The 129,738-nt window shown below is 42.8% G+C and overlaps 1 protein-coding gene and 1 non-coding gene across 3 annotated transcripts; both read right to left on the bottom strand.

Annotated features, from left to right (window-relative positions):
- Positions 1–62,154: 62,154 nt before the first annotated feature.
- Positions 62,155–123,139, bottom strand: ETV5 (ETS variant transcription factor 5). 2 transcript variants are annotated; one of them, XM_060639457.2, is made up of 13 exons: positions 122,942–123,139; positions 119,716–119,834; positions 119,491–119,578; positions 119,286–119,333; positions 119,141–119,191; positions 95,176–95,305; positions 93,972–94,259; positions 82,127–82,386; positions 80,052–80,111; positions 75,447–75,515; positions 75,118–75,287; positions 69,930–70,031; positions 62,155–64,694 (listed from the first exon to the last, which is right to left on the bottom strand). In XM_060639457.2, the coding sequence occupies exons 2-13, from the start codon at positions 119,758–119,760 to the stop codon at positions 64,473–64,475; spliced, it is 1,533 nt and encodes a 510-aa protein (XP_060495440.1). In that variant the 5' UTR covers positions 119,761–119,834; positions 122,942–123,139; the 3' UTR covers positions 62,155–64,472. The 2 variants fall into 2 exon arrangements, with proteins under 2 accessions (XP_060495440.1, XP_078309274.1); XM_078453148.1 differs by lacking the exon at positions 122,942–123,139 and adding an exon at positions 122,495–122,515.
- Positions 101,428–101,530, bottom strand: LOC132684407 (U6 spliceosomal RNA). Its single transcript, XR_009612630.1, has one exon. It is a non-coding gene; the product is annotated as a U6 spliceosomal RNA (small nuclear RNA).
- Positions 123,140–129,738: the final 6,599 nt, after the last annotated feature.

Raw genomic sequence — 129,738 nt, 5'->3', positions numbered from 1 at the left:
TGAGACTGAGCCCCACATCCACATCAGGCTCTGCGCTGGCAGCACAGATCATACTTGGGATTCTCGCTCTCCCTCTGTCTCTGCCTTTCTCTCAAAATAAATAAATAAATAAATAAATGTTAAGAAAAAGGGGGGGGCAAGAAAGCAGTGTTCCTAGGAAGGAATCAGCCAGGGCACAGAGGCATTGAGGTGAGAATGTTTGGCAGGTTCTAGGAGCCTAGAGACCAGACCATGGGATATCAGTGAGTACGTCAGAGTACGAAGAGGGCTTGGTGCCCAGAGCAGATCTACCACATGAAGTAGAATCCTGTCTCCTTCACGACTGACTGAGAGACCCTGGACAAGTTTAACCTCTGTACTTCATTTGCTTCATCTATAAATTAGGAGTTATAAGGATACCTACCTCACAGATTTGTTGTTAGGATTCCATGAGTTAGTAAATATAAAACATTTAGAACAACTGTCTAGTCCGTAAGTTAGCAAGTATTATGTAGGTCATAGAAAGGATGTCAGATGTTATTTATATGCAGTGTGGAACCCTGCAGGGGAATGGCTTGACTCAATTTTTATTTTTATAAGATCCCATTCCCCATTGGGTGGAGAATGGGATAGAAGGGGGGGAAAACTAGACCAGTTAGGGAGCTGTCACGCTGGTCCAGGAGAGAGACCATTGTAATAGGGTGGTAACAAAGGAGATGGGAGAAATGGACAGATTTTAGATCTATTTTGGAGACAGAATTGAGTTGCCTTGGAGGGTATGGGGATAGGGATGTCAAGAAGGACTCAAGAAGGGTGGTGGTCCTCCAGACATAGGAGGAAACCTGGGAGACAAGGAATTTAAAGGGGGTGAAGAGAAGGGATAAGGGTTGAATTTTGAACTGAGTATGTTAGAGATGCTATGAAACAGAGTGGAAGCTGTCAAGTAGGCAGTTGCATATAGTACAAATTGGACACACATTAAAATCTTACAATACATCTGGTATTTATAAATCATATTTGTTTTCAATCAGGAATTTTTATTCAGCAAGTTGTAAGTAAACAACAAATTATGCACTGAATACTAAAATATCTTGTTGGCAGTTGGAACATTTTAATTGGATTCTTTTCTCTGATTATAAAAGTGATGTTACAGCTTGCATGTATACCTACTGGCTGTATAATATTCTACCATATGGCTGTACTGTATATAATTTTTTGAACAACTTTCTATGTTTTTTTCCCTAATTTTTCAACATTTCAAATAATTCTTCAGTGAATAGTTTTGTTAATAAATCTACATCTGAATTTAAATTTTTTTTCTTTTGCTTGCTTAAGATAGAGTCCTAGGAGGAGAAATACTTTGTCAACAAGTACGATCTTTTTTAGGACTTTTTTTTTTTTGAATAGTACAGTGTCATTGTCTGTATTCATTTACTCTACATTAGATCCCTTTTCCAGGACTTTTGAAACATAATGTCAACTTGCTTTCCAGAGTTGAATTACTTTACATTCCTAGTTCCAATCTACAAATGTTCATACCATTGCAACCCCAATGAAGAACTCTGTTAATCTAATAAGTGAAACAGGACTTCTGGAAGCCATTTAATTTAATTTGCATTTCTTTAACAACCAGTGATAGAGATTATCTCTGCTAATCTGTTGCTTTTTTTTTTTTCCACGTTTTATTTTTGAGCGAGTGCAAGTGGGGGAGGGGCAGAGAGTGGGGGGACAGAGGATCTAAAGCAGGCTTTGCACTGACAGCAGAGAGCCCCGTGTGGGGCTTGAATTAATGAACTGCGAGATCATTACCAAAGTAGGACGCTCAACCCACTGGGCCACCCAGGTGCCCCTAATCTGTTGCTTTTACCACTGACTGATGGCTGTGGTTCTCCTGGCCTACAGTGCTTTCTCTGCCCCCACCGCCCCTTTCACCTGGCTAATTCCTACCCAGTTCTTCCCTCCACCCTACCACGCCTCCCAGTGACTGACCTCCTCCTCCTTCTTGCTGCTAATATATGTCTATTTTCTTTGAAATATGTTCTCAGAATCAAGTTCCTCTCCTTCAGAGAACTTATTTCTGTTTGTAATTATATATTAGTGGAGGCAGTTGATCAATGCGTTGACTAAAATGCTAAGCTTCAAGAAGACAGGAATATTTTGCTCATTACTGAATCCCCACTCAATAAATAGTTATGTAATGAATGGAGAAAAAAATGAATAGGAAGTGAGAGGAGAGAGGTGCTATGATTGGCTAGCTTGGGTCATGTGCCTGTCCCTTTCCCGGGGTGCAGCTCTTTTACTGGAAAAAGAAATAATGGAACAAACATGGTCAATAGGAAATCACTGTTAGCTCGGCAGCTATCTCCATGTGCGTGGACCACAAGAAATTCTAAATTTTCATGTAATCAGAGCTACACATTTTCTTTGTTAGGAATTTTTTTAAATTATATTTAAGCTGAGAAAATTCTTTCTCACCCTAAGATGAATGTACCCTTACATGTCCCTCTAGGTTTTTCTTCTCATGGTTTCTGTTAAACATTTGACAGCAGTTGTAGTTTTCTTATGAAAACACAGGAGGAGGGGCACCTGGATGGCTCAGTCCATTAAGCGTTTGATCTTGATTTTGGCTCAGGTCATAATCTTATCCTTTGTGCTGACAGCACAGAGCCTGCTTGGCATTCTCTTTCTCTGCCCCTTCCCGCCCCTCTAAAAATAAATAAATAAACCTTAAAAAAATGAAAACACATGATGAAATATAGAAGACAGGGCGTGGCACGCAGGAAAAATTTTCTGAACAGGACCGAAGTGAGAGAGAGGGTTAAAACTCTCTTTGTCTTCTGATGTTTGTCTATTAGACAAATCTGATATGAGAGATTCTCTTTTGCTGATTTGCTATGGAGAAGATGAGTGTCTTAATGTTAATAACACCCTCATCAGAATATTATAGGGCCAATACCATTAAAATTGAGCAGATAGAGTTTTTTAAAAAATTTAACACAAATCTTCCCAGACCACATCAGCATGGCATGGTGAGAGGTCGAATGATCAGTTACAACACAGTAAAAATCTCCAGCTAAATCTCTGGAACCTTCCCTTCCATCCCCAGTCACTCCTGATTTAGTCCAAGAAGGCCCTAAGAGGGTGTCTGTCACTTGCTTCCTCCTTGTGGCATTTCTCTACCACTCCTATCCAGGACCAAGGGTATTCAGGGCTCTGATTTAGGCTGCATGGCTTGTCCCTCAGCATCTGATGGAGATTCTTGTGCTATAGCTCTTTCATTTGATATGATCCCTGTTATGGTCTTAAACTGGCTACCAGTGTACTGAGAAATTTTATTTATGAAGCCTTTCCTTGATCATAAATTATAAAGATATTCTATACTTTGTTCTGTTTACTGTTTTCATTTATCACATTTAGGTTAAATTCCATGTAGAGTCTACTTTTGTGTATGGTGTGAGACATAGATCATTTTACTTTTGCCCATATAGGTACCTCCTGCTTCCCCAATACTGGGGGAAGCACATTAAATAATGTGTTCTTTCCTATGTGGTACTGCTTCCATTGTAAATTAAGTTCCCATTTGTATACAGTTTTATCTTGGAGCTGCCATTGTCCCCCATCCAGGGTCAGCAGTATGGGTGGCTCTAAGCTATGGTGGCTGTGCTCAGGGACAGTAGCCCTTGTATCTTTGCCACACCAGTTCTATAGCATCATTTTGAGGCATGTTCTGACCATTCAGCTTCTGAGTTTGTTCTCAGAGTTTCTGAAGAGTCTAAAATTCACTGATATCTTTTATTTTTATTTTTTATTAAAATATAATTTATTGTCAAATTTGTTTCCATACAACACCCAGTGCTCATCCCAACAGGTGCCCTCCTCAATGCCCATGACTGATATCTTTTGAATAATTTCCATAATCAGTGTCTATGGTTTGCAAATGAGAGTCCTGACAAATAAAATCCTGAATATACTAACATGTTTTTATTAGATTTTATTCATCTTTATTTTTGTTCATCTTTATTTTACTCCTTAATAGCTGTCAAACTGTATGTAAAGAATTATCTCGGGGCGCCTGGGTGGCTCAGTCGGTTAAGTGGCCGACTTCGGCTCAGGTCATGATCTCGCGGTCCGTGAGTTCGAGCCCCGCGTCGGGCTCTGTGCTGACAGCTCGGAGCCTGGAGCCTGTTTCAGATTCTGTGTCTCCCTCTCTCTGACCCTCCCCCGTTCATGCTCTGTCTCTCTCTGTCCCAAAAATAAATAAACGTTAAAAAAAAAAAAAGAATTATCTCAACTATATAGAGAAGAAAATGAATAAAAGATATGGGGCCAAATATGTCAAATGTGGCTCCCTCAAGGAAGGTAGTGATAGTTGGGGGAAAGTGTTCCTAATTTATACTTACTAGAATTATCCAAATCCTCTTCAGGGGAATGCATTATTTGATAAACAGGAAAAAAAAAACATTAAAATCTGAGAAACAAAAACAAAAGCAAAGAGCTTCATCTAAACTTTTTCATGCTTAAAGTAGTCATGGGCTTGTAAAGCTTTTTCTTTTAGCAGGAGTATCTTTCGTAGCCAGTTCTGCAGTCCTAATTCCTATCTAAACTAGCATACCATGCCTTTCATAAGTATTTCCCTTGTTTTTTCCCCTTAACCAGCTTCTCTCCAAGTGATAAGTAATTTTTTCCCTTTTGAAAAGTCCAGCAATTTAGCTTAAATTTACTGTAATATTGAGAAATTCTTGAACAGTTATCATGTCCTGCTTTTAAAAAACATATATTTTATTTACTTTTGAGAGAGAGAGAGAGAGAAAGAGCAGGGGAGGGGCAGAGAGAGAGGGAGATACAGAATCTGAAGCAGGCTCCAGGCTCTGAGCCATCAGCACAGAGCCCGACGCGGGGCTCAAACTCACGGACCGCGAGATTATGACCTGAGCCGAAGTTGGATGTTTAACCAACTGAGCCACCCAGGTGCCCCTATCATGTCCTTCATATATAGAAAGGGAGGCAGTGTATTTATTGAAAAGAGCGTGGGCTTTGCAGCTAGACAGAAAGAAGAACTGAATTCTAATCTTGGCTCTGCCAATTACTAGTTCTGTGGATTTAGACGAATCCCTGGAATGTCTTTGTAAACGCACTTTCCTCATCTGAAAAGTGAAGGCAGTAATACCTAAATGACAGGGCTAATGTAAGGGGCAGATATTTTGTTAATACCTAACATAGTGACTGAGATGGAGTAGGTATACAATCTGTGACAGCACTGAATAAAGATGTCTCAGCTGTGTAGACTGTAAGTAGATACTTACCCAAGTTAGGCCAATCAGATTGACTCCCCTGAGAATTTGTCCCCATTGTCAGGGGTGAGGACACACACACACACACACACACACGCACACACACACTCGAGGCAGGTCTGGGAAATGCAGGACACCGAGGCTAGTCTGCTCCAAAGGGAACCTGCAGAATGAAGGATCCTAGGCCAGGCTCCTACACAAAGGGAGTCAACTAATTTAAAAGAAAATGACACAAATGTGTTTTTTACTAGAGAGCAGTGAGTGGCTGCCTTGTGTAAAATGTGAGAATTTAAGATGCTCTGGTGTCCTATACTTGCTAAGGAGACTTGGCCTCACTTGCCTCACCCTAATCCTGGCCTTATTGGATCCTGTCTTTATTGAATGTTTTGATATATTTTCATCATGGATTTGGGGTATTTTTTTTTATTTTTAAAAGTATCTATCTTTGGGGCATGTAGATGGCTCAGTCTGTTGAGTGTCCAACTCTTGATTTCAGCTCAGGTTGTAATCTCATGGTTCATGGGATCGAGCCCCATGTTGGGCTCCACACTGAGCATGGAGCCTGCCTAAGATGCTCTCTTTCCCTCTCTGTCTGCCCCTTTCCCCACTTGTGCATTTTAAACATAAAAAAAAAAGTTTTTTAATTAGAAAAAAAATTTTTTAATTCCCCTAAGCTTCAATGTCCTCCTTTATCAAATGGGGGTTATAATAGTGTCTGCCATATATAGGTGTCGTGAGGATTAAATGAAATCAAGCTGCTTAATCTATGCAGTACAGTCAGAAGAAATTAACTGTGTTTATCTCTCAACTGGTGTCTCACCATCAGGATAGTTGCTTCCCCACAACCTGCTCCCTACTGCAGTTCACCTTCCCCACTGCACTAAACGGATATGCGCTCAAAGAACAGCAGTTGGCTTATCAAAAAGGAAAGTATGGAAATACATCTGCCTGGGGGTGGAAAGGTTTAAAGCACATCCCAATCCCAATGGAAAAGATTGAGCGGTTAGCCCAGTCTGGGGGCTCCATTTCCCCACTCCCCACCGCAGTTTCTCTGGAAGTCTGAGTGGCAGACTGGACTCTACCCTTTTCCTCAAGTCTTAATAACACCATCCAAGGAAACAGAAGCTTGGGGTTCTGGAGAGGGTGTCTTGACCAGGGTGAGGCAAGTGAGGTACTCACCTCGGTACAAAATTTAAGGGTTGCCAAAACTCCAGGATGAAGATATTTATCATTTTTTTTTATTTTTAGAGAGAAAGAGAGAGACAGAGAGAGAGCAAGCAGGGGAGGAGCAGAGAGAGAAGGAGACACAGAATCCCACTTTACAAATGAGGACTTCAAAGCTCAGAAAAATTAAACAACTTGCCTAAAGTCATACAGTTTACAAATAAAGGATCAAGATACTTAAAAAAAAAAAAAAAGAATCCAAAGCAGGCTCCAGGCTCTGAGCTGTCAGCACAGAGCCTGATGTGGGGCTCAAACCCACGAACCTGTGATATCATGACCTGAGTTAAAGTTGGATCTTAACCGACTGAGCCATGTAGGTACCCCAATGCACAGAGGAATTTTGAAACTTGTCTAAGCTCACACAGTTAGGAAGGGGTAGAATTGGGTGTTAAACCAATGGAGTACTACGTGGCAATGAGAAAGAATGAAATATGGCCCTTTGTAGCAAAGTGGATGGAACTGGAGAGTGTGATGCTAAGTGAAATAAACCACACAGAGAAAGACAGATACCATATGTTTTCACTCTTATGTGGATCCTGAGAAACTTAACAGAAACCCATGGGGGAGGGGAAGGGAGGAAAAAAAAAGAGGTTAGAGTGGGAGAGAGCCAAAGCATAAGAGACTCTTAAAAACTGGGAACAAACTGAAGGTTGATGGGGGGTGGGAGGGAGGGGAGGGTGGGGGATGGGTATTGAGGAGGGCACCTTTTGGGATGAGCACTGGGTGTTGTATGGAAACCAATTTGACAATAAATTTCATATATTGAAAAAAAATAAAAAATAAAAATAAAATAAAGAGGGGATGTGGATGAGCATCCAGTACTCATTACATATTCCATCTAGCCTAAAAAAAAAACAGAAAAAAAAAGAATTGGGTGTTAAACCTAGTCATAGTCCACAGCTTTAATCACGTTATGGAACCTTCTAGCTGACAGTTGACTGGGTTCAGTTAATTACACTTGCAAGTAAGAGACAAACATAGGCAAGAGAGTGTAGAGCTGAACATTAGGAACAGAGAACTCTGCCCATTCTCTTCACTGGGTGGACCAAAAAAAAAAAAAAAAAAAAACCAAACCCACGCTCCTTTCATCAAGGGAACCCTAAATAAATGCTTTGACATCAGCTCAGGATGCCTTCAAACCACAAGAAAAAGGCATCATTGACTACTCTCCATGAGAACATAGTCTTTTCTTTTTTAAGTTTTATTTTGAGAGAGAGAGAGCGAGCAGGGGCGGGGCAGAGAGAGAGAGAGAGAGAGAGAGAGAAAATCCCAAGCAGGCTCCAAGCTGCCATCGCAGAGCCTAATGCAGGGCCCAAACCTTGGAAGATGTGAGGTCATGACCTGAGCCAAAACCAAGAGTCGAATGCTTAACCAACTGAGCCACCCGGGTACCCCACACATAGTCTTCTTAATGGGTCACTACTTGCCCTGGCGGGGATTAGCTTAGTTACAAAGCCACAGGTTTTTGTTTCCAGCCAGCATAAATGTTTATAGGCTGGTATCTGCCCATTTTAGCTTTTCCTGTTCAGTCACTCTAAACTTATTTTTCCTTAAAACATATTTTTAAAGTAAACTTTCTAATGAAGTATAAGATATATACAGAAAGGTACATGGTACACAAATCTTAAGTGTACAGCTTGATAAATTTTCACACAATGAACATTATCAGCCCTGCAGAAGCCCCTTTTAACCTTCTTTCAATCACTATCCCCAAAAGCAACCACTATTCTGATGCCTATCACCATAGATTAGTTTTTTATTTTGCATTTTATATAAACTGAATCATATGCTAGGCATTCCTTTTCTCTCTCTCTTTTTAAATGTTTATTTATTTCTGAGAGACAGAGCATGAGTGGGGAAGGGGCAGAGAGAGAGAGGGCTCCGAAGCAGGCTCCAGGCCCCGAGCTGTCAGCACAGAGCCCGAGGTGGGGCTCAAACCCACGAACTGTGAGATCATGACCTGAGCCGAAGTTGGACGCTCAACCACTCAACCAGCTGAGCCACCCAGGCACCCCAGTGTATATGCAAATGTGGCAGTACCACAAAGACACTGAAAGCCCAGGGGGAGGGGCCAGTTTTTCCTGACTATTCCCACCAGGTTGCCTCTCAGCTTCTCATGGGTCCCTGGAATGCTTTCTTCTCTGCCCCTTCCCTTCTTTCCTCTTCTACTCCCCGCCACTTCCCAGTGTCCCAAAGTCTATGGCCCTAGTAAGAGCAGGCTGAGGGCTTCGGTATTTTGACATGGTGGAGCTTCTGCTTGCTAATATTGGTGGCCTCTCATATGACACCTTAAATATATTTTGATGCTGGGAAAGCACCCTGTCCAAGGAGAACAGTAAGAAAAAGAGGGGGTGGAGAGGACCCAGCACCCATCCTCTTGTCTCTATGCAACTCTATATAAAAAATTTACCTTTGTCCCTTAGGGAAAGCTGATGGCAGAGGCTGCCAAATGCCTGGGTCTGAAGCATGTGATACGGTGGCCTGGAGATTGTCAACTGCCTGAGTATGTGGCAGGTTGGAGATACCACACATTGATGGGAAGGGAAAGGTAGAGGAGTATTTCTGGTCCATTGGTGTCCCCATGACACTGGTCCCCACGACCAGCATCTGCATGCAGCCTCTTTGAAAACTATCTCACCACGTGGAAGCCCATGATTACTACACCTTGGGCAAATGGAAGGTTGTAGTGTAAGTTACCCCTTCTCTCCTCCCTCTTTCCCCGGCTTCCTCTCTTCAGTGGACACATGTCATTTGAATGCCTTCCATGTGCTTAGCTCTACGTGAATTTCAGAGGGACACCAGGTTGTCCTGGACTTCACAGAGAACGGGATCTTGGACTGGAAACACAAGGGGTTACACTTCTTATTGATGCTTCTTATATAAGTAGTCAACTTTGTGACCTCAAGCCTTAGATCTTTCATGTCTAATGGGAAAGTTGGACAAGATGACTTCTCCTCCTAGCTCATCCACCTGACCTTCTGTGGCAGCAGGGAACACATTCTCCTCTTGACCTGGGTCCCATGGTCAGAATCCCTCAAGGGATGCTGACTCCTCAGGGACAGGTTCCCAGTCCTGCCTCCAGAGCCTGATTCAATCCATCTGGGCTGGGGCCCCAAAGACTGTAGTGTAATGAGGACTCCTGGTAATTCCGGTGCTGCCAGTCACTGACCAGCATCCCCCTACCCTTTGGGAGACATTTTCTTTGTCCACCGTCCTAAGTGGCTCTGGCACAGAGAGAATACCACACTGTAGTATCAGTGCAGCAACGCAGTCTTTCTTTCTTGTCACATACTGGGGACACTTCAGAGGCATAACTAGCAGCAGGCAAAGTAGACTGGAGCTAGAGCCAGGAGCACCTCCCTGAACCATAGACAACTCAGGTGATAGTTCAACAAATGACTAGATAAATGTGTAAATGTGGCCCATCCCTTCACCTCCGTTTCTTCCCATGCCTCCTCTACCAGCTTTCAGAACCCAGCTTATGCAACACTTCCCAGATCGACCCTCGGTGAAAAGATGATGCCTTTAACTTCTGATGGTACCCAGTCCCATTAGGGGCCCCAAAGTCTGTAAAACACAGCCTCAGGTATCCCCAAATCTCATCTTCCACTATAGGAATAACTGACATTTACTAATGTAAATGTAATGACACTTACTAGGTGCCTGACGCTGTGCTAATTGCCTCCATTTTACAGATGAGGAAACTGAGGGACAGATACACTAAGTAACTTCCCTAAGAACCAGGACTAAGGCAGAACCAGGACTTGAACCCAGGCACTTTGGCTCCAGAGCCATATTCTTTACCACTGTAAATATAGCTGCTTTTATTTTTATTAAAGTTTATTTATTTTTGAGAGAGAGAGAGCAAGTGAGAGAGAGAAAGTGGGGGAAGGGCAGAGAGAGAGAGGCAGAGAAAGAGGGAGAGAGAGAATCCCAAGCAGGCTCTGTGCTGTCATTGCAGAGCCCCACCTGGGGCTTGAACTCAGGAACCATGAGATCATGACATAAGTGGAAATCAAGAGTCAGATGCTTAATGAACTGAGCCATCCAGGCCAGAGCCATATTCTTTACCACTGTCCCACAGCTGCTTTTAAACTCAGCCCAAGAACTTCAACTCTGAAGTAAAAACAAACCTCAAAGTCAGAACAGACTTGACTCTGAGTGCCTCAAATAGAGGCTTTACAAATAGAAAATTTAATTTAATCTAAGGAATAAGCAGACATTTTGCCTATAAGATATTCAGTCAGGAAGCTAATTTTGTTACAAAAGACAAAATATGGTATTTAGTCCCTGGCCGCTAAGCCTGAAGTCACTTTTACGCTGGAATGACATTCGGAGGCCTTGATTCTTGCCTGAGCTGGCTGCCTTCTGGCTGTGAGGCATTGGGGAAGTTAATAGATTTAGTTTCTTCATTTAAAAAAATAAGCACACTGGCGTTAGGTCATGTCTACGCTGGGTTCTGGCCTGGGATTCTGGGAATCTATGAAAAACCATATCACCCCAGAAGCAGGCACAGGCTTTGGAGTGACAGATGAGGGTGTGAATCTCCTTCTGCTGCTTGCTGGCTGAGTAACCTCAGGTAAGTACCTAATATTCCTGTGTTTCAAGGTTGTCTTGAGGATTAAAACAGCCAATATGTTTGTCTGTTCGTTCGTTCATTCATTCATTCAATAAATATTTGAGGGCCGATTTGCTAATCACTCATTGGGGAATCAGCAATAAAGAGTTTAAAACAGACAAAGCGCTGCCCTCATGAAGCTCATATTCTGGTGCAGGAGACAGATAATAAACATAAAACATGTAAGTAAAATATATTGTACATTAGAAGGTGATAGTGCTATAGAAAAACCAGGGTGGGGAAAGTATCTGTGGAGAGAGAGCAGTAAGGATGGGATATGAGATTTAAAGACGACTGGCAAGCCTCCTCAAGAAGGTGACATCTAAGGGGTGCCTGGGTGGCTCAGTTGGTTAAGCGTCCGACTTCAGCTCAGGTCATGATCTCACAGTTTGCGGGTTCGAGCCCTGCAATGGGCTCTGTGCTGACAGCTCAGAGCCTGGAGCCTGCTTCGGATTCTGTGTCTCCCTCTCTCTCTCTGCCCCTCCCCCACTCACACTCTGTCTCTGTCTCTGTCTCTCTCTCTCAAAAATAAATAAACATTAAAAAACATTAAAAAAAAAGAAGGTGGCATCTAAGCACCTTCCGATGGAGGTAAATAATGAGCTCTGTGAATATTCAGGGCAAGGAGAACAGTCAGTGTCGTTGGAACAGAGCAAGTGTGGGGGGAAGTAGGAGGTGAGGACAGAGCTAACAGAGGGTCTGGTCCTGTAAGCCACTGGTTTTTCTTCTGAGAGACACAGAGAACCATTGCCAGTATGGACAGACATGACATGAGCTGACTTCGGTTTTTACAGAATCATTCTGACTTTTGTGTGGGAAAGAGACTATGGAAGGCAAGAGTGAAAACAAGGAGACCAACTTTGTAATAATTCAAGTCAGAGAGAAGGGTGGCTTGGACCAGGGTGGTAGCAATGAAGAAGGTGAAAAGTGTCTGGCATGCAATAAATATGTATCATGTCCCTATTATGTCCTGGGGGTATCTTTGAGCAATTTACAGCAGAGGTGGGGTAAAAATCCTAATGCAGATGAAGTCACCATGATCAATACAAAACAGGATGCCATCGGTTGTGTTGGCCACACTATCTGTGCTACAGGTGACCAAAGAAGGGTAGGAGAAGGCTTCATGGAGAAGTGGCCTTGAGGTGGTCCTTGAGGGTGGGCAAGACTGTGTATGGGTGGAGGGAGTGACATGCTGGTCTGGCTAAAATCTAGAATCAACATGAATGAACCAGAGGCTCTTTGGGGGAAGTAAGGAAATCCTGGTTCTCCCCTCATCTATCCGTGGAATTTTGGCAAGTTATGTAACCTCTCCAGCCTCAGTTTATTCATATGTTTAAAAAGGTTGTCACATCCCTCTCCTGAGACTGTTGCACGGATGAAATGAGTTACGCATGGGAGGTGCCTGGCACTGGGTCTGGCATTTAGTGAGCCCTCAGTAGCTGATCAGGCTGGAATGGCCTGGACGAGGGTGTGGCTAGCACAGAGCTTTTACAGACCAGCAAGAGGAGCTGATAACATTAAGCACCACCAGCCATTTCTCCAAGGAAAGGGAAAGAGAACAGAGTTTCTCAGAAGGAAGTGTGTGTTTGTGTGTGCCTCACACAGAGTCTGTCAGAGCTGAAAGGAGGGCCCATGACTTCTCTCAAGCTGGCAGGTGTTAACTAATGCGCTCTTTGCCTCTCTTGGCTGCAGTTCTCCCAGCTGTGAAAAGAGAGTGTTTTCTCATGATTTCTAAGGTCCTATCCAGCACCAAGGTCTCTCCAGAGTAGGGGGTCCCTTCTTCCTTACAGAGTTCAGGGCTGCTTTTGTAAATACTGATTTATTGGAACACAGACACACCATTGTTTATGTATTGCCTGTGGCTGTGTTCATGATACAATGCCAGAGCTGAATATTTAGAGACCATATGGCCCACAAAGACCAAAATATTTATATCTAGCCCTTTAAGAAAAAGCTTGCTGATCCCTGTGGTAGAATGTTGCCTAGAGTTGGGGATAGAAGGTTGGTTTTGTTTTTATCTGTAACTCTTGGTCCAAGTGAGTCTTGAGGGGGTATCAATATTCCCAATTCTGCCTCAGGTACTGGAAATATAAGGAGACCAAGACATTTTTTTTTTTTTTTTGAGGTGGGGAGCTATTACAGCTGTCAATCCAGCTACAAAACCGCATCTGGGAATCTCACTAAAAACCACACACAGTTTCGTGGAGAAAATATGTTACTCCCTGACCCATGCAAAAAAAAAAAAAAAAAAAAAAAAAAAAAAAAAAAAAAAGGACTTCTGAGAAGATCTGCCAAGTCACTTATTTGTACCTGGGTACAAATTTGCTTCTCAGTGACTGACCCCATTCCCAGGGTATTTGCATTTGGGCATTATACTCATTTTGTCTTGTGGGGTTTGAATTCCTCAAGGGAGAAAGGGAGAAAAGTGAAGGAGTGTGAGCATGTATGTGTGTGTGTGTGTGTGTGTGTGTGTGTGTGTTCATTCTCAGAGGACTGGCTAGACATTATTTTGGATGGCTCAGGACCTTCCAAGCATCTTTCCATTGTATACCTGGTCCCTGACTATTCTTAGTACATCAGGTTGTTTTAGAATGCAGCAGAAACTTCCCTGGTACCAAAAGTTTGAGGGTATTAGAGGCTGGGAGTTCTACAGCGTGGTTAATGCCGTTCTTAGTTATTCGTCGGACTTGAAGATGCTCTCCACTGTCTGGCTAGAGTGGGGAAGCCCTTCTGCACCACGCTACTCTGGGAAAGGACGCGTGTGGCCACAAGGTGGAGCTCCAGCCCTGGAAGTCTGCCTTTCCCCCAGTCGGGTCGGAAGGAGGCTGTTTGCTTCATAATTTCAGTGAATGCACGCTCCAAAGTAAACTCCCGTCAGCAACTCTAGTCTGGCTGAAATGGTCTAATCCCAAAAGAAACATTGTTCTCTCAGAAAGTGAGACACAATAGAACAAATCTCTTTCCTTCAAAAATCTACAGAAAAGAATCTTTTATGTGACTGAAGGATGTTAATCAAAATTGCAGGATGGGAGGATGACCCGAGAAGACAGAAGTCATCTTTCATGCCTCTCTTGTAGTGTTCTATTTCCAAACTCACTAAAAATTTAATTTTTTTCTGATTTCAAAAATAACAAATGCTTTACTGCAGACAACTCAGAAAATTATAAGAAAGAAAATAACGATCACGTAATGCAATTTTTCAGAGATAGTAACTGTTAAGATTTGGCACATTTTCTTCTAATGTTTTTAGGGTATTTATGTAATGAAATTAAAATAACACTATATGTACCATTCTGTATCTGGCTTTTTCACTAAAAGTATGCATTTTTCTGTTTTGTTACATTTCTTCAAAAACATTAATTGTAATAGTTGCACAATATTCTTAGAGTAAATGTATCAAAATTTATTTTACCATTCCTTTGTTTTTGGACACGTAATTTGTGTTTGATTTTTCATTATTATAAACGGCACTTGACAATCACTGTTTCAAAGAAGTTGCTTGTGTTGGTTACATTTTTTAAAGCCAAGTGGAATTGCAAGGTTAGAGTTTATCTTTGGGGACTAAAGACAGATTACACTGGATCCAATAGCTAGAAATGGTCTTTGGTGACTTAGATGGGGCAACTATTGGTCTAGTTAGTGTCAGAAGGGACTCAGGGAATGGATTTTGTGGAAGGTGACAGTTAGTGTGTGATCAGCAGAATTTGTTTGGGCCTGGTCTTGGCAGAGGCTGGGATGGTCAAAATGCCCATTTATAACCAAGAAGGGGAGTGATAATGGAAGAAACATCGGCCAGAAAGGAAGGATAGAGAGCCCAGTGGCAGAGTGAGAGAGCCTAGATGCTGCATGGAGAGATGAATTGGTAGAATACCGCAGAGGGCGGCCTGATGAAGGCCATGAGGAAATGTAGCTGGAAGGTGAGGAGGTGAAGGCGGGTGGGTACAGATCCACAGTACCTTATCCAGTACCTTGGTCCCCCTTGGCCCCCCCCCTTCTCTGGGGCCAGAAAAGATTTAGCTTTCAGAGTCTTCCTGCTTTTAGATAGGTTATGGTCTACACGTATTATGTAACATCATCAGCAGGGACTGGGGCAGGAACCTGTAATCAACACGTCAACATCTCCGCAGAAAAATAGGTGACTATTTCTATTAAATGGGATAACTGAACACCATAAATAGCTTCACATAAGTTCAGATCAGGTTTTGCCACCAAATTAGCTCAGAGAAGTCAGTGGGCTGCAAAGTTGCTTATAAAAAAATGTTCAGACTTTCTTGAGTTTTCAAGTTAGGCTAAAGAGTTGTGGACCTACATCATCACTAAGGTGAATACTTTCTTTTCAAACTATTTTAAATGTGGGCTATGGCATTCCCCGTCTTTTAACTTGTTCTTAAAAGATCACCCCAGAAGCTTGAGGGAAGCTGGGGTTTCCTGAATCTGAGGAAATGGCCAACATGTGTCGTTTCTATCAAATGAAGCCAGATTGTGATGTCAAGCTGACTGACCGATTAAATAAGTCCAAAGTTTCAGCCAGTTTATCTCGGAGAACCAGGGAGTCTTGAGAGGCATTTAAACTGTTCAGACAGGCCCCAGACCACACAACCCCCTTTCTTCCGGATCCTGGTTCTCTTTACCACACAACATCCACATTTACAGAACAGATGTGTTAGAACCAATTGTTGGAAGGCCAAAGGTTCCCCTGATGCTCTCTTCTCACTAGAACACTGCAGTGGTTCTCTGACATAGTAATTTGACTCACACACAACCTTCCAGCTAGCATTCAGGGTGGTACCCCTGTTTGGTTAAGCAAGAAGCCCCAAACCTACACCCTTTGTAGCTCTCCCTCCCTCGTAGTCAAATTTGCCTCAAAAGGCTCTAGCCTGAGGAATTTGAAACTTCTTCCCTAACATGAGTTGGGGGCCATTCAGCATTCTTGTTTGCCTGCATAAGTGACCCTGAACCCTGGTTTTGAAACTCCTCCATGCAGCTCCAGTGTTTCCAAGTGCATTGTCACATTCCCAATGGACTTTTAAGTAATTTTAATTTCTTTTAAAAAATGTTTTTAGGGGCGCCTGGGTGGCGCAGTCGGTTAAGCGTCCGACTTCAGCCAGGTCACGATCTCACGGTTCGTGAGTTCGAGCCCCGCGTCGGGCTCTGGGCTGATGGCTCGGAGCCTGGAGCCTGTTTCCGATTCTGTGTCTCCCTCTCTCTCTGTCCCTCCCCCGTTCATGCTCTGTCTCTCTCTGTCCCAAAAATAAAATAAACGTTGAAAAAAAATATTAAAAAAAAATGTTTTTAATGTTTGTTTATTTTTGGAAGAGAGAGACAGAGCCTGAGCGGAGGAGGGGTAGAGAGAGAGAGAGCGAGGGAGACACAGAATCCAACGCAGGTTCTAGGCTCTGAGCTGTCAGCACAGAGCCTGATGTGGGGCTCAAACTTGTGAACTGCAAGATCATGACCTGAGCTGAAGTCGGACGCTTAACTGACTGAGCCACCCAGGTACCCCAGTAATCTTAATTTCTTAAATTAAAAATCTTTGTACAGGATTTTCTCAGGAACATGGTGTTCAAAGAGCAAATACAAATGTTGGAAACTCTAAAGTTCAGTTTTGCTTCAAGGATGGAAGTGCATTCTCTGATTCATTCATCAAATCATCTATTGAATCATCATTCAATTATTCATCTCTTCACTCATCTACCCTTTATTTATGCGTCCACAAGCTTTATTTTTAGCACCAGCACTGATGAAACATTTGTGGACTTCTCTCATCTCCTATGTGTTTTCCTATTGGGGTGGTGCACACTCCAAACGCTGCCATTGCTCCTTTCCTCTTTGTGGTTGGGTTTGTGTCATGCCAGGGCAATGGGTGCCATCTAACCATTTAACTAAAGTGAGCTCCAGAAGCTCTGTAGTAGGTGAAAGCAAGGAGCTTGAGGTGGGGCCTGGGCAAAGGTAGGAAAGTGGAAAGAGAAGATGAGGGAAGGGACTCCATAATATCTTTGTATATTTCTGGCTTAGCATATCCTATGCCATGCTGTAATTGTCTTACTTACTAGTTTCCTCTTGGCTGTGAGAGACTTGCACTCACCTTTATCCCGGCGTCTGACACGTGTTAGGTGATCAATAAGTAGTGATTGACTAAATGAGTGAATAAAGGTAATTGATGACATCATTATAAGAAAAGGGAAATAAACATGTGCATAGTTTGGAGAGTGGTAAGAACCAGCAAGTGGTGCTTAGTGGATGAGAAGTTGTCCACTTCTGGGAGAGGTGAGGCAGGATGGCATGTGCCTGTGTGAGAGCCTGCAGTGGCCTAGGATCTGACCCAGAGGCGAAAGAGCCAGGGCAGTGCTGAACAGCAGCCGTTTTTGTCTCTTAAGGCATCAAGTGGCAAGTATTTATTATGATGCAGGAGTTATTGCAATGAATGAATGATACTGAAGTTACTGCAGACACTTTTGGCTCTTGGGAGGAAGTCACAGTGCATCTGAGGACCACTCTCCTTTTCAAAGGGCACTTTCCTTATCCCCTGAGCAATAAACTCAATGCAGCTCAAACTCTCAACCCTGGGAAATGGGTCTGGATAAATTTCTAAAAAGGGAAAAGAAAAACAAAACCTTAAACTAAAAATAGGCAGTTTATTACTCATCTGGGTGGGCCGGGCAGGAAAAATGGCTGTTCTTTCCTAAATAAACCTCAACATCCCCTACATGGGGAGTGTCTGCAGGCTGGTGTATTCCCTGGCCGCCTTGTGTATTCACTGGGGTGCCAGGTGGGTCCTTTCAGGCCGTGGGACAAAGGTAGCCCTGGGCCAGCCCCACCATTGTTCTTAGAAGGCACATGAAGCCCTTTTTGGGCTTTGAAGCAAACTTTACAGAGGCTCATCTGAAATGGGACTGTTCCTTTAAGGGCTAGTTTGCGTCTTCGTCTCCCATAACCAGTAAGGGAAAAGGATTGTGACAGAAAGTCTACAATATTTTAATATTTGTTGACAGTAGACACGGGAGTCCACTACCACCTTGTCCTCCCCCTCAACAATCTCCAGGCTTAGGGAGAGGAGCTGCTCAGAGTAGAGACATGGGGAACCAAGAAAGGCATGGAAGGTGGAAGCGGGGCTATGTACCACAGTGAACAAAACCAACCTCGGTTGTCCAGGGAGTGGGTTGGATGAGGGTGGGGCTGGGGGTTATGAAACAGAAGGCGGGCAGGAGATCTCTCTGTGATTTTAGAAAGGTCCCTAGAAACCCGAACTATCAAGTCAGATGATGGTGTATTTAATTCCTGCCTGTGGCACTGACTAGTGTGGGAAGTTGGGCAAGTCACTTGACTTCTCTGGGCTTTAGTTCCCATCCTCACAAGGGCCCACTGGGAAGACCAAAAGATTGAAAGCACGAAGAGCACTTGGACAGTCTTTGGCAGACAGTAAGTGCTCAATAAACAGTAGCTGTAAATATTTTTGGGAATAATTCCTGCCCTTGCCTCCTTCCTATGGCACCCTGAGTTCTGTTGGTGCCCACGGGGTGCTCTGGGTCTCCCCACCCACTGGTGGGCTGCTCCCAGATTGCAGGTTCATTGTACCCAATTGCCGTCTGTCTACGGGGGTCTTGTCCCTGCCCAGCTCCCTTTGCCCACCACTAGATGGCAGGATGAGTCCTCTGTTTAGAAAGGGTGACACCAGCCTTGCCCCACATGAATTCCTTCAGGGGCTTTCTTTGAGGACAAGGCTCCAGCGGACAGTTAATATGGTGTGTATGACAGCCCTTCGGCCTCTCTCTGTTAGGCTCTCTCAGTCCCCCTCCAAGGTCATTTCAACAAACATGTGCTGGATACTGTCTCTGCACCTGGCACTGTGGGATTAAGTGCCTTCTCTGTGCCTAGTTTAGGATTAAGGAAAGGAAGAGCCAGGGTATTATCTGAAGGCTCCCGCACTGGCCCGACCCGCCACGGAGAGAGGCTCTTGGGTGGAGGAGGAACCTACCATGGATAGAGGGCCCTGAGGCCCCTGCCCCAGGAGCATGGAGCACTGCTCTCCAGCCCAGTAGTGAGGGGGCAGAGCCTGGGTATGGGTGCTCCTGGAGCTGGCCTCAGTGTTATTCTGTCTCCTGCCCACAGGACACTTCCAGCTCTGAAGTCCTACCAAAACCGTACAAGCGGCAGAGACACTTCCCCCAATGGAATTCAGGGCATTGTTAGGAAAAGGAAGTGCTTGCCAGGCAGACCCCAAACAAACACCATGTACTCTCCAAAGTAACTGTCCCCTGGCAATAGAGTCAACTCCTGGGCTCGGTGCAGAAGTGAATAGAACAGCAACAGCATGAATTTTAAAACACTCCAGAGAATAAGTTGTAATAGAATTTCTGAAGGAAATGCTCAGCTGGCTCTTGCAAGAGGATTAGAAATGTGCAATCCTTTGACTTGGCAGTATTATTGCTAGGAAGCTGTTTTAAGTAAATAAACACCAATATAGACAAAAATAAAGTTTGCAGGATTTTATAGGGAGGTGTTGTTCATGACAGTAAAAAAAAAAGTGGAAATCATCTGAATGTTCAGCACGGAAGGAATGGATAAATAAATTATTGAATCGTGAAAAAATGTCCTTGAATTTAAAATTCTTTAAAACTGGCATTCGTGAAGAACTTTTACTGACAAAAAGCTTATTATGTGTTAAGTGGAAAATGTTGGATGTGAAATCACATTATAGTTAGCTGAATTCCAACGGTATAAAGTATACATGGACATAGTAAAATACTGAGAGGAAAAATCACCAAGATGGTATAATAGTGGTTTTCACTGAATAGTGCAATTTTGGTTGATTTCTATTTTCTCCTCTTTAAGTTTCTCCTTTCCCCTAGTTTTCCATGGTAAAAATATGTTAATTATATGTTGAGATTTTATGTAAAAAAAAAGTTTACTTTAAAATTTTAACAATCTAGGGGCTCCTGGGTGGCTCAGTCGGTTAAGCGTCCGACTTCAGCCCGGGTCACGATCTTACGGTCCGCGAGTTCGAGCCCCACGTCGGGCTCTGGGCTGATGGCTCAGAGCCTGGAGCCTGCTTCCGATTCTGTGTCTCCCTCTCTCTCTGCCCCTCCCCCCGTTCATGCTCTGTGTCTCTCTGTCTCAAAAATAAATAAATGTTAAGAAAAATTAAAAAAAAATAAAATTTTAACAATCTAAAAAACAAAACAAACGCGCAAGCAAAACAAAACAGAAACAGACTCATAAATACACAGAACTGGTGGTTGCTGGGGTGGGGTGGGGGTGGGGGTGGGAATTGGTGAAATAGGTGAAAGGGATCAAGAGGTTCAAACTTCTAGTTATAAACTAAATAAGTCACAGGGATGCAAAGTGCAGCACAGGGATCACAGTCAATGGCGTCATAATGACTACGTACGGTGACAGATGGTAATTACACTTATCATGGGGGATCATTTTGTAATACATAGAAATGTCAAATCACTATGTTGCACACCTAAAACTAAAAGAACATTGTATGTCAATTATACTTTAATAAAAAATGAGTAAACGATTAAATGTAATGAACAGCATTGATCAACCTAATTCTTCCTTACGTTATGGCAAACTGTAATAAATTGCTATTTATGAGTGTTTACTTGGTATTGTCACTATGCTCTGAGCTATGTATACATATTTTCATTAAATGTTTGTACCAACACTCTAAACAAGACTATCTCCTAACGCTTTCGCCCAGATGCACACCCAGGAAAATAATGAAACCAATGCTAAGGAGGACAAGGCAGTACTTGGGGAGGTCAAAAGGAGGGCATCCCCGAAGCCACCTATGGGTACAGAAAGAGAAAGCAGAGCCAAGGAGTGACTCAGGGTACAGGCAAAACCCATGAGGTCTGAATGGCTGACTGGCAATGCTTCCAAGAAAAGGGTGCTGGGGTTGAGAGTGGAAGCCCCGCAAGGAGACCTAGGGAGCCCCCAGGAGGTTTTGGGGGGAGGGTATCAAATCCAAACGTTTCCAAGAACCACACAGGTAAATGCATGAAGCCGGCCAGTTGTGATCCACAGGAAATAGTGGGGACCACGGCAAGGAGAGACTGTGTAACCTACCCACAGGCATTAATAAAATTTAACAGAAACCCAGTAACACTAAACATAACTTACCTCAACTGTTCCTTAAGAGATGGCTTTCTGACCCTGAGTTTAACTGCCGAAATTTCACATTTTGTGGAAGGGTAGGGACCTGCTGAAGCTGTAAGGACTGGGCTTGAAAATGAGGGGAAGGAGCAAGAACAAGATTTCAGGGTCCCCTGCTTTGGCAATGGGGAATATCGGACGGGGGCGGTGGGGGTCCTGAGCCTGTTGACAGCAGCTGCTCCTATTTGTGCGTCATTACAAATGAAGCATTCTCTCATTGCTTCTAGCAAAAGTTTGGCCGTGGGGAAAGAGAAAGAGGGAAGGAAACAACAGGTCTTGAAAGCTGCACTGTTTCATAGTCATTATTTCACTTAACCCTGTTATTGCCCTGAAAAGTTGGTGTATGTGGCAAAGACTAGGTAGATGTTTACCAAACATCTGTTTCCTCATCTTCCTGGGCACACACCTGGACCTTAGTTCTAAGTGTTCTTTGCAATTAATTGCAGCCTCACGCCTGTGATACAGACCCTAGCCCGTGAGTGGAAGTGCTGTGTGATATTTCTAGGCTTAGTAGAAAACTTTTCCACTTGCCACAGTCCTCCATCACCTTCCTCCTACTGTTGGATTGACATCTATAAGCCTGATGACCTTGGGAGCCATGTTTAGAAAATGGCGAAGCCAGACAGAGAAAGGACCCAGCATGTAACTCCCCTCTTGGAGGAGGGCAGCCGGCAGATTAGAGACACCTGTTCTGGACTTTATGCGAATCAGAAATGAACTTCCACAACGTTAGAGCCAATTAACTTTTTTTGGTGTGTGTTTATTACAGCAGCTAGCATTGCTTTAACCAGTATGGTATTTTTAGACCCATGTTATTGAGAGGCAAACTGAGGCTCAGAGAGGTCAAGTAATTTTCCCAAGGTCACACAACTGAAACTAAATGAATTTGAACCCAGGTTTATCCAGCTCCCAAGCCCAGGCTCTTTCTATAACAATCATACTGCTTCCAAGGTAACCGGTAAATTCTGTAGTGCCTAATTTGTGATTTCTCATTCTGTTTTAACCCACCCACCCACCCCCAAATTTGATGGGTGCCTCCAAAATGCAAGCAAGTGGGAAGCAAAACAGGGGCTGGGGGATGGCTGAATCTCCACCTCCCTCTATTATGTAGTTGCAGAGGGGGAAGTGCACAGGCAGCTCCCACGTCTTTCTCCTGAGAGCCGGGAGGGGCCGCTGATGGTGCAGAGTGTGGCCTGATAATCCTGGGGAAGGTTTTTGATTCCCAGTGGCACTCTTGCTTGGTCCCCTTGTTCATTAACATCTGTGTCCCTCCAATTTGGGCTCTCGCTTGAACTCTGTGAACTGCTCAAAGAGGCTCTTGCTACCTCTTTGTTCAAACAGACAATGGTTGCAATCACAAAGAGGAAAATCAGATGCAGGTGAAAGTTTATTTTTAACATTTCCAAGGCCAAATGGGGATTTAACATGAAAATCAGAGCCCTCACTTCCGCCTGCCCTGTCCAAAAGTGGCTTGGGTGCTTTTGGCTGGCCAGGACTCCAACACATTTGGACCCCTTCCAAGCAAATGCACCACTCGATGAAGTAGATAGTTCAGGCTTTCTAGGGCCTTCTTTTGGCCAGAAATAGATGTTTTCTTTGGAGGTGGTGTCAAACTTGGGCCCGCAGAGCGCGAGAAGCTTAGGAAGCGTGCTGCTCTAGCTACCCCAAATTTGTGAGGTCTCTTTATATTTTAGTCAAATTAGGATGAAGTCTGAAAAAAATGTGTCATAAAGTGACAATTCTTGGAAACCACCAGGTAGAAGAGTGTGCCCCTAAGCCTCCTGTGTGACTCCACGGGCAGCTGGCAGATAGCAGAGCCTAGGAGGTTCGTGTGAGAAGCAGCGGGGACCGCGGGGCCAGTGTTCCGGGAGCCCCTGTGCCGGGAAAAGACCTGACCACGTTGTGCCACGATCATATCCTCTCCAGAGGGCAGAGTCATTCTTGCTGTGCTGTGCTTGATCAGTGAGGAACCGGCAGTTTGAAAGACGAGTCAGCCCACGAGTGACAGAGCATACCCGAGAATATTTGATTCCAGAGTCTGTTTTTTCCCCGATTGTCCCATAGTGTGGACAAGCATTAGCTTTCTTTACTTGGATTTTCCACCTACCACGGGGAGGCAGAAACGTGCAGAAATGGCTCTGTGCTTTCTCTCTCCTGAAGCCACAGCAGCTGCAGTTTTCCTGCAGAAATGAAAAAATGAGAAGTTGTGGGTTCACAGCAGCCACGGTTAGAATACAATGTTTCAAGAAAACAGAACAAAAGTGAAATTCTTTCTGTACGTACTTGAAGCTAAATTGGTTTTCTGATATAGATGGCTTTCCTTTCTGATTCAGTTCTTCCATCGGCAGGGTCTTGGGCAAGTGTGGATGGAGGAGAAAAGAAAGAGGGGAGTAAGTGGCCGCAAGAGCTAAGCACTGCCTTTATTTAGGACACTTGGTGAATGTGCCTTCCTCTTGCCTGTATTTTATGTTTTTTCTTAGCAAATCAGAGAAAAGATGGGGTGACTGCTGGAGGGAAGGGAAGAGTGGAGAAGGCCAGGGTGAGGAGGTGGAGTGAAATAGGATGTCTGGGCAGGGCCAAGGGTTGGCTTTAAAGCCAGCTCCACCAGGTGGATTGGGGTGTCTGAGGCAAAAATGAGGCAATACAGGCTGCAAATGATGGTCCTATCGTTCCATCCAATTTTCCTTGTCATCCGCCTGTTTCCTCTCTGCTCTAAGCCTTTTTAGAGTGGGCAGTCCCTACCCACTCCTGCTGCCGTCCCTTTCCTAGAAGAAGAGTCACTCATTGAAGATTACTGAACAGGTTCTTCCCAACCCCCATCCCCAGCCAGTACCTGTTATCCCACACTGCCCTATATTACTCCATTTGCATCACCAGCAACTTCTATGAAGCTCAACAAAGGCAAAGTTATGGCCAGATCTTCTCTCACAAGCCAACACCTCCTTCTTCCTTCCCATTTTTGAAGGGTCATTGCCAGTGTCCAGGACCTTGGGGGTGGAGTCACCTTTGATCTTCCTTTTCCCATGAATTCCCATAGTCTATCGCTCACAAAGACCTATCTGTGCTTTCTTTTGCATGCCTCTTGCATTTCTTATTTTTTTCTAACTCCCTCTCCCATCCTAACCCAGTCTTGCATCTGCCTCTTGCACCTGCTTCTTGGCTGGTCTCCATATAGATTCTTTCCTCTCCAAACTGTCATTCCACTCCATCCATTTATTATTTGTTCATCAAAAGGGTATTCACTGAGTACCCGGTAGGTGCCAGACGATGTACTAGGCACCAGATGCACCAGTGAGGAAGACCAGCATGGTCCAGTTGGGGAGGCAGGCAATTATCGGGCACTTACAGTGTCTTGGGGTGACTGGGGGTGATGGAAGGAGCACAGGCAGCTTAGGAAGCCTGCAGGTGGGATCCTGGTCCAGATGGGGAAAAGTGACAGGGGACGCCTGCGTACACGGGCCAGACGCATCATCATCCAACAATGCTTTTATCCTGTTTTAACTAAGATCGCCCTCCTATTTATTACTTTTGCTTCTTCAGGTTTGCAATGAGCTGAATGTGTTCCACCAAAAGCTGTATGTTGAAACCCTAAACCCTAATGTGATGTTATTAGGTGGTGGGAGCTTTTGAGAGGTGATGAGGTCATGGGGGTGGAGCCCTCAGGCATGGGATTAGTGCCATTGTAGAAGGTACCCCAGACAGCTCTCTCACCTTCTTTCTGCCATGTGAGAACACAACGAGAAGTCAGCAGTCTGCAACCCAGAAGATGATCCTCACCAGAACCCGACCGTGCCAGCACCCTGATCCCAGACTTCTAGTCTCCAGAAGCATGAGGAGTACATTTCTGTTGTTTATAAGCCACTCAGTCTGTGCTGCCTTGTTATAGCTGCCTGAACAGGCTAAGACGAGGTTCAAACTTTGCCACCTGAGATTCCAGCCTTTCTCTCTTCAGGCCAGGCTCATCCCCAGGACTCACCCATGGTAGTAGTAGTGGTAATAACGATAACAGTGGCAATAATAGCAAAACTGCATTAAGATTATACATGCCCCAGGCCCTCTACTCAGTGCTTCTCTCCTGCTCACTCTTCACAACATTCTCTATGAAGGATGGACTGTTACTGTCAGCACTGACAGATGAGGAAACTGAGGCAGGGGGGCTAAATGGCAGGATCAAATCCTGGTGGCGTGGCTCCAGGCCTGACACATAGGACCACAACACCAGTGAACATCAGTGTAACCTGGCTGTGTGGACCTTAGACTCCGTATCAAACACCATAAAGGCTCCCCGAGGGCCTTCCCCACCCCCCACCCCCCCGTCCTCTCTCTCTTGGGAATGCTCTTCTCCTTCTTATCACACCCTAGGTCTTTTACAGAGCCTCCCTCTTTGGAAGAGGAACTGGGTCTGGACTCAGTTCTGTGTTCAACTCTGTTCAACTGACCTTCTCCCTGACCCTCAGTTCCCCCATCTCTACAATGGGAATATCACTGTCCTCCTCACAGGGTCTTGCCGAGCGTGACATGAGAACAATGTATGTGAGTACACTCTGCTAGCCCTGGAGTGGTACCCAAAGGTAAGGGAGTCAACATCATTTTTCCCCTTTTGTTTCCCAAAGTCAGAACATTTCTTTACAGTCCATACTTGACCATGATGGAGTTTGCTTACACACTGCCTTGCGCACACAACTCTATCTTTCTAAACCTCAGCTCTGTCATCTGTGAAATGGGCATAAAACCATCTGCCATGTAGAGCGATTTGTGGGGATTAAACGTCATAGTATTTCTAAAGGATTATGCGCATAATAGACACACAGAATGTGCATTGGATGCCTCCCAAACCTTGACTTTTTTCTCAAGCGGCCGGGGATGAATCTTTTTTGTTTCTCCTGAGAAGGTCATCTAGAATCGTGCCTTCTCTGCCTCCATTCTTTTAATAAATGAATCACACCTGTCTTGTTAGAGCCTCTGCTGTAACTCGGCATCAACAGTGGAACATTTACTTACCAAAGAAAAGTACTTTTCATGCTCCTTTTGACCATGTGACACCATGGACCCCACCACCAGCCGCCCATGGCCTGTTCTACGGCGGCAGGACATTTTGTGAGCACAGCAGCACTCTGTGGCGCTCGGAGTGCTTGTTCAGCTGGAATTACTTGCGTCTGGCACAGACCTTCTCTTTTGATTTTGGCAGAACTTCAGGGAGTGAAAAAGCTGGGTTAGTGTGAGGGCTGGGATTAGAATTTGAGACTCAACAGATCATACTGTTAACACTTCTTCTCTTTGCTAACTTTATGAAGTTCAAGAAAAGCTTTCTGGGGAACGGCACCAATTTATTTGCCAAAAGCTGAGATGGGCCAAGGAAGATGTAGTCAGCATTTGGAATCTCCTCGCCTTAGAATGTAACAGCCAAGGAGGGAAGAAGGATATGCTAGGGAGCCGGGGAGCTGGGGGGCTGTGGGGGTAGGTGTGTGTAAAAGGGATTTGGAAGGATTCACAACGCTGAACAGGCTTGGCTTCTTGGGATTCCACCCCCACAACATCTCTCAAGCCGTCCCTTCCTGTCCTTCCCTAGTACAACCCCCTGTCCTGGTCCTCGTCATCCTCACCAATGACAGCAATACTTTCTGATATGCCTTCCTGTCCCTCTTGTTCTTCCTAAAAGCTGCTGTCAGTTTTTATTCCTCTGTTTAAAAACACCCAAGGCTCCCCAGTACTTATCAGATAAAAGCCTCACCTTTAGTACAGTGTTCAGGTGACCCTAAACTACCATCTGTCTGCACCTCCTCCCTCCCTTCCTCTCCATCAACCTCGCACACCTCCAGGTAGGTACGTGCTATCACACAGGTGGGACGGTATGCCTGGTCTGTGAGCCTTTGCCCAGGCTGGTCCTTCTACCTGGATTGCTCTCACCTGGTTCCCAACTTTGCCGGTGGGATTCCTCCTTATCCTCGAGGACCCAGTCCAAATATGGTTCATTCTGAGAAGACTTCCTCCCCTCCTCCAGGCAAAGCTGATGCCACCTCATTTCTGCTCCATGGGACCGTGTCCTGCATTTGTTTGTGTGTGCCACTGGTGACGTTGGGGACAGGACTAAGCTTTATTTTGTCTTCCCCATTCCCACCTGGTGCCTTGTCCAGAGTATGTTACTTTATTTGAACCTTTGAAAGCTGATGGGACAAACTCCCATGATGCTAGGAAGGAGCCAGAGCAGTAGACTGAGTTTTTGGCTGGGTCGGGCTCACTGATTCCGCCTTCCCTAATCTCCAGAGAAGTGCAGCACACTGGGTAAATGCCTCCTCGTTTACCACGGGTAACTGCTCCCTGAGAATGTGTCTGTCTCTGAAGAGGTGTTCCAACTGGCAGACGTTCTCTGGGGGTGGGGGTGGGGATGGGGGTGGGATCCTACTATGTCTGCATCTACTCCTATGATGGTTTTCAAAGTGTGGTCCCCAGACTAGCAGTATATGCATCCCAGGAAAATTGCCAGAAATGCACATTTTTAGACCCTACCCCAGATCTCCTGAATCAGAAACCCTGAGGGTGAGACCCAGTAATGACCACCAGGTGTTCTGATGCACAATGAAGTTTGGGAACTACTGGGCCACATTCATACAAGAATGAAAAAGAAATGCCATGGTGGCTCAAAGAAGAAGCAATAATGTTTGATCAGAAGATGAGGAAAGCCCTAAGAGAAGAAGTCTTTCAAGAAATAACAAGTGTTGATGAAAATGTGGAGAAAAGGAAACGCTTGTGCACTATTGGTGGGAATGCAGTGTCTTGGGGCATTTGGGTGGCTCAGTTGGTTAAGCAACCAACTTTGGCTCAGGTCATGATCTCACAATTCGTGGGTTTTAGCCCCGCATCGGGCTCTGTGCTGACAGCTCAGAGCCTGGAGCCTGCCTCAGATTTTGTGTCTCCCTCCCTCTCTGCCCCTTCCCCACTCTCTCTCTCTCTCTCTCTCTCTCTCTAAAATAAACATTAAAAAAAAAGAAAATGAAAACACAAATTCAAAAAGATAAATGTACCCCTATGTTTATTGTAGCATTAGTTACATTGACCAAGATATGGAAGCAAACTAAGTGTCCATCAATAGATAAATGGATAAAGAAGAGGTGGTTTATATCTACAACGGAATATTACTCAGCCGTAGAAAATAAGAAAATCTGACCATCTGTGACAACATGGATGAACCAAGAAGGTATTATGCTAAGTGAAATATAGTAGACAGAGAAAGAGAGTATGATATGATTTCACTTATATGTGGAATCTAAGAAACAAAAGAAGCAAACAAGCAAAAAGAAAAAAAGCAGAAACAGACTCATAAATACAGAGAACAAACTGGTGGTTGCCAGAGAGAAAGTGGGTGGGGGGATGGGCAATTTAGATGAAGGGGATTAAGAGGTACAAATTTCCATTTATAAAATAAACAAGTCACAGAGATGAAATCAGGAATAGGAAATGTAGTCAATATAGAGTTAACAGTGTAGGGGATATGGTCAATAATATTGTAATAACATTGTATGGTGACAGATGGTGCCTATACTTATTGTGGTGAGCACTGTGTAATGTACAGAATTGCCAAATTACTATGCTGTATGCCTGAAACTAATATAGCATTTCATGCCAATTATACTTCAATAATAAAAAAAAAAAAGAAGGGGGCACCTGGGTGGCTCAGTTGGTTAAGCATCCGACTCTTGATTTCTGCTCAGATCATGATCTCATGGTTCATGAGATGGAGCCCCACATGGAGCTCTGCACTGACAGCACAGAGCCTACTTGGGATTCTTTCTTTCCCTCTCTGCCCCTCCCCTGTTCAAGCTGGCTCTCTTTCTCTCTCTCAAAATAAATAAATGAACTTAAAAAAAAAAAAACCTTTAGAAATGATCTATGGACTCATCACTGTAACCCAATCATCACGACCATTTCCTTCTTGTCTTTCTCCTGTGGCCATTGCTTACCCAAGCGGGATGAAAGCAGAGATGTATTCTCCACAGACACTTCACACTCCAGCACAAGCGTTCTTCATTACTGAGCAGCTCCATTCTGCACAAGAGGCCAGCAAATCAATGTCTCATGACTTATTCAACCCATCTCCTACTATTGAACATTCTGGCTGTTTCCAGCTTCTGCTGTGATAAACATCTTTGTGTATGAAATGCTTCCTTCCACATTTTGAGTTATTTCCTTAGAATAGATTTCCAGAAGTGGAATTACAGGGTCACAGGAACAAACTCTTTTATGGTTCTTGATGTGTCTTGCCAAACTTCTTCCAAAAAGGTTTGTACCAATTTACATTGCCACCAGCAACGTGTGACAGTGCCAGTTTTCCCATATCCTTGGCAGTTTGGGCATTTTAATTAAAAAAATTTTTTTTGCCAATTTAACAGGGGAAGAGCTTTACCTTGTTTTAATTTGCATTTTTATTACTTTACCTAACATTACTTAATAAATATTTTTCCATGTTGTTTTAGTGTTCTTAATATGCACTTTTATGGTTGCAATGTCTTTTTTATGGTTTAGATTTGATGAGTGGTGGGCATTCCAGTTTAGCTGGATGGGACCACCATGAGCCATAATGCAGAGTCAGGAAGTTCACATACAGCTTATCAGGAATTGGACTCATTGTTTTCAGCACCCTCCTCCTTCTGAGCTCCCCATCTTAGTAACTGGTACCACTAGCCATGTAGTCATTCTAGCCAAAGCCTGGTGTCATTGGTGACTTCTCCTTGCTCTTCATCACATACATTCGATCAATAACCAAGTGCTCTAAATTTCTCTGAAACCCTACTGCTACTATGTGAGTTCAGACCATATCATCTCTTTCCAAAATTATTGAAGAAGCCTCCCAATGAGTCTTTTTCCCCTCTCGACCATACTCCACATTGCAGGCAAACACATTGTTCTCATATCCAAATACAACTCAAGTCAAGTTTAACGACTTCCCATTACTTTCAGGATTAACGACTTCCCATTACTTCCCAATATTTCTTAGTTCATTTGCATGGCCTCCATGATCTGGACCCTGCCCTACTCTTTTCCAAGTGGTGCAGTTAGAAGGTGGTCTACATCTTTTTCCTGCTGAGCTGTGCAGAGACCATGCCCCAGACCTTTAAGGACTACAGCCACATTCTCAAAATGGCTGGCTGGCCTGGGAACAAAAGGTGGGAAGCATTACCTGGTTCATATGAGCAGACTCACTCTCATACCCTGTATCTAGACCAACCACCTGGATTGTGCTTTATCTGGAGCTTCTCAAAGTAGCTCCACGATTTGTTCATGAAGTGTGTTGCTGGCTCACAATGGGGTGAGGACAGGAACAGAAAATAGGTAGTTAACAACTGTTATAGCAATTTGATAGAGTAATTTTATGTTTAGAATCTAATAATAACAAAATAGTTGTATTTTGTGAGTCTTTTAAAAATTCAATTGGATTTTATTGTATTTTACAAATTATTGGTCTCTCATAAGATTAGTTCGAAATTTTAATTTTTTGTAATGTTTATTTTTGAGAGAGAGAGAGAGTGGGGGAGGGGCCGAGAGAGAGGGGGACAGAAGATCCCAAGCAGGCTCTGTGCTGACAGCAGAGAACCCAATGCGGGGCTCAAACTCACAAACTGTGAGATCATGACCTGAGCTGAAGTCAGACGCTTAACCTACTGAGCCACCCAGGCGCCCTGTTAGAAATTTTAAAATAAAAGCTTTTGACCACAGATGGTTTGACTTGAATTCTCCTGCAAAGTTTAGTCTGAAACAATCTTTCCATAAGTGTGGAAATACACTTTCTGGAGTAAAGAGATGTTTGAATGTCCCACAGGGAAAGTGTATTTCAAAGATTGAAGAAAATCACAAAGAGAAAGAAACCACAACTTTAATTTATATCTTAACTTCATGAGTTTCTTTTCTTTAAAATTTTTATTTATTTATTTTGAGACAGAGAGAGAGAGAGAGAACACATGTGTGTGCCTGAGCAGGAAAGGGGCAGAGAGAGAGGGAGGGAGAGAATACCAAGCAAGCCCGCTTGCTGGTAGCATGCTGCCAGCATGGAGTCTGACTCTGGGCTGGAACTCAAGAACTGTGAGATCATAACGTGGGCCAAAATCAAGAATTGGATGCTTAACCCACTGAGCCACCCAAGCACCCCAAACTCATGATTTTCATGGAGAAACTGGTTAAAATAGAAAGCTCTTGTTTTTGACATCAAGATGTAACAGTACTTGATGTATTGAATGGGACAGTAACTGGGAACACCTATGAAGAGAAATTGGTTAAGTAATTCCTAGTTTTCCTGGCCTGTTAAAATGAAGGGGTGGGATGAAAAAACTTCAGATATTCCTTTCTGCTCTAAGACCATGTGATTTGATAATTCTATGCCTGCCTATTTAGTACAACAAAATTTAAAACTTTTCTAGTAAAGGTATGTAACATGGAATAACGAGAGCTTGAAAAAAGACACAGATAGAGAATCATTATTCTTACTCAAAATCTTTCTTTTCCGTTCTACAAATTCAACAACTTTTTAATGGAAGAAGCTGCCAAACATTTATCATTTATCAGAGACCTGGGTTCCCCACCACTGAGGGGAACCCAGTGGTTCATGTGACCCAGAGTCACACTGAGCTGTGTGACTGAGGACAGATGCTTTCTGCTGTGGAATAAGAAGATTGGACTGTTGCCAGCACCCCTGAAGTGTCGAGGGGTCTCACAGAGGGGGTAAGGGAGGAGGATAGAGAGTAGAAGATTGAGTACTTCTTGGGGTTTTCCCCACTCTCAGCCAGATCAGCTTCTCTTTGTATTTAGAGATCAGGCTTGTGTAAGATTTCATTAGAAGAAATACTCCACTGCCATAAAAAGTTGGGAAAAACTGTCTACATGATTGCCAATTTTAGATTTAGGTCTACCTATTGGCATTGTACCACTTAGTGGCAGATGCCTGACTTACAGTCATGGTTCTAGGTGGAGGGGTTGAAAATTCAGGTGTATAGGAGACAAGCAAGCTATGAAGAAGGCTGGATGTAAGTCCGATAGGGAGCAGAGAGGATTGCGGGGAAGCAGGAAGTGCATGCCTTATCTAAAGAGAACCTCAGAAATTCAGTTCCTGCCCATAGTTGCCAAGTGGTGATGTGGACACTCCTCTAGGGCCTGTGCATCCAATATGCACCCTGGAAGCAAAATGTGACTCATTTGCCTTCAGACTGTGGCCACCTGAAATTCTTAGAATTTTTGATGCTAAATAACTAGCCCACATGAAGTAGCGGTCTAGTAGGTAGTGGGCCTGATCATCTTCCTATCTGTTTAGCACTGTAACTGGCACATGGTAAACGGATGCTATCATTATCATCATCATCTTTTCTTGCCTAACAATGATGAAGAAGACTTGGATCTGTTAATAATTGCAACTGAATTATAACATAATTATACAATTTTGTGCTATTCGAGTTTAGTTCCTTTAAGAGTCATATCATAAAACGAACATTTTGGAGAATTACTGACAAGAGGAGGAAGGAAATAAAGGATCCCTCACTCTTAACTTGAGTCATGTCCAAGGTAGGCCCTATGCTGTTCTGCCAAGTGTGGTCCTTCAGATGCATCATGGCTCACAATGAAAAATGTGTGGGAGACCAGCATTATTAAATACTTGGAAGTACCTGCTCTCTGTGTGTTTTAAAGCCAGACCTATTCCAGTAATAATAACACAGTCACACTCAGTTAAGGGTGTGGGTTGTTGGCTTCTCTCTCACTCACATATAGATTTAAAAGAAGTTATAATATCTATAGAATAAGGCCCTCTTTCTTACTTTTTTCCAAAAACGTCTTGGCTTGTCTATAAATTTATTTTTATAAATTACTTTTCCAGATAAACTTGCTTACTCATATGGGACATAAATACCCAATGCCTGATTTCAGATAGCACAGTGAAATCCTGTCTGGGCATTTAAGATTCAACCTTAAAAAAAATTGTAAAACAAAACATAAAAGAAAAACATTTAAAAAAAAATGTACTCTCAGTTTCAGCAGCCTACTACGATTATTGTCATTTCCCTGTATTCCCTCTCATCACATACTTGTACATTGTCAAGTAAATTAAAGAATCATGACTTTATTGAGTTTGTGAGTGGCTGGTGAAGAGGGTAGGTGATTACAAAAATGAGTAGGACATAATTTCTACCTCAAAGGAAGGGAGATAAAGAGGTAAAAAAATCTTAAGATAGAATAAATAAAGCAAAGGATGGCAAGGTTGGGAGGTGGCTAGGGAGAAGGAAGCATAAAGGAGAAGAGCTGATTAACTCTGCCTATGGAATTATCTAGCCTAACGTTTGCCAAATTACTCTGAAACCTGCTCTAGCTGAAGGTTTCTGATGCTGAAGTCCCACCTGGATCCAGGGACTAGAGTTATATTTATTATTATGTACAGTTTTGTGTTTTCCTCTTATTAAATTTTATATTAAGAAGTAAATCATTTCTCATATTGCTACACAGACTTTCTTTTTTTTTTTTTTTTTTTTCAATGTTTTTTATTTATTTTTGGGACAGAGAGAGACAGAGCATGAACGGGGGAGGGGCAGAGAGAGAGGGAGACACAGAATCGGAAACAGGCTCCAGGCTCCGAGCCATCAGCCCAGAGCCTGACGCGGGGCTCGAACTCACGGACCGCGAGATCGTGACCTGGCTGAAGTCGGACGCTTAACCGACTGCGCCACCCAGGCGCCCCTTTTTTTTTTTTTTTTTTTTTTTTTTTTTCAGCTACACAGACTTTCTAATTATTTTTGTAATCTACTGAAACATCCTTTTGTATTAGGTATGTATGTCACAATCAATTTATCACTAATATAAATAACAGTGACAGTCATATATAATAATAATATAAATAACAGTGACAAATATCTTTATACATTTGGTTTTTTCTTCATTATAATTATTTCCTTAGGATAAATTCTGTGGAATTGGGATCTTAGGTTTAGAAAGATAACTATTGCTTTGAATTGTGTCATATTGCCCAATTGTCTTCCTAGAGGCTTGTATAAATTTACATTACTAATGGATTAAGAGGGTTGTTTTTTTTTTTTCTGTAGACTCCTGGGGATTTGATTTTATAAATTTTTGTTTTCATTGTTTTAATTTTTGTGTCTTTGAAGACCAGTAAAATAGAGGATCTTTGAAAACCTCTTGTTTGTTATTCTTTCTTCTTGTACTCATACTCCATGTCCCTCACCATTTGTCTAATGGGATTGAGGTGACGTTCTTGTATATATTTTTCCCACTTTCTCTCTCTCTCCCTCTCTCTCTCTCTTTTTTAAAGTAGGCTTCATGCCCAGTGTGGAACCCAGCTTGGGGCCTGAACTCACAACCCTGAGATCAAGACCTGAGCTGAGATCAAGAGTCGGATGCTCAACCAACTGAGCTTCCCAGGCTCCCCTTTACCCGCTTTTATATGGATAAATAATAGCTCTTTGATAATTATTTTTACAAATAGTTATACTTTTTAAATCTTAGTTTGACTGATTTTGTGCCAAATACATCCCGGGCTTACATGTCCTTTGTTTCTGTCTCATCAGGTTGCGCTACAATTATTGGTTTACATCTCTCTCTCTCCTAGTGAGCCACAAGTTCCTTTCTATACACCCACTGTACATAGAATCTGGCACATAATAAATAGTTGCTCAAAATTACTTGTTCGGTTTGGAAGAAAAAGAACACTTGATTGAAAGAAGTAAATGGGGAATGCTTTGCAGTGATACTACCATTTTGAATTTCTAGAACTACAAGGAGACCCGGGTTTTCTTCCTTTGGTCAGGAAGATGAAAGGAAAACGCTGGCTGACCCTGTGGGGAGGGCTAGTGGTTGGAGAGCAGGTCTTCCTCTCTCCCCTGGGGCCTCACCCAAGACTCAGGTCTTGCTTGGAGAGTCCCTGGGGGGTCCGGGTGGGCAGCTGCTTTCCTTTGGCGCCACTTTCTGGGCAAAAGGTTCCAGTGTTTGGATTTTATTAGCCAGTAAAATTAAGGGAAAATGCTGGAAAAAAAAATCACAGCATACTGTTGTTACTTTTGTGAATGAATAACATAACTCGCAACTAGACTATTAATGTCTAAATGGATTTTCTGTGCTCCAAGCCAAAACACATTTCATAAAGTTGCACAGAGATGGACGGTGTCCCAGTTAATAAAAACACTTGTGGGCGAAGGATGCGTGGTCTGATGGAAGGGAAGCTGATTGATGCTAGGTTGCGGGGATTGTTGCATTTCACAGGGATTTTATTTATTTTTAAATAAAAAATAAACACTTTATTAAATAGTTGAACTTAAACACTGTTACCAAAACTTAACTCAAAAACGTGAATTTACTGAGCAAGTGTTTGGAGATATAAATACGTAGATGAGATTTTATGAGTTATCTTGAATAATTTTCAACATTGCATGATCAACCACTTTAATCCAATCCTAGTTTGTTTCTAGTCATAAGAAGGGATATTTCTTTTAAATTTACATTTAATTCATTTGTTGGAATAATATCCCTTCCAGAATTGATGTGTAGCTCCGGAATTTTAGTCTATATTTAAAAATTAAAATAAACAGAGGCACTGGGTGGCTCAGTCCATTAAACTTCCAACTTTGGCTCAGGTCACCATCTCTTGGTTCATGAGTTTAAGCCCCGCCTTGGGCTCTGTGCTGACAGCTCAGAGCCTGGAACCTGCTTTGGATTCTGTGTCTCCTTCTCTTTTTGCCCCTCCCCTGCTCACACTCTGTCTCTGTCTCTGTCTCTGTCTCTCTCTCAAAAATAAATAAACATTAAAAAAATAAATAATGCTACAGATTCTGACAGCTACAGATATCTCAGCTCAAATAATTATTTTTGTGATTATCTTTCTTTACAATCTATTGTGATAATATATTTCAGAGTGTGATTTCTTTAGAGCCTCCTTTAGTCCACTAAAGAAGAAAAGAAAGAATGCAAGTCACTGTACAGAAAGCCTAAAAACCCCAGGACTTTCATCTGAAAAGGTAACTTTTCATTCTAAGAAAACTTCCCCATTCCAGTGGATCTCTGTGGTAATTGGTGGCTGGTGGCTGGCTATCACCTCAAATTGCAATGGCTTCTTCCAACATAGCTATTTGTAATATGGCTGATTTTACAATTAGTATGTGGTATGGGAGGTATGGGTATGGGTATGTGGTATGGGAGACTGAGTAGACAAAGTAGTTAGAATCATATAAGTATATTATTATATATAAATATATATTTATATTTATATACAATATACATTATTTTCCTTTTTAATATTTATAAGATAAATGTAAAAAAGTGATAGACTATAAAAAAATAAAATGAGGCATATGTGGATATGCACCAAATGTGAACAGTGGGTTACTTCTGTGTCATGGAATTACGAGTGATAGTTATTGCTTGTTTGTATTTTTTCTGCATTAAGCCTGCAGTTCTTGTATTATGGAAAAGGGAGCTATTTTTCTTTTTCTTTAATTTTGGAAAAACTTAAGTAAATATAAAAACAGCAAGACTAGATGAATAAAGCTAGACTATCACCTAGATTTGTGCACTGGATTTCAGACTTGCTTGGAACCCATGGCCCCTTTTTGCCTTCTTCTTTTTCCCTTTTGGACTGGGACTACCTACCCCATGCATGTCCTACCATTGTATTTTGGAAACAGATAAATTGTTTTCCAGTTTCACAGGTCCTCACATAGAGCAGAATTTTGTGTCAGGATGTACCATATCTCAAATCTCACCCCATAAAATGACTTAGATAATGAAATTTGGGGCTTTTGGAGTTGATGATATTTATTTATTTTAAATTTCATTATTTTTTTAGTTTTTAAATATAAATTATTATCAAATTGGTTTCCATACAACACCTAGTGCTCATCCCAACAAGTGCCCCCTCTATGCCCATCACCCACTTTCCCCTCTCCCCCACCCCCTATCAACCCTCAGTTTATTCTCAGTATCCAAGTCTCTTATGGTTTGCCTCCCTCCCTCTCTGTAACTTTTTTTCCCCCTTCCCCTCCCTCATGGTCTTCTGTTAAGTTTCTCTGGTGAATGGATAAAGAAGATGTGGTTTATTTTTATTTGAGAGAGAGAGAGAGAGAGCATGTGTACAAGGGGAGGGGAGAGAGAGAGAGAGAGAGAGAGAGAGAGAGAGAGAGAATTCCAAGTAGGCTCTGTGATGACAGCACAGAGATGGGGCTTGATTCCACAGCCTTGGGATCATGATCTGATCTGAAATCAATTGTTGGACACTCAACCAACTGAGCCAACCAGGTGCCCCTGGAGTTGATGAGATTTTGGATGTAGACCTGATGCTGGAATAACTTAAAACTTTTGGGGATGTTGGGCTCAGGTGAATATATTTTGTGCATGGGACAGAAGTGAATTTTGGGGGGGTCAGAGGGCAGACTACATTGGGTTGGCTAGTGTCCCCCCGAATTCATGTCCTTCCCTGGAACCACAGAATCTGACCTTATTTGGAAATAGGGTCATTGCAGATGTCGTTAAGATGTAAGTTAAGATCAAGTTATGTTGGAGCAGGGTGGGCCCATAATCCAATTTTGTTTGGTGTCCTGAGAAGAAGGGAATATGCATATAGAGAGACACAGGGAGAAGGCCACATGACAAGGGGCAGAGAAAGTAACTTCAAGGACTGCCATTAATACCAGAAGCCAAGACAACGGCGGTGGAACCGATTCTCCCCCAGAGCCTTTGTAGAGAGAGATCTTGCCCACACCTTGCCCTCAGACTTCCAACCTTCAGAACTGTGAGACAATCGATTTCTGTGATTTTTAAGCCATGCGGTAAGTGGTACTTTGTCACTATAGCCCTAAGAAATGAATATAATTTGTTCATAGGCTCCTGTATTGGTATATTATGCACATTCCAAAACATACACAGAAACAGATATTGAAAAATGTATAAAGATGAAAAAGCTAACATTTAAAAAATAATTTAAGCTTATTTATTGTTTGCAAAGAGTTTCGTCTAAGAGAGCAATGGTACTGAATATTTGCCATGTTTAAATAAACTTACCTTGGAATAATTTTACACATACAGAAAAGTTGCAAAGACAGTACAGAGAGTTTGCCAGAGACTTTCCTGGTGTGGATGGGGGTGGGGGCAGCAGACAGTGCCTGTGACACAATAGGCAGCTGTGATACTTAGGAGAGAGCCCTGACTTTGGTGGAGGAGACCACCGTGAAAGCCTCACTCTGCCACCCACTATCTTCCCGCTTGCCTCAGTTTCCTCACTGGGGAACGAGGACGATAAAGCTAGCTCATCGAGTTGTGAAGGTGAAGTAAATTCTCACTCTGCCCTGTGCTAGCTAAATGAGCCTAGAGAAGATATTTGACCCTAAGCTCTGTAAAGTTGGCAGGGTTCTGTCTTCTCTATCAGGTTGAAAGGGGGTGAGGGGTTGTTCAACTCTACGCCACCGGGTCATCCGTTCTCCCTTTCTTTGGGCCTCTTCCATGTTTTCTAGGCTTTTCCTTAAACGGAGTTCTTGGTTGTGTTTGCAAAAAATGCCAAAAGGCAGCCCAAATATCTGCATGGAATGTTCAGATGCACCATGAAAACTTGCTCTGAAACATACAGCGTGTGGCACTAACATGATTGAAATGTTGGGGGGCGGGGAAGGGGGTAGACCTTCCAGTCTTAGGATTCTTGGTATCAAGAGAAGCAGAATCTAGGCTTGATGCTTTTATGCTGGGAGTAGTCCTCAGCTCTGTCTGGAAAATTCCAGGAGGAGGCTTCTTCAGTACATATGTCGGAGAAGAGCTGATTTGTTCTAAAACTAGCAAGTGCGTGGGTTGCTACGCACCACTGCTCCTCAGCACCCGCCCCTCGCCCCCACTTCTGCGACGCCCGCCTTGCCCTCAGCGGAGGAACCTCTGCCACCCCCGCTCCTTTCTCCCCAGACTCCCTCAGGGAGAGGGGGCACTCTCCGGGGTCTGGACTTCAGCCCTTTTCTCCTCTTTCCCCTTGATGGCAAAGATCACGGAACAGGGATTTTAGAGCAAGTTGCTCTTTGATCATGTAGTCTCTGTTTCTCAATCCTGGCTTCTCCTTAGAATCTCTTGGTGGAGATTTTAAAGCATACAGATTCCTGGGTCCCACCCTCAGAGATTCTGAGGAGAAGCCCAGATCCTGGTATTTTTTACAAAGCTTCTCAGATGATTGGGCACCTGGCTGGCTCTGTTGGTGGAGCGTGTGACTCTTGATCTTGGGATTGTGGGTTCCAGCCCTACTTTGGGTGTAAAGATTACTTAAAAGTAAAATCTTAAAAAAAAACAATAATAAAATGCTTCTCAGGTGATTCCAAAGTCCAGCCAGGATTGAGAGCCAGTCTAGGGTTTTTCAACCACCTCTTTCTGAAAGCAGAGATCTTGTCTCTCTTGCATTCTACCAGCACAAATATTTGTTGAATGAATGAATGAATGAATGAATGAATGAAACATATTCCTCAGAGCTGTGGGCAGTTTCTTGGATGCCCCAGAGTGTTGGGGAGAGGAAGGCCAGTCTGTTAGGCTCCAGGCCTCCATCCTTACTTCAGCTGGACCCCTCACATTTATCTGTTAATTTTTTGGTATATACTTCCAGGTAAGACATGGAAACCCTTCATTTACTGATAAAGTCTGATTGTTCTAGATAAAAGAACAGGGAAAATTTCTCCTGATGCAACAAAATGGCCTAAGAACAAGTGTTCTCATGATAAAACTGCAATACATGTTCATTAACAAGTTTCGTAATTTAGGAATACTTTAAGAACACATTTGTGGAGTTCAATACAAACTTATACCCATTTTTCCTAACAGACTTTAAGTTTTAGAACAGTTTTAGATTTACAGAAAAGTTGTGGAGACAGTACAGAGTTCCCATATACCCTGTACCCAGTTTTCCCTTACTACTAATATCTTATGTTAGTAATGTACATTTGTTACAATTAATGAACAAACATTGATACATTATCATTAACTAAGGTTCATACTTTATTCTGATTTCCTTGGTATTTACCAACGTCCTTTATCTGTTTCAGGATCCCATCCAGGATACCACCCAGCACTTAGTTATCGTGCCTCCTTACACTTTGTCTCGGCTGTGACAATTTCTCAAATTTTCCAGTTTTGGAAGATTCTGACCAGTTTGAGGACCAATGCTGGTCGGGTTTTTTAGAGTGGCCCTCTATTGGGATTTGTCTGTTTTCCTCATGGTTACATTGGGATTATAGGTTTAGGGGAGGAAGGCCACAGAGGTAGAGTGCCATTCTGATTTCATCATATCATGGGTACATACTCTCAACATGACTTATCACTGTTGATGTTGACCTCCATCACCTGGCTGACATGGTGTTTGTCCAGCTTCTCCACTTAATTATTCTTCCTATCCCTGCCCTTTCTCCACTGTTTTCTTTGGAAGGAAAACATTTTGTGCAGCCCACACTTGAGGGGTGGGGAGTTACATAACCCTCCTTGAGGGGGCAGTATCTACATAAATTATTTGGAATTCTACTTGGGAGATTTCTCTTTTTCTTTCTTTCATGCTTCCTTTCTTTTTATTTATTCAATCATTTATCTATGTCAGTGTAGATTCTGGATATTTACTTTATACTCTGGATTATAATGAAATACTTTTTAAATTTTGTGTCTCAAAATGTTCCAGCTTTGGCCATTGGGAGCTCTTTCAGTTGGCTGTAGTGTCCCTCTGACATATGACCATCAGTTGTTGTTTTTTTTTTTTTCAAGACTTCCTTACTTTCTGGCTCTACAACATGCTACAGGCTCATCATGCATATATCCTGCCCTAGAATATAGCCATTTAAAAATGTATTAATATTGTTCTATGTACTCGTTAATTTCAGACAAATGTATACTTAAAGAAAAAATTTTTTTTAGCATTTATTTATTTTTGAAAGACAGAGAGACACAGAGCATGAGCAGAGGAGGGGGAGAGAGAGAGAGACACAGAATCCGAAGCGGGCTCCAGGCTCTGAGCTGTTTGTTAGCACAGAGCCCGATGTGGGACTTGAACTCACCAACTGCGAGACCATGACCTGAGCCGAAGTTGGACGCTCAAACGACTGAGCCACCCAGGCGCCCCGAGACTAATGTATATTTTTATCAGAATTGAAAAATTTAAAAAGTATTAGACAAGTATGTCAGGCTGTGAGGGATTTTACAACGTTAGTCAGCTTTTAAATTTTGTAATTTGCTATGATTTCTTTTCTTGGTCAAAATTAATATTATTTTTATACCTAATTCAGTATTCATGATTTTGTTTTTCTTTAAAAAAATTTTTTTTTAATGTTTATTTATATTTGAGAGACAGAGAGAGAGAGAGAGAGATAGTGCAAGCGGGGGAGGGGCAGAGAGAGATGGAGACAGAATCTGAAGCAGGCTCCAGGCTCCAAGCTGTCAGCACAGAGCCTGACATGGGGCTCACTCGAACTCATGAGCTGTGAGATCATGACCTGAGCCCAAGTTGGACGCTTCACCAACTGAGCCACCCCAGTGCTCCAGATTTTTCTTTAAAAAGTCCCTCCAATTATAAAAGTTTTAGGCCCTAGTGAGCCCTTTATGCCCCTTGCTTGTTCAAGTGAGCCAAGACATTTAGGAATGAAGTCTAATTCTTTAATAGTCAGGGTCAAGAGAGAGAATGACAGAATATGAACATGGGAAAAACTGGCCCAGCCCATGGGCCAGGCCAGCTGAGGCACCTTTAAACTGGTTGTTGACCATGGGCCTTTGCTAAGAGCACTTCTTTGCCAGTAATGTAACTTCAGTTGTTATTTTACTAAGCACATGGTACCGGTGACTCATTCAGTAAGTGCTCAGTGAGAACGTCTATGTGTTAGGCATCTTTCTGGACTTAGTTGGAGATAATGATAAGACAAAGTCTCCAACTCCAATGTACAGTGCAGAGAAAGAGAAAAGATGGAAGGAATATGAAAAATTACAAATGCAGTGTGACAGGTGCCATGAAATTCTCCAGGAGAGACTTACTCTATCTTGAGGGGTTAGGGAAGGCTCCATAGAGCAAGGGATATTTGGATTGGGTCTTGACTAATAGATGGAAGTTTGCCAGGCAAAGAAAGGGTCATTTCAGGTTAGGGAGTAGGGTAGCTGCACGAATAAGACTTAGGGCTGTGGAAGGGCCTGCCAGGCACACTAGGAACCTTAGGGAGTCTAGTGCGCCCAAGGGGTAATGAATGATTCTTTTAGTATCCTTTCCTAGATTGACAGTTCCTGTGCCAGATTCATCTTTGTTGTTGTTGGGTTTTTTAGATAATTTTTTAAAGATTTAATTAAGTAATTAATTAAAATGCTTATTTATTTTTGAGAGACAGAGGGCAGCGAGACAGAGAGTATCCTAAGCAGGCTCTGCAACACAGGGCTCAAACCCACGGACCGTGAGATCATGACCTGAGCTGAATCCAAGAGTCAGACGCTTAACTGACTGAGCTACCCAGGTGCCCCTAGATGCATCTTTATAACTCTAACACCTAGATGGTTCATGGTGAAGTGTAGGTGCTCAAGAGCAGTTGTTGAATGCATAAAAGAAAACATACAGCATTCGTTTAAAATTGACTTCTCTAATGTATGTGAGTATTTGGCTATAAAGATGTCCAGTATAGCATTATATATAATATTAAAAATCTCAAAAGAACTCAGATTTCCAACAAAAGTGGATTGGCTAGACCAAGTATGGTATATTCACTAATGCAATAAAATTCTATATAACCATTAATAACAATAAAGATAATATTTGTGAATATGGAACAGGATTTATACTATATTGTTGAGTGGGAATAGGAGATTACAAAAACAAAATAAACAATATGAACCCAGTTTTGTAAATTATATGTGTGCGTATATGTGTGTGCACGTGCGTCGACACACATATATGTATATAATATGAAAGTTGGGCAAGGAGTTTTGCAAATTATAGATTATTTCCATTTCCCTCTTTTTGTTTATTCACTCTTCCTAATTTCTCTATAATGCATATATGTTAAATATTTAACAAGAAAAATGTTTTCAGAAGACTCAGATTTTGAGAAAATAGTGTTTATTGAGAAACCATAAAGCAGTAACCAAAAAGAATTCTTGTCAAATTGCAAATACTTGAGAAGCACCTGCGTGGCTTAGTCAGTTAAGCGTGGGACTTCAGCTCAGGTCACGACCTCCTGTTTCGTGGTTCGATCCTTGCACTGGGCTCTCCGCTCTCAGGGCAGACCCTGCTTTGGGTTCTCTGTCTCCCTCTGTCTCTGTCCCTCCCCTGCTCGCTTGCTCTCTCTCAAAAATAAATAAACATTAAAAAAATGCAAATACTTGTGTGTGCATGGATGGATGGATGCTTGTACACATGGTTGTAGCTGTATCAATATTTTAACACCTTGTTGCCCCACAACGAATGGTCTTTTCCTAACCACTGTCTCATTTGATCTTTACTGCAGTCCTGGGTTAGAGAGGCCAGGTTGGCATTACTGTGGGTGAGAAGATGTAAATATTTCAAACTGACTCTCACAGGCTAAGTCCTGCCTGCGGGCACACAGCTGGTAACAAACTGGCTGAGTTGAAACTCACTCATAGGCCTTTTGACGCCAGGGGCCAAAGCATTCTTCTTTCCTTGTCCAGACATTATCTGATTGGGAGAGGGACAAAACCTAGGCATATTAGTACCCCAGAGCTTTTTCCTGACATCAATAGCCTTTAAAAATCATACCAGAGGGGCGCCTGGGTAGCTTGGTCGGTTGAGCGTCCGACCTCAGCTCAGGTCATGATCTCCTGGTTCATGAGTTTGAGCCCCACGTCCAGCTGTGTGCTGACAGCTCAGAGCCTGGAACCTGTTTTGGATTCTGTGTCTCCCTCTCTCTCTGCTCATTCCCTGCTCAGGCTCTGTCTCTCTCTGTCTCTCAAAAATGAATAAACATATCATACCATAGACGGGCACCTTGGTGGCTCAGTCAGTTAAGTGTCTGACATAGCCTCACATCATGATCTCGCATTTGTGGGTTCAGGCCCCCCTTGGGCTCTGTGCTGACAGCTCAAAACCTGGAGCCTGCTTCCGTGTCTCCTGATCTCTCTCTCTGCCCCTCCCCCCCCTCACGTTCTGTCTCTCTCGCTCTCAAAAATAAACAAAAAAAATTAAAAACCATACCATAGACTCTTTGATCATATACAAACAGGTCCGTAAAATATTCTTGAGTGATGAAGCCACTTACAAAAGTGTGATCCCATTTTAGTAAATGTTTGCATAAACACAGGAAAAAATCTGAACTATGCTATATTATCAAGAGCAAAATGTTAGATGCACTATATGTGGTAGGCTGCCTCTTGTAGTTTGAGCCCCACGTTGGGTAAGGAAGGCGTCAAACACGAAGTTTTGTTTGTACTTGTAATTTGCATTAAGGAGTGCTACAAGGATACACAAACAACCCAAAAGATTTCACCTAACAGGATGGGAGTGGGTGGGAAACAGATAGATGGAGGTCGGGTGGGGACAACACTCTCAAGGAATATCTTTTCAATACCACTTTGTTTTGAACCATTCAAAAAAACTAAAAATCACGTTAAAAAAAATTGAGTAGACATACCAAAATGCTGATTTTGGGTGGTGGAGAAACATGCCGTGTTTATTTCCTTCTTTTAGTGCATCTGCATTGTCTCAATGTTTTACACGTGTAAGAAAAGGAGTTATTTTAAAACCCTTTTTCTAAACCTATTAAAGTCTTTGTACCCTTGGTTGAAAGAGATGTTGAACGAGATTTCTAACAGATTTTGGGGAAAAGTGGTTCTGTCAGATACTGTAAACATGGATCCTTCTTTCACCTGAAGCTTTTAGTACTTCAGGCTGCCAGGTTGCCAGGGAACATTCTGGACCTGGTTTCCATTGTAAGAAGAGCAGTAGTCCCCAGAATTCTCTCTGCAATTGCATTTAAAATCCCGCTCTGGCTAAAAGATGAAATGCAGATTTCCCACTACAGGCCAGTCCTTCCCACTCTCTGCCCTCAAACGTTGATTCAGATAATACTTTAAAAAGAATCTCACACCACTTACTTTCAGGGAAGTGGAAGAAGTCTAGTCCAGAGGCATTCTCTGGGCCTTTCGCATTTTTGATTGATTGTGAATTCAATATATTTTTAACTCAATTCAAGTGCTTCTCTCTCAAGAGACTGCTCCTCTTTTTCTTGTCTGTGTTGCCTGAGTGGTAGTCGGTGAAGTTTGGCTGCGTGTTTGTTGACACATTTTCTGGGCAAGGCTATTTGAGAAATACTGACATTTCCTCTGACTTTCTCTTTAGGCATCAACCCAGTTTGTCTCCCCATCCCTGTTGGGGCTCCAGTTTCTTTCTTGGAAGAGAAGAGTCCGCTTTCGTTTTCACAATTGCTTTCAGATTTTTTTTCTCTTTCTTTCTTTCCTTCTTCAGACTTGTCTCTATTCCACAGCCTGGGCCTCTGCCCAACCGGCTTCCAAACCATGCTGTCTTCCTAAGCACGGAGTCCTCTGCTCTCAAATTTGGAAGGGACCTCAGAGATCTTTTTAACTTGCACATTAGGAATCTCCTCTACTACATCTTTGCCAGGTAGTCATTCAGTGTCTTCTTAAACACCCCTAGTGACAGAGAGCTCACTACCTTTCAGACCAGTTGACCGTCTATTGTTGGTGTTAGGAAGTTGTTTCCTCAGGAAGCTGAGAGCAAGTCTGGGGTTATCTTTCCTGCTCTTTGGTTGATTTCTGATCCTAGCAAAAAGAATGGCCTAAAACAGGAGGGTGGGGGAGAGAGGAGATTATTGCCCAGCCTCGACCAAAGGGACCAGAAGACTGGCATTTGTCCCGAGGGCAATGGTGGGAGTAGGGGTGGGAAGGAGGGGGTCCGAACTTGGCCTCAGAAGACAGGATTTAATCCCTGCTCCATCTTTCACTTACTGACCCGTTATCTAAGGAAGTCATTTTTACTCTGAATCTAATTTCTCTCCTTTATAAAATTGGAGCTGTAATAACTTCTTCCCTGGGCTAATGGAATGACTGAATGAAATAATCCAGGTGCAAATACTTTGTAACTGTAGAGTTTTACAGAAAGCACAATTATCATCTAAATTCCAGATGTGTAGCTTAGGAAGTCTGTGAACCAGCCCAGCCCAAGGAGGTTACAAAGTGGAGGCTTTGGGGATTTACTCGGCCGACACCTGTGTATCATTGGCGGAATCAGCCTGGTCTCCTCTGAGGGGCTGTTGGTCTCCTCTGAGGGGCCCACCCAATGTGATGACAGAATCTGGGCATGTCAGAGGCTGAAGGATGTGAGTTCCCATTTGGAACAAAATGCTCATTTTCAAGATGAATGAGAAGAATTGGTGCCTTGCCCAGTCACATGGCTTAGTAATGGTGGGCTGGTTGACTGTAGACCCCAGAAAACTGATTTTTAGGCACAGTTTTTCTGCCAAAGGTGCAGTGGTATTTTGGATAGTACCATCTTCATTGTGTAGGACTTCTTGGATCACTGTAACAAGTTTAACATCTCAGGTCCCCATCCACTAAATGGCAGTAGTATTCCCTCGTCCTACAATGATCAAAAAAGGATCTCCCACATCTGCCAACGCTTCTGGGGGCAGAGCCTCCCCTGGCTGACAACTCCTGGGGGCTTTCCTCTAAAGTGGAAAGAGCACTGGGTGGGGAATTAGAAAGTGATGTTTGCCCTCAACCAGTTCCGTAATCTAACGGAGATAATTTGTGTCTCTGAGCCTTAGTTCCCGCATCTACGAAATGAGAGCCCTGTGCCTCCTTCTGGCCTGCCTGTGCCAAAACAAGTCCATCAGTGAGGCTTCGTGTTAGGTCTTGTTATGATGGGTGATTTGTATTCTTTTATACATACCTTTCCATGTTTACCACATTTTCAGCTTTGAATATTTATTCTTTTTTATAGTCTCAAGCATTTCCTCATCATCTGTTCTCTCACTCGTTTGCTCTTCCTCTCTCTCATGAACACTCTCTCCCCATTTACCATGTGCTTCCCACTACTGCTATCTTTATTTAAGTATGATTAAGTTTCTCTCATTAAAAATACCCCAGGGGCACCTGGCTGGCTCAATCTGTGGAGCATGATGACTCTTGATCTCGGGGTTGTGAGTTCAAGGCTCATGTTCGGTGTAGAGCTTACTTAAAATTTTAAAAAGTTTTACAAGAATACCCCAAACCCTCCAAACGTTTGACCAACTTCTCTCTCCTTCCTTATCATAATCAAGGCTGTTTAAGAAGCAATACAAAGAATTCCCACATAGGTTTTGCCAAGATTTCCCAAATGTTTCCAGCTTACCACCTTTGCTTTCTCCCTCTCAATCTAATTTCATTTAAACAAATAAATATATGTTTATATTTATATATTTTATTATTTTCCCTTAATTTATTCATTATGCTTTGATTTATTCTTTTTTTTTTTTAAAGTTTATTTGTTTTAAGAATGAGAGACAGAGAGAGTAGTGGAGGGGCAGAGAGAGACGATCCTAAGCAGGCCCCGTGCTGTCAGCACAGAGTCCAATGCGGGGCTTGAACTCACAAACCTTGAGATCATGACCTGAGCTGAAACCAAGAGTCAGATGTTTAACTGACTGAGCCACCCAGGCACCCCTATTTGATTTATTCTTAATTCTACTATTTTTCTGTTTTCTAACACATTGATTTATTCTTATACATTTTTTCCTGAACCGCTGCACACAGGATGCTACTTTACCCCTATATACTTCAGTATATATTTTGTATAAACGTAAGTCAATGATAAAAATCAGGAAGTTAACATTAATATGTTATCTGATCTATAGACCTTATTCAGATCTATCCATTGTCCCAATAATGTCCTTTATAGCAAAGGAAAATTTTGGATCGTTTTGGATTCATTTGTCATGTTTTTTTAGGTTGTTGTTGTTGTTTATCTGAACATACTTCCTCAGCTTTTTCTTTCTGTTTCACGATACTGACGTTTTTAAAGAATAGAGACTGGTTTTTTAGTAGAAAGTCCCTTAGTTTAAGTTTGTCTGATGTTTCCTCATGATTAGGATAAGGTTCTACTGCTGTGAAGGAATACTACTGAAGGGATGCTGTGTTTTTTCATTGTGTCATATCATGGGGTGCTGATTTGTCTTGTTATTAGTGACATTAACTTTCACCGCTTGACAGTGTTAACCATCTGTTAACAGATGGTTTTCCTCTGTAAGGTTACTATGTTTTCCATTGCAATTAATAAATATCTTTGGGGAGATACTCTGAGACTATGCAAATATCCTGTTAGTCCTCAAACTTTTCACCTACTAATTTTAGCATCCACCGATGGTTCTTAGCTTGCATCAATTATATTATTGTAATGGTTGCTGAATTATGAGTTTCTAATTCCTTGACTCCTTGTATACTTATTAGTGATTTAAATGCATGCTCTTTAAATTTTGTCAAATGCCTTTTCAGTGTCTGTGGGAATGGTCATATTCTTTTTCTTCCTAGATCTGGTAATATGAATTATACTGGTTGATTTGCTAGTATTGAACCATCCATGCATTCATAGTCTATTCTCATGTAGTCTTTTTTTTTAAATTCTGTTGTCGTCTGTTAATATTTCACTTAGGATTTTTGTATCTATATTTATAAATTTGATTGACCTGTAGCTTTTGTGTATGTAATCTTTGTTATTTATCTGTATTGGTGTTAATTCTCACTATAAAAACATTTATAAGGTTTTAATTTTTCTGAAGCTGTGGAACAGTTTAGATAACATTGGCATTGTCAACTCTCAAGAAGTCTGGTAAAAAAATTCCCTGTGGGGGTGTGTGTGTGGGCGGTGGGGGGGACTCCCTGTGAAATTCTCTGAGTTTGCTGCTTTTGGAGGGAGTAGCTCTCTGATACATTTCTCACCTCCTTTTATGGAAATTGGCCTACTTTTCCTTTCTACCTGTTCTGGGGTTGATTTTAAGGAATTATATTTTCCTACAAGTTTATCAATTTCATTCAGTTTTTCAAAGTTATTTGCATTGATTTAGCAAATTAGCCTCCTGATTTTTAAATTTCCTCTAATTCTAAGGTATAGTTCTGCCCTGTCAGTTTTTGTTTGTGAAGTTGAACTTCCTCATTGTTTTTTAGTTTTCTTTGTTGCTGTAACAAATTACCACAAGCATAGTGGCCTATTATCTCACATTTCAGTAAGTAGGAAGTCTGACTTGGGTATCACCAGGTTAAAATGAGGTTGTTGACAGGGCTTTGTTCCTTTCTGGAGGCTCTAGGAGAGAAGCCCTTTCTCTGCCTTTTCCAGTTTCCATAGGCCACCTGCATTCCTTTGCTTATGGTCTCCTATTTCCATCTTCAAGCCAGCAATAGCATACCAAATTCTCTCATACATCTCTCTGACCCTTCACCCATTGTTACATCTCTCTCTGATCTCAACAGGGAAAGGTTCTCTGATTTTAAGGGCTCATAGGATTAGGTTGAACCCACTTGGATAATCCAGGATACTCTTTCCATCTCAAGGTCTTTCACCTTAATCACATCTGCAAAGTCCCTTTTGCCATGTAAAGTAAAATATTCATAGGTCCTGGAGATTAGAGTGTAGACATCTTTGGTTGGGCAATTATTCTGCCTACCATACCTGCTTTTTTACTTAATAGATCGGCAAATTTAATCTATTTTATTATCTTCCCCTTAATTTATTCATTATGTCTTAATTCATTCTTATTTCTATTATTTTCTCTCTTTTCCAACATTGATTTCTTTTTCTTTCTAGTTTCCTATAGTTTCTGTTGTTCTTTTTCTAATTTTGAAATCAGATCCTCAATTGTTTTTTTCTGTCTTCTTTATCAGTATAAACAAAGTTATGGAATTTTCACTGAACACTGCTTTAAATCTAGCCCATAGGTTCTGGTATGTTGTTTTCATTATTGCTGCTTCTAGATAGACTAGAACTTCAGTTGTCATTTTCCCTTAAGCCCAAGAAATGTTTAAGACAGAATTTTAACATTTAAAAAAAAATTCTGAAGGTGGAAGAGTCTTTTTATCTTATGACTATATTATTACTGGTATTTTTTTACATCGGTCTGAGAATGCTTTCTGATGGTCCAATACCTGATCAAGTTTCATGAATGTTTCATGGACCTTGGGGGAAGGGGAATGTATTTTTTATTTTCAGGGTACAGAGTTGAAATTTTATCTATCATAACTTCTTTACTAATAATTATATATGTAAGGTCTTATCTATCATTGCTCATCTATCATCATTTATCCACTTGACCTGTCATGGACTAAAAGAGGTGAATTACAGTCTCCTTCTAATGTATTTGTGTTTATTTCTTCTTGTATCTTTTCTAACTTATGCTACATGATGGTCATTATTACATTTCTTGGTATATAGATTTTCAAACTATTATATCTTCATTGCAGATCTTCCTTACCTCACTCAGTGTGGTATTTCTGATGTACAAAAGCTTTTAACGCTTTATGTACTCAACTTTTATCAATAAAAGTTGATTTCTGTGTTTTGTGTCATGCCTAAACAGTCTATCTCTATTCCCAACATTTAAAATTATTCAGTCATGCTTTCTTCCAGTCCTTTTGTGGTTTTGTTTTTTACATAAAGAATTTTAAAATCATCTGGAATTTGTTTTGATGTGAAGAGTGAATAGGTGCCTTGCTTTACTCCCTATTCCCCAATGTTGGTCTTTTCAGATGGCTTATCAGATGTCTAAACATCTTTATTGAATAATCAGTTATAGGAGACATCTGTTGTTTCTGCCTCCTGCCCAGCACCCTTTGCCTCTCCCTTTAATAACAGCCCCTCTGTTTTCCTTGGGGAACCACCTCTCAGTCCATATGGTCTGTTTGGAACTGAGACACTAGCTCCTGCTCCAGGACTGGGTATGTAAATCAAATGGTGTCATCACCCTGGCCACAGGCATTGGCTCAGAGATGGGGCATGACCCAAGCTACGACAATCAGAGTCAAGAAGACTTCGCTCTAAGACTTTTATTGGTATTATTTCAGAAGAGGTAGTCTTTTTCTATTGGACTTGAAGCTGTAAAGTGTAAGCCTGGGCTTTCAGGGACCACCATCATGTGTAACCCATGAATGAAACCAACAAAATGAAAAGCAGAGCCTTGTGTGGTAGAAAGAGACTAGGTACTGGAGAAATTATCTGAGCTTCTGGATTCAACTATGTGTTACCCCTGGATTTTTCTGTGATATGAGCCAAGAGGTCTACTCACCTTTCAAGATATACCAGGAAATTGACATTGGACAACATCCAATGTGTATATTTATTTACTCAGGCAAGATCATCAGAGGATGATAAAATCATCAGGCAAAATTTAATTGGGGAATGGGCTACTTGTTAATCACATAGGGGAAAGAGTAATTTTATAATAGAAAGAACTGGCATCATCACCTTAATCAAGTGATCAGATTCAGCGTCAGTATTATCAGGGCAAACTGACATCATGTGCCTCTCGAGGTGATGTGATAGGCAGTACACTAACACTTAAGTAGTATTCCTGCCAAGAATGTCTAACCTGAATCTAATTATGAGAAAATGTCAGACGAATCCAGCTTGTGACACATTTTCCTAGACAATAGGCTTGGTATAGTCCTTGCAGCTCAGGAGCTTTCATTTTATATACCTTTATGAAAAGGTAGAAGGTTAGATGAATTTAATTGAAATGTTTACCAGTGTTTATTGTATTATTCTTCCCACTTTGCATAGGTTTGAGATACAAAAAAGAAATTTGCAAACAAAGTATCCTTCATGCAAGCACACAAAATAGGTGCTATATAAAAATCTTATGTGTTTCGAATTTGCCATGCCTCGTTCAATAAAATAGTTCAAACCTATTTTGTCAAATCATATTATGAAATGTGCATTGCAATTATAGCCAATACTCATCTTATTTCAGCTTATAATGAGATTTTCCAGCTCTTATTAACAAAAAATAAGATTATATGCTAGCTGCTGGACCAATTAGTTTTAGCAATATATACCTTTCTTTTTCATTAAATACATGTGAAATTTAATCATAATGTCTAATGAAATTAATGGAGCTATTTTGGCCTTTATAATGCATCATTTTATTGCATTATCCCCAGAAGCTGTCCACCAGGGTTCAGTACCCACATGGATATACACTTACTGAAGGAGTACCTTGCCTTCAGTAATACTCATCACATTAATAATAACTGGTAGCTTTAGTCACATATCATACTGAATAATTATAAAGTAATGAGTACTACCCTTATCATCTTGTTCTGGTAACTTAGATGTGATCAATTATATTAGATATGCATCTATTTAATTTTGATGTGACTGCTTTTAGTAATCTATCTTACCATATGTGCTATAGAATGTATTATTCCAAGTTGTTATGTTATTTCCTAAATTTCAGATTAACACACTTATTTGAACTGAAAAATGACACCTGACCTTTTCTGACAGAAAGTAAGTCATAGTCAGGGTTGGCTGATTGGATTGACCATGAGGCCCAGCTTTGCAAAGATTATTCTAGTCAATATTTTTCAGAATGTTTATTATTGAATGACCTAAATGGTACCTCAGAAGTTTGGTAAAATAGAGTTAAAGCGTGTGATGAAACAAAGGTACTTAAACAAAAAGTACTGAGTGATGTAGCAGACAGGCGATCCCTACTTCCTGGTATTCTTGCCTCCATGTAATATCCTCCCCTTCAGCGTGGGTGCAATCTAGAATTTGCTTTTAAGTAAGAGAATAGGGCAAAGGTGATGGGATGTTTATATGATTTTGTTACATGAAAGTGTGACTCCAATTTTGTTAGGAGAGACTGCCTTGCTGACTTTGTAAGGCAAATGGCCATATTAGGAAGACCTCAAAGTGGCAAGGAGCTGAGGGTGGTCTCTAGCTGGTAGACAGAAGAGAACTGCTCCAACAATGATGTGAATTTAGAAGCAGATCCTATCCCAGCTGTGCCTCTGATGAGACTGCTGTCCCAGCTGGCACTTTGCAGCCATAGGAGATGCTGAAGGAGGGGACCCAGTTAAGTCATGCCTGGACTCCTGAACTACAGAAATTGGGAGACAATAAATAGGTGTTGTTTGAAGCCACCAAGTTTGTGGTAACATCGTTATGCACTAACAGATAACTAATACAAGTGGCAAAGATATGTTAAAATGAATATTTCAATATTTGAATGCTTTTGGAAACTATCAGATTACATACAAGTCCAGGAGAAAGAATTACAGGTGTAGCATATGGTAGGGATTCTTAAACTTCCGCAACGGAATCGCTGAGAGAGCTTGTTTGGTAAAACACAGACTACTGGTTTCATCCCCAGAATTTCCGATTCAGTAGGTCTGGGTGGGGCCTAAAAACATGCATTTCTAACCAGTTGCCAGATGATACTGATGCACTTGTCTGGAATCCACACTTGGAGAACAATTGATGTAGAAGCATTTGGTAGCTAAGTCTTTTTAAGAACTTTTTTGGTATACTTATCAGAAATTGAGGAAATGATTAGATTCTAATGACTGGTAACTTCTGGTTTTATAAGTTAAATTGATTCTAATCTTTTGTTTTCAATGAAGTTGAAGGAGGACCTAATAGAATTGTCAATTGGTAGGTCATTTAAAATAATTTCTGACGAATAACAGTATGTGAAATTTTGGCATGTAACGTGGGAGGACTTCTAATAATGGAGTGATATTTCTACTAAAAACACACACAGCTTGGACTTCTAGGTGGCTCAGTCACTTAAGCATCTGACTCTTCAGTTTGGCTCAGGTCGTGGTCTCATAGTTCATGGGATTGAGACCCACATCAGGCTCTGCGCTGACAGTGTGGAACCTGCTTGGGATTCTCTCTCTCCTGATCTCTCTGCGCCCCACCCGTCCCCCACTCATGCTTGCATGTGCACGATCTCTCTCACTCTCACAATAAATAAAAATTTTTAAATATTTTATTTTTGAGAGAGAAAGAGAGAGACAGACAGACAGAGCATGCGAGGGGGAGGGGCAGAGAGAGAGGGAGACACAGAATCCAAAGCAGGCTCCAGGCTCTGAGCTGTCAGCATGGGCCTGGATGTGGGGCTTGAACCCACGAACCCGTGAGATCATGACTTAAGCCAAAGTCAGATGCTTAAGTGACTGAGCCACCCAGGTGCCCTTCAATATAAATAAATAAACATTAAAAACAAAGAAACAAAAGCATTCTCAGCTTATTCCATTCCTAAGTACTTGTTTAAATGAACAAGGCATATTAGTTAGGGTAAGTTAAGCTGCTGTTACAAATAGATTTAAACATGGTTCAAACATAACCAGTGTGAGTTTAGACAAGTTTTAAAAGTCCCCTAAGCTTTGGGACACCTAAGTGGCTCAGTCAGTTAGGCGTCTGACTTTGGCTTAGGTCACGATCTCATGGTTTGTGGGTCTGAGCCCCACATTGGGCTCTGTGCTGACAGCTCAGAGCCTGGAGCCTGCTTCGGATTCTGTGCCTCCCTCTCTTTCTCTGTCCCTCCCCTGCTTGTGCTTCGTCTCTCTCTCTCTCTCTCTCTCAAAAATAAATAAATGCTTTAAAAATTTTTTAATAAATTAATAAATAAAATCTAAAAAAAAAGAAACTTTGATTATGTTTGAATCATCTTTAAATCTATTTGTCAGATTTGGACATATATTTATGTTGTTTTGATAAATTGTGAACTATTAATTTAGTAATCACTCAATACAGAATAATTTTTAACATCTAAAGCCTTATTGCCAAAGGAAATTATTTAAAACAATTTGTTGTAATAGGTAGGATAGAGTAAGATTAAAAGGCGGATAAAAACTTCCAAGCATAGGGGCGCCTGGGTGACTCAGTCAGTTAAGTGTCTGACTTCGGTTCAGGTCATGATCTCACAGCTTGTGGGTTCGAGCCCCACGTCGGGCCCTGTGCTGACAGCTCAGAGCCTGGAGCCTGCTTCAGATTCTGTGTCTTCCTCTCCCTCTCTCTGCCCCTCCCCCACTCACACTCTGTCTCTCTCTCAAAAAATAAATAAACATTAAAAAAAAAACAACAACAACTTCCAAACATAAAAATATATTGTATCAGGATAAAATTCTTTTGGGGGGTGTACATGGAAATATGGATTTAAGGATAAAAAAGAATGACATGGGATGCCTGGGTGGCTTAGTTGGTTAAGCCTCTGACTTCAGCTCAGGTCATGATTTTGTGGTTCGAGCCCACATAGGGCTCTGTGCTGACAGCTCAGAGCCTGGAGCCTACTTTGGATTCTGTGTCTCCCTCTCTCTGTCCCTCCCCTGCTCACGCTCTGTCTTTCTATCTCTCTCAAAAATAAGTAAACATTAAAAAATTTATATGAGTAAATAAATAAAGAAACAAATAAAATAATGACATAAAAGTCTGTGAAAGAAGAGATTGTGTAATTTGGTGATAATGATGAAAATTTAGTGATGGTGGTAATTAAATTGCTAGCATATATAGAATCCATTGTTAAATTGGAATAAGAATATTATAAAATGTAAGAATTTACAATAAATTAGAGATTATATCCTTTTCAACCTTTCATAATATAATAGAAAGTATTAAATGAGTTATTAATTTTAGCCATTCTAATCAGTGTGAGGTGGTTATCTCATTGTGGTTTTGATTTGTATTTCCCTGATAACGAGTCATGTTGAGCTTCTCTTCATGCGTCTGTTGGCCATCTGGATGTCTTCTTTGGAAAAGTCCACACAACTTGTTTTTCCCATCTTCTCTTCATGGACATTTGTGTTGCTTTTGGTGGCTGTTGCGAATAAAGCTTCTCTAAATGTTCTCACAGAGGTCTTTTTATGAATACATGTCTATATCTCTCTTGAGTAAATACTTAAGACTAAAATTGCTAGATCACAAAGTGGATGTATGTTTACCTTTATAAGAAACCACCAGTTTTCCGAAGGAGTCATACCATTTTACACACGCTCCGCAGTGTGTTCTTGCCAACATTTGGTGGCGGTAGTCTTTTTACATTTTAGGTGTTCTAGTAGGTGTCATTGAAAGGCTTAAGTGAAGGAATGGCTTGGGCTTAAAAATCATCACTCTGACTAGAGTAAGGAGAAGGGTCGGAGGAGGTAAGCATGGATGTGGTGAGATATGTTAGTTGGTGATGGTAATAGTCTGTGAGTGGTGATTGCGGATGAGTTATGACAGGTGACAGAGCTGGATTTGAGAGATATCTAGAAGGTAAAATTAGTACTTAGTTATTAATTGGGAACACAAGAAAAAGCCCCAATTCTTATTTTTTGTTTGTTTGTTTGATTTTTGAGGATGGAGAACACTTGGATTGGTTTTGGATGTATGTTTATGGTACCTTAATTCCCAGCAAAGGGGACTGCTCAAAAATGCTGTAGTACTTATGTACTATGGAACACCATGCAGGCATTAAAAATGATTAAATACTTCCAGGTTTGGAAAGATGTTCAAACTACAGTGTGGAAAAATAAGTAACAAAACTGTGTTCACTGTATAGCATGACCTTATTTTTATAATTAAATAACAGTACCGAGAAAAGCCATGTGGAAAGATGTACAATAAAGTTTTAACTGTGATTTCTAGGTGGAGTTCTCAGAATAGTTTTAAATTTGGGCTAAGGTCTTTTTTTTTCTGTTTTTCTACAAAGAACATATGCTAATTGTGTAATATGAAAAAAAGGTTATTTAAAAACAGTTAACATTTCAAAAAAAGAAATTTAAGAGCACAAAACAAGAATAGGGTCCCATAGGGATGGCAAAAATGGTGGTAACAGCATAGTAATCTTTCCTCCTTTATCCTTGAATGGCTTACCCAGTACCTTCTGGTCAAGACACCTGAGAGGGATGCCCACCCAGGGCTCTTTCAGACTTTGAGAGTCAAGGAATGGAAAGAAAGGCTAGGGAGAGAGGCTGAGCTGAACTCAAGCCCGGGATTCTGAATCCATGGAGACTTCTCTGATCTCTGCCTCCAACTGAGAATAAACTTAACCCCCCTTGTATTATTGTATTATTCAGTTCTGTCTCTTTCTTTCACTCTGTGGAAAGGCACAAGTAACCTATGACCTCCAGGTTGCCAATTCAGTCCCGGTCCTCACCCTACTGACACATCAGAAGCATCAGCCATGTTAATTTCTTTTTTCTCCTGGAAATACCATTCTGATCATCACTATTTGACTAGTCACTTTTTTCCCTTCTCCTCTGATGGTTCTTTTTCATCGCCTCAGCCTCTTCATCCTGAACTTTTCTTGTGAATTTTTCTTTTTTTTTTTTAATCTAGGTATATTCCCTTAGTGATCTCATCAGCTCAGCTTTATATACTCTCTTACACACTGATGACTTCTTTCTCTAGTTTGGATCTCTCTTCTGAACTTTAGACTCGTATATCCAAACCAATGCTCCCATCTGGATTTCTAATAGGCACCTCAAAGTTAATATGTTCAAAACAGGATACCTGTTCTTCCCCCCAGTCCCACCCCAGATTTCTCCTCCTCTATCTCAATAAATAGCTGTAAATGGCAACCTCACACTTCCTTAATGCTCGGACCAAGAAACTTTGAAGCCATAACCAACTCCTCTTTTTCTCCCACTCTATACATCTAAAACCTATTGGCTCTATGTGAAAAATATATCTAGACTATGGCCTCTTTGTGCCCTGGACCAAATCACCATGTCACCTCATCTGGATTACTGTCTAGCCTACTACCTGGCTGTTCTTCCTCCCCTGTTCTCCTACCATCTATTTTCAACTCAGCAGCCAGAGCGAGCCTTTAAAACAGAAGTCCGATATGTCAAGGCTCTGCTCAAAACCTCTAACAGCTAAACACGAATAGAGCAAATGTCAGAGTCCTTAAAAAGCCTACATGGCCCTTGATAATATAACCACAATTTATTCTTGCTGCCTTTGTTTCTTTTTTTTTTAACGTTTATTTATTTTTGAGACAGAGAGAGACAGAGCATGAACGGGGGAGGGTCAGAGAGAGGCAGACACAGAATCTGAAACAGGCTCCAGGCTCTGAGCTGTCAGCACAGAGCCTGACGTGGGGCTTGAACTCACGGACCGCGAGATCATGACCTGAGTCCAAGTTGGCCGCTTAACCAACTGAGCCACCCAGGCGCCCCTTGCTGCCTTTGTTTCTTACTACACACCCCATCACTGTGACTCTGATCTGGAGTCACAGGCCTTGCTATTTTCCACAAATATTCCACGTATATTCAAGTTTCAAGCCCTTTCACTTGCTCTTCCCTCTGTCTACAAGCTTTTGCTTCAGATGTGCATCTGGCTACTTTAATTTTCTCAAGTCTTTGTTCAACTGTGAGGTCTTCCCTGATATCTCTATAAGTGCAACCCATGCACCTTACCATTCACTATTTCCCTCTCATGCTTTATTTTTTTCCATAGTACTTACCACTGTCTAATGCATGTCATCACTTACTTGCTTCATTTGTTTTTACCCTCTTCCCCACATGTAAGATCCCTGAGAGCAGAGACTTGTCCCTATTTTTTTTCCTTCCACTAGTCCTAGAGTGATGCCTGGCACAGAATAGGCACTATTTATTGGATGAGTAATAGTAACTTATAACTTGTATTCTAGTTTCATGTAGAAAAATGTTTTCCCCATTTGCCTGTGAGCCGTTTAAGGGGAGGGTGGGTTTCACTGTGGGACCCCCACCCCCACCTCAAAGCGTCTATTGCAGTATACAAAAAAGATGCTTGATATATGCTTGTTAACGGAATGATGGAAGCAAAGAATCACTCACCTTCAGTATGGAGACAAAGAAACAAGGTCATCCAGGAGAGCCCTGCTGATGTGGAAGATAGGTATAGCAACCATCACGACACCTGCTTCAGGTCCCCGCAGCCCATCTGCATTACTGCATCTGCAAACAGCTCCCAGCTCATGGACATCTGGGCTTACCCTCTTCTCTTCCTGGTAGGAAGTACACCAAGGACTTAACATCCCTGGGAACAACCCTCCACCAGCAGTGGCAGTAGATAAATACCCAACCTCAGCCTCTGGTCAATGTGGTCAGAATAAGATGGTGTCAGTTGTGTTTAAGTATGAGCAGCTGTGAGCTGGTGAGTAGGGCATTTAAGGAGTCATTGCATGTATCATCGTGTCAAGAACAGGGCTTTATATAAAAATGCCACCTTCAGTCATTTATTTTCAGTATCCAGCAGTGCCTGGCATCTAGTAGGTATTCAGCGGATGCCTGGGAAATGAACAAACATATACCTTTAATGGTGGGACTCAGCAGTCTTCAGAGCTTCCTTAATGACTGGAGAATGTCTTTAACTGTTAAACCTGTGCACCTGTGTTTCCCAGGCATCCTTTGGCCTTGAATTCCCAAAGGAACTCCTTCTCCCATATCTCCTAAGAGCTCTGGAAGTAGCAGCTCATCAGTGCCCTCCCTGACCTGGGAGGTTAGGCCAGGATGCCCCTGAGATTATCTGGTTAATCCAGTCAATCCCAGAGCTGGGGCCAGAACCCCTGTGTCTAGCCCTCTTCCCACAGTGGCCACTGTGGACAATCCAAGAAAGTACTTGGGGAGGCTAACAGCCGTATTTTCAGATTCAATTTCAACAAAGTGTTACCATTTAAGAAAGCCTGCCAAAAAGATAATGGGGATGAAAGAGTGCTCTGTAAACTGTAAAGTGCCATTCAAAGGTTAGCTATCTGAGGTTCACTGCCAAGGTCAATAAACCAAGGCCTGGGTGTAGAGCCAGGTTTTAAACTGGAGGAGCTAAAGAAAGGCTGGTCAGTCGCTCACTGACCAGTGTATGGGACAGGAGTGTATCTGCTGGGACGGGGACACAGTGGCTTGTCTGTATGCCACGCCCACCCCCACCGCCTATTTTAAGTACAGTGCGCTTAGGCTAAATAAAACCAATGCTTCCATATATATGTGTTATTAAAACTGATGATTTTTATGGCTTTTTTTCCCTTTTGCTTGTGTTTCAGAGGCTGCACACTGAGCTCCAGCCACCTGCACCACTGGGCAACGGATTGTCTAAGGTTTCCAACCGTCTGGGTACATGAGTGTTTTTCCTCCACATTAGTTTACATTTGTCCCAGCTGCATTAGAATTTAGATTCTGCACATACTCTGGCTCCCATAACCACATTCTTTTGCCCTCACACTACCTCTTTGTCATCTAACGACTGAGTGAGCATTGTTTGCCTGGCTTGGCTCATGAAAGGGGACCTCGACGAAGAGTAAACTTCACATTTTCTGGGCTTCCTTATCCTTGCGCCCGACACTGGAAGGGCGGCCCAGTGTTTGGTGACCTCCCGCATTAGGTTAACGATCTGGGTCTGGGCCCAGGCTGGATAATGAGCCCGTGAATAACGGGGAGCTGATTGTCAGAGCCTTATCTTGGTGAAGCGGAGAGGCAGAGCTCCCTTTGTCCTGGGCTCCCCTGCCTTCTCCCCAAGCATCTTTTCTTAATCTGTTGAAGCTAATGGGTTTATGTGGCAGGCATTCATTCCTCACAAGCTCCGATTCAAGCGGCTGTGCACCGATTCAGTCTCAGATGTTTCTCCACTTAACGGCTTGTAAAACAGTGGAAGAAAGATAGTAGATAAACTTACAGAAAGGCTTCTGTTATAGGCCTGGAAAAAGGCTCTACTTATTCCTCTACAGTAACAGGAGTCTTGAAAAGCCCACATGAAGGTACAGAAAAGAGTGAAACAAGAACACCACGGGGCCTAGCACTGCACGCAGTCTGCAGACTGTATTTTTCTTCCACACTTTCCCCAAGCGATATATGCCCACAAGAAGGAGACAAACTTGTAAGAAAAATTCTTACTGCTGCACGGCTAAAAACAAACAACAGAAAAAAAAAAAAAAAAACAAAACAGGCTAGAAAAAAACTTCCTAAGCTTTTGTTGTAATTTTCAGGGGAACAGCCTGATTTTAAAATTAGGAACAATTTCACTTCTTAAGATCAAAGCTTGTTGGGGGAAAATTAGTATGTAAGAACTTCTTAGGTTCTTACTGTTTTCTCAAGTATGTATCCAAGGGGCTGAGCTAGAATCACTCTGGAACCCCTAGTCCTAGCCTAGTTAGTAACCTTTCACACAACCCAGGGTCCAAACATGAGCTACACTTTAAAAAATTGTTACTAAGAGGGGTGCCTGGGTGGCTCAGTCAGTTAAGCGTCCAACTTGGGCTCAGGTCATGATCTCATGGTTTGTGGGTTCAAGCCTCGTCCAGGCTCTGCGCTGACAGCTCGGAGCCTGGAGCCTGCTTCGGGTTCTGTGTCTCCCTCTCTCTCTGCCCCTCTCCCGGTCACACTCTGTCTGTCTCTCTCTCAAAAGTAAATAAATATTAAAAAAAATTGTTACTAAGAGTTGGCAGGTAGGTGGGCTTGAGGGGGTGGGGTGGTCTCAGCTCACCACTGGCTGGGAAGAGGACTTCTCTACCTCCTACTCCTTCAGCTCGAATTTTTAGCCACAGTTTAAGAGGGGAGGTGAGGCCAAAGAGCACTGTGCACTAGTTCCAGGTGACAGTTCCTTTAATTCCTCTCTAAATGTCTGAGAGAGGGGGGTAATGGATGGAAGAGAGAGAGGGGGGGAGGGGGGAGAGAGAAAAAGAGAGAGAGGAAGCCAGGTGGCTTCTGCTTGCTTTAAAACTAGAACACTGAGGGGCACCTGGGTGGCCCAGTCGGTTAAGAATCCAACTCTTGGTTTTGGCTCAGGTCACGATCTCCCAGTTCTCGTGTTTGAGTCCTGTGTCCGGCTCAGTGCTGCTGGTGTGGAGCCTCCTTGGGATTCTCTCTCTCCCCTTCTCTCTACCCCTTCACTGAACTCTCTCAAAATAGATAAATGAACTTAAAAAAAAAATTAGACCACCGAGGGCAAGAAAGAGGCAGGTTTCAGGCACTCGGTAAACTGAAAGCAAACTTCTTTATTGTACACAGTACAGAATATAACGCAGCTTGGCAGGATGCATACGGCCCTGCGCAGGGGAAAGTATTTCAAATCAACTGGCAGGTTAAAGCCTTTCTGCACTGTAGACTTTCCACACTCTGGAAAAGAAGCAAAAATAAAACAAGAAAACAAATAAAAAAACCAAAACCATCCGGGAGGTGCATGAGTCCGATGGGAATGCAACGGTGATGCCGCCATCCTAGGTCCCGTGACAGCACAGGCCACGCGGTTACAGCCGGGGAGAGGGGAGCTCGGGCTACAGAGGGTTATTTTCATACTTGCTAAGACAGCGTAAATTCATCAAAAAAAGAAAACCCAAACCAGGATAAGTAAAGAAAGAAAAAACAAATCCTATACAGCATTTACAACAAATAAATCTCTAGCCAGCTGGGGGTAAAATATGCATCTATATATAGACTATGTGGAGGTTAGAGAGCTATAAATATGGTTTGGAAAGAGTCCTTTGATTAGAGTACAATGCTAATTAAGGCCCAAGCTAGAGGTTTAATACCTTTGTGGGCTAATTAGCTTCCAATAGAGGAAAACCTCCTGTTTTCAGAGCTGTAAAACGCACCCCCTTATCCCTAGGACCCTCTTCACAGACATGCTGCTGGTCTTAAGGGGGACTGTTTGAGACGGTAGCGCACCCCATTCGTAGGAAAACAAATCAAAGCCTGTTTCTTCCGCTCACCGTGTCGGCACGGTCTTCCCCGTGTGAAGAACAGCAGTCGTTCCTGACGTGCTGAGTGCCGCGGGGAGCACGGAATCCTACCAGCAGGGCAGGTAGCAAGGTACCACCACCTCCTAAGAACTTTTCCTCTACTTCGAGGCCAACTTTCACATAGCTTTAGCTGGGTTGTTTAAAACTTTTCCAATATAATACAGCAATCCGAATAGCTTTTTTTTTTTGAAGGTGGCAAGAAACTAAAACGCTAACACTGTTTTTACCTGTCAGTGTCACACGTACATCTGAAACCCTATCGAATCATATGCAGGGTTTAAAGTCCAAGGATTAAAGGAAAAAAAAAAAAGAAACGAAACAGACGAATGAAATGGAAATTGTCATCAGTCACGCCCAGGGAGAAACCCCCAGGGTTCCCACCAGGTGGCCAGGTTTCAAATGGACATGATATGTATTATGTACATATGCTTTCCAGAGAGGGCGTGTTAGAGAACGCGGGGAACTATACACATAGAATCTCAGCGGGGTGTCCAGGCTGCCCTGCACACCTCAAAAATGTACAACTCAGGTGCAAATGTTCTGTCAGGCTGTCTGGTGCAGAAAGCACAAAGCAGGCAATAAAGTGGGCTTGGACACTGCTAAGGGCAAGCCCCCAGCAAAGCCCCTTTCAAGCTGCAGCGTCTTCATCGGTCGGCACCGCCCTGCTAAAGGACGCAGTGCGCAGTTACCAAAAGGTTTGTTTTTTTTTTTGCTTTAAATACCAAAACTACAAAAATCAGTTTATAAACTGTTTTTCCAAAACAACCACCAAAACAAAACAATCCCCCGAATCAAAGCAAAACAAAATACTGTCAAAAGTGTAAATCACCCTTCTGAAATGAAAGCCATCCACACACGGCCGTGTGACTGGGAAGAGAAAGGGGGCTTGTTCTACTTGGTGACCACATGGCTAGAAGGTTCCCAAGAGTAGCAATGGTTTATTATTTGAGAACCATGGAGTGGGTAACAGCTGTTCTGACTTCCCCCCCGCCCCCATCCTTCTTTCTAGACCAAGGGGGAAACATTTCAGATTGAGCTAGAAGAACTCTCCAGATTTTAAGATCTATTTTTAACCCTTCATGGTTTGAGCCTCCCCGACTTCGTAGCCTACCTACTCTTCTACAGGTTTGTCATTTCTTGTTCAATAAATTGTGCAAATCAGAGCCCTTCTACGTAAAGGCAATTAGTAGTCCGTGATCAATGCAGATTGTCACACACTCCATCCTGGTTTGTGGGCACTAACCTGAACAAGGTATTGCTTTGCATATATTGTCCATGGGAAGGAGGCTCCGTTTCAATCTCTTCCCAGAAACCTTGTCAGGGTCAGAGCTGAGGCACCAGCCTTTTGGTGGTTTCTCTGCCCCTCCCTGTCCCCACTCCCCAGCCAAGGTATCGGTCTTTAAGGGTGCCAATCCAGAGACAGCTTGAGTTCTCCAGATAATACTCAAAGGGCAAGCTTTAGGAACAGCCAAAAACACAAACAAAACCACTGCCCTCATTTGCCTGAATGGGAACTGCTAGCTCTAGGGTTTGGCCGCTTAGCCGCTCAGAAACTTAGTAAGCAAAGCCCTCGGCATAGGGGAGGCTGCTGCAGCGATCCACGTCCAGGAGGTAAGCCGGGTTGTCTTCAAAGTGGGTCAGTGGCAGGGTATCCTCCTCGTTGAGGTGACACTCAGACTCTGCCTTCAGGAACGGACGCTGGTTGTCAGGGAAGGCCATGGAGAAAAGGGCATCCGGGTCACAGACAAATTTATAGACGTATCGCTCCCCAGCCACCTGAGAGAGAAAACATGCTTTATAAGGCCCAGCTGGAACAGGGCATGGGGGGGCGGGGAGGATGGGAACCAAGGGTAAGATAATGAGATAACTGAACGTCATCAAGTTCTCAAGGAGCCAGGGACCAAAGGAGGCTCATTAGTAGTTGATTGTCCAAATCATTCAGATTTACTTTGATCAATCTTGGGGACCTGTTAGCTGCCAAGCGTTGCGTTGACACCACAGCTTGGCACTTGAAAAAGAAGATACCCGAATTTCAAGATCACACTAGATAGGCTATTTTATTTATTTGATAGGCTCTTTTATTTTAATTTTTTAAATGCTTTTTAATTTGTTTTTGAGAGAGGGAGAGGGAGAGAGAGAATCCCAAGCAGGCTCTGCGCTGCAGAGCCTGGCGTGAGGCTGGATCCCATGAACCTGTGAGATCATGACCCGAGCCAAAATCCAGAGTCAGATGCTTAACTGACTGAGCCACCCAGGAACCCCAAGGCTTTTATTTAAACAATTTTTTAAGGGGCGCCTGGGTGGCTCAGTCGGTTGAGCGTCTGACTTCGGCTCAGGTCACAATCTCGCGGTCCGTGGGTTCGAGCCCCGCATCAGGCTCTGGGCTGATGGCTCAGAGCCTGGAGCCTGCTTCCGATTCTGTGTCTCCCTCTCTCTCTGTCCCTCCCCCATTCATGCTCTGTCTCTCTCTGTCTCAAAAATAAATAAACGTTAAAAAATTAAAAAAAACCAATTTTTTAAGTTTATTTATTTATTTTGAGAGAGAGGGAGAGACTGAGTGTGCGTGAGTTGGGAAGGGACAGAGAGAGAATCCCAAGTGGGCTCCACGCTGTTGTGCAGAGCCGGACATGAGGCTCTAAATCAGGAACCATGAGATGGAGACCTGAGCCAAAATCAAGAGTCGGACGCTTAACTGACGCAGCCACCTAGGCTCCCCTAGATAAGTTCTTTTAGAGAATTCTCACTGTGTTATACTCATTTACCTAGGAAGAAAGCTTACGATGAGGCTGGTGCTTAGTGTTACAAGGGGGATTGAAAGGTTAAATGCAGCACAGGGATCACGTTTTCCGTTACCTCCAAGGCTCACAGTCTTCACAGTACAGCTTTGTTATTCTGAAGGGCTAGGAATTTGATCAGAGACCCTACGTGGGAACTTAAATTTGTCCTAAAGCCAAGTAGAGTTGCTTTTTGGCTTACCTGTGGTTTTACATTATGCATTCCATGGTTCTGCTACACTGAAGAACTGCTAACTACCTTTTAATGAATTTTATGCATGATAAGATTATTAGAACCAAAAGGTCTTGATTCAAAGGCCTCACAATGCAGTTCGAGGAGCCATCTAGGTCAATGGGATCACCTGTTCTCTGCTGGTTGTTTAGCATCAGCACAAGAAGACACACACCACTCAAAATCAAACCTGATAATGCGCTTCACTTGGGTAATGCAAAGGGGCAAGGGAAGGCAGCTAAAATTACTGATAAAATAAACATTTTAGGCTCAAAAATTCAAAAGATTGAGTTTAACCCTGCCCTTCAGTCATTCTGTTGTGATTGTAAAATCTTTTTTTGAATTTTTTAAAATCTTTATTTATTTTTGAGAGAGAGAGTGGAGGAAGGGCAGAGAGACGGGAGACACAGAATCTAAAGCAGGCATTAGGCTTTAACCTGTCAGCACAGAGCCCAGTGTGGGGCTGGAACCCATGAACTGTGAGATCGTGACCTGAGCTGAAGTTGGACGCTTAACCAACTAAGCCACCAGGCGCCACATAAAATCTCTTTTTAATTGCAGAGATATGCCTTTGCTTCCAAATCTTGGGCTTAACAAATCTGTGGCTACAGAGGCAGGTTGTAGAGGTAACAGAATTATCCTAATAGGTCTCAGGTGCCTGGGTGGCTCAGGCAGTAAAGTGTCCGACTCTTGATTCTGGCTTAGGTCATGAGCTTACGGTCGTGAGATCGAGCCCTGCATTGAGCCACACGTTGGGCTCAACGCTGGGCATGGAACCTGCCTAAGATTCTCTCTTTCCCTTTCTGCCTCTCCCACACTCACGCTGTCTCTCTTTCTTACTGAAAATAAATAAATAAAACTAAAAAAAAAGAATTATCCTAATAAGGCCTAAAAACTTATTTTATGGTGATACTTCTGTCTAGTCACCAGAACATGGCTGTCTGCACCAACGCTCTTTGGAACTTAAACACTAGGAGTTAGGGGCTATGTATGAAACTGGACAGTTAGGATCTTCACCAAAGCAAGACTTAAGGGTGGCAGATGTACACAATTAATCATCCCTATTTAGATTTTTTAAGCTATAGATTTACACTAAATCTTGGATTCCCTCCCTCAAAAGCCAGTACATGTATGTAGAAGAGTGAGGCAGGAGGGCATAGTGGAAACATAAGATCAGGGGCCAGGACTTGATAGCTTCCTATCCTGGTTCAGTTACTAATGAGTCTTAACCTCTGTGAACCTCAATTTTCCCTTTCAAAAATTGAGGGTATGGGACTATAGCTTTTTAAAATTTCTCCCCACATGGGCATGCTATCATTCATCTTTAATTAGTTCTCATTTACTCATGGGTCATGTGACCAATACAACAAAAATCCCTTACACTGACTGGATAGTGCATTACCATCTCTGGAACATTTTCCCATAAATTACCCTGTGAAATTGCTGCAACATTTTTCATCTCCATTTTTATTGGGAATAGAGTCTTTGGGAGGTTAATACAAAGCATACAACTAATAAATGGGAGTGTTAGGATCTGAACTCATCCAAGTTCATTCCTGTGCCTTCCTTTACTCTTTGCCTGTTTTGTTCTCAGAAATGAAGTTCTCTTCTACTTCCTTAAAAAACAAGGACTTAGTCATAGGGACAACTAGTTCAAGTTCCAGATTGGATCTGGAGTTGGAAACAGCAAAGGAGTAACAGCTCTTCTTCCTGAATTTAGGATTCCACCTGATAGTATTAACATTAAAATGGTGGCGGGGGAGAGGAGTATGTGTATGTGTAAAGTTTGGGGGAAAGCGGAAAGTGATTGCTAATGGGTTTAGGGTTTCTTTCTGGGGCGATAAAATGTTCTAAAATTGATTGTGGTGATGGTTGCACAACTGTGAATATATTAAAAAACCACTGAATTGCACACTTTACAAAAAGGGGAAGTAGAATAGAGTGATTGCCCATCCTAGAGTCTCTATCAACGCTGTGCCAAGCACTGAAGTGAAACCCTCAGCCCTGTCCCAAAGGAGCTTGCACTCCTGTGAGGGATACTGACAAGTAGTGAGTAACTTAGAAAAAAGAGACAAGGGCCATGATAGAGATACATGTAGGTGCTACTGGAAGCAGGAAAGGGACCCAACCCGAGGACTTCAGATTCTTGGAGTGTTAAGGTGATTATTGGCTGGCCAGGCAATGAAGGGACTAGGAATGTTCTAATTCTTAAATAGGATGATAGTTTAATGTGTTTTTTTTTTTTCATTTTTTAATATGTTTGATGACTTACATGCATGTGATCTGTATTCTTTGGTAAACAAATACTACATTAATTAAAAGAAGATGGCTGTGCAAGTGACAGAGGTCAAATGCAGGTAAGGAAACAGATGTTAGGTGATGGTGCCCAGACTGGGAATAGCCTTATAGTCTATATGAAGCACTAAAATACCGTAAGACTTTATTTTTATCTTTACCTTACGTCTTTATCCAGAAGACAATGAAAAGCTGTTTAATATTTGTTAAGCTGGTGAGAGGAATATGGGGTCACATTACCACCTGCCCACGAGAAAGATAAACCTGGCTTCAGCATAGCCAGGTTCTCAACAGCAATGGCCATATGCTTCTGCCAAGTGCATCTTATCGGCTACCACCAGACTGCCGCGATGTGTAAATGTTAGAGTCTGGGTTATAGCACAGCATAAAATATGGTGGCTACGAATGATGAACCAGTGATCTGCCATTGCCATCTTCTGCCTATCCATAGGATTTTCAGACTGTGGTCCTCTCACCGGCCACCCCAATAAGTATTTTGTGCTGGCTTCCTCAAAATACACTTCATCCTTTATTCTGCAAACAACTCTGCTACCAGGTGATTCTGTTGCCATTTTATAAACCTTGGGTCTTTAACTTGAGTTCCAGTTTCTATAGGTTCGGAGAGAGAAACAGGATTTCCTTATTCCTCTAACACTATTGAGAATATTAAACCTGCAGCTGCTCTGGAAAACAGTGTGGAGGTTCCTCAAAAAATTAAAAATAGAACTACCCTATGATCCAGCAATAGCACTGCTAGGAATTTACCCAAGGGATACAGGAGTGCTGATGCATAGGGGCACATGTACCCCAATGTTTACAGCAGCGCTTTCAACAATATCCAAATTATGGAAAGAGCCTAAATGTCCATCAATTGATTAATGGATAAAGAAGATGTGATTTATATTACAACAGAATACTACTTGGCAATGAGAAAAAATGAAATCATGCCATTGGCAGCAATGTGGATGGAACTGGAAGGTAGTATGCTGAGTGAAATAAGTCAGTCAGAGAAAGACAGATACCGTATGTTTTCATTCATATGTGGATCTTGAGAAACTTAACAGAAGACCATGGGGGAGGGGAAGGGGAAGGGGAAAAAGATAGTTACAAACAGAGAGGGAGGGAGGGAGGCAAATCACAAGAGACTCTTAAATACAGAGAACAAACTGAAGGTCAATGGGGGAGTGGGGGAGAGAGGAAAATGAGTGATGGGCATTGAGGAGGACACTTGTTGGGATGAGCACTGGGTGTTGTATGTAAGCCAATTTGACAATAAATTATATTAAAAAAAGAATTAAATCAAGATATTTAGAGGTCTAGGTGTTTTGACAACTAAAGATTTCAACTCAGCACTTATGGGAGTAAAGACCTTCAAGTTGATTCCCTGATGTACTCATGTACTATGGATGTAATAGTTGGCCTAAGTTTCTGGACATTTTTGTAATTAGAGGCAGTTTAAATAAAGCAGAGGAGCCTAATTTTCCCATAGTGTGCTCCACATGCAACCTCTGGTTTCTGTGTACCCAAGAGCATTAAGAGTGCTCTTTATATCTCATTTGACTCTTATCTTAAGTTTGTTTTTCCTACAGCAGAATCATTTATGAGGCTGACATTTTCTCCCAGCCATTATAAACAGTCTTATTATGGAAGCCCTTGGCATTTTCTTTGAAAGTGGTCAGAGCGGTCTAGGTGTCTCTCATCATTGCTCACCTTCTGCATGATGCCCTTTTCGTAGTAATAGCGTAGAGAACGGCTGAGCTTGTCATAGTTCATAGCTGGCCGGTTCTTCTGGATGCCCCAACGCCGAGCAACCTAAAGAGACAGGAAGACAGAGAGCAATGGAAACTCATTCCCTGGGCCTGGTGGTTTTCTCCCAATCCCAGGAGAGCCAGTTCTGTAATTTGACTGCTTTGGTCAATGATCCATTTCCCTGACCTGGAAGCAAAATCACTTAATTCCCTCAAGACCAGATGTTCAACAAAGGTGATGATTTAGTCACAACTGCTAAGAGGTGAGATCTAGAGGTGGAAGAATCCTAGCACTTTAAGATTGCAGAGGGCTTGGCTAAGGTCCCAGAGGAAGCAGGCTCTCTAGTGTTTCTCCACATATGAATTATTGACCAATACCCATAGACCATTAACATGTTGCCATTAAGTGCTATGGCTTCTGTAGCAGTCAATAAGGAATAATTAGAGTGGTCATTCTTGAAACATTAGAAACACACTAGTGAGTTGCTAATGGGCCAGCAGAGCAAAAGTTCAATTCTAATAAGATTGGCGAGGGGCTGGGAGCTGTTTACTTACTGCAGCTCATGGAGTAAGGGGGAACCGGATCATTCCAGCCCACTGCCATCCAATCCCCTGCTCCCAGCAGACTTACAGAATGGACATTAAGACATGCGGCACCATTATCCACTTAATGAAAAATTAACAGGGCTTCCCAAACAGTTATGAAGTGCATTATACCCAACCCAGGCCACCTGAGGTGCAGTGATGGGGATGTAACCGGAGCTTGGGGCGAAGAAGCCTTACAGCAAGAAAACTTCCTAGTAGACTTTCCCAATCATCAGGACAGCCAAGCAACTTCTGTTCTCAAGTATCTCAACATCCAAACCCTACCTGTAAGGATGACTGGTCAAGGAGAAGAATAACTCCAGAAACATGAGTCTCCTCAGAGGTCTTTAAGTGTATGTAAACCAGGGGTTCATGTTTTGAAAATCTGAGATCGCTTTTGGAAACTTAAAAAAACAAACAAACAGAATAACTGTATTCCTTTGATCTTTAAAAAACCAGATGTTACACACAAAATGGGAAGTAGGAAGACTGCAAACGGGAAAGTGGGTCATAAAAAACGCATTTCACTTAAAGTTATTTCCTTAAAGTATTTGGGCAGAATGAAAGCAACATCTTCTGAAGTCAGGATTCTAAGCTGACCTTTAAAAAAATATCAGAAATGATCTGATAAGCAAGGAAGAATGCGTCTGTCCTAATTACATTAGAATAATTCAATAGCCATGATTCCTCTCTGCCTTGCAACAGACCATGTGAAAGTTAACTTTCCATCTGTTTGCCTCACGCCCCTATGGCAAACACGATGTCCCTGGCTCTCCTTTCCCCATACTGCACCCATTCAACTCCATCTTTGAAATAGCCAAAAAGGCACAATTAAGCAAAAATCCATCCCTTGGTTAGAGAAGATACAACATTTTAAGCCGGAAGAAATAGTGGTAAAAGGGAAACCTGCTAAACCAATTCAGGTCTTTCTACCCTGTTCAAAAGCAATGACACCATAAAGCTGTCCTTGAAGTACTATGAGCCGTCAAGTGACACAGGGGGCCTTAAAAAAGAAGCCCAGCCTCAACGTCTTACTGTATTCAGTGGTGGAAACCAACTCTTGAACATTCTCCAACGTCAGCCTTGGCCTCTCCTTGCTGTCACTTGCATATGCAATAGCTTACTGGAGAGAGGTTGTGCATATGCACTGACTTTGAAGCAGCTCTGGTAGCCATAGTTACTGACTCATCCTCTTGGGCCAGGGCCCTGTGATTCAATAGCCCTCCCCAGGGCTGCTCCTTCCACAGTAAGGCATGATACGGCACACTGAAGGCTGCTGGAAATGAGGGCTGCCCCATTTCTGGGGGAAGGGGAGCAGGCAATAGCTTGTCAGCAGCTCTTTCTTTCATTTTTTCCATTCATTACTTCGATAACGTGCCTCTTGAGGACGGAGGCTGAAAGAGTTAAAAGACTCACATTTCTTTTCCTCCCTTTTCAAGAGAGAGCAAGCCACAGCACAAGGAGCGGCTCTTTCTAGCAGCCCATCCTTTTAAACCTCCCCATGGCATCAGTTATCTGCCACATGTTCAACAAACAACCCTACCCCCCAAAATATTCATTAATGCAGATTCACAGTTAAAATGGCTCCAGATTAAAGCCGAGTCAGTCATAATTGAGAGGGTGCTAAGCTGGATGACTATCAAAAGACATTTGATTAGGGGGCCTGCCAAAACGCAGTTCTAAAACCACAATTTCCATGCACAGTGTAATGGATATTATGGATAATTACCCAGAGTGCACTACTCAGCCACACAGCTGCCTACAATTACGTCCCAAACAGCTTCCTCCTCCGCTTCACCCTTCAAGCTCCCCCCATGACAACGTCTTACAGCCTTTTCGAGGAGTTGGTATCTTCCTGACTTTAACAAAGAGTAGGGATGGCCAAAGTTATACAACCAGTAGGTTAAGAAAACCAAGGCTGCAGGCTGTGTGTCCTGAGGCCCAGCGCACACACAGAACAGAATCGGTCCTAGAACATCAGAGAATAGAACATTCAGAGTTCAGGGAATGCTGGGGGATTTCAAGGTGGAGTGGAAGGAAATACTTCCTGAAGAAACAAAGCTGTCCAGTCAGCCGAGGGAGGCGCAAGGCCACCACAGGCCTCTGGTGCGACCTGGCTACTTGACATTTATGAGCATTTTGGATTAATATTAGTTTCCCTATTAAGTACGAAAGCAGGGGCCCTTTACCATCTGTTCATCGTTGTCTTTACCACTGGTAGGAGAGCAGAAGATTCAATAACAGCTTTATAAAGGGTCATAACCAGGTTTACCTGCAGCTGCACAGCCTGTGCTTAGGCCTGAGGCAGTGGCAATAAAGTAATAAAAGCTCCTGCTTGTGAAATGAGATAAATCAATAAGGGCTGCCCACATGACAGATTTGCTTTCGAAAAGCCTCAGTGAGTCTAGGCAACATGCTTTCCTCAAGCATCATATAAACCTGGCTGTGATATCAGGAAAAGGATGTGGGGTGGGGGGGCTCTCCAGTAGGGCTCCATTTGTACATGACTTAGCCCAGAAGAAACCTTAGAAAAACACAGTAGTACTAAACTCTGGCTTTGAAGGGAGACTGAGTCTTAACAGAAACTGTTTACGATAGATGTTGACACATTTCCATTTTCATGAATGATACAAGACAGGGAATGCCATACAGCTTCTTTTTATAACTGCCTTCAATGAAGCCTTTCTTTTTTTTTTTTTTTTTTTTTTTTTTTTTAAATTTTTTTTTTTTTTTCAACGTTTTTTATTTATTTTTGGGACAGAGAGAGACAGAGCATGAACGGGGGAGGGGCAGAGAGAGAGGGAGACACAGAATCAGAAACAGGCTCCAGGCTCCGAGCCATCAGCCCAGAGCCTGACGCGGGGCTCGAACTCACGGACCGCGAGATCGTGACCTGGCTGAAGTCGGACGCTTAACCGACTGCGCCACCCAGGCGCCCCTCAATGAAGCCTTTCTTATCAGTCCTATCAGTCAGGATTCTTTATAAATTCCCAATCCCCCCCAAAGAAATTGTGGTTTATATACACAATGGAATACTACGTGGCAATGAGAAAAAATGAAATATGGCCTTTTGTAGCAACATGGATGGAACTGGAGAGTGTGATGCTAAGTGAAATAAGCCATACAGAGAAAGACAGATACCATATGGTTTCACTCTTATGTGGATCCTGAGAAACATAACAGAAACCCATGGGGGAGGGGAAGGGGAAAAAAAAAAAAAAAAGAGGCTAGAGTGGGAGAGAGCCAAAGCATAAGAGACTGTTAAAAACTGAGAACAAACTGAGGGTTGATGGGGGGTGGGAGGGAGGGCAGGGTGGGTGATGGGTATTGAGGAGGGCACCTTTTGGGATGAGCACTGGGTGTTGTATGGAAACCAATTTGACAGTAAATTTCATATATTAAAAAAAAAAAAAAAATAAAAAAAAAAATAAATTCCCAATCCACATAGTCTCCTTTTCTCATCTTAACTTTCAGATCATCTTCTTTTTCTAAACCAAGTGCCAAGTGGTTACTTCCTGCTGTTAACTCCCAGACCAACTATCCCCTTGGTGTGCTGAGTGAGCCTTGGTGTTAATCAAACAACATCTAAAACTGTAGTTCTTGCTCAAATGCCTTCCAATAGGACTGTTCCCATTTCGATTAAATCCAACCCAAAGACAACTTCTGCTCTGCTGGTTTAATATATAATGCCTAGGTATATGCTACCAAAAGAAGCATATGTCAAGATCTTCAGGGCAGGGTTCCCCCCCCCCCCATTTATGATCTCTTTAGATTTTAAATCAAATAGAAATTTAAAATCAGCGCTTTTGGAATATGCCAAACTGAAACCATGATTTAGTTCACTTTGTTATGTGATATTCAGGAAAGGCATTTTGTGTATTTTCTCCATTGAAGAAATGGTATTGGTATTATCTGTAGGCCTATCTGTCAACAGTTCTGGGCAAAGGACAGTAATAATGTTTCTTTGTCTATTAAAATAATGAAGGTTTGGGGTCACCTCTCAACTATTGTGATGCCATGTGATAAGCTTAAAAAAAAAAACTAAGCTCATAAGACTGACCCATTTCTGATCACTTTATTTGTCTAGGTTAGAGCCATTTGAAATATGCTGTGGGGAAGTTGCATCTTATGTTACCAAAATGTCATACAGTGTGTCCGTGTAGCCTCAAATGTAGCCTGACTCATACAAGGACCAACACCAAAACAAGCTGGTATCACGAAATAACACTTGAGAAAGACTTTCCAAGATGGAAAACAGACGTTATCTAAATGCAAGTCTTTGTGGCCTCACTCTATAGATTATGCAGATGTTTAACTAATACTTTTTGTGTTTTCTCCAGTGGAGACCCCTGCGTGTCCCTGAACTGTAAATTGTCCTATCGATAGGAAAAGAACTGCCAAGCCCATTGGCCAGGTCAGAGCATGAATGAGAAGGAAGAGTGTATTTCACATAGTGAAAAGCCTCAATGGAGAACTAAACGAGCACCCATCACCATCACCATCACCATCATCTTCATCATCATCATCAGTGGGTCAAGTATCATCCAAGTCTAGCCAGTGCTTACCTCCTCAGGTTCGATCAGCTTAAACTCCATGCCACGACCCGTCCAGGCAATGAAGTGGGCATTTGCTGGGTCATCAAGCAGGGTAACCAGGAACTGCCACAGCTGAAGGGAACCTCGTCTCTGATAAGGGGGCCCCTCCCGATACATGGTGGGCTCTTGTTTGACTTTGCCTATTTGGGACAAGGATATACATGCAATACTTTAGTCTTAAGTTTCTCAGGTGTCTCAGGCATGAAGGAGTTATTCTCGCCGACTCGGTGTTAACAACACTGAGGCGCTCTGACATCTCCAACACTCTGGCTTAGCAACAAACTGGAGAGGCTACTTACCTTCCAGTCTCTCAGGAACAACACAAGTGTCGTCAAAGTACAACCGGGGATCTTTTTCATATGAAAAGCCTGAAGGAAAAGTTAAAAAGAAAAACCATGTTGCTTGACAAACTCTATCTGTATTCTACTAACACTCTGGATTTAAGGACTAAAATGGAATTCTACTATCTCAGGTCCGAAGCCATATTAATTGCGGTATGCGTGCCAGTCTGAATTTGGGGGGCTTCAAAAGGACTTAGGCATTTGTGTTCTGATGTCTTAGTCAGAGAGGCATCGATTCCTGCTATTTGAGCTAAGACTGCAGGGAAGCGCTGAGTCACGGGTGAGTTCCTTCACATCTTGTTATGAGGTCTGTGTGGGTCATTGTTGCTGTGGCTAAGCTTTTATATCTGAAAAGGCATCTCATCTATTTCCATTGGCCTAGCTGGGAGGATTTGGTTGATCTGCACGTAGTCTTGCCATTTTCCTTCTAGCAAATATTAATTTCAACCTTTCCTACGAATCGTCAAGACTTCCACTGTACCCCATTCAATTATGAAGGAGCTTACAGGGTAGACGATGTTGCCAAAATGAGTAAAGACATGGGCCTGGGGAGGACTGTGACCAGCAATAAGTTTAAAAGCAAGTTGGCGGTATTATCACCAGACATAATGGAGGAAATCTGAAGAGATTTCTTCCAGCAAGAAAACTTATTCATTGTCTAGACAATAAAACAGAGGTCAAAAAAGGGGAGCTGATGGGCTCAACACATGGAAATGGAAATGAAAGGAAGGTAGGGCAAAAAATGAAAGGGGTCAAGGAGAAGGAAGGATGGCCAGCATTCTCAGTCCACAAACCCTTAATAGGCATTCGATGCTGACCACCACGTCACGTCACCAGGCACCCTGACAAGATCAGTGTTCAGTTCAAAGCCAGTTAATAGACAGGCTTGATGAGGACCACATCCTTCTCTGTGGCCTAGCCTGGGTCTGACGTGTGAGCATGCCAGCGCGCCCTCAGGAGAGCCCTAGCAGCTCCTGTGTGCTAAGCCATGCGCCCGTTCCATTCATCTGGCTGCAGGGTACAGGCTATGTGTGTAGGGTATGTCATGGGGAGAGGCCAGGGGAGCTGCTCTGCAGTGAAGGACTGGCATTAGATGCTGAGAGGGATTTGCTAGGACTTGAAAAACCCGAGGGGAAAGATGCCAAGAAATAATCTGCTGTTCTTTAAGATCAAGTTCTCGGCAGGACCAGCACCATTTTTAAGAGGCCTGGGACGGGAAAGCACTGCCCAGCTTGGAGGAAACTGAGATTATTTTGAGGTTTGTATTATTCTCAGCCCCAAGCGCTATTTCTGTTTATTTAACAACATCAAAGGAAGCATATTTTATTAGCATTTATTTATTATTTAATCCAATAAATATTTATGCCAGGCACTGTGCTAGAAGGGGGTAGATAAGAAGAATACAGACTCGGTGCTTGCTCTCATGGAGCTTGTATCTCGACTGGGGGACACACACCAAAAAGGCGGGGGGAAAAGTGAGACACAGGGTAGTGTGGAGCATTAAGGAGTGTGGGCCCTGGAGCCAGACTGATGCACCTAGATTAGCTGCGTGACCTCTCTGTGCTTGTTTCCTTATCTGCTGACAGGGGAAGATAGCCATTCCTACAGTGTTGTGTGAGAATACAATGAGTCAATATATATTCTGTTACATTGATCTGTTTTATCTTTATGCCAGGGTGCCAAGAGTAGTTCCTGGCACATAAATGTACAATAAGTGATAGTTTAAAAAAATGAAGAGAGTAGTTGTACATTGTGATAAGTACTATTAAGAAATTAATTGGATAATGTGAGAGCTTTCTTTTAGAATTCTGTCATGGATTCTAAATTCCTTGAGGATAAGGACCATGTCCTGAATATCTTAGTATCCTCATATCACCTTGTACATAAGTGCTCAACAAATCTTTGAATAAGTATGAAAGAATCCATTACAAAAAGATTTAAAAATACAATACTAACTTTTCTGAGAGTGAGAAAGAGCGCACACATGCTCGTGACAGTGGGAAAGGGGCAGAGGGAGAGGGGCAGCATATTAAGCAGGCTCGATGCTCAGCCCTCCATGCAGGGCTCGATCCAACAACCCCAGGATCATGACCTGAGCTCAAATCAACAGTCGGACGCTCAACAACCTGAGCCACCCAGGCGCCCCTACAATGTTAACTTTTAAGTCAGGGATTCAGTGACTCCTATGATATATTTATTTTCCAATCTGGTACTAGGAAACTGACTTTATGACAAACGGTTATACTTTATATTAGCAACAAGAATTACATAACCCCTCATGTTTCTTTCTTCTTTTTTTTTTTTTTTTTGGCCTTGGCTGCTAGGAAGCTATATATTTCCTGACTTTCCACATGGATTTTAACACTCCAGTGATGTCTTAATGGCCTTGTCAAGTCATCATGAATAAACTCCTTCAATGTTTACACATCTGTCAAACTTGCCATGCTATTTTTGGCACCGTTCTTCCTCTAGGTAAGGATACTACATTCACAGCAAACAGGAAAAAAAAAATGTACATCTAGATGAAATCCTAGGTTTGGCTTTCAAACCAATCAGATGAAGGTCTGCCGGTGAGAGTCGTTTTGGTGTCTCTGTGGTCACTAGTCCCTGCCACACGAGGTTCTCTAAAACATCTGCAAGATGCTCTTGATTTAAGTGAAATTTAAGTCAGTTAAATTTGCACCAGCAGTTACATCAGTTGTGGCCACAACCACCAACCACTCCACTGAAGGTGGCAGGAAGGAAGGACCTGTGTGAAGAGCCAAGTGGAAACGAAAGATTCACGCGCTCTGCAGAGATTCCAGGTGAACGCTAAGGCGGGCCGGCTATCTTAGTAATCACAGATGCCAATCAGAAACACTTGTTCCACTAACTGGCGCCTGTGGTCAAGCACATATAAATAAGAAGGAGAAAAAAACCCACGCCACGGTAATTTAGGGCAATTAAGAATGCAGGTCTCTTTGCAAGTAGCTTACCCGATGTGTGTGGGGTCAGGGAAAGGAATGGGAAAGAGGAGGGGGAAAACACATAAACTCGCCAGATATTCTGTGTGTAGTAAGCAGCCCAAAGCTTTACTAAAAATATTTCCTTTAAGAGCATGCTCCTTCCTAAATGTTGTAATTATGCAAAATGTTTTCCTCCCTCTCTTCCCCCACTCCCTCCCAGTCTGCCTGCTGCAGACATCAATTGCTGCCGCAGAAACATTCGGGAACCTGGAAGAGAGCCCTGCACAGCTGTGCCGGTCGCAGTCAGAGGTCCGGTAGACAGCCCTTCCTTCCCAGGGCTGGACACGCACTCAGAATATTCTCAGGCACCCAATGCAACCACACTGGGTCTTCTCTCTCACCAGGACAGTGGGAAGCAGCTACCCATAGAAATCATGCTTGTAAACCGGTAGCTTACAAAAATGAGCAGATGCTTCCTAGTGCTGTTTTATTAGCTTTTTCAACCTCCTCAAAACCTCTAGAGAACAGTGGTTGTCAGCCTTGGATACACATTGGAGTCACCTGGAGAACTTTAAAAACTAATGCCTAAGCTCCACCCCGGAATTTCTGAGTTACTTGTTCTGGGTGAAGCCTGAACACCAAAAGTTTTAAAAGCTCCCTAGCTGGGGGGCACCTGGGTGGCTCAGTTGGTTAAACGTCTGATTTTTGGCTCAGGTCATGATCTTTCAGTTCGTGGGTTCGAGCCCCATGTTGGGCTCTGTGCTGACAGCTCAGAGCCCGATTTGGATTCTGTGTCTCCCTGGATCTCTGCCCCTCCCCCAGGCGCGCGCGCGCGTGTGTGTGTGTGTGTGTGTGTGTGTGTGTGTGTGTGCTCTCTCTCTTTCTCAAAAGTAAATAAACATTAAAAAAAATTTAAAAGCTCCCTAGCTGATTCTAACATGCAGCCAAAGCTGCAACTCATGACACTATAGTAGTTCTAAAACTTGAGAGCCCATCAGGATCACCAGGAGGGCCTGTCACAACACAGACTCCTGGACTCCAGCCCTGAAGCCTCTGATTCCATGGGGCGGGGCGGGGGGGGGGGGTGGGGAGCAGGTCCTGAGAACCTGCATTTCTAACAAATCCCAGGTGAAGCTCATGCTATGGGTTTGGGGAATCACACTGCTCTAGGTATTTGAAGACAGATATATATGACAAAAAACAAGACAAACTTCTGTGGAAAATGTTCTAAGAAAAATACCCATTTCCTGTTTAAGTGCCCAGAGAAGAAGTCCTAAACCCACCATCTCAAGTTGTGACATAGTTCCCCAGTTCCAGTTTAGGCCAATAATGTTATATACAGCCATATAAAACCTCCTTGAATGGAAATGTGGAAACCAGCTTGGTTTACTTTTTCTTCATGTTATTCCATAAACTCTTACAAGTTAGAGTCATTACTATTGAAACTGATGGTGGCGCTCACTGTGTTCAGGAGTGTGCCCCAAGATAACTGAAGATTACCATCAATTAGCTCTCATTTTCATGACTTAAGAAAGGCTTAACCTCGGATCTCACATCTGAGCCTGGAAGCTGAGCATGTTAAGCTTCCTTGAATATTATTTTAAAAAGCATTACTTGCCTTCATGGTTGCTGGAGAAATACCCCCCTCTGATATAGGACGACTGGCAGTTAGGCACTTCTGAAAGAGAAACAGACACACACTTTGTCAATAGTTTCTGCAGGTGAATCAGCATATGGGTTGAACTGCAGCTCTCCAGTAAGGCCCCCTAAAGCTTCCCCTACCCCAAGGTCATGTCTTTCTGGTCCTGTCCTAGGAAAGAGGTACCACCCTAATAAGTAACATGGGGAACACTGTCACCCACCATTTGAAAGTAGGACTCTTGACTCCTAATCAAGAGAACTAGGAGGGAAAAACGATGCTTCATTCTCATAACATTTTGGAAATTTGCTAACACAGTTAATGGTAGAAAAAGAAACTGGCTTTCAAAAGGCCAAGCTTGGCCTTCTGTTTCTAACTGACTTGGGAGCTTTGGGGTTTGGAGAGGGAGGAGGGGTGCTTTAGATCTTCCCCAATTTGCCCCCCTTTACAGCGGATGGTCACATTCAATTCTACTCTAATGGGTGAAGGTGCTTTTTAGGCCCAAGAGATGAGGGGATTTGAGGTTAGGAAGCTAGGACAAGAGCTGGCAGGAGGGAGGGGATTGTTGTTTGCAAGTACATTTCCCCATGTTGGAGCTGGTAGAATCAAACCCATGCTCAAGTGAACTCTTCTTCAAGCATTACATTATCAAGGTGTCTATGGAGAGGAAAGCTGGTGAGCTGAGTTGTGCCCAGTTGGGACACACAAATTACAGATATGGTAACATCTGCTGAATGTCTTGAATTCAGGGATAGTCTGGGGTGAAAAACTTGCCAGGACAGATTAAAATGTCAATCCCAAAGGAAAAATGTTGCTGGTCATGCCTGCTCCTGAGAAAAATACATCAAAGCCTTCAGAAGGAAAGCCCAGTGGGAATTTTATAAGCTATCAATACCTATACACTTGATTTTTTTTTATCATAAAGCAACAGATGTCTGCCTTCTGTCTACCTCCCCAGGCTTTCTCATAACCCATTTCTGCCTGAATTAATCAATCTACATATTATCTCCCAGAAGGCCAAGAGCAAATTCTATATCCCATTCCATTTGCAAAAACCATTCAAATACATACTGCCCCACCCCTCCCCACAGCCTTCAAGAAAAACACCCATGGAAAAGGCTGAAAACCCACACACCACCCTCAAATTCCCTTAGCACCAACTGCAAGAAAAGAGTGAAAAAGTTTAAGCAATTTCTGAAAGAAGAGGAAAAGAAGAGGAGGAAACAGTTTCTAAATGTGCAAACTGTAGAATTCCCACCCTCCTCTCCCCTAATGACCTCATTTAATGTGTCTGGCCTATAAGGTATGTAGTTAGTGAGTAGTGTGGGGGGTGGCAGGGGGAAAGCTCCCAAGTACAGCTTAAACTTCCTGATATGCTTCCATTTCTAGACGAGAGGTCCCATAACCAGACAACAGGTGCCCTAAGTGCCCTAACATGTTACCTCTCCCCATGTACACCAGCAGCCTCTGAAGGTTACCAGGAACTTCCCCCAATGAAAGCATTGCAACAGGGCAGTGAATCCCGCGAAGCAATCAAGACCACCTTTTCCATGGTGCGCCCAGTACTCTGTACTGCTATGTCACCCCAGGTGTGTTCTCAGAGTACCATTCATTCCAAGAACAGAAAGAATCCCACCCTCCATGTGGACCCTTTTCCTTATGCTCACACTGGGAGTTTATGAGTCTACTGTATTCAAAAAGAAATCCATGAAACTAGGGGCAGGACTAAAATGCAGAAATGGTATTTCCTTTGTCCAGTGACCCTAAGATAAGGGGTCTTAAAAAGGGCATTGCCAAGACTGGAGCTTCAGTCTTGGACTCGGACGAGTACTCCCTACCACTTTTGAATGCCTCCTGCACTTCCTACCAACCGATGGCTTTTCTGTTTTGTTCTGTATTTGGTTATGCATCAACAAGTCTGCTTCACTAGCTCCTAAGTTCTTAAAGGGTGATTTTTATAAAATGATTCCCTACGGCCCTGCACACAGAAGACAATACCGACCAGACAGATAAATGAGAGAATGAAGAAAGGAGTGGCATGATTTTATGCTAACCTGAATCAACGCAGTAATCCCGGGGCTCCTGCTTGATGCCCATTGGTGACTGGAACCCATGTGTTGGGGGGCCTGGCATGCCTGGGACCCCATGTTCATAGAGTGGATCATGGTATTCTTGTTTGAATCCCTGAGGGGGTGGGGGAGCTGCAGGGACAATAGGTTCGGACATTTGCCGGTGGTAATTGGGGCGATTATCTCCAGGAACTCCTGACTGAGGAGGGAAGGGGTGGCAGGGTTCAGACAGTTGTCTCTGAAATCTGTAAGAAGAAAGTAGTTACAGTTTTTAACTAAGAACACGATAAATACCTACTATGATTTAGCACTGGGAATTAGAAGTTCAGACACCCTCTTCCCAAAATTATACGGCATATTTCAGACTTCTTGAGTAAGGGAGTGGCAAAAAAGCAATCAAAGCAATGACATGGTAGCCTCTTATCTCCCATGCATGTTTATTTCATGCACAGTCTATCTGTACAGTTGGGCCAGATTATGTACCTAAATATATCAGACCACTTATCTGCAAATAGTACTAACATATACATATGTTTACTAGTTCATTCATTCTTTCCCCTGTAGACAGAACTCAATTTTAAAGACCAAAGAGTACAAATTCACCACTTAGAAAATGTAATTTAAAAATCCCATTCATAATAGCAATCAAAAACATAAAACCTCAGGGATAATCAGGAAATGTGTAAGCCATATAAGAATAAAAACCTTAAACCTGGGGGTACCTGGGTGGCTCAATCAGTTAAACATCTACCTTTGGCTCAGGTCAGGATCTCACAGTTCATGATTTTGAACCCTGCTTCTGATTCTCTGCCCCTCCCCTGCTTGCATGTTCTCTCTCTCTCTCTCTCTCTCTCTCTCTCAAAAATAAATAATAAAAACCTTTAAAAAAAACCCTTAAAACTATTGTTGGAGGAAAAGAAAGAAAATTTAATTAAAGAGGAAATATTTAGGATTTTGAAGCTATTGGTTCCCTGAAAATTATTCTGTTAAAGCAATGCCTTCCCAAAATCAACCTGACAAAACGATTCTAAACTTTATTTAAAATATTCAATAATTGTTGAAAAGAAATAATGATTTTCTATTTCTATTAGATATTCACACCTTTTGTAAAATTGCAATAATTAAAACAGTAATACAAGGAATGAAAGATAGGCATATCAAAGGAACTGAATGTGAAGTTATAAAATGTCGAGTGTATTCTAAAATCTAGTACTTGCTAAAGTTTTAGCATTTCAAATTAATGGTGGAAAAGTTAGATCCTGTTTTATACCATATGTCAAAACCAATTTCATATGGATTCAAGATTTCAATGTGAAACCTTAGTGGTAGAGTAAATATATATATGAAAATATATGATCTTGGAGTGAGGGAAAACCTTTCTACACATCATACCAACAGCAGAAATCATCAAGATAAATATGGATATTCCTCATTGTATAAATCTCTATAGTTCAAAAAACACCAGAAACAAAATAAAAAGAAAACAAACTGAAGAAAACATCTGTAACAGTCAGAAAATATCAGAAAAAATAAACAAAACCAAAACTAAAACAAGATGGGGAAAAGTCTCTAACAGATACAGCACTGTTAAATTTGTTGACAGAAGCAGCCTTTAAAAATCAGTAAAGAATGAATATCCTATGGCGCCTGGGTGGCTCAGTCGGCTGAGTGTCTGGCTTCAGCCCAGGTCATGATCTCGTGGTTGATGAGTTTGAGCCCGAGCCCTGTGTCGGGCTCTGTGCTGACAGCTCAGAGTCTGGAGCCTGCTTCAGATTCTGTGTCTCCCTCTCTGTTTCTGCCCCTTCCCCGCTCACGCTCTGTCTCTTTCTATCTCAAATATAAATGAACATTAAAAAAAAATTATGAATATCCTGGTAGAAAAAAATGGGTTAAGAATACAAATAGGAAAATCAGTAAAGAAGAGACACTAATGATCATAAACAAACAAAAGGTTCAAGTTCATTAGTAACTGAAAAAGTACTAAGAGAGAACAGGTTTGTCCTGGTTACTTGGAGGATGAACAGGCAGCTAATAAATCTGTGCCTGGCACATAAAAAGCGCTGTAGCTACAAGGATGGGCACCAATGTGGCTCAGTACATTATGATATGGCTACTCAGTTGAAAGCAACAAATATGATGTAATATACAAATATGTAAGAACCTGGAAAGGTATTTTTGATATATTGTGAAAAAGTACGAAGAACATCAAGTTTTTGCAAATATAAAAAGTACTTATGAAAAAAAAAGCATTTGTGGTGTCATACAAAATCCTGGGAAGAGCTGCACCTAAATGTGTGAATACTGCTTATCTTTGGTTGATTATTATTTTAGGTGATTTTTTTTTTGTTCATCTACAATTTAATAAATATGATTATTTTATAATAAGACAGAACCATAAAACGCTTTTATTCTTAACTGAATATCATAACATCCTTTAGCTGTCGGAGGGACGCCTGGGTGGCTCAGGTCGGTTAAGCGTCTGACTTTGGTCCAGGTCATGACCTCACGGTTTGTGGGTCGGAGCCCTGCGTCTGGCTCTGTGCTCACAGTGCAGAGCCTGCTTCAGATTCTGTGTCTCCCTCTCTCTCTGCCCCTGCCCCGCTTGTGCTCTCTCTCTCAAAAATAAACAAACATTCAAAAATTAGAAAAATTATTAAGAAAATACCCTTTAGCTGTCAGAAAAATCTGAAACTGTGCCAACTGGCCTTTCTTTGTTGGAAAGGCAGTGCAGTAAAAAGGAAAGTGACAGAGGGCAGATTTTCTTGGCTTCAGTTTCCTCCTCTGTAACATGGGGGTGTATCAGCCACCAAAATGCTGCTGGAACGATGAAATAAAATCATGTCTACAGAGCCTGGTTTCTGCCACAGCCATACGCACTGACACACTGGTGTAGACTTCAGCGGTGCCGGTGTAGAAGTCAGAGAGTGTAACCCTCGAAGAGAGATGTCAGTCCATGAAATATGTATAAGGCACTCATCCACGTGTTTAAGGAAAAGCATTTCTGAATATATGCCCTCAGGTAGAAAGCAGGAGCCAAGGTTCAGGGAAAAATAAAAAACTGAGCACTAATTTCCCCCAATTTCTAACAATAGAATCCTGTCATATTAAGGCCTCCCTCCAAATTTAGCTTGAACCCTATTAATAGTTTTCCTGAGATAATTTAAACTTGATTTGAATCAATCTGTGGCAACAGGTGGCCAACAGATTTGTAGAACATCAAGATTTGAAATCCTTAACTGAAGAGATCAGGATGCATATAAAACATCGTTTAGATCGGGGTTTAGCATGGCACTCACTCTGTGTGACTCCTTACTACCTTACCAAAAGCAGCACCGGAAGATCATGTCACAACATGAAGACCACCAAACAATTTTACAAATACCTATCCTTTCACCCCAGACACCAAAGGCATCAGGATTTGTCTGGCCAATACATGAAGCAAGCTTTACAAACTACGGAAGCTTCGGCGGGCTGAGAGCCTTTCACCGGGGCGCCGACTGCATTGCGGTGCAACTTCATCAGGAATGCGGATTTTCAAGGTTGCTGTTATTTAAGGAAACCTTCCATGGTCTTTGAAGAAGTGCAAATTTGAAACCCGGGTTTAGGCTTGACATTTAGAACACAGGCCCCAGCAGCACACTGCAAACCTGAAATTTCTGAAGCAAATTCTGAAGAAGTGGGCAGAAGAGAAAGATGAAGATACTCTCAAGGCCTTATTTTTATCAGGTACCAAACCTACTGCTAGCAGGAAGGAACAGTAACAGGGGCACGTCTTCCACATTCTCTCCTCTCTGCCACCATCTTCGCACCTTCAAAGGTGACCTCCACAAGTCACTTCCTTTGATGGCGCCGAGAGGGCACAGAACCGCTCAGTTCTGTAACTAGAGCCTCTGCTGGCAGGCCCAAGCCCTTCCCTTCCTCTCGGTGCCTATCTTCTCAGCTTCCAGAATGAAACTTTAGAGTTGGCCTGGTGTGGTCCCTTCAGGAAAAGGTACTTCCATATGGGCACCAGCCAGCAGCCCCTGTCCCTCCCCCAAGCTGCACTTGAATGGTGCACGGTGCTTAAGGGCCTGGGATCTGCAAAACAGAGTCTATAATTGGGATGGTTCAGGCCGGGTTTGTTTTGAGGGAGTGGCAGTGGCAAAGGGGATCTTAAGGGTAGGTCACAGAACCAACATACTTGGAGAAAGATTCTCTCAGAGCTTGCTGTTGATAATGGCTTTTATTTGCAGAGATGAGTAAAGTAATTCCGTTCTTGTCCTTAAAATACATTCCGTGAACTTTACTCACTGCCCTTCATTTGAACCCCTTCCCCTTTCCGCAATCCTTTTGAAGTATCTAAGAATGTGTTGTATATATAATACAGCAATGACAAAGATGCCTCTTGTTTACTGAGGCAGGCAATCATTTTCAATGGAGAGGCAGCTTGGTTCCTAACAAACCCCTTCTCCTGCTCACCCCCCTCTCCCCCCTTCCTCCCCCAACCCGTCATCCCAAGAGAACTCCCCAGGCTGTGGTGAACTCACAGTTGGTGAGCAAAAGGAGATTTCTGACTATTGGGTGAGCTTAAATTCAATAGGTTACGGATTAAGGCTTTTTCAGTGCCAGTTTATTTAAAGAAACAGTTATTTATTTATTTGTCAGATTTATATAGCGCCTTTCCTCCCAAGAGCTCACCCACGCTACCAACATTTGGTTTACGTTATGAAAACCGTTAGATGCTTTTTCTGCATTTCCTTTTCGGTTTCTGCTGCCAACACACAGAGTAAACACAATGCTTAGAGGAAGAAAGGAGAAAAGTGTGGATCTGATGAAGGCTACACAGTGGCTATGGGTGCCAGGTAAAGTAGCCATGGTTCAGAGGCCAGCTGGGAGAGGATACATAAAATCGGCCAAGAAACCAATACCATGTACTTAACGTTTCCATTTAGGCTAAGAGAAGATACAACAGGAAAGCAGCATAGCTGGGTAAGAGGCTGTGGCTGTGAAGGCAGAAGATCCTGGGCTGAAATCCAATCTTTACCACTTATTGGCTGTGTGACCTTGGGTGAGTTATATAACCGCTCTGAGCCTCATTTTCCTTGTCAATAAAGTAAGGACAACCCGGATACCTCTCCAAAGGTCTGTTGTAAAGATTACATAAACCAATGCATGAAACCACCCCTGGCACACTGTTAAGTTCTCAATATACACTACCTTCAAACACCACCATCAACTGCCCCATCTCATCCCCCAACCCCCAATAAACTAAATTCAGAAGCTATACAAATATAAGGGGAGATCTTAAGGAACTGGGAGAAAACTATCACATGCACATAACAGAGTCCACTAGCTGCCTACCCAAAATCCATTCTCCTTTCTCACAATGAAAGTGCTGATTTTCATTCACATTTATTTCACACTAATGTTTATTTTCCTGCCATAAACCAAGAGCCAGACACTGTTGCAAAACAAAACTCAAACACTCCCTAAAAGCACAGCACAGAACTCTGCAAAAGCTCTCAGGGCTCTGTGAGGTCTGTCAGCACTGTGTACATGCAAACTGGACCATCTAAACTGTGATAAAACATTGATAGAGGAGGAACAAAATATGTCCTTTAAAGGCCTGGATGTTTGTCTGGTTTCCCAACATCAAACATGCAAGAAGGAAGGTGATGGAAATACAAGATGTCCCCAGAGTATCAGCTGCCGAAAGTATTAGTTTTATATGTACAACACTAATAAGTCTGACGATGAAAAGATTATAGATAAAGGGAGTTTCACCCGTTAAAAACCTAGCATCGACTGATGAAGCATCAGAAGTTCCTAAGTTGTGGTATCTGTATCATTTTAGGAAGATTCCTTTAATAGCTTTCTTTATGGATTATAAAAGCAATCTTTAAAAAGTAAAAGTGTCATAGAAGCTAGCATTTATTGAGTACCTTCTCTGTGCCAGTATGATTTCATTTAACCCACCCAATGTTTCTATGTGGGAAGTTATCTACTCTTCTTCCATTTTCACATGAAGAAACCCAAGCTTAGACAATTTAAGTGCCTGCCTGAGGTCATACGGATAGGAGACAGCAGAGCTCCCGGGACTCAATCCCAGGCCTAACTCCGGAGCCCATACTGTTTCTATAACTGCTTTTAAATACTCCCTTGATGGTATTTAAACAAAAATCATATAGTCCAGACAGCTAGAAAACTCCCATGTTTGGAAATTAAGAAATATATTTTTAAAGAACTACAGGATTGAGAGAACAATAGGATTGAGAGAGAATATTTCTATTGAAATAGAAAACACTTAGAACTGAGCTTTTAAATCAAATCAGAATTAATTTAAGTCAGGACTTGTGGTATGCAGCTGAAGCAGGACTTGGGTAGGGAAATCAAATAACTGGTTATCCAAATCAGGACATTTCAGGGAGTAAAAAGGAAAGGTATGAGTAGTGACTTCCAGATAAGGCATAAACCATATTGACCTGGGAAAAACTGAATGTATGGTCACCCCAGCCTTAGGAGAAGTTTTATTTGGTTATGTGTTTATACTATAAAGACAAAAAGCTAAGAAATTAACGAGTGAATCATCCAACCAAAGCAGTTAGGAAAAGAAAAACAGTAAACTGAAAGAAAGTAGAAATAATAAAATTATTTTCATAAGAGCCAAGAGAAATCAATGAAATAGAAAACATCTAATAGAGAGGATGAGCAAAACTGAAGCTGATTTGTTGAAAAGACAAATGATATTGTCTGCCAAGGACTAACTAGAGATTTCACGGCAATTAATTTTAAAACTCACACCAAATGGAAAATTTCCCAGAAAAAGTAATTTATTAAATTCACTCAACTAAATAGAAATTCAGAGCAGGACTAGAAAAGTGAAGACACTTAACCAGTAATTAAAAATCTTCCCACAAAGAAAATACCAGGCCCAAATGGTTTACTGGTAAATTCTTCCAAAAATTCAAGGAATAAGAAATTCCAATTTCACATGCGCTATTCTAGTATACATTAAAAGGAGGACACCCTCTATTTATCTGATGAAAATTACTTTAATGTTAAAACCCAACAAGGATAATACAAGAAAGGAAAATTATACATTATCCTCAATCATAGACAGCGATGCACAAGTCCTAAATACAGGGGCACCTAGCTCAGTCAGTGGAGCGTCTGACTTCAGCTCAGGTCATGATCTCGCGGTTCGCGAGGTTAAGCCTCGTGTCAGGCTCTGTGCTGGCAGGAGCCTGGAACCTGCCTTGGATTCTGTGTCTCCCTTACTCTCTGTCCCTCTCCGACTTACACTCTGTCTCTATCAAAAATAGATAAAACATTAAAAAATTTTTAAGAAATCCTAAATACCATACTGGAATACAAAGTCCAGTGATGTTAAAAAAGGTAACCCATAACCAGTAAGTTGGGTTTATCACACGAATACAATGCTGGTTGCATATAAACCAATGTAACTCACCACATTAAGAAATGGAAGGAGAAAATTCATTTGATCAGGTCAACAGAGGCAGAAAAAATGATCAAATTCAATATCCATTCATATTAAAACTCTGAGTAAACAAAGAATACAAGGAAATTTCCTTTAGCTTGACAAAAGGTAACAACAACAACAACAACAACAAAACCTCTAGTAAACACGGTGAAATGCCACAAACAAGCCCTCTTAAGATTCAGAACTACAAACACCCCACACTGTAACCATCAGAAGTACATTATTCAGCCTGTCAAAGAAGGTTCCATTAAGCATCTCAGAGACTCAGTTTCGGATCCCAAAGTGAATGTGTGCTGCCATACATAACATGCTATTAACAGCCGTGCGTGGAGAGGAGATGCGTCAGACACATTCACTTCATTCCAGGCCAGGCTACAAATATGACTCACAGTCAAGTTCCTCCCTCTCTAAAAACTACAAAATCTAAAGGACAAAAATGAATGGCAATTTATTGGGGATGGACTTTAAGAGAGGAAGTACAAACAGCAGAAAGACTTGAGTATATTAAACATAGCATCTTCAGGGAATGAGTAGCTATCTATCGAATCACAATTCCAGAAAACTTAAGCTCATTCCTTTAAGCTTTGAAACCTTGATCAGAACCACTGAGGGAGAGAACTTTCTCAAACGGGTTAGGCGATTTGCTCTTCTAGAAGATGCTGTGCCTAACTGACCCTTTCTTGAGGACTTGGGAGCACTCTATCAATTTCAGCAGGATAGCCTATTACAACGCTGATGCCTCTGGGGAACATCAAGAAGTAGGAGATTCTTCCACTAGCAGTACTCTCTTAAATGTTGTGCTTCTTGATGCTGGGTGAGAGAGCAGGGTATCCCAAAATTCTTCGATGATAAATTTCCTAGTGGAGCCCTTTCAATGGAATTGTGGGGACTCCTTCACCTTGAGTTGTAATGAGAAATGGTATATAACGAAGGACAAAATCATACCTGACCAGTACAATGGGTATATAAGGTAGGAACGTTTTCTAAATTCTTCCACCTAGCCCATGTAAACATCATAAACAGTATGATGAAAAAACTTTTGAGATCAGGATGGCTGAACGAAAAACACACCCACTCTTTAAGGAGCGGCTGGTCTTTAAGGATAAATGGAACATGTTTCAACATGCCAAATTACATGGTTTGTTTTTTTTTTCCCCTCCTTGTGGGGGAGGAAATCACAAATATAAATCATGGCTTCCAAACACAGTATTTATCTTCTAAAAATAACTTATGAGTTGTGAAGAATTATATACTAAGATCATTCAGAAAATTAAGAATATACCTTTGCCTAGATTATGTTGTTTAAAGTATAATCCTAGCAAACTGCTATCACTATCAATAAACATACACTGAGGACAAGTAAGATACCAGGCCAAGAAGGGTCTAAAGCATGGTTTTTAAACCTCAAAAAGTTTATTCAACTGCAGAGATAAGGCATACTGTGAGCAAAACAAAAAAGATACCTGTCACAACATGAGTTTAGATAAGTGAAGTAGGAATTTAGTAGGATTTTGTAATTTAAGACATGGATAAAGTTCTGGCAGTTAGCAACGCTCCCCCCCCCCCCACCCCCCCGCCCAGCCATCATAACCAAAACAAATGGTGCAATTATGAATTAATGTTTTGGTTTCTAAATGTAGGCCCTTGTATTTGGCTATGTGACCATTAGGAAGTCCCTTAGCTGCTCTGAGGCCTAATATTCTTATCTATGAAATAGTGTATTTCACTCTGCTCTGTTACAGGACTGTTAATAAAAAGCTCAAATAAGACTGTAGTTCCTTCTATCCTGCAAAATGCCATATATTTTTGTTAGGGGGTTACTTTTGAAGTAATATTGCTTAAATAAAAAGCTAGCAAAGAGCAAACTACAAAAAAACGTAATCTACCCCATTTCAGGCAGGCGTAACAATTATTAGAGGTGGGATTATTAAGCTTGTTCTCACACACACGCAATTATTGTTACTTTTACAAAATCAGACCAGAGATTTTAGTTTGCCTCATTTTCTGTGTGCTCTCCACTACCTACAAGCAAAATCATTTGCCACGTTTCTGATGTATTTTGCATCACACAAATATCACGTGGACACCCCCGTTAATAACAGACAAGGGCAAGAGAACAAAATTCAGAGTACTGGGTACTTGATGCTTAAGGAAAAGGTGGGGTGGAGTAAGGATGGGGGCAGAAGAGACAGCCGGATAGTGATTTCTCCAAGTGGGACAGTGAAGTATCCAGGCTATGCCCCAGACACACCAAACTCAAAATCAAGGGTGGAGTAAGGAATTTGCATCTTGAGTAATTCCACGGGAACTCCTGTACCCTTGCAACTTTGCAACTACAGTGCCCTGGGGTAGAAGACTAACTGCCTCAGTGGTGCTTTTACTTCATCGATTTAGGACTTTGCCCTTCACCCCAGTTCTCTCAAGGATCTCTGTACCCGCCCAGTGTGTGCAAGGTCTTTTATTCTAGACCCATATTCCCAATGGCAGCATGTAGGGGAGGTAAATCCAAGACGGACAGGCAAAGTTCAGGGAGGAATCCCCCCTAAAAAGAAACACCTGGTTTCTGGTCCCTGCCTCTGTCTCTTTGGACCCTTGAGGGAAGACACTCCTACATCTCAGGGATCAAACCTCCCCCTTTTGGGAGGGGGCCGGGTAGCCTGGTGACAAACCTGTCTGCCGGGGCTGTGGGAGGACAAACATTGTCTTTACACAAGCCCCCTGGATAAGAAACAGGGATTGAGGGGGGACTATGAATCAAAGAGATTTAACATGAAATAATTTCCCCTTACACGTGGTAGAACGTTTGTTTAAGTATTTCAAATACCAAATCTAATGCTCCACCTCATCCCTCCTCCTTACTTAATAATCCCTGCAGACACACCAGGAAGATACTGTTTAAAAACACAACACCAAAAAAAAACTATTGAAATAAAAATGGTGTCCAGGCCTGAGTTTACCAACTGGCAGGCCTGCAGAGTGATTCTGCCCACAGGGAGGTTTTGTTTAGTCTGCAGAGAGTTGCTGTTGTTTTTAATTTGAGTTAGTTGCCAACCTAAAAAGAAAAACCACACAACCTGGGGTTTTTACACAAAAATCCACATTTCCAAATTCTCCTGAAGAAGTGCAAGGCTGTTAACAAGGTAATAAACTGGCAACACTTCGTGGTGGCTGTCTCCTTCAGATGGGCTCTCTACTGAAACCAGGGCCCTCTGCTGAGCCAGTCCCCCAGTCAGCGCTCGCCCCCTGGGGCCCTATGTATCATCAGCGTTCACGGCTCTTGGCCTCACGAGGGGACTAAAGACTAACCAGGCAAATTATGTAGTTCTTTAGGGTGACTTTCACAGCAGGGGCGGGGAAGGGGATCAAAACCAAACAAGAACGCTTGCTTTTTTTCTGTATTTCATCTAGAAATAAAGTGACCCTCAAACAAATTTTGGGAGGCATTTGGGTTGGACCAGGCCTGGGGAAGGTATACTCTTCCCTCCTCCCTCTCCTGCCCCTCACCTCCACACCCACACGAGGCAGAACAAGAAAGACAGAAAGGAAAGGCAATGGTCACCACCTTGCAACCCCTGGTAACATCCTCACTGACGACTCTTCACCTATATACACCCCAGAGAGACTTGAAAGAAAAAGACAGGTCCCAGAACACCCTATGTAAAGGAGGGCCGCATGCATCCACAAAATTCTAAAATACCCCAATAAAGGACTTACAAGGCTGGGACCTAAAACATTAAGTTTGATGTTTGTAGGTAGGTTACCTTCCTACTGGAGTTTGTTCGACAAATGAATGACTCTGATGCCTCAATTTTCTTATTAGGAATGTAGAACTACCTACCTGGAATGAAACCAGGAGATTTCTATCTCAAAAGTAGGTAATTACAGATAAGGTCTTTAGCTAATTCCCTGTTAAAATGTGTTAAAATCAGATGAGTGATAATACCTTTTATAATTCAGCAACCTTCTGTAATACACAAGTAAAATGTTAATAAAGTATTTATGGGTAGCATAAACCAAGGCTCAATTCTAGTAGGCAGGATCCAATGAGGAGCCAGGAGACTTGCCCTCAGGGAGGGTCAGCAGGTTGTGTATCCTGGTCAAGCCACTCTGTTTCTACCTGCATAATAGGGGGATAGTACTAATGATCTCTCCCTTATCTACTTCATAAATCATTCGGAGTGCCTCAAGAACAGGTCATATTCATATCATCATTCATCTTACCTCACAAGGGGCTTCGATGCACTGAGATCTTTATAGGGACCTGGTAAATAGGACTATCTGCTTCCTCTCTCCCCACAGGGCAAAGGGGAGGCGATGGAGGCAGTGAAAGAAGCTCAGATCAGTACCCACCTCTGTTCCGACGGATACTGGTTTTCAGGCATCATCTTTGGCATCTGCAGGGGCTGATGGGGTGGCCGGGGGACCGCAAAGGTTTGCTGCTGTGGTCCAGGTTCAGGAAGCGAATGAGGGGCGGGGGCGGGGCCCACACCTTGTACCGGGCCAGCTGCAGGGGCATGTGCAGAGGTGGGCAGAGTTGCCTGAGGTGGGGGAAATAGGGAGTTCTGATGGGTGGGTGACAGGGGTGTGGTGGGAGGGGTTAATGGCTTGAACCCAGAGGGAGGCTTCCTATCATAGGCACTGTAAACAGAAAAAGAGAAGGAACCGTTAAGCTGCAATGAAGCCATTAGCATGGTCACCAGATCCAGCAGAACAGCTAGGCTAGGTTGCAGTCCATGTTGCCAGGAAATGACAGCATTAACATAGTTAAATTGCTGGCAGCCCCGAGGGAATATTTGTACCTCTGAAAAGTGACAAACACACTGCGTCACAGGGACTTGTTTAACACTTCTAGTGATTCTTCTCAAAGATAATTTTAGCCTCTGTTTCCGGTTTCCTTTTTCCCCCTTCTAACAGAATTCTCCATGTATGCGTGTGTAGGGATGGATGGGTGGGAGAGGGGAGAGTTTATGCTCTGGGAGGTTTCTGGCCCACTCTCCCAAGTATTCCAGGGTTCCCAGGAACTAGTCAGAATCTCTGTTGCAGATAAATTTCTGCTGTAACATCACTTGAATTAACGACTCTTCTCCCCCTTTCAGGCAGATCTATGTTTATCTTCTAGAGCAAAGAATGATTTAAAATTAAAGCCTCATTCCTGGGGCCTGGATATTCCTAAGTAAAGGGCACAAGCCTTGGGACTTTTTCATATATTCTGATTTGAAGATTACTTCTTTGGTGCTTAAAGTTCACATTAACATATGATAGACATGAAGAAGTATATATTCCCTCCCTAGAAGCCACAGATCAAATATCCCAGTATTCAAGGTTCTTTCCCTTAGGAGGGCTCAGTACCCCATGAACTCAGTTCCCCCATGGAGCCAGTTTAGCAGTTTTGCTTTTTATGTGCAGCACAAAGGCCCCATTTGGACTGGCCTACACTAGGGGATTACGTTGCCATGAAAGACCAGGAACGCTACGCTGAGTGTCTGCTGAATAGTACTTGAAACAGTCGGCCCGACGGCTCCTTTCTGGCCAGCCTCGCTCTGGCTCCACTTACCAATAGCTGTAGAGGCACTTTTCTCCATAGTTAGCACCGAGAGCCTGCTCATGGCTACAGGACGACAGCTCACAGGAGGGGCTGTGCAGCTCCCGTTTGATCTTGGTTGGAGGTGGGGCATGAAGCACCACTGCAATCAGAAGAGGGACGAGGGGGGAACGGAGAGAGGATAGCCGATTAACAGGGAGCACAATGCTTCCTTCTGCAAACCCTGGAACTAGCTGATTGTTCTTGGGAGTCAGGTCAAGTCTCATGCCAGAGAAAGCCAAACACTTAAACACAGAGCCTTCCATCTAAAACCAATGAGAAGTTCTGTAAAGTCACAATTCAACATCATTTTGAATAGCCATGTCTTTCCCCCCAATTTCTTTGGTGTTAGGTCTGCTTCCCAGAGGCTTTGAAATCCTTAAAAATTCGTGCAGGTGATGGTTCGTCAAGAAAAATGCAGGTGTGAGAGAATACCAAGAGTTGCAGACAGGAAGAATTTTGTTTCCAAAAAGGGCAAAAGAGCCAAAAATACATCGGTGGACATTCCACATTAGCTTATCAGAGGCTTGAGACTACCCTGGCAAACACATTTCTTACTCAGAGGCATATAAATTAAATATATGACTTTTTAAAAGTCCTTCCTAGAGCAGCTTTAAATATCAGCTCTGAGTAAGAAATACTCAACTTTAAGGGCATTTCAAAAAATTTAAAAGCAAAGGAAGACAACAATGGACTAAACCATGATCTAGGAAAGGCTAACTGCATAAGGACAAGTCCTGGAAACCTTCATGCTTTGTGCTCATGTCTGCTCTGTGCCTTTCCTACCGACCAACCAGGAAGGGCAGGTTTCATAACCAATCCTTTGAGATAAGTGCCAATTACTTTTCCAAAACTGATGAAATAATACACAGAGCTCTTGCGTAATGTTTGGAAGTCAAGGGCATGTTCCATATGTGATTCTGAGAGGACAAATTTCTTAAAATCAAGATGACTTACATGGTAGCAAAATGAAACAAAATAAAACCAGGTTTTCCCTTTCTGTCTTATCTAGGAGCGAAGTCATTTTACAGAGGGCATTTTACCCAAGGTAGAAGGACAAACTCTAAAAGACGCTACACCATGGGGGATGCCTTCTTCTACCGAGGAGTTAGAATTGCTGTTCTCTGTCCAGCTATCTTGAAGGGTGGGGGAGGAGTTAAGTTTTGTGCCGGCTACTCTCCAGTGTATCAAAGGTCTCATTAGATAGCTAACCACAGTCAGTGCCCTGGTGACCCACTTAAATTTCTGTATGACTCAGTGCTTACTCCTAATATACTTTCAGGTGTTTGGTTAATTCTTAGTGATTATATTAGGCAGAATGAGCGTAGTGATCATCTGTTTTCTTCTGCTAAGACTGAACATTCTTCTGGCCAACTGATTTCTCAGGTGCCTTCTCCAACCCCAAATTTGGGTCTCAGAAGTAAGCAAATGAGACAGATGACTATCACAGATGATAAATTTATAAAGCAAAGTCCTGCCAATGACTGACTGGAAAGGATAGGTTTTTATCTTTCCTTTCCTACATAATGCCAACTGCTTTTCCTAAATACATGAAATAAGCTCGGAACCGTAAGATTATATTTAGAAGTCGTAAGAGTCTCATGACTTTTTGATGGTGACATCATGGCAGCTACCCCTCAATTGTTATCAAATGTTTTTGGACATTTTAGACAGAAAATGACTAAGCTTATTGTTGGCAGAATGTTGTTAGTAAATGAAAAGGGAGAGTCAGACAACTTGACATAGAAAGCACTTCTTCCGGGCGCCTGGGTGGCTCAGTCGGTTAAGTGTCTCTTGATTTCAGCTTAGGTTATGATCTGGTTCATGAGTTTGAGCCCTGTGTTAAGCTCCACACTGACAGCACGGAGCCTGCTTGGGATTCTCTCTCTCGCTTTCTCATTGGCCCTCCCACCTGCACACTCTCTCTCTCAAAATAAATAAACATTAAAAAAAAGAGAAAAGACTATGTTAAAAAAAACAACAAAGCACTTCTCTAATGCAGTGCGTATTCCGGTGGTTCTCAGCACTGTCCCTTTGTCATTTGTCACCTTTCCTCTCATAAAGTTTTGGAAAAGTAATAAAGAAAGGTGTTGATACCCCAGTGTAAACAAAAGTTACATGTCCTTGAAAAGTCTACTTTTCTTTATCTAAAGAAAATCATTTATAATCACTATTTTACCTACGTTTAGAAAGTAAGCAATTATGGTATCACTCAATTTTCCTATTTAAGCTTTTGGAAATGTCTTGACATTTTCACAATGTTATTTAAAAAGTTACCAGTTCTGCTGACAAGACTAACACCAGAGGATAAACCAGAGTTGTCCAGAAAGAAAAATTTTATAATGGCTTCAGAAACCATATATACCCATTTTAAAAGAGAATCTAAACTGCCAGCTAGGTCTAATGTCTTGATTTCTTCAAATCCAGTGTGTATCATATCATTTTGCCTGCAAAATATATGATACTTTTTACTACCCTCAAATTGTCTTCTACCTGAAATCTTATGTTCTCTACACAAAGGCGGAGTTCAAGAAATACTTGATGAGTGCTCTGGTCTGAATGTTTGTGTTCCCCCCTCCCCCCCCCCCCGCCCCGCCCCAAGTTCCTATGTTGAAATCCTAATCCCCAATGTGGTGGTATTAGGAAGAGAGCTTTGGGGAGATGATTTGGTCATGAGGGTAGAGCCATGTGAGGACAAAACGAGAAGAGAGCCTTCACCCCACCATGCTGGCACCCTGATCTCAAACTTCCTGCCTCCAGAACTTGAGAAATAAATTTATGTTGTTGATGTTACCCTGTCCGTGGTGTTTCATTACAGCGGCCTGAATGGACTAAGACATTGAGTGACTGAATGGATTATGTTTCCAATGAATTCTTAACCTTGAAGGCTGGGACTCCATTTCCCCTACAAGGCAAAGCAGTGTTAGTCATAAATATTTTTTCCCCAGGAATGAACCATTTGAAAGAGAGAAAAGAATGTGGAACACGGCCAGAGTGAGATTTAAAGTTTCTCAGATCCCTGACAAGAAAATCATTAGGGGCCGTTGGAGTGGTAAGGAAGAAGGCTCAGCTCTCTACAGGGACCAGGGGATGTGTGAAGGAACCTAATTATGGCATGCATTAGTCAGAGATAGTGGTGTATTTAAAGCAGGAACTTAGAAGCCCAAGCAATGCTCCTTGCTTTCAGTCTGTTCCCTCCTTTGTAAAATGAGATATGTGATGCTGCCTTGAGAAATAAAATGGCACAGCACCTTACAGATGGTGCAATGATGTTGTGTATTAATATACTGTGCTTTCAAAAATAGAGTATTTAACTTCGCACAGGCAACTTACTAAACGATGACAGAGACCCAGGACTACAAAGCATGGTAATGAACTGGAATTTAAAAAGATCATGAACTCCTGAGGAAATTGGAAAAGAAACGCCAAAAAAGTTGAGTATGTAAATTGATAAACATTTTCTACAATTAAAAACCCCGAGTTTAAGCTCAGAGTTATAGAAGATGGGCCCATAAAGCCAATGGTGCCCTGACAAATATTCCTGGTGAGTATGGAACCATTCATTGTTGTAAATATTTCATTATTCATTCATTCATCCATTCATCCATTCATCCATTCACTGAGCATATTCTATGGGTCAAGCATCCTGGAGATGCTGAGGACAGGACGGTATGCCCAGCAAACATGGCCCTTTCTTCATGGCATGTACAATTTTGTGAGTAATCTGACTTTTAGCATCATCTCATAGATGTGTGTATAGTTAGACCTCACAGGGCCTCACAGTTCACTTCATTCAGGCCCCTACATTTATAAGGACACTGAGACCCAAAGGAATTACAGTAATTGTTCAAGGTCTTGGAGCTTCTGCTATTAGAGAAGAGAGGAAGCAAGAGCTTCTGTCATTTCAGTAATCTACTGCACTGACAGAAATGGGAGACATTTCACTCCTCCACTTTGTACATTAAAAATAGAGTACATAAACCTTTTTTCAACAAAAACAAAAATACATTACACCTGGTTGAGAGAAAGTATTCTAGAACAAAGGAAAAAATGAATAAGAACGAACCTCTGGAAAAGAACAAGGTAGACAGATCAAGACAGAGGCAGCCACATAGACTCCTTAGGATTTACTTTGCACTGAACTGCTCCTACATACATTATTTTATTCGATCTTCCCAACCCAGTGAGAAAGTTACTTCCAGTGTCCCCTCTTTATAGATGAGAAAACCCAGACTCAAAAGGGTAAGTAATCTGTCACAGTCTCGTAGCTGTAAGTGGTCAGGATTCCTACCTAAACACTGCTTAGTGTTCTATCACATTGCCTCCTAGAGGGAATCTGAGAGAAAAAGACTAAATCAAAAAGGACTTAAAAGGAATAGGGAAAGAGATGGAGAAGAAAGACAACACCAGAGAAGAGAGTGGAAGAATACTTTCTGCCAACTCTCAGGGTCTGTATCCTCATGTTTACTCTGCATTCTTCAGCTGGAGAATACAGCTGATACACCTGCATCCACTCGACTCACACCTTCCCTCTCCCTAGGCCACTAAAATGCCCAGAATCCCTCCCCCACTCCTACTGGCAACCAACATTTCCGGACTCCAGTAGCCTTTACTTATTATCAGTCCTTGCCTCCCACTCTACCTAAAAGATCTCATTCTCCCTTCTATATTCCAGTTGGCCAATATCTTCTGCTTATTTAGACAACTGCAGGAACTTTGGAGACCTGGTATCTTCCACAGTCAGTCACTGACTGGCCAGATAACACATTGCTACCATGGATACCATTTCTCTCCCCAAATGTCTTGTCCCTCCTGAAACTGACTCTAGACAATGCCCTCTCAATGCCACGTGTGAGGCAAGAACACTTTGAACTATCTGTACTCCTACTGGAGTACAAGAACTCTGTTAAGGATCCATGCACAAATATATATGGAATATTTATATATCCCATATAAATATGCGATTTATACCTCTGCTTGTCAGGGGTAGGAAAGACAAGGACAGCTATCTGATTAGATTTAAGCCCACATCTGTGGATATGCACCATAAAGTACAATGTATTGCTTTGTAGACCAGCATAACACCATTTTAAATTTAGATATTATAGTTCACAGATCAATCAACTTAACTTATTAGAAAACTCCTTGGGAGATTTTTCTATCTGACACAGTGATCAAAAATCAGGCCTGATCCTGGGGCACCTGAGTGGCTCAGTCGATTAAGCATCTGACTTCAGCTCAGGTCATGATCTTGGAGTTCATGAGTTCCTGCCCCACATCGGGCTCTGTGCTGAGAGCTCAGAGCCTGGATGGAGCTTGCTTTGGTTTCTGTGTCTCCCTCTCTCTCTTCCCCTCCCCCATTCTTTCTCTCTCTCTGTCAAACATAAACAAACATTAAAAATTAAAAAAAAAAAAAAAAAATCTGGCCTGATCCTAGCCAATGCAATAAGTCAAGAAAAATAAATAAAAGGCAAAAGGATTAGAAAGGAAAAATATAACTGTCATTATTCACAGATGGCCTAATTGGGTATGTAGAAAATATAAAAGTATCCACAAAATAGAAGAATCAATAGGCTAATTTATGAAGATGATTGGCAACAAGGCTAATATGAAAAAGAACTATTTCTGTAGACCTATGAAATCTAAAAAGTAAATTTATAATAGCAACAAATAACATCAAATACCTGGAACACATCTAATAAAAGACATGTAGGATGCCTCAGCTGAAAACTACAAAACCCAAGAAAATCACAGAATTCTCAATAAATGGAGGACTATATCATGTTCATGGGTTGGAAAGCATAATATTATAGAGATATCAATTCTTCCCAAATTTATCTATAGGCTCAATGTAACCCCAAACTAAACCTCAGCACCACCCAGAAATGAGAATAAAGAAATTACAACTACATGGACAACATGGAATCTCACAAATATGTTGAGTTAGAGCCAGACACAAAAGATTTAGGCACCATTCAAAAGGAGATGGAACCAATATACGGTGTTTAAAATCAGGATCGAGGTTACCCTGAGGGTAGTGCCTGTTCAGGGGCCACAAGGGGTCTTATATTCTGAGAAGCTTTCTGGGTCCTGATCCAAATGCTTGTACAGCTTGTCAAACTGTACTCTTATGATTGCTCTACATTATTTCAAGTCAGTTTCTTTTTTTTAATTAAGTATTAGAATTTTAATACCAGGATTGTTCACATACAGTGTTATTTTAGGAAAAATATGGAACGCTTCATGAGTTTGTGTGTCATCCTTGCACAGGGGCTGTGCTGATCTTCTCTGTATCGTTCCAAGTTTAGTATGTGTGTTGAAGTGAGACCAAATTCCTCGTTTTTAAAGAGAGCAGCCCTGTTAAACAGCATCATTGAGTTAATACTTATGAAGATTTCTCAAATTTTAAAAAATCTTTATTCTGTGAGGGTAGAGAAGCAGTCTTCCAAAGAAATAGCCCAATTGTTTTAAAATAGAAAAAAATAGACAAACTGGCCCATTCAAGAGAAATAATAATTCCCTCTGCTGACAAAATCTGTTTCCTGCCCACAAGTACAGGCTTGTGGACTCTGTCCAAGGGAGCTACCCCATGCCAGTGCTGGCAGTGAACTTCACTATTACAGCACATACGATCAAAACAAAGGAAAACACTTTTGTTGAATGTTATGATGAACGACAGTTTGATTCAAAATGAATTTCTTTTTTTAAGAAAGACAAAACCCACCTCGTCTAATAAGCCTTTCCTCTAGTGTTTCATAATCATCCAAGTTTCAATTTGCCACTGACTTTGTTGTGAATACATGTAACATTTAGGTAGTTGCTGAGTGTTAAAGAAATTGCCAATCAGTTACACTGCAGTCTGGGTGGGGTGGGGCGAAGACTAGTTGTTTCTCCTGCTTCACACACAGGCTTTGCCCACCTTCCCCTGGTAATCGTCATTCAGGTTTTGCTTTGGGGTTTTCCTCCTCCCTTCTTCAGTTTCAATACCTTCATCTGGGGCAGACTAATCTTTCCCAAATCAGCTGTGCAGGTCTGCCCTTGGGGGAGGACCTTATTTGGTCACACTCGACAGCCACGATCTTCTTACTTCACATGGAAAGTTGTGTCTCATGACGGAAGTTGACCAGAATACCAACACCTGCCTCCAAATGGCATGTCCACGAGGCTGTGTCTGGGGTGGCTAGCCTATGTCTCTCGAGCCTCTCAGAGCCCTTCTGAACAAACGTGATGTGGAATATAGTCGTGGTCAGAGACTTCTCGAGATTCCAGAGTCGTAATCCTAAAGTGAAGGTCTATTCTTAAGCTTACTACTCTCTTTGCCGCTGGCTTTAGGTCACTGTTCCTCACTTAGACCACTACCATCCCACTTCACTTCCCTCCACAGAAAGGAAATATGTACTGTTTAGTTCAAGAATGGGGGCGGGGGGTGGAGAGAGCCCAAGACGTCTGCCCATACTGTTCTTCGGTTACGGCAGTGAGTGGAGCATGAGGAAAGAAGGCAGAGGGAAGGACCATCAAGCAGAAAGACGTGTGAGTATGAAAAGGACACTGGTCAAATAGAACCAAAGAAGCCACCCAGAAAGAGCAAGTGTGATCTCTTCTCTTCTCATTTACCCTCTACTCGTCAGAGTACCCTACTGGCAAAGACTGGAGGGCTTTAAGTCACCAGATGTAGTGTCCCTTGGGACCTGTGGTTTGAACAGCACAACAAAGCCAACAGGCCTACTTTCCAATATACCGCTGCCTTTCCTTAGCTCTCGCCTTTTCTGGACAAATTTTGAGACAAAGAGCAAATAGCTAGTTCTAAGAAAAAAAGATTAGATACAATTAGGCTTAGTTTTTATATCCTACCATATTACCAGAAGAGGTCAGAAAGAGGTCTTTATTTTAGGGCTGAGTAGATTAAAAATTCATTTCAAGAATAAAATATATTCCTAATGTCTCAATATTCTTTGTAATTGCTATCGCAGTCCTGGTGAATGACAAGGACAGGAGATAATACCCTGTTCTGGGAACCGAGAAGGTTTAAGGCAGATAAAGTAAGTGGATAAGTTCTGGCACTTCAAAAGAGCATCTGGAAAAGGAGATGCCTTTTGGATTTCCAAACCAAATAAGAAACATACTCAAACCCATTGTAATAGTTAACGTTAATTTTGCCCAGCAACAGTTTCCAAAAATAAAAATTTGAAATGTTATCAAATGCAGTTAGGGGGCACAAGATCCAAAAGCAGAATTGGAGGAGGTATGGGAGAATGTGCTGTTTTCTTTAATATCTAACACAGCTAACCTTGGTAAGCATAAATTTAAAAACTGAATATAGTGAAAAATCATCCATAAATAGTAAAGTCAACTATTTAGTAAGCTGTGCTAAAAAATTTCAATGATTCCCTCAAAAGCCCTCTCCTCAAACACGCACAAACTATCTCTGACCCAAATATCTCCAGCTGACTTGCTCTGTTCTTTTACCAGTATTTTAAAGTCAACACAATAACATGGATGTAAGAGTGAGAGAATCAGCACCCTATAGGACATTTCTGTGCCTCAGGCCAGCATTTCTATATGTTTGCATTTCTACATACCCTTTAAATGCACCCCCAAAAGTCAACAGCTAAAAAACAACTGTCTAGGGCCCTTCAAAAAAAGGTCAATGTTATGGGGGAAAAAGGGATAGATTGTTGTAAAGAAGATAAAAAAGACATAACAGTAAATACAATAGATGATTCTTACTTGAATCCGAGAACAAAGTCAATGATAGTATCAGCTAGAAAAGACATTTAAGGGACAACTGGGGAATTCTGAATATTATTGAATAAAAGTTAATTTTCTTAGGTTATGTAGAATATCCTTAATCTTTGAAGATGTACACTAAAGTATTTGGGGGTGAAATATTATGTCTACAACTTGCTTCTGAATGGTTCAGAAAGAAAAAAAAATCTATACACAGAGAAATGAAGCAAATACAGGAATATGTTTTAAAAATCAATCAATAAGACAGATATTATACCCCATCTCCTCTGAGATACTCAGAGGAAAAAAACGCCTTTCTTATGGTTGACTAACAGGTCAAAAGTAGATGTGCTAAGAACTTCAAAACCATGCATTCACACACGAAGAAAGCTACCCTGGGCCCATTACCAAATTGGAAGGATACTATCCTGTTTATCCCTGACCATGTTTGGGTGATGCAGCCCAGGGAATCTAAAATTACACAAAGACAAATGTTGGTTACATTCTAACATCTAAGCCAGTAGTTCTCAAATACTTTTTTTGGCCTTGGTCTACTCAGGAGAAGAGAACACCCAAGAGAGGGTAAAATGAAAAGTGCCACTGCTATCATCATGACTATGGTCCATGGCCACCTCTACCATTGCCTGCGTAAAAAGACAGTAATTACACAGGTACAAAATATTAACAAAAATGAAATCTATCAGTAATTCCACATACACATTAATACATACATAATGGGAACTAAAACATATGCCCAACTCAAGACCACAAAGCATTCTTACTCCTTGTAAACACATGTAAATACATATGCACAACAGGTTTAGAACATTACCAGAACAGGTGGACAACTCCTTAGATTTTATCCCTAGAGTCCTCAAAAGGACACAATGTCGTCATCACCAATCTGTGAAGGTTGGGAGAATGAAAAAGAATTAAAGTTCTCTTCCTTGAGGTTCCTTCATTCTCTTCCCTTCTAAGCAGCTAATTTGGCTCCTTCTGTCCATAAAGGGTGGGCAGGGCCAGGAGAAGAGGCTTGAAATGGGCAGCCTTGGCCTTTGGTGCTCTGAGCCTTAGAGAAAAAAAGCACAAGAGTTTCTGGAGGCTCCAACTGGTCTAACTTAGCCTACCAGGCTAGATCAGAAAGGTATGTGGACTAAAGACCCAAGTTGTATTTTAAAAGTATGTTGGCTTAGAGAATCCCCTGTGCATTTACGTTTTGGGAATCAAGGATGGCAGTAGGACTCTGCTGTGGAATCAAAGCTCTCTATATAACTCATGGGAAATATGACAAACATCTGGTACAGCCAGCATCTAGGTCAGCATACACATGCACGGACTAAGATTTCAGGACAGACTCATTCTGCAGTCCCAAACTGTAAGAATGGCTGCATTTGTCCTCAGCAAAATCCCACATCGAGAAAGCAAGGCTGCCTCTCTGGGATTGAATGTGGTATCAGTAGGTACAGGGAAAGTTCTCTTCAGGATTAGCACAGTGGCAGTATTCAGGGTTTTAGATTGGTGATTAATCATGGTGGTGGTTACGCTGTTGATTACTCCAGGTTATATTTTCCTACTTGTCAAGTTGCTTGTTGGGGACCAAAGGACTGAGTATCATCACCCTGGTGGTCTATTTCTGGGCCCCAAGGTATAGAACCAACCATGAGGTAGCAGAATTCATCAATTAGCAATTATAGAAGCCCTTCTTATATGACCAATATTATCTTCTGTACGATAAATAACTCAAGAGCCAAATTAGGATCTGATAAAGCTAGTTCCTGGAACATCTGGCTTCAGGAATCAGATTTCTTCTATGCAGTGGGGAAAACGTACAGTCAGCAAAAGAGAGGCTTCAGGAATTGGGTGTGTGGACAACAAACAAACAAAAAACCCACTCTATTTTTTCATGATTTAGAGCTAAAAACTTGGGGTAACACAATAAGCCGAAGGAAAAAAAAAAAGACTTTGACCTTACTATCATGACATGAATTATGGAAAAGGCAGATCCAAAAAGTAGGGTTAGGGTTACACTGCTATTTGAAAAGGGCTAACCTAAGAGTGAGATTCAAGTCTTATGACCCTGCATGAACATGGCTGGGGAACACTAGAGTGAAATAACAACAACAACAACAACAACAACAACAACAACAAAACCCAAAAATGACGACAAAACAAAACCCCAAACAAACAAACAAAAAAAAACCCTGGAGCCAGGTCTTGCTCAAGGAAAAGGGTGAGGGAAGAAGATACCTTTCTTTGCCCATAAGAGTGGATGAAGTTATATCAAATATTTGGAAATTCAAGACCTGGAAACTTTTTGGGGATGCAAGCTTAGGAATCCCATTGGTGAGCTCTTATTAAAGATGATAGGTACTTACTTGAAAGACAGGGTGGAGATTTGGTCTCTGGAGAACTCACTCCCAATTCACAAATGGGGTGGCAGAAAAACAGGGTTAGCGGGGACATCAAAAGATTACTTCAGAATTCTGAAAATGGAAACCCAGAGGCCTTGCATACAAGAGTTAGAAATTAAAGGGAGGAAAGGAGCTTAGAAAAGAACTGGCCCAACTTTGAAAATGTATAAATAGCTTTAGTGGAGAGTGGTATCTGAAATATCTCTAAGTGGCCACCTGCAAAGGCAGTAGAATTCCTCCCAGGGTACAGGAATTAGAGTTATTGATAGAACTTCTTCCACCTGGGTTTCAAATCAGACAACAGAATTGATACCACGAGGCAGTTAAAACCACGAAGCCAGGCTGTGTAAGCTCCTCTTCCATTTTCTGTTTACCTTGGATATCCCTAAATCTCTAGGGACTGGAGCTGACGGCAACATGGGTCTAGGCCGTGCCATGGATACACGTGGAGCTTGCAGAACATTGCTTTCTCTGGGGAAAGGCTGGCTGTACACAGGATTGGCATCGGATCAGTGACAGGATGCTGCAGTGCTCACACTGGCTCTGGAAAGCGAAGGGTTTCTAAATTTTGTTTTGTATAGGGCCGGCGTTATGGCATTTTATGCCCTCACTACTCCCTGGAATGTGGAACGTATGATACGAGACAGATTCAACTACAGAGAAATCTAGTTCCAAGGATGCTGAAGCACATCTGCAGTTCCAGCTCAAGGGGCCCCCCAGCCTGTAGCTTCTGTTAGACCCTCACACAAAGCCCTTCTGGCTAGGGTAAAAGCAGGAAAAGACAAAAGAAAAAAAAGAAGAAGAGAAAAAAAACCACGGTGGTTTTACACTTACAAGAGGTTTTAACTTTCTCTGTAGGAAGGGGGATTGACTTGACAGGGATTATGCTTCACAGGAAAGGGCTTTACTGGGGTGTTTTCTACTGTTGGGATCATATTATTTGAACTATAATGTTTATATCATCTAGTGACTTCATATAATAGGGAGGGGAAGGGGGTGGTTTGGAGGTTTGCCTCTGCTAGGCTCAGCTCAACAATTACAACATCCCGCAAATAAATGGCCTCCCTCCCCTCTCCCTTCTTCCACGGTCTCTTCCAGCAATGGCAGCAGCTGGCTGGCAGAACTAGCACATGGTATCTCAGAATCAAATCACCAACCGAAATACTACTTGCCATAAGATGAAAAACTAAATTTCGCCCATGAAAGTCAGTTTGGGAGGTCACTGTGTAATGTACAACTGTATTACCTCTCAGGCCGACCACTCAGAATATGGGGGCGGGAGGCACCCTAGCCTCCAGGCGGGGCTCAAGGCTTCCCCTGCCTCTTTACTCCCCCTCCAGAGAGGAGAAAATGTGATCCAAGTCAAGGATGACACCCAAGTTCTATAGGAGAGACAGCGAGGGGGACAGCTTCCGCTCAGAAGAGCAGAAGTGATCCTCAGAGCTATTTCTGTCTTCTCTTGCAAGGGGCTGGAAGCTACTCTCCACCGGCAAAGGCTGAGTGGGCCCCGGGAAGAGCTCAGGTCGATAATGGCCTGTTATAGGCCTTAGGAGCAAGAGTCCTCACGGCTGACCTGTGGTCCTGAGGAGAGTTTGCCAGGGTAAAAAGTTGGCTTGTCATGTCTTTCTTTGGTCATCTAGGAGGACCAGTTGCTAAACGGAATTTGGGATACTGATCTTGTCCTTTCTTTACCTCTGTCAGTATAACCATAACGACACAGGTGATTTTTAAAGGTTTCTATTCTAAATCTGGCTGAAACACAAGGAAATCGATTCCGTATATGAATCCTCCTTAAAAGAAGTAGTGGTGTTAGGAGGAGGAACCCACTTTGGAGGTAGGTACTGAATCAGGAACGTCCTGATTCACAGATGGGAAACTGTGGGTAAGAACAAGTGTCTATCACGGAACAGCTCCCTCTTGTCCTCAGCACAAAATTGCAAATCTTCCGAATAGTCATTTCCAAACAGAAAACCTGCTATCAAAGAAGGAAGATAATTTAATGCCAACGGTAGCAGAGTTGTTGTTGTTGTTTTGACACAGATGAATTAGTTGCAGGTTTACTTCAGGGTCACATTCTCCATACCACAGTATTATTTTTGTAACAGCCTGGATCTGGGTAGTTCCTTCTCTTCAAAGGACACATTTATCCTAACAATTTAGAATTGTTACTTTAGAATTTGAAAATGGAAACCCAGAGGCCTTGAATAGAAGAGTTAGAAATTAGACGACAAGGAGATTCGAAAAGAACTGGCCCAACTTTGAAGGAGGGCTTGTGTATTAACAGATATGAGGCTCTTTCACAGAACGAATATATCTAATTGCATAAATGTGTCACATCCCCAAATTTGTGGGCCGTGGAGAAACCAAAGCATCTGACAGTCAAGTAAAAGGCTTATGCGAGTGTACAGAGCTGACTCAGAGGAGAGTCAGGATAAAAATAAGCGGTTCTTCTGGCTTTAAATGCACCACCCCGTTACAACTACCACGGGGTGGGGCTTTTTTAGACCCACAGCCTGGAGAACTGGCTTCCACCTGGGGCATTTGGTTACTTTCAAGCTTAAGAGACCAGCAGGAAGGAGCACCTGGGTGGCTCAGTCGGTTGGGCATCTAACTCTTGATTTCAGCTCGGGTCATGATCCCAGAGTCGTGGGAGCGAGCCCTGCATTGGGGCTCCGTGCTGAGTGTAGAGCCTGCTTAAGATTCTCTTCCTCCCTCCCTCAGTCCCTCTCTTCCACTCAAGCTCTCTCTTTCTCAAATTAAAAAACAAAAAACAAAACACAGACAGAGAGTAGTAGGATAAAAAGGTAGCTGACTGGCCTCCTTGCCCCGAAAGGAAAATTTGAACATTGTTCTTATTAATTCCTTTCCTGGGGCAGCTGTTCAAAGAATTTTAATATTCGACTTTTGCCAATATGACAGACAACTTATTTATTTACTTTTCATTTGTGAGAAATAGGTCTAAAGAGAGCCTTGGTGGGATGCCCGGGTGGCTCAGTTGGTTACGCATCCTACTCTTGATATGAGATCAGGTCCCAATCTCCAGGTCGTGAGTTCAAGCCCCATATTGGGCTCCACACTGGGTGTGGAACCTACTTAAATAAATAAATGAAAATACTTAAAAAATTTTTTTAAGTAAATAAATACTGAGAGCCTTTGCAGCAGAGATGACAGGATGGCTTCCTCTACTGTGGGCCTTACGTCAACCACAGCAGATTTTACCACGGAGAGCTGCTCATCGGGCAACATACCAGCAAGAAAAGGGGAAACAGGGCATTTTTCCTGAATGGTGAAAAAAATGCAAAACTAAACCTTCTTCAACATCCCTCTTATAATTTATTCCCAGTTTACACGATTCTTCTCTAAGCCGGCATTAAAGAAAAGTGCTGATAATACTTTTATTATCATTAAAAAGTCTTTTAAGTGGGACCTAGGCACTGTGGACAATTTCATCTTTGACTTCAAACTTAAAATCTGACAGGAGAAAATCCCAACTCTAGAGAAATTAGGAAATCAGCTTCTCTGAGAACTGTTCTATCTATGGCCCTCCTCCTAAAAGCAGAAACTGGGCAAGTGCGTCAAGGGTGCCTACACTGTGACTTGTTCTCTAGCACATGCAGTTTTACTGGGAAACATAGCATTAGCTGCACAAAGTCTAAATGCAGCCTGGGAAGAGTTGGCTTGAGGATGTGTTTGAAGGAGGAATCAGAAAATGAGAACTAGTCCTAACTAGTTTTTTTCCTATTTATCTCTGAGGTCATCCCAAGGACTCTCAGAACTGGGGTTTTGAGATCCTCTACTGCTCTAAGCGGTTAGAGGCTGGTGTTGGGGGCTGTTGAAAGAGGGGAGTGGGAAGGGTTCATAACAGAGAGCGGGCTGGTGTGCAAAATGCATTCACCAAGTAGTGGCTGTGTGCAGTGCTCAGTGCTATGGCTCCAGCAGTTATAAAGAAACGTAACACAGGGATTCTCTGCTTTTGGAGACACTTAGAGCCTAAGAGAAATTGTTTCCTGTTTCAACAAGAATGTGAGTCGGGAAGCAGGGACTAAGTTTAATATTCATCAAAATACAGAAGACATTAAAACCCTATGCTGCTTTTTCCTTATTCCTCAAGAAAGATTCTTTGGAGAGGGAAAGGAATTGAGGGGCAGAAATCTTCTGACTTGAGTAGCCCTCGTCACTGTGATGTCATCACCACTAAATTATTCTCTATTAAGATTCAGATTTCAACACTTGGGGTAGGCACTCCAGGATCTGGTCTTTACTGTGGGCCTGCAGCCACGTAGAAGACACAGCCTCCTCGTCTATTCTACCTTTTCTATGGGAAAAGTATAAAGGACCCTCATTAAGTGCCCTTTCAGGCAGTCACAAAGCATTTCCAGGCACTCAGCTGAAAAGTGTTTATGTAAGCTGAAGTCCTCCTCAGCCCCTCCGGAGAAGCACAGATATCAGCATCCTCTTACACAGCTGATATCTAGGGTTACCTCCTGAGAGGTTTCAAAGTCTCTCACAAAAGAACAATCTGCCCAGGCCTGTTCTTTTTTTAATGGGGAAAGGAAGACATTCCTGCAGGCCCAATTTATAGTGAGGGAAATATTTCAGGGAAAAAAAAAACACCACGTTATAGCAAAACACAAATGCAACAGTCTCATCTCAGTGGTGAGGATGAGGGATAGGAACTCAGAAGAGCTCTTTAAAACCCTGAAGCAGCTGCACTGAATCGTTACTACTAAGTTTTGGGTTGCTTTTTCACGGATTGTCCTTTTCATGCTTATCCGGTGGCCCTGGTTTAGCCCGCACGGCCCTTGTCCTGACCGCACGTGTCTGTGAGCTGTTGGCCAAGATGGTGGAGGATGTCTCAGGTGGGTGCAGCTGAGGCAAGCAGACCCCTAGAACCTGGCCTCACTTCAGGGGAGGAGGCCTCTCGGGTTTTGAGGTTGCACAGAGGCTGGGTTCTTTCTGGTACTTCCTGTGATGTTCATTTGAGGAGACAAGGCATTTGATGAGTGCCCAGCGGAAGGGTCACAGCCGGAGTGAAGCTCCCCCGTAGCTGAGTAACAGTCTGGGAAGTATCATTTTAAAATGACATGTATCCGACCACAGTGGCAAATGAAACAGGACAGAGAAGGCCAAGGAGTAGGGAAATTACAGCTTTGTCATTCCCAAGTCCAAATGTAAGCCTGAGCAGGAGACCTCTGCTGCGCTGTGGCAGGCAAACACCCGAGCTTCAGTCCCGGAGGCCCGAAGGCGAGGCTGGAGCTTGGAGGGGAAGAGCAGGCAGCAATCTTCACTGGGAGCTAAAGCCACAGCCCCACGGCAAGCGGGAGATAAAAGGGTAATATCCTTGGATCAAGTCTCAACACCTCTCTCTCCAGGGAAGCTAAACCACCCTCTCCTATTAGCACCCCCTTTAGACAGCTACAGAGACAAACAGAGACAAAGAGAGGCGGGCGGCCTCATTGGGCAGTAGCAGCCCTACCCCAGAAGCCCAGGCCGGCAGCCTGGCAGTGGCGGGGTTAAAGCCAGCACTTAAAAGAAAACTGGAACCCCATTAAGCCCGGGCTCATTAAGCCCAGGCTCAGAGAACAGGGAGCAGCGGGGAAGCCAAAGGAAACTAATTTTGGAGGTTCTCCAAGCTGCCAATCACAAGCATATTTCTAACAGTCCCAGTGTTGTTTGAGTTGGTTGTTTTTCCACAGGCTGCACAATAGGGTCTGGTTATTCATTGAAAAAGTCTGCAAGGGAGCCCCGCCCTCCATTCACAACCAATTTGGAATGCTCCATTCAGGCAAGAGGGGGACTCAGCAGCTCAGCTCGCTGGGGCAGACGGAACAGAGCCCAGCTGTCGCCACAGGGACGCTTGCTCACCCAGTGCGCTGTGTTTATGTAAGAAATTCAGACACTGCAGGCGCCTGCCTGCTCTGCACCCTCCCTAAGATTCAGATGGCCAAGACCCTGGCTGAAATCTGAAATCTGCAAGGATGTGCAAGTCAGCTGTAAGGTCAGCAAGTGCCCTCTGGCAAAAGAAAACTATCCAGTGCTGCCCTGTTCAGAATCTGACTATAGCTACCAGCTGAGAGAAACAGACTTCACAGGTATTTCTCCTGCCTCCCGGGGGCAAGCTGGTTTGTATTAGAGGACAGCTCTCTATGGAACTCAGCCTTTCCAGACTCCCTGCTTTTCCATTCACTGCCAATAGCTACATCAGGAGCCACCTGGCATCCTCCCCAAGGGAGAGGGTCTCTGGAGACATTACTAGATTCTCTGGCTGCAGAGGGGGGAGGGTGCAAGCCACCTATTAAGAACAGCTTCACAGTTCTTTTACTGGTTTCACATCGGGCTTGGAAGGTTTATAATCTGTGCGTGCTCACACACACACACACACACACACACACACACACACACACCATGCCCAAGAGACATCAAAAGGGAAGAGCATGAGTATCTGGGGTTGGCGGGTGGAAACTACTCCAAGGACAACGCAAAGTACAAGGCTAAAAACTGGTTAGGTTTCTTCGAGATTTTTTCCCAACTTTTCAATAATTACCCTGAAGGAGATCTGATAAAGCCAGTCTGACAGCCAGAGTTTATTGCAAGAAAAGCATACTACTTTATGAAAATCAAATCCATAAATTAGCTCATGGGTTGTTTCCTTTTTTCCATAACACATTTGGCTATTTTCAAATACCTTCTGTTTACCTCTTCTCATTGCCTGCCCCCATTACCAACACTAGTGAACCCAGATGGGGACATGGGAAGCATTCCTCTATAGTTTTTCTGACCACAGAATCCCCATTTGGTTCCTTGGCTGCTCTGCAGACCAGTGGCAAACTCCTGGCCTCCTGATAGCTAGATCTTTTCTTTCTCCCTGGAGTCTTTGCACCCTACACTGCCGCTTTCCCCCAGACGCTTCCTCTTCCTGGGCAGGGGAGCCCCCTTTATTTGCTATAGAGGGGCTCTTCTCCTTGAGAGGAGCTGCTACTCCATTGTCATCTACCTGCCAAGCCTAAAGTGTTCTTATATTGTGGTTACACACACACACACACACACACACACACGCACACGCACACACACATTCACACGCGCCCACCAGTATCTACACTAGGGGCCAGCATCTACACTACGGCCCCTCCTTTAAGCTGAGCCTCTCAGAAGGCTGGGACAATGACAGAAACCGTCGACCAAAGCCTCTGTTAAATGAGCTTGATGAGTTCACAAAATGAATTTTTAAAAAAGCAACCTAATCCGGTACTGGCATCAGCATGCCTGGCACTTGTCCAAGAGCTGGGAGCTGCAACATGACAAGACTCTGAGCTCCTTGGATTCCAAGAGGAGAAGCACTGTGTGCCAGGGCACAGATGGGGCCCAAGCTGCCTCAAGGGCAGCCATGTGCCTGAGAGGGGGCTGTCAGCCTCTGAGCCTGGAGGTACTTTACCACCACTGAAACTGGAGAAACGTGGAGGGTACAGTCTCTGGGTAGAGAATCACACACCCCACCCAACCCCACCACCACCACCGTTTTTTCCTGGGACTGAAATTAAAACAATGATACTCTAAGATGGGAGAAATGGCAGATAATACAAATTCTCAGCTGTATCATGCTATCTACGTCTTAATCTTATAAAAGTAAAGAATGCTGAAAACTGGGGATAGATGGTAATTTCTCAATTGCTACCAGGATTTTGTTACCTCTGGAATCTACATAAGCGATCTGCCTGGGGCAGACACACATGTAATTCCCCATCCCAAGTCTTTCTTGCCAAGCACAAAGGTCTGGGAAGGTTACTGGGTCTTATTAGAGGCCTAAGAGCTGTAAGACATCGAAGAGGAAGAGAAAAATTCACTGGTTTCAGTACGCCTGACTAAATTAAATGAGATAAAATGGATTCTGTGTGAACATATGGCTCTCTTAGGTAACTGGGAACTCTAGGTCTTGGATCCTTAAGAGTCCTGGTCTAAGGATCTTGGAGGCTGGCTATCAAAACAGGAAGGATTTCAAGTCACTTAGCACCCTCTCAGTGGTAAGGTAGTGGGCTAGCTAACAAAGACTTTGAAAGTTACACTGTAGCCTGGAGTCAAATAACCTCTCCCCCCCACATATCCCTCTGGCTTCCTGGATGTAGCCCTCTTCTGTCTTCCACCTTCAGAACTCTCCAGAGCTCTTGAAAAAGACAAACTGATAGCCTTGACTCCTTCAAATCTCTTATTTTCAAAGTGCCTACTGTTGTTTTCTTACTTTCCATAACAAAAAGAATTTGGGATGATCTTTTCAAATAAAAATGGCCCAAGGCCACACAGAAAGTAAACCCAGAGTTTTGTTACAAACTGGGTCCAAAATGATGTGCCCTTTACAAAAGGAAGGCACTGCCTCTACTATGTCAATTTCATATGTAGTAAAAAAAAAAAAAAAAAAAAAAATCCAGTTGAATAATCTCATATTGAAACAAGATTAAGATCAATGTGTTTTAGGATCAAGGGCTGCCATAACAGTTCATTCTATTTTCCCAGCCACCTATTACAATGTATTTATGAAAAGTCGATTTTATCAGTTAATTAGCCAGTCCTTAGGAAATTACTAGTACTTCCTTCAGTCGGTCCAAATTCTTTTTGAAACACAGATCTAAAAAAGAACACTTCAAGGGGAAAATAAGGTCATTTAGATTTTCCAACAATTCTCTAATTATATTTGCTATGGAAGCCATGGTTTTATTTTATTTATTTAAAAAACTTTTTTTTAATGTTTATTTATTTTTGAGAGAGGCAGAGACAGAATGTGAGTGGGTTAGGGGCGGAGAGAGAGGGAGACACAGAATCTGAAGCAGGCTCCAGGCTCTGAGCTGTCAGCACAGAGACCGACGTGGGGCTTGAACTCACGAGCTGTGAGATCATGACCTGAGCCGAAGTCGGTTTCTCAACTGACTGAGCCACCCAGGTGCCCCCAGAGGCCATGGTTTTAAAATAAGATTTTTATCATGCTTTTTCCCCAGTGTAAAATATTTTTGTTGTTCAAGATGCTGACAGTTAAATATTCACAATATCACAATTGAAACAAATGCATGAGATTAAAAATAAAATTAGAACTGAAATCTGCATTTAAAAAATACTACTATGAATATATGCTAAAATCTAGTAATATCCTTAAATGCCCAAGCATTTAGCCCAGAAAAATTAATGTAAGCCCCCCACAAATCTAAGCTCTTTGAGTTCCAATCTTATCCATGGCTTTGATTTATAGTTAATTCTATGAAAGTGTGTGGTAAAAATGTACACACATCTAACTGCTGACCCAGATTTCCTGGTTTGTAACTCTGTGTTAATATACGTATCTAGCTACACACACATTTATATAGATATACATGCATTCACACACTTATTTATATTATATAAGATATATACACACAGCTTTATCTGTATGCACATTAAGGTGTCTTGTAGAAAAGATGTCAGTTTTGTAATTTTTCTGTTTTATAGGTCTCTTTCTTCCAAATCCTAGATAGAAATACTCAAAGCACCAAGATATTTAATCTGTCTCTCAGCATCATGGAATGAAGAAATCTGAGGTGTCAGACTGGGTAGCCGGCAGTCTCCCTAAGTCTTTCCTGAGTGCTGGCTCTAGGTCTTTGAAATAATGAGGGAGAGCCCAGAACTCACCTGTACATGCCAGTACCCCCTGGGTCTGCAGCTTTGTGACAGTTTCTTTAAGGATCTTATTGTGTAACTTTTTCCTCTTCATTTCACCTAACCTCTCCATTTGCCTCAAACCACCAGTCAGTCTCTCCAGTTACCTGGACCTTATATTAGCCCCTCTGTAAAATGAAGGAGTTGGGCAAGACTATCTCTACAAGGGACTTGCAGCACAAACAATCCATAATCTTCAAGGTTACTTCTCAGGACCAAGGAACAATGGGGGACACTGGTAGAACTCCTATGGTCTACAGGCTGTCCTTTCTGTTCCCTTGAATTTGACCTTTAAGAGTTTCCAGTGGGGGATGCTTTACTAATGTCTGTATTTGTGATGTAAAGTGCAATCTATACAGCTAGAAGTAAGCTGAACATTTCTAGAAGACAACAATGGTTTCATTTATTCAAATAACACTTATGGATGGATGCCTATGGGTAGGAACCCAAATCTGGAAAACTTACAAAATATAATCTCTTTAGAAGCTGAGCTCATAGCACTTACTGAAAAAAGTAAGCTATAATCTTCAAAATTGACATTCTGAAATAAAAACAATTACCCAGATTACTTAGTATTTCTTTTTCTCTCATACATACATACACACAGACTCTCACTGCCTCTCTCTCTCTCTTACACACACACACACACACACACACACACACACACACACAGTAATCAAATGATCGTTAAAAGGAAAGGTAGACTATAATCAGTGGCAGGCCACAGAAACATACTTGTTACAAATGCTTTTGCAACTACAGGGAAAACGTTTGTTTTACTGGGCAAGTGCAAGTTTGGTTTATAGTTCATTGATTGGCTGATTCAAATCAACTCATAAGATTTTATTAAATTTGAGTGAGTTTCTCCCCCCTCCCCTGGCATAGTCATGGGCTCTTCCAGAAGGTGACTACAGTGAAAGTTAATCCACAATCCAAGGCTGTGACATGTGCTACCGGGAGTAAGCCCAGCCCAAGGCTCTGCCAGCTCCCATGCATCTACACTGGCCATCCCACAACTGAAGGCAAACCAGTCACACTTAACAGTAAGGAGGAACAGCTCAAAGACATCCCACCCCACACTTGTATTTTTACCTAACCTCTAAGGCCAGGTGATCTATTTGAAGCTATCCTTCTTAAGGCTCTATCTCCCAAAATAAGAGTCAGAGAGGGGGAAAGAATTATTAACAGACTTTTTGAGGCTTCTCAACCATCTGTTTTATCCTTAAAGTCCAGAAAAGCTCAACCTGAAGAAGTTAAAGCAAAATGCAAACAAAGTAAAAAACACATCACACTTGGTAAGCAGAAATATCTCCCAAAGCATGTCCATTTTAGGTAGGTATGGCAATTTAATTAGAGTTTAGCACATTCTATTCGTTGAGCAGGAATTACTTCTAAGGAGCCAAACAAAACACATTTATTGATTCCTTCTCTTTAGCCTAACATCTCTCCAAATATAAATCTTGTTTATGGACATCTTTCTCTCAAGAGTCTACCTTTGCTTCAGTTACATAAAATAAATTTGAATGCAGTCACCTCATCTCCCTTTTAACTCTTTGGGTTACGGAGAAACAAACAGAAGTGTCATAAAAGCATTTCAAAGAACTTCTGCCAAGAAAGCTCCCAGGCTGCAGTTTCTGCTGCTCTGAGCAGAAACGGGAAAGGCTGGGCCAAATTGTCAACACAGAACAAAGTGGGATTACAAATCCTGTCTTTTATCTTGCAACACACACACACACACACACACACACACACACACACACACATATCTGGGTTATCTTTAGCCTTTTAGTGGCAAGCTTCCCAATCACTTGAAAGCAATCAAAGGGCAATAATTAACATGCACTTACTTTCCTATAGAAAACAACTATAGCAAGCTGTGACAACGCTAAGGTAACTATGCATCTGTGGGTTATAGTTTATCCCCTTTAAAAGTTTCATGGCACTGTGCCTTGAAAAGGAGGTCTATCATTAAAGAATGTTTAGATGGTCCATCTGGTCTTTCATCTAATGACTCAGAACACCCAGCTTTTACTTCGATACAAAGATACCCCCTCTTTCCAGTGGCATTTATGCACACACACACACACGCACACACGTGCGCACACACACACACACACACACACACACGATAAAACAAAAAAACAAAGCCAGGAAGAAATTTGTTGGTGCAAAATGAGAAATCGAATCCTTGCCTGGCTCAGGTGTTTGCTATTATAAACTATGACTAAGAGACATGAATTTCTCTATGATGCAACTCTCAAGAGAGGCAACGTTTTCTCCAGGCCTCTCTTAAACCTGCTCACTCGCCAGTGACTAATGCTCTCTAGAGCTGCCCTGTGCCACTCACATTTCATCAGCCGGCTTTGTCCTTGATAGCTCTGCCTAGACCATAAAAGCTCCCAAACCTGTTGAGGACAGCCCTGAAAGATCAGTGCAAAGCTAACCATGTCCTTACCAGCACCCAGAGTCATCTTTTGAGCTTCCTGCTGCATTTGGTATCTCAATGATAGGAGCACTTAATGACCATTTGAAGAAAAAGTTTTCACTCCCCTCTGAAAGATAAAGTCCTGACAACTGTATGAAAAATAAGGGTAAATCAGGTCACGCCGTGACCACCCTCTGTCAACCCAGAAGTAGAAACAAAATTGACAACATGTGGGGAAGCTACAATTAACTGGAATCTTCCATTAACTATTTTCTGCACCTTTTAAAAGAGAAAGAATGTCAGGTTCATGATCTGCATCAAGGACTTAATTTATAAAACAAACAAAAAACACCATATGATAATGTCTGGTTAATGGATGCTAAGGCCAACATCTTATATATATAATGTCAATCGATTTATAATTGAGTTTGAAGCCTTGCAATATTCTTAGGCAAAAAGAAATTTAGGATGAAACTGTGTTCAGTAAATCTCACCTGCAATAGAATAAAAGCAGTTTAGAAATAACTCCAACAAAGAATGAAACAAAAGTTTTGGGGGTTAACTTTGAATTACTAAAAGAAACTAAATGCATTCCACTGTCCGAATATGCTGGCGACGGCCGAAAAGAGTTTTCCATGCATGGATGTTCCAAGACCAAACATTTTCAGAACAAATGTGCCGCCACCAGAAAGGTACTTACAGTTATCAGACTGGAAATCTGGGACAAACTGTTCATCATCAGGAACTTGTGCTGGAAAAGAGATTTTTTATTTTAGACCTTGAAGTTTTATTAAAAAGCACAGGAAAATGTTTTCTATGGAAACTCAGACAGCCAAGAAACTTGCCTTCAGCTAACCAAGCCTCTTGAAGTTGACTGAGATCCTGAAACAACTCTGGAATTGAAAACAGAAGACACCAGCATGAGAACTCCTGGGGGTGGGGGTGGGGGTGGGGGCAGAAGACTGAGGGCGAGTCTGCGCTCCATTCACAGAGAGCTGTTCATAGAGGGCCTTTGGAGGAAGCCACAGCCCCAAGGGAAAGCTTCACTACCTTCAGAATCATGGGCCAGATCTGTGTCCAAAAACTTCCTCTTTCTGTCAATCACAGGCCGCCCTCTACATTCCTCTGACCGAGATTTCTGAAAGAGGCCAAAAGACAGTGAAGGCTCAAGGGTAAGAAAGGGGTCAAAAAAGGGGGTTGTGCCACTAAACCAATAAGGAGAAGATTCATATTCCAAGAGGGGGAACAAAACAAACCAAAGCCACATAAACTTACCCCTGGGACCATAAAAGGGACTTGCTGATCATAAAACCCATCCATGGTGCTTCCAACGCCTCTAATATCACTTTGAAAGGTTTCAGCATTGAGTAATTTCTGGGAGGAAAGGGGTCCTCCTGTAATATGAATTTGGGAGATTTTAACTGAGAGGGGGGATGGGAAGAGAAATGAAGTAATTACTATTGCTTTCTTTAGGGATTGTGCAAAATCACTACCTTTCTCTGAGGTACTTAAAGCCTGCTCAAGGTGTGAGCTTTAGACTAAAAGTTCTCTTGGTTAAGGGCATCAAAGGTTCTTCACGTACTTCGAGTCACATCGATTTACCTAGCTATTGTTCCCTCTCTCTGTTATCATTAACATGGTAAGTTACCTGCTACTAACTGCTCCCTATATAAACAAAGCCCCAAACCCCTTATTTTCATTATAAAAGGGTGATTTCAAGATTCTCTCCAATAGAAGATTCTCCTGGGCATTGGTAATGTTAGGTCTTTTTTTTTTTTTTTTTTTTTTTTTTAAATAAGTTCATTCTTGACAGTACAGTGACAGGAAGTAGAGAAAATGGGTTTAAGCATTCCAAATTATTGGCAATTAAGAATCTGACATACATAGTGTTTCTAAAAGTAGTTTGTAGGTCAGTGGTAAAACACCGCATATAGTTCCAGGGATATATCGATCAGAAGTATACTTAATCTTCACACAACACTCTTTTAAAACCTAAATCTTCTATGCAAACAGATATAGTGTCTGTCATGTCACAAATACTCCTATGGCAACTTACAGAAATATCTATGATACCACCAATTTCTAAAATAAATAAGATAGCTACGAAAACTAAGGGATAAAGGAAACTAAATTCCACCACACATATTTTAAATGCATCTTTACCACAGGTCTTTAAAAACAAACATTAAAAGCAAAAGATCCATGTAAAGAAAATTCAGTTTGTTTCTTATCGTGAAGTCAATTTTCCTCAAACTTGCCAAAAAAAAAAAAAAAATTTTAAACTTGTTTCAGCACTGTCCAGTCTTGCAGCTAGGAAAACAGGTTGAAGGTCAAAATGGAAAGGAGGGAACTATTTTCTAATTTGGGAGGAATCAAGTAACAATTTTAAGAAGGTACCATCTTCCCAAACACTTTGTTTCATTCTCCAAACAGAGATGCAGTTAAATCAAAAAAATGGAGAAAACAGGAATTTCATTTACCCCATCTCTAAATAATGCAAAATGCTTAAGGATAATTCTTTTGTTTGCCTTGTATACAAATTTTTAAAAGGGAACTTTCTCTCCGTGGGCAATTCCGTCCAGTGTGTTTTTCACTTTGTGGACAACATCAATTTTTTTAAGTGAGCAGGGTACAAGAAAACCCTTCATGGCCAACGTCCTCTCAGCACTGGGGCCCAAGTAATCAGGTATTTTCAAAGTCAAAGAGAAAGAAGGAGAGGAGCAAAACTGCACACAGTCCATAATTTCCTAGAAAAACACTCGTTAGCCTGCCTGCGTGCCTTCCAAACAGCGCTAAACGTTCAGAATAAAGCCTCTTTCTCAAATGTCACCAACCCGTAGAGAAAATCTGAGAAACATCGGCAGTGAGTTCAGGGCCATGAAAATGAGTCCTCTGTAGCTTTCAAAATCTGTCAGATTAAATCGTGACCTTAGAAATTCTTAAATGTCTATGGGGAAAGGGGACAACGGGGAAAAGATCGGAAGGGGGGCATGTTTTCAGAGCCTCACGATGAAATCAATTGCAAAATACTTCACCAGGAAGAGCAAAAATACCTTTTCAAAAATCAAGTAAAAGACAGAAGCTACCATAAGCGAATCCAAAAGAGGCATCGAGGATGTTTAAAGCAGCTCTCAGAGTTCAAGGGCTAGGAAAATCGTGTTCAAAGTATAATTTTTTAAAAAACCTGAAGAGAGTTTAAGCCACTTCCTTTGTGGTCCCCCCTTCCCAGTGCCCCCAGGAAAACTTTAACGCGGCGCAGCGGCGCGATCGAGGCCCCTCCCCCGCGGCGCGCAGCGGGCCTGGTTTTATGAATGGGAGAGCGAGCCGCGGCCGCCACATCAGGTAAAGGCTGTAACTGGATCCTTCGCGCTGGGCCCCATTCACAAAACAAGACACACTTCCACCCAATTCCCAGCCTTCCCCATTCATGAAAACTCCTTCAGATGCACCCCCGCCCCCACTCCCAACGCACGCCCAGCCTCCGACGCAGGCCCCTCACCCCAGCGATTTAGGAAGAAAGCTCAATGCTTCATTCACAAAAAGGGATAGAAAAAAAAAAAAAAGCCGCAGGGAGCAACGAGCCAACGAAAGAAACCCGCTTCATTCATAAAGTCATCCACATTCATAAAACCGAGCTGCGGCGCGGGGCGCTACCAACCTCTTCCAATGCCCCCAGCCCTCCAAACCTCCAAACATCTCTCCTTGGCACTGCTCCTCAATAGGAGTTCGGTTCCCCCCAGAGGTCTCCTCTCTGAAAATGCGGACAGATCCCTAATCCCGTGCGAGGCTCCAGCATCTCTCCATCCCCCCCCCCCCTCCGCACCCGTTTTCCCCACTATTCCCAGGCCGCTGCTCCGATGCTCCCCGATTTCTCGAGAACCGCGGTGCAGCCTGACGCCCTCAAGCTGCTGGGGGTGGGAGTTGGGGGATTGAGTGTCCACTTTCCACAATTTGAAACTTGCAAGGCCTGCCTAAGTTCCTGGCCAACCCCCAACCCCTCAGGCTGCACATGCCTGTGTCACTTAACCCCTCCCGGTGCTTTGGGGGACATCACCTCTCAAATATTCCACCTTCAAGCTGCTTCCCGCCCCCTCCTCTCCACTGCAAAGCTCCGCCGGGCGTCTCTTCTCGCGAGCCTCCAAGTCTCCCCCGGGTTCTCAGACCTCCAGAGATGGTAAAGCCCCGCAACTCTGCACCGCCCCCCCCCAATCCGCACCCAGGAGCCCCCGCATCTTGCACCCGGACGCGCCTCGCGGCGACGTGCGGAAACCCGCTCTCTGCGCGCTCCGGAACCGTTAGCCCCCTCACCTCCTCCCAGAAACCGAACCGGACCGGGCCACGAGAGGAGGGGGCGCCCGGCTCGGGGGGTGGCTCAGTTGAGATAGAAAGTGCACCCCGACTTTGAGGATTCTGAATCAGCCAGTGAACTCTCGCCGGCTGGGCCCTTCGGACCCGTTCCAGGACACCCCGATGCCCCCCTGCCTCCTCGACGCCCCCTCACCTGAGGCAGCCGCTTTCCTCCCGTTGCAGCGGCCCCGGGGCGCAGGCGCGCTCACGCACGCGCGCACCGGGCCTGGGCGCCTGGGCGAATGGCTGGGCCGAACCGCTCCGGGGACGCTGAACCGCTCCGCGCACCAGCGGCTGGACTCTGCGCCGCAGCTGCCAACCAGGCTGGAGCGCTGGCCCGGCCCCCTGGGGCCTGCTGCTCCGCCCGTCACCATTGGCCCGCACTCCTAGCTCAGCCTGGTTCTCATTGGTCCGAGGCCGCCCCAGCGCCTGTCCATCACGTCTTGTTTACCCTGTCTGCGGGCAAATCCAGCCAAGCCGCCCCATCAACTCCAGTTCCCATTGGTTAATATTGCCTCCCTTCCCACCCCCTCAGGGGTCTGTTTTACATAATTTATGCACCGGGGGCCATTGGCCAATCAGCACAGGCTTGTTTATATAATGAATGTAAGGACGTTTTTCATTCATAAAAAACGCGACCTGAGGGGGAAGCTTAGCTGAGTCAGTGAAGCACTTAAAGGGGCCGAAGCCAATAAGAGTCACGTTTACTTTCCTCCTATCAGCTCTCCCAACTTTTCACCGAGGGATGGCTCTTCCCCGTCCCCATTTACCCCTACTTCTCCACCCCCCCAACCCCCACCCCCCGCAACGCCACCGCCTGGATGGGTCGCTGGGCGCCAGACGTTCGCAGCTGCAGCACCAAGCAAAGTTATCATTTTAGAATTCAGGCGAGAGGAATTCGTCATTCCACCCAGAGAGAAACTCGCTGACCGACCTGGGCGTTCGGCCCACAGAAACACAGAAAACGGAAACCGAGCCCTCTAATCTTAGCTACCTTTAAGAGAGGCCTTAATTTCCTTTTACCAGGTTTCCAGTGAGGAAGAATAAGCAGTATCTCCCTTTAAAATCTGAGCTCTCAAATAGATTTTAGGTACTATTTTATACTGGCAAGGCCTAAGGCCCAACTAAATTCCGTTTTCTCCCCATGTTTAATTGCAGTTTACAACCTCCGCCAGAGTGAGTTCTGGAGCCCAGACGAGATGAGAGAGGGTCGGCGCTCAAAGAAATCCTCTCCGGGGACGGCAGCACCCGACCTAGAAACATAAATCCCTCCGAAACGGGCCTGCAGAGTTCGACCGCCTGCCTCCCTTCCGGGGCTGCTTGTTTTCCATTTAAGTGTTGAATGCAAGATGGTGCATTTGCGAATTAGATCCCGTGCAGCTGGGAACGACGAGAAGCTACTCCGCTTGCCAAACGATCGGGCACTAACTGCAATTGCTGAGATTCTTAACAGGGTGTTCCAGGAAACACATAAATAAGCAATCCTCTCCCCTCTCTGCCCTTGCTACCCACTTCTGTGAAGGCTGGGGGCAGCTCTGCGCTCCTCCAGGATGCTGGGGTGCCCTACCACCATTCACCCAGTGAATAGGGAGGAAAGACATCAAGTTAGGAGAAAGCCCTAGTGAAGGAGGTCCCAGGGTAGCCAACTGTGGGGCTTCCGCCACCCCCCCCCCCAACATTCATGAGGAATGCAGTGTGGTTTTTTAGAAAAAAATTTTTTTAATTTATTTTCATGTTTATTTATTTATTTTGAGAGAGCGCACTCTGGGAAGAGGCAGAGGGAGAATCCCAAGCAGGCTCCAGCACTGTCAGCACAGAAACCAATGCAGGGACTTCATCTCAGGAACCATGAGATCATGACCTGAGCTGAAATCAAGGGTCAGATGCTTAACCAACTGAGCCACCCAGGCATATCCCCACCAAAAAACATTTTAAGTCACAATTTGCCCACCTTCTTTTCTGCTTCCATTTGTGTATCTTAAAGAGAGAAGCCACTTCGTTGGTCATTTATAGTCCAAGAAATGTTGGGCTTCAGCAAAGCGACCTGGAGTACCTTGAGTCCTGGGCCCAGCACTGGCAGGGTGTGAGCTACTGGCTTTGCGAGAGACTGGAGTGGGCATGAGCTGCTGCGTGGGAACGTGCTCTGAACTTTTAACAAGCAGGTCCATGATACTTAATTTCCTAGTAGAGCATTTTGCTTCTGATCCCAGCTCTAGTACAGTTTTTCCCTTAGCGCCTCTCTTCATTCCCCAGGTAGTGCTACTTCTGTTTGGTGGCTGGAAATTTTACCCTAGTTCTGCTGTGCTTCCAACTGGTTGCTACCAGCCCTGAGGGCTTTTTCTATCCAGCTAAACTCCCAACCCAAGTTAGCCACCCATCTTCTTCCTGCCCAGCCTGGGCTGCCTCCACCCCACCTCCATCCCACACCATCTTCTTCTGCTTTCTGATCTAGTTTGTCCAGAAGAACTTTCCTATTCCTCTTCACTTCAGTCTGTTTCTCACGCCCCAGCGCTCCCGAAGGCCTGCAGCCCGCTCCACAAATCCTTACCATATTAGCCTTAGTACCTCAATCACAGTGTGACTCTGGTTATGGGGAAACAGTGAAGGACATTTCCCAGCAACTTCCTCCACAGGGTCGGTCTCGGTACCTGGAATGTGACTTGTGACCTTTGCCTCAAGGCAAAGCCCTCCAGCCCACCTTGGGAAGAGAAGTTGGTATTTCAGGATTAAGTAGTAATAAAGAGTGGCTAAATTAGGGACAGCGGAAAAGTTGGGGGATGGGTTTTTATAAGAAGGTTGTCGCAGACACGAGAGCACGTATAGGGATTTACACCAGAATAGAGTTACTGCCAATTAAACATTTGGTTATTCAACTGGTAAACATTGATTTTGTACCAAATACTCAGCCAGACCCCGCGCTAGGCAAAAACGTTACGGAGATGAATAAAATCTAGTCTTTGTCTTAGAAGATCCTCCAATCTATTGCACAGTTCAGCAGCAGGAATTTACTGAGCGCTTAATATATCACTTGTTCATGCCACATACAATTCTCCACGGATTATCTCCCTTAATGCTCATAATAGTAGTGCTGGAGTGGTCGCTACAACTACTATCTGCATCTTGTGATGAGAAACTGAGGCACAGAGAGATTAAGTCACTTGCCAATGGCCACAGAGCTTGTAGGATGCTGAACCTGGGTGAGAACTAAGGCAGGCAGGCTCCAGAGTCTGTATGTGGGAAAAATAGCATGTACCTCGGCAAACCACCAGGAAATATCATTTGAACTCCAAATGGTGGAGGACAGAACTGGTTGCTATCACAGGGAAGCAGATTTTAGTCTTCTAAATGATAAAGCTAGATCATTAGGAAGGATTTGGGATGTTTAGAGTGGCCCAGTGAAGGAACACTCCCACTGGTAATGAATGAGTGTCCTGCCACAGGACAAAGTTACACGGAAAGATTTAGGGGTAGTGCAGAGGAACCACTGCCCTGGGGGTGAGAGGTGAACTCAGAGGAGTGTTCTAGCTCTAAGAGTCTATGATTCTGGAATTTGGAGCTTGTGTTAGACAGGGAGGTCCCTGGGCCCGGGCACCGTGGCTCTCGTGTGAGCTGTGAGGGTATAACTCATGATGACCCATCTCATCAGGCTGAGTCCTGGGCTCAGAGTTGGTTCCTTTTTGTTTAGTGTTTCTGATGTTTTTCCTTCATGTCTCTTCCTTCTTTTCTTCTGCTTCTCCTTCTTGATGATTTATGTCCTCTGCTCCCATCCCCATCCCACTCTCCATCTTCTCTGGTTATCTTTGCTTTATAAGAATTAAGGGTCAGTATTTAGAAGTTCTTTGTCTAGTACATTGAGTCTTTCCTCCTCAAAACATTATTTATTGGAAGTTTGGTTCAGCATGTGTTCTAATGTACCATTCCTTCTCCTCCAGGAGAGTAACGGGACTGCAAAAGATAACAAAAAGAGCAATCAGCCTCTGGAACGCTCATCTCATCTCGTGTCAACATAGCTATTGTCCTCCAGTGGTAGCAAAACTCACTTAATTACAATAGGACAACTCTCGCCTTGTTCTTCAATTTGCAGTCTGTCTTCAGGGAAACAGCATGGAAGGATGGAAAAAGAAGTCCCTTGCCCCAAGCCTGAAAATTTCTGTTTCGCTTAGAGGACAGCTTTTAAAGTTTTTCCTACAATTCCAAAAGTAAGTTAAAGTTTAAGGCAGGCAATCCTGCCTCCAGCTGATTGCCAAAATGGCAGTGGGAAATGTGTCTGTGTCCGGCTCTTTGTCCCTCACACTGGGAAACTGCTTTGCCTTCCTCTGTTAGAACTGTTGTGGTGAGTGTAGCCACGTGAAGAGGACTCCTTGTGGGCTACATGGTCCCTGGGGCCCTTTTCCATTGTGGTATTAGTAGGAGGAAGGGACTTGCGGACAATGTCAAAAAGGTAAGGAAATGTTTGTTTGTTTCGTCTTCAAGGGAGAGACAAAGAACTCCCTTTGGCTAGCACATCTTCCTTTCTAAAATTCAGGAGTAAATACCCTCAAAACAGAGGAGAGGAAAGAAAATGTTTTAGATTCAATGTCTCTTTAAGCAAATAGGGGCCATATTGCATACAGGGTTCCTTATAGCCAGGGAATAATAACAGCTGACATTTACTGAGTGCTTAATATGAGCCAGACACTTTTCCAAACCCTTCACATGTGTTAGCACATTTAGTCCCAACAACAGTCCTCTGAGGGAGGTCCTATTATTATCACCTCCACTTTTCACAGATGAGGAATTTTCGGTACAGGAAGGTTACATAAATCACTCCAGGTCACAGAGCCAGCACACAACGAGAGGGAGAGGGTACCTAAGGGGGCCCTTCCAGAGCCCCCCATTACCCACTCCGCTGGGCTGCCTCAGCCCCGGGGAAGGAAGGGGAATGACCACAGCCAGCACTGAAGGAGCACTTCGCTATGCCGGGCCCGTTAGGGGATTGGCTTATAGTGACCCACTTGATTCTTCTACCAATCTGTGATGGAGACACCATTATTATCCCTATTTTACAGATGGGGAAACTGAGGCACGGAGAGGTTAGGTAATTTGCCTAAGATGTAAGAGTTGGAGTTGGAGTCAGGAGCTGATGAGGATCTTACTTACACAGAGTCCTTGCTCCAAAATATGTCAACATGAGGTCTAAGTTCCTGCAATCTCCCTCTGTTGATTTCCTTCACCCTGCCTTCACCTTGCCACTCCCATGGAAGTCCCTGTGCTTCCTCAGGAACTTGCTCCAGTAACCCCCACGTGACCTGGGAATTATTATCCTGGGTCAGCAAGACTTGGTCTCCATTAAGGACACTTTAGAAAGAGAATGGAAGTTACCTTCATGGTGCATCCCCTGTATGCCAGGCTCTACGCTAAATGCTTCACAGACGTCATCTTATTTAATATTCCCGACCGTCCTCAGAGGCAGTACCAATACCCAATTTGCAGCTGTGAAAACTGAGGGTCAAGGTGAGAGGTTAAAAAATATATCTGAGCTTTCATAGTTATGAAGGAGCAAGACAGGCCTCTGACCAACTGGCCTCCTGGAACGTTAGTCTTCTCCTGGCTCATTTCCTAAGCTTGAGAACATCCTCTCTCCTGCTTCCTCCTCCTAACTTGAATTCTTAGATTTTATAAAGCATCTACCCTCAAGGGGCACATGTCATATTTAATGATTTTTTTAAAAGTTTTATTTATTTATTTTGAGAGAGAGAGAGAGGGCAGGAGAGGGTCAGAGAGAGAGAGAGAGAGAGAGAGACAGTCCTAGTCAGGCTCTGTCAGCACAGAGTCTGATGCAGGGCTCAAACTCCCGAACCGTGAGATCATGACCTGAGCCGAAATCAATAGTCCGACACTTAACTGACTGAGCCACCCAGGTACCCCGCATATGTCATAATTAGATTCCTGGTGGCTGAGGGATTTCTCCCGTAAGCCCAAAACTTAACACACACACACACACACACACACACACACACAAACAGTAGGGTGGAAGTCTTTGGAAACTTCCTATGGTTTCCCACAGCCTTCAGAAAGGAGTCGAGCTCTGCAGTGGCATCCCCACGATGCATGGCACACTGTCTTTCCCGAGCCTCCTGGGCCCTTCCGTGTGACCATACAGGACAGAGATGCTTGTTCATTGAACCAGTCACATGATGGCATCCAATTTTACCTCTGAGGCCCAAGAAGGATTGCGTGTCCTCACACGAAGGAGACTCAGGCTGCTGCAGCTTGGGGGGAATCCTGTGTCTTATCTTTAAAGTTCCCTTACTCCTTTTCCACCTTAGGTTGTCAATAAGAACTTCTCAATATGTCAAGAACACGCTTCTCCAGCAGCCCTTCACATCTACCGTAATTTTCTGCTTCTGATCGCCAAGGGCTCGGAAAGCAGCAAACCATGTGAGGTAGAACTGGGCGTAGAGAAAGAGTCCGTGGGTTCTGAGTGAGAGCTAAAGGGCCCCTCCAATGGGGAAGTGGATGAAGTTGAATGTGTAGACTTGGCAAAGTCTATTTTGACCAGTCAGAGGCCTCTTTTTGCTTCCTTGTATGCGTTAGTGGGGAGTTGTGTATGGCCAGGGGTTAACACGGTGACATTCTCAGTTTAGCCCCCCCAAAGTGTGAGTAGCAGGCTAACTCAGAACTTGCCCGCCTCAAGCTCTGCGAGGCCTCACTTTGGCATCGCCCGTTGGCCCCAGGGGAAGAGCAGGCTGGCGGGGCTGGAATGTGGATTCTCTCATGGGCCTGCTTCAACGTGGCAGCTGGAGAGCGGGTGGTAAGGAGGGCGGTTCTTTCAGTTCTTGGCTTGGTTTGTTAAGCACCCACCTCTGCTTCAGCTCTGTCAGGCCTGTGGAGGGGGCTGTATTTATTTTGAGTTGGACAAAAGGAAAGATCAAGTATGGCCAGCTGGTAAGGGAGCCCCCAGGTGAGATG

This window comes from Panthera onca, chromosome C2, assembly GCF_046562875.1.
Source record: "Panthera onca isolate mPanOnc1 chromosome C2, mPanOnc1 haplotype 2, whole genome shotgun sequence".
Lineage (NCBI taxonomy): Eukaryota > Metazoa > Chordata > Mammalia > Carnivora > Felidae > Panthera > Panthera onca.
The sequence above is the reverse complement of the archived record's forward strand: the minus strand, read 5'-3'. Positions and strand labels throughout refer to the sequence as shown.

Bases quoted from the DNA above. Each gene is read 5' to 3' on its own strand.
- ETV5 (XM_060639457.2), bottom strand. From the start codon at position 119,760: ATGGATGGGTTTTATGATCAGCAAGTCCCTTTTATGGTCCCAGGG. The intron at 95,306-119,140 runs GTAAGTACCTTT...TTCTGATTGCAG, and splicing joins AGATTTCCAGTCTGATAACT to TGGTGCTTCATGCCCCACCT. The intron at 70,032-75,117 runs GTAAGCACTGGC...CTGTCTCTTTAG, and splicing joins AGCTGATCGAACCTGAGGAG to GTTGCTCGGCGTTGGGGCAT.